The sequence below is a fragment of the Glycine soja genome, chromosome 2, assembly GCF_004193775.1.
Source record: "Glycine soja cultivar W05 chromosome 2, ASM419377v2, whole genome shotgun sequence".
NCBI lineage: Eukaryota > Viridiplantae > Streptophyta > Magnoliopsida > Fabales > Fabaceae > Glycine > Glycine soja.
The window spans coordinates 31,231,781-31,375,959 of NC_041003.1; the positions used below are offsets into that span (position 1 = coordinate 31,231,781).

The 144,179-nt window shown below is 34.8% G+C and overlaps 4 protein-coding genes and 1 pseudogene across 8 annotated transcripts; all 5 read right to left on the reverse strand.

Moving 5' to 3' along the window:
* Positions 1 to 28,750: 28,750 nt before the first annotated feature.
* Positions 28,751 to 40,208, reverse strand: LOC114374975 (U-box domain-containing protein 14-like). The gene is made up of 4 exons (XM_028332706.1): positions 40,112 to 40,208; positions 39,641 to 39,909; positions 31,842 to 31,885; positions 28,751 to 29,282 (listed from the first exon to the last, which is right to left on the reverse strand). Exons 1-4 carry the CDS (start codon positions 40,206 to 40,208, stop codon positions 28,751 to 28,753), a joined length of 942 nt encoding a protein of 313 aa, XP_028188507.1.
* Positions 40,209 to 61,789: 21,581 nt separating this feature from the next.
* On the reverse strand, positions 61,790 to 63,523 carry LOC114374984 (protein MAIN-LIKE 2-like). Its single transcript, XM_028332717.1, has 3 exons — positions 63,416 to 63,523; positions 62,336 to 62,535; positions 61,790 to 62,183 (listed from the first exon to the last, which is right to left on the reverse strand). Exons 1-3 carry the CDS (start codon positions 63,521 to 63,523, stop codon positions 61,790 to 61,792), a joined length of 702 nt encoding a protein of 233 aa, XP_028188518.1.
* Positions 63,524 to 65,007: 1,484 nt separating this feature from the next.
* On the reverse strand, positions 65,008 to 70,412 carry LOC114392457 (annotated as a pseudogene).
* Positions 70,413 to 124,712: 54,300 nt separating this feature from the next.
* On the reverse strand, positions 124,713 to 125,009 carry LOC114375000 (cyclin-U4-1-like). The gene has a single exon (XM_028332736.1). The coding sequence runs from the start codon at positions 125,007 to 125,009 to the stop codon at positions 124,713 to 124,715; it is 297 nt and encodes a 98-aa protein (XP_028188537.1).
* A 15,168-nt stretch (positions 125,010 to 140,177) lies between these two features.
* Positions 140,178 to 143,237, reverse strand: LOC114392463 (myb family transcription factor PHL5-like). 5 transcript variants are annotated; one of them, XM_028353623.1, is made up of 8 exons: positions 142,999 to 143,237; positions 142,531 to 142,851; positions 142,305 to 142,437; positions 141,946 to 142,022; positions 141,771 to 141,810; positions 141,543 to 141,597; positions 141,312 to 141,398; positions 140,178 to 140,403 (listed from the first exon to the last, which is right to left on the reverse strand). In XM_028353623.1, the coding sequence occupies exons 2-8, from the start codon at positions 142,693 to 142,695 to the stop codon at positions 140,190 to 140,192; spliced, it is 771 nt and encodes a 256-aa protein (XP_028209424.1). In that variant the 5' UTR covers positions 142,696 to 142,851; positions 142,999 to 143,237; the 3' UTR covers positions 140,178 to 140,189. The 5 variants fall into 5 exon arrangements, with proteins under 5 accessions (XP_028209424.1, XP_028209416.1, XP_028209440.1 ...); XM_028353615.1 differs by lacking the exon at positions 142,999 to 143,237 and having other exon boundaries at positions 142,531 to 142,987; XM_028353639.1 differs by lacking the exon at positions 142,999 to 143,237 and having other exon boundaries at positions 140,257 to 140,403; positions 141,312 to 141,381; positions 142,531 to 142,982.
* Between the last annotated feature and the right edge of the window lie 942 nt (positions 143,238 to 144,179).

Genomic DNA, 144,179 nt, shown 5'->3' on the forward strand with positions numbered 1-144,179 from the left:
ATATTTCTGTTTCTCCTTGTTCTCCTTTGTCTTCCATCAACCTCATTTGAGCTTTCATAACCTCTAGCTAAGAAGTCAAGGAGGCGATTGTTAGGACAAATTCATGGGATGAACTATCCCCGCATGGGGTTTCTGCAAGGATTGAAGCAGGAACTCCTCTAAGCTTTCTCCATTCTTTATACTCTAAGGAGGCTATCACACGAGGTTTTCCTAACTCTTTATCCCCTTTCTTTCTGACATTATCCCAAGTTGTTCTAACCATTTCCTGATCTACATTAGTATTGCCTGAAGAATATTGGAAACTCAACCCTCCCAATTCTTCAACTTTGGGCACTACATGAGTCCATTTGAGTTGCCGAAGCACTATGGCTGGGGTATATGCTCAAAACTACCTAGAGCTGAAAATTGTATCCTTTGGAAAATACCAAGGGCATACCCATGGAAAATGGTCGACTTCATATGTTAAGTGTTCCTTTTCCACTCAGTAGGTTGTTGTTTCTTCATTGACATTCAATGAAATCTTCTTAGAGGATCGATGGCATAACCCATGTGATTGGATACATACAGATGAGTTACTATCCAAACATACAACAAATGGTTGCAACATCGTAGTGTCCCTCTCTTCTTTTCATGACATACTTCCATGGAGTCAGCACTAACATTTCAAATTGAGGGAAAACATTAGAAAACTCTTAAAAAAATCATTGGAACCAGAAATGAGTTCAGGAGTCTATTACACATAGAGAATGTATTAACACTCTACAATGCCCGTAGAAAATGGTATCTAATTGTGCAACATCATTAAATCATATTCTTGAATCTTATGATAAAAAGCTCCATTTTTCATACTCTATTAAAACTTAGCACAAGGATTTAAGCTAGCAAATGGCTAGTCATCAAATCCTCACAATTCACAATGTTAAAGATCGAATCATTATTCAATTAATGTCATAAATTGTTGCTTATTTTAATAAAATATTGTCTTTGAAATTTTTTATTTTTAAATTTACTTTAGCCCAAGAGTTTATGATACCAAATGGCTATTTTATAAACCCTTGTGATTTGAAATATTAAAGGTAGAATTGCTATCAACTAATATTATCAAAACACTGCATGAATTAAAACGAGATTATTTTGAATCGCAACCATCATAAGTGAGTAAATTAAAACACTCAAAGTTACAATCCCTAATTTTTATTTTACCATGAATTACATTTGTTGATATTGATTAAAAAAGATAGAATTATACACGTGATTTCTGCAACATATATAATTCATTGCCAAAAAAAATATGTTAAGAACTAGATTTAGAATTGCAGCAATAATTTTCTGCACCATCTACGGAACAGGTGGAGCATAAGGTTAGCACATACATGCATTCAATCTAATTTATTCATTTTGACAATTTATTTTTCTTTTATGTATAAAGCAAAAACAAGTTAATCCACATTCAAATCCTAGAAGCTATGATGCACACACGCTCACAAAAAGAATGATAGCAAGAATAATAAAAACAATTAACATACATAAGAACCAAGCAAACTAACATAAAAAAAGGAAATTATATAAAATATATATGAACTGCACGTAATGAAACGGAAGAGAGAAAGAACAATGTATTCCATTCATTTTAATAAACCAACATGAGAAATCGTACAATGGAGTAAATCAAGACCTTGTGCGTGCCTCTTTAATCGTTGCATTGAGTTATAGCCATCAAAACTTTTAAATATGTCTCCGCATTGTGCAGAATTTTAGCCCTTCTCCACTCTATTTTTTCCATTCGTTCCTTTTTTCCATCCTCCTTTTTCGTTATGTAAGTGTGGTTTTTATAGACCTCTTCTAGGTTTTTGTTGTAACCACTTAATCTCACTCATCCACCTATTTCTCTCCATTATTCACTATTTTTCAGTTCGCAACCAACTTATCTCTTTTGACTCAATCTTGTCTTATTTAACTGATCATTACCTTCTAAAAAATCTTCTTTTTGTAACCGAAGATATTTTCTAATGACCTAATCTTCTCATGTAACCACCTCTTATTTTTATATTTATTTAATATTTTTGAAAATATTAAAATATTATTCTAGATAAAATTAGTTATTCACAATACCTAAGGCGTTCTAGGCTAGTTTGAGTCAAAACAAGAGCATAGATGGAGATGTTTGCTTAGAATAAACTATATGGGACACTATGGGAGAAGTAGAGGTTAATATGCAAATCACCATCACTTTTGATCATCCTACACTAGAAATGACCAAGCACTTGAAGCCTTAATATGTTAAATCCCATATAAATCATTAAACCTTGTGGAGAGTGTTTGTGGATGGAGGAGCATTTTTTAATATCATACCTTTGACCACACTGAAGAAGTTAGGTAAAAGGCAGGAGGAGCTAATTCCTACATATATGAAGATGACCAATTTTAGTGGAGAAGCCACTCGAGCATTAAGAATATTTATCACCAAAATCACAATTGGACCCAAGACCATGCATTTTGCCTTTTTCATTGTGGATGTCAAGCCATCTTACTCTATGTTGTTGGGGAGAGACTGGATTCATTCAAGCCAATGTGTACCTTTTGCTTTACATCAACAACTCATGTTCTTTGAAGGAGACCAAGTAACTATTACTTCAGTTGATATTTGTCCATTTTCAGTTGATGTAAGAATGGCAAAAACCTTGTTTTATTCCCTTTATTTGGCACATGTTCAAGTTCTTGGAAATTATGAGGAAGGAACATGGGAATCTTACAACCTGACCAAGAAGGGGTTCATCATAAATTGGCAAGCCAAAGCACAACCATCAATTGAGTTTATGGATGGATAGACAAAATAAAGTCTTAAAGGAGTTGTTGGATCGGCTAACATCATTTGTGACTGAGGATAAGGTAGCCGAATTAGCCATGTTAGAAGCTCAAAAGGAAGTAGATCATAAAGAAAGAGTATTGCCTATTAAAAGGAAATCTCCCAGTTTTGAAGCACAAGATTCATCGGAAGAGGTTAATTTAGGGACCAATGACAATCCAATAACAACTAAAGTAAGTGGTCTATTAGTTGGAAATGATAAGAATCAAGTTATTGAGCTTATCACTAGATACATAGATTTTTTGCATGTGACTATCATGAGATGCTAGGGTTGCCAAGAGATTTAGTGGAGCATAGGTTACCAAACAAAGAAGGAGCTAAACCACATTGGCAACCTCCAAGGAGGTGTAATTGATAATTGTTATGCATACTTAATTTTTATATTTACATCACATAGCAATTATCTAATTTCTTCTCTTTTAATGCTTCTTTTGATCTAAAAAGATAGGAACTTAGCTTCTTCTGAATTTTTATCCAAAGAATGCTAAAGTTAGTAAATTTATAGTGCTCTTGGTTCTATTTTTTTTGTAGAGATTTACACAGCAGGAGGTCTGTAACATGTTGAAGAATTGGAGTAGCGCGCTAAGTACACCAGTGCCTACTCAACCCGAGGAGCCAAAGTGGAGGCCAATTGTACCGTGCAGGTGTGCTAAGCATGCAATTGGAGGCTTAGCACGTGGTCACTTAAGCCAACTGGACTTTGCATGTACGCCCAGCACGCACATGTAGGCTTAACACACAATCATTTTTGAAAAACATGGATGTGCAGCATTTTTGAAGTATAGAAAAGGGGGGAGCACAATATTATGAGACAGACAAATAAGAGGGCACAAAAGGGAACAAAAATCCACTCACTTTGAGCCCTTCTTCTTCTATTTTCTTTCATCCCCTTTGCTTTATTTTGTATTTGTGAGCCTCTCATCACTATGAGAGGCTAAATCACCCATTGTTGGGGACTTGGCAAGCAAACACTCTTGATGTAATGATCTTTACTATCCATTTAATGCGATTTCAATATAATTGCTTCTTTTATGAGTTTATTGCCTTTTTTATGGTTTGATCACCTGTTCACAGCTAACCTCTTGTTAGCAGCTTCTCTCATCCAGGATTTAGCATTCTTGGATTAGGCTTTACCGGGATTCACTCTTTAAGCTTTAAGGCAGGGCTAAGGCATTGGTTGAATTTCTCTAAGAGTTGGGAGCGAAGGAACTGACGGGTCCAAATTCCATTCTTAAGCGATAAAGTGTTCACAGGGTGCGTAAGCCTTCTAATCCTACTTTGTCATTTAGATTTAGCCAAAAAGACGGGGAAAATGATCAATTGTCACATTTTGATGCCAGTTTAGGGCTAAAATGAACTCTCGTCCAAAAAGATCGAGAAAACGCTTCACTGGCAGAATTGAACTATCACTAAAGAAGGAAAAGTGATTGTTTCCAATTTTTCCTGATAAAAGGGCATATTTATGTTGAAGATAATCGGCTAGCTATGGGCTTGAAGGAAGAGAAGAATTCAAGGATAGCTTTGGTAACTCTTTTCCCCACAATGCTCCAGCTGGATTGAAAGAATTCAGCAGTAAAACCGTCTGGTCCTTGTGCCTTATTTGTTTGCGATTGTTTTCTTCACATCATCAACCGTCATAAGAGCCACTTGTGTAGATCCTTGCTCATCCTTGAGAAAATGGCTTAGCAATGGTTTGATATCCTCAGTGTCACCACCTTAACCATTGTTATCTGCAGTTCCAAGGAAATTATTAAAATGCTAAAAGAATTCCTTTTTAATCAAAGCAAGTTCCTCAATCTTTGGAGAACACGACGTTGTATTATTGTAAGTTTTCTACTCCGAACATTTCCTGAAAGTAGACAACAAGTTGTAAATTGCATATCTCTTTCTTAGTCTTTCTGATATCTTTGCTTGAAGAATTCATTCGATTGACTTGTGGTTGGTTGTAGACTAACAGAAAAAAAAAACATGGCATTTTTTATATGCACTTTTAGCTACCCTTTCCTCGAGGTATGATCTTGCAAAAATCAAATCCATTCAATAAACTGAAGACCAGCCCAATCTTAAGGAGATAAACAACTAAACTTGTGAACTTGAATAGTCTTTTTTTAAGCATACCTGGAATCCGCTACTTTCTTCTCTTATGAAATTTCTATTGCTTCAACGGCTACTTCACTTCTCTATATGCAATTACTTGGCATAACTAAACTCAACTAAGCTTGCATCTTACTATAGGGTTTTCTAGAACCTAAGACTCTTAGATAGAGAGTTTCAAACCAAATGTGCCCCTCGACAATCCAAGTGGGGAACTAAACCAGCAGTACTACGAACACTTTCAACAAAATGAGACATACCTTCATCTTTCTAAGAAGAAGCAACAAGACTGATTTTAAAATATAAACTCCCCTAAAAAACAAAGCCATGCGTTGTTTAGAAACAAGTAGTTGTTCAATTGTCCAATACGGATTAAAAGACATACAAAAACCATCAAATAAGGGCAGTTCTAATCAGTGACGTTCATCCTAATAGAAAGTATTCACATCAGTCAACTAGTTCATGGTATAAGATTTAACAACAAGGTTTTCAGCTTATGATAGAAGCAAGATTCAGAACAAGAAACAAACACATTTTTCCGCTCTTTTTCTTTCAGTTAGTAGGGCAACTACTTCCTTCCAACTATGGCTTCTCTTACCTATCTATCTAGATAGCATAGCTTCATCCAATAAAGTCATAATATGAGGTAGGTAGCATCATAAGAGCTGCAACCACTCCTTCTTCCAGCATCAAAAGACCGAGCCTCAATAAAAGGTTTATAAAGTCTGCTCAGTCAATCCGATGTCACCCTTTTTAATCGTTCCACCTCTGAAGCTACTCAACTCATTGAGGTGAGCTACTTCCTTCCAACTAAACTACCCGTTAGCTACAAATTGATTAGCCAAACTTTTCCTTCAAATTCAAAATCAGATGAAGTTTCAGATCTAATCCCATTCAAAGAGACAAGTAGTAATCTGGGTGCATACATGCCATTGCCTTCTTAATCCTAATAAATAAATGACAGGATGAGTTAAAGCACTATCAGACTAAATACCTTGTATTCTTAGTCTTCCATGAACTCAATACCAACTCTACTAATCCTTGTCTGGGTATGCCTTCAGCTTCCTCAGGGGCTACTTGATGAAATACTACCCCCCAAGGGTATTGGATAGAAGACTCTAAGAAGATTGGGGCAAAGATGCAAGAGAAGGCCCTAGGATTCTCATAAGCCTTAGGGTAGATTTTGGGCCCATGGGCTAAGTATGAGCCCACTTATCTTTCTACATATTAGATTAGGATTTCATTATTTTTGGGCATTGTATTTAGGGCTACATAATGTAGGTAGGGTACCCTAGAAATGTAGGATTTTTCAGCCCTTGTATTTCAGGGCACCTAGACTAGTTTTTGTATTAGAGGTAGTTTTGTAATTTCACATGCATTAAGTGAATATTTGATGTGTGTGTTGAGAAATAAATTTAATTAAATTGGGAAAAGCCCAATCCAATTAAGTTTTAGAGGGGAAGGTGAGCATTTGCTTGCTACAACCCATTGCCACATCATATAGTCACACTTTGTGCATGTCCTTCATGCTTTACATGCCTCATGACACCTAAGCATACTTAGTGGAGAATCTTGGACTTGATCTTGGATTAGTGGGCTGAACCATAGCTAATCTTGGACTTGACTCATTTTCTTCACATGGAGCCAAAATTTCACTAATTATGATTAGTGAATTTTAGCTATGGTTCAACCCACTAATCCAAGATCAAGTCTAAGATTCTCCATTAAGTGTACTTAGGTGTCATGAGGCATGTAAAGCATGAAGGACATGCACAAAGTGTGACTATGGGGTGTACCAAGCAAATGCTCACCTTCCCCTCTAAAATTTAATTGGATTGAGCTTTTCCCAATTCAATTAAATTTATTTTTCAACACACACATCAAATATTCACTTAATGCATGTGAAATTACAAAACTAGCCCTAACACAAAAACTAGTCTAGGTGCCTTAAAATACAAGGGCTGAAAAATCCTACATTTCTAGGGTACCCTACCTACATTATGGAGCCCTAAATACAAGACCCAAAAATAATGAAATCCTAATCTAATATGTACAAAGATAAGTGGGCTCATACTTAGCCCATGGGCCCAAAATCTACCCTAAGGCTCATGAGAACCCTAGGGCCTTCTCTTGCATCTTTGCCCCAATCTTCTTGGAGTCTTCTATCCAATGCCCTTGGGGGGTAGTATTGCATCATTACTACTTCTTGGGAAACCTTTGGTGAAGATCCTAGCAACAACTTTGCTCCTAATTGACAACACTGTCTCAACGTGTTAGAAAAAGGAAAGGAAGTGGGGAAGAGTTTAACAGCAGGAAACTAGGGCTAACTCGGGATTTATAGCAGCGGAGCAGCAAAAACAAAGGGAAAAGAAAGGCATTGGGAGTGCTTGCTTTGGTCACATTTGGTCACGAAGGTGAATCTCTTTCTCACTTACTCCATATCCTTGCTTGTCGAAAAAGGAAGAATAACAAATTTAGTGATGTAAAGGCATTCGGAAACTATTCACATAAGAGGATATCTCCTTAATAAATGTAGCAAGGACCTACTTATAGCCCTATACAAACCTTATAAAAGCGCCAACAGGTAGTGAGACTTTCTATCTATTTTCACCCTCGACTTTGGTTCAATACCTCGAGTCAACTGTGCCTTTGAAGTCGAGTCGAAGTAAAAAGAAAAAGGTATAGGCATCTAAAGAAAAGTAATTCTTAATGTGATTGATGGCTTTGGAAAGAAGGTAAGGCATGGTCCGGTTGGAGCTGTGAAAACTGAGTATGATATAGAAACCTACTTCTTTTTTCTTATCACTTAGCATAAGACTTGAAAGAAGAATAAGAGTTAATAGGCAGAGGAGGGGTAGTGATGAAAGTGAGTGAAGTTTAGCCTATAGGGGACAAATGGATAACTATAATATATTGAAAGACCGAGCCTTAGCATGCAAAGAAGAAGGGGTAAGCGATTTCATCACAAGAAAGCTCTATGCTAGGCTTTCCTAGAATCGCTTTGAGGCAAATAAGGAAGCAGAAGAATAGGGAATTGGCTTATTGAAGCAATTCTTATTTAAGAGCATATACGACCACACTGTCATCAAGAGATACAAGACCTATAGCCCTTACTCATGGATTGTAGCCAACTCCACATCTTGCAAGCAAAATCACAATTAAAAAAGATGTGAGGTGTAGTTTCCCCATGTGGTCCACAAAGAGAACAAACAAAAATGATCATGCAGCCTCTTTTTTTTTAAATTATCATTCGAGGGTATTCTGTTATGAAAAAATCTCCCCACAAGGAAGGACTTGTTGGGGGGTATCACTTTGGACCAAATCATCTTGGACCAAAGATGCATTGGACTAAAGCACCGAATGAAGTTTATAACATCTTTAAAAGAAAGGATGTCGTTTGTAGTAGGGCGCCAAACAACTTTATCATTCACATAAGAATTGGCCACAGTTATGTTGTTAACAACTTCCATAAAAGAGGGAATTTTAGTGAGAAGGATGTCTAGAATTTTCCAAGAGCTTAAGAGTCCAAAGCCTTTAACTGATGCAGGTAAATGCTGGCTAGTTGATAGAGGAAGGCCTAAAATCTCTGCTATAGGCTTTTCATATCACCATGAGTGGTTCCAAAATTTTTTTGTTGATCTAGACCTGATTATCCAACTAGTGTTATGGGTTATAGAGCTCGGCTTGTCTTTAATAGCAAGCCAGATAGAGGACTTACGATAGAAAGAGAAGGGACTATTGTTCTTTAGGAACTTTGCTCTGAGGAAATTAGCCCATTGATGATCAGAGTAAGCGAATTCATGACTGAGCTTAAAGGTCACAACTACATTGATGGTTGCCAGAGATCTAATCCCAAGCCCCCTCCCCCTCATGGATTGGAGAGCAAACACTTTTCCAACTAACAGTGTAGATTTTCCTTTGATCGGGGTCCCCCGCCCAAATAAAGTTTCAAATGAAATGCTCCAGCTCTTTGATCAATTTGCAAGGCCATTGATTAACATGGAAAAATATAGTAGCATTTCATTGATGAGTTGGAATCTACCCATTAAAGAGAGCAAGGATCATTTCCAAGAGAGAAGTTTCCACTTGACTTTGTCAAAAATAGGCTTAAGGTGAATGTTCTTTGGCTTGCCCAAGAAAATTGGAATGCCAAGGTAAATAAATGGGAGACAACCAAATTTGAAACCCAATTGATCCTTGATTTCTACCATTTTGTGAGGAGGAATAGAGCCTGGGAAGAAAAAACATTTCTTTGGGTTGATAAATTGCTCAAAAGCCAAGTCACATGAATGAAAAAGGGACATCATATTTTCCAATTTTCTTTTAGTAGCCTTGCAAAACAGTAAAATGTCATTAGCATATAAAATATGAGATGGAGTTTTAAACTGCCTTGGGCTGCACATAGGGATGAGATTGTTGGAGTGGACCATATTAAAGATATCACGACTGAGCACCTCTTTGACCAAACAAAACAGTAAGGGAGAGAGTGGGTCGCCTTAGCAAATCCCTCTCTTGCAATAAAGATATCCATGAAGCCATCCATTAATGGAAAATGAATGTTTTGTCGAATTCACAATAGTCTTTATCCAACCACAAAATAATGGACTAAAGCCGAAATCCAATAGAACATTGATAAGGAACGACCATTTTAGAGTATCAAAAGCCTTTTTGACATTGAATTTAAGGCTATATTACCACCAAGATATTTTCAATTTAACATGTTGAAAGCCTTGGAAGTGACACAAATATAGTTATCAATGGATCTATCCTTGACGAAACCCCTTTGCTCCAAAGAGATGAGGTTAGGAGCAATTGAAGCAAGTTTATCCACAATGACCTTAGATATACTTTTGAATTGGAAGCTTGCCATCGTGATAGGCTAAAAGTTCTCAATTTTGTCAATAGAAGAAAATGTGGGAATTAGGGCGACTACATTGGAGTTGAGGCCCAACAAAATCTAATCCTAGTGAAAGAATTCAAACATCGAGTTAAAGATATCGACTGCTATGATCTTCCAATATTTTTGGTAGAAAGGACCACCAAAGCCATCAGGACCTAGCGCCTTTGTGCTACTCATAGAGAAAACATCACATTTTCCCAGTTCAAGAGAAGGCGGTGAGGTGAGGGAAACATTTTCCTCAGAGCCAAACAAGTTATGGGATGATTCTAGTGATTAGATCACTTGAGGGGAAATTAATGTCCAAGGCAAAGAAATTTTAGTAAAAGTCCATCAAAGGGTCCTAGTTTTGCTACTGGGAGTGAAGCCACAAAATCACCATTATTAATAAACTTAATATGGTTTAGAGCATGATGTTGTTTCGTCGCTCTGTGGAAGATAGTCATGTTTATATCCCTTTGGGTGAGCCATTTTACACATGACTTCTCTCTCTAATAAGATTCCTCAAACGCAAGAGCTTGATGCCACTCAACCAGAGCTTTAGACTTTAACTTGCCAAGGTTAGTAGAAAAGCCTTGTTGCTAGATACGATTTTGGATTTCCTCGACTTTTTGAAGTGCTAAAGAGGAGTGTAGATGGACTTTCCCAAGGGCAATGTCATTCCAACTGTTAAGGGCTAACTTGACATTCTTCAGCCTTTTCTTAAGGATTTGCATGAGGAAAACTTGGATTGGTTGCTTCCAAACATTAGAAATTAACCTCTCACAATCTGTGGGTGCTTTGACCACATGGACATGAACCTGAAGTTAGACTTAAAGGGAACAATTTCCTTGTTGAGGATTAGGAGCAAGGGTAATGATCAAACCTTAATTTGGCAAGCGTAGAATAGGATATCGTGTCCCAAGTGTTAAAGCAAGCTTGATTGCAAGTTGCTTTGTCTATATGCATGTTAATTCTTCTAGATCCCATCCTACCATTACACCAAGTGAGACTAGATCCCCTTGAACAGAGGTGGGTGAGATCATTCTAGACAGACCAATTGGAAAAATCTTCACAAGATTGCTTGAGGGGAAGGTAGCCACCAATTTTTTCATGTGCCCCTAAAACCGCATTGAAATCACCAATGTAAACCCAAGGTCCAAGGAAGTTGATCAGCATAGAAGAGAGCTCATGCCATAAATTTGTTCTTTTAATGTTGGAGGTGGAACCATAAATAGTAGCTACATAACATGAAATGTTGTTAATAGAAACTACAAAAGAAATGCTTTGATCAGAGATAGCTAACATAGAAAAGGAAGAAAAAAGAAAAAGTGTGCAAAAATACCAAAGATTCGGAATATCATATGCTTATTGTTGAACTCCGTGTTGATTAGGCCAAGTTGTTTCTAGTATCCAACAGGGATTTTGTCCAAAGTAGTCCATGGCTCTTCCAAAAAGAGCAAATCAAGCTTGTTAGAAAGATAAAGGTGTTTAAGGACTAGCCTAGTCTCCGAGTTAGCTAATCCCCTCATATTCCAGAAAAGGATTTTCATGATGCTTTCGACCCATTGGAGCCCCTAGCATAGGTGTTGTGGATCCTGAAGTCTTCTAAGGACTTTTGTCTCTACTTAAGGTTTTTCCTTTGAAATTTGGATAGCACAACCTCAAAGTCGGGGTCGTTAGGAGATACACCCTCATGCGTATTGGGAACCTCTTTATTCGAGCCCTCATCAGCCATATTAGCCCAAAACCTTGACACAATTTGGATGGCATTCACTACCTTGTCAGGGATCAATGGCACCATGGAAGCATTGTTGCTACCAATTACTAGAGAGCCTATCAAAGACCTTGAATTGGAGACATGGGACACTATAGGTTAAGTAGAGGTGGTTGGTCATTGTGAAGGGGATCCAACATTTTGGGAAGGTTCCTTAATGGAGTTACGGGGTTTCTAATTAGAGGAGGGGGTATGATTGACCATATTAGAGGAACCTAACACCCAAGTTAACATCAGTAGCGACTGAAGGGGTTTGAACATCTAGTATCCTCTTATCCCTTAGCAGGGGAGGATTCTAGTCTCCAGATTTAGGACCCCCATCAAAAATTTTCCCTAGTTTGGCTTTGTAGTTAGTCAGTAAGTGTCCAATCGTTTCGCAGTCTCTGCAGAAGTTTGGGAGTTTTTCATATGTGATGTCCACGAAAAAATGAAACTCTCTCTTTCTATAAGGATTTTGTCCCTCAACTCCTGCCCCAAATCAACGTCAACCAACATAGGAACATAGTGGCCAAAAGTGCAATTTTTATCGCATCACTAAGGAGAAGAAGGATCTTGACACCTCTTGCAATGGAAAAAAAGATATTTGGCTACCAATACTCTTGCGAGAGGTCAACAATTCAAATCCAACATTCGGTGTTGGAGAGATAGACTGTGTGTGGGTTGAAATTTGAAGACCATGAGTATAGCCTTATAGTGTGTTTGGATGGAGCAATTCAGCAGGGGAATTCAATTTTTTCAAGGAATTTAAAAGGATTCATGATAAAATAGCTTGTTTGGATAGAATATTTGAAAGGAGATTTAATTTTTGGTATTTTTATGAATCATTTTGATTAACTAAAATAGTGGGATTTCAAATTCTCTCAAAAAATATAGAATTTGAAATTCTTTTTTCGGAAATGCTCACTCTAACTCACGTTCTTGCTTGCGACTCTTTCTTGCTCAACACTCGTAACTACCACTACTAGAAAATAAGGTTTCAACATCGGTTATTAATCGATGTTGAAAGTAGTATTGTTCACATTGGTTTTTCAAAACCGATGTTAACTAATAAATACAACATCGATTATTTAAATAGCCGATGTTATATGATAAGAATTATGAAGAAAAAAAAGTTATAAATCTATAAATCAACATCAGTTTTTAAAAAAACCGATGTTCTAAGTCACATTTAACATCGGTTTTTTAAAAACCGATGTTAAAAAATGTTGAGGTAAGTGAAATTTAACATCAATTTTTAAAAAACTGATGTTGTAAGTGACATTTCACATCGGTTTCTTTAAAAATCGATGTTTTTTTAGAACTTTTTTTTAACATGATTTTTGTTTTTTCAATAAACCGAAAAATAACCTGCAAATTTTAAAATCAGACCACACAATATATAATTTTCATTCTGTTTTGAAACAGTTTTTACCAGAAAATTCAATGAGAAATTTACTAATTACTATGAATTTAAAGCATATTTAATGTTGAGACATGAATTGTAAATTAAGTAAGTAAATATAAACTACAATTACAAAATTGTCTAAACATCCTAAGTTTCATTTTTAACTTTCAAATAATATTTTGCCCACTAGTTGCGAAGCGCCTTCAATCTTTCTGGTTCCAATGGTCTAGGATCAGTGAAATACTGCATGATATAATAAAACATAATTTAATAATATATTAGCAATCATAATAATATGAAATTTGGTGAATTAAAAATTACCATTTCCTAATTATTCTGGAAATTTCCTAAGATTATAGTTAACATCTAGTGCATGACGTAATACACACACTCATTCAATGCATGAAATCTCACTTTTCATTTTAAGGTATGGCCCTATCCCATTCAGGAAGACACTTTTTATGGTAGATTCATGCGTCAAGGTTTATCTTATTTTGTTAAATTTGATGAAATTTCAGCAGCATTTCGCATTGGTCTCCAAGTACACGACATGAAATCAATAACATTAATTCGCTGATAATCAAGTATGCACTCAGAGAATAACTAAAAATGCATTGTACCAAAATTTCATCAAATTAAACAAAATAATGTTAACCTTAAAGCATGAATCTACCATAAAAATATGAGTCTCCCCAAACTGTCCAAACGGACAATTCAAGATTCAATACAATGATTAATGCAAACTGTCCGCAAGAATCATTGTATTGAATCTCAAACGAGAATCTATGTTCACTCTTTATGAATAAAACTTTTATCTAATTAAAGAAAAATACATTAATGCCATAAATCAACATACAAAAACAATCGTAACAAAATTAAGCATAAAAAATTTATGAAAAAGTTTGGTACCTGTGGTGATGACTTGAACAACGTGCAGTAGCAAATATCGTGATCATAATGTAAAAACCTCACTGCAAAATTGCTTATAACTATGCATATATTTTATATTAAGAAAAAATAAAATTACTCCAAAAAGTCATAAGCTAGCTAGATTCGTTTTTGAGTAGAAACCATAGAAATGGCAAAGCGAAACAACTAATTACAATCATATCACAATTCTAGCTCTCGTATCATTGCAACATAATGCATAATATGTCATACATACTAAGCATAACATTAAGCACAGTGGCATGAAATAGGATTGGTGTGGCAAAACACTAAACACTAAGCATTTTTAAATATACCACTTTTTTTGCTCTAAATAATTTAGACAGCATTTTCTTCGTGTTATGCAATTTCTAGTATAAAATTCAATAGGTGATACATGAAATTGGATTTCATCTTATTTTTAATCCCCAAATGACTTAAAGTTAAATAATTTTTTTTATAAAATCGTATACATATTGTTTTATTTAGAGCCAAAATAACAAATAAAGTGCATAATAGTCTACCAAAAAACAAATAAGAAATTATTAATGAATTAAAGTACATAAATAAGATTAATTGTATACATCGTATTTTTTAGTCAGGAAGAATGCTAGCTAGCTATTGTTCCGTTGAATTGTAGATTAATGTCTATGATTAATGTTTTTTTTTTCATTTGCAGTGATGCAATATTGAAATCCGTGCACAACCTTTTTCAAAAATCACACTAGTAATTCTCAAATCATCCAAACATGCTCGTTACTCAATTTTTAAAGTGAAGATTTCCACTAGGAAAAAAATAGAGTATCAGTAATTTAATGAAGCAATAAGCTAAAAACATCCGCTCCGAAGAATCAGGAAACAAATGTATACAATTAAAAACATCCGCTTTGAAGCAATAAGCTAAAACAAATAAAGTATCAAGAAAATTGGAAACTAATCGTGCGCAAACAACAATTTGAAGAATTAAAAAAGACAACAGTGTTGAACACTCACTTGATTTGAAGGAATGGATAAACGATGGAGCGAATGAGCAGTGCAGTGTCGATTGGAGATTTAGGGTTCAGATTTGGGGATTTTTTGGGAACAAATGTCTCGTGCGTTTTTTTGGAAGCGGTTAAAAATTGAACTGGAATTTGATAAGAAGAGGCAACGCAATAAACCAAACGGTGTGGATTAGATTAATAAGAAAAAGAAGGGGCAGCATTTTGCTTAATAACAAGCCCGCCACGGAAGCTCCGCGGGAGACTAGATTACAGTAAGTAAAAATTTGAAACTAAACAATAATAAACCCTTAATTTCAGTCATGCCATAATTATAACTCATAAGTAATCCCCAATTACTTTAATATAAAAAGTCTTATCAATTTTAAATATTAAGTAAAAATATTATAATTTATTAGATGTATTTATAAGACTTTTAGGATAGTTTGAAAAAAAATATATTAAAAAAATACTGATTTAACAAGTTTCCCTTTTTTTAAACAAATCGAATACTTCATAAACTTGTGCACTTTAATATAATTTATCTTTTTTATTGCATTTCTTAAGTAAAAAAATATTGTTTTAATTTTAATTTTTTTTTATTTTTCCCGTAAGTGACCTTATATTGTAGGTAATTTAATATTCCATGGGTGATCCACTTTCTGGATACTTCACATTCACGGTAGCCATATTAATATCATTGTGCAGGGGCCATGATAGTGTAATTAAGTTATATAAATGCATTAGTTAGTCAAGATACGAGTTGAATTTGACTGATTCGTTTGAATTTGTTTTTTTGTTTCGGGTATTGAATTTTTATTTTTAAATTTGGAAATTCAATGATTTAGCATGTTGATGTAATATATATTTTTAATTATTATTTTATACTTTTTGTAATTATCTATTTTCAATTTCATTTTTTAAAATTAAAGAAATACTAGAAAAAATATGTTTTGGATCTCTAAAAAATTTGAAAGATATTAATTTCATTATCTTAAATGTTTTTTATTAATTCAATATCAAGTAAAAATAATAAATATTTTTGCTAATTCTCAATAATAATCTCTTTTGATAATATGAGATGACTAATATAAATGTATAATTTAATTATAAATAAATTAAACATTTTATATTGGTTATATTCTTAAAAATGAATTAAAGAATATATAAATACTTTTGTGCAAATAATTAGTTTTTTAAAAAAACTAATTCTTAAAAAATTAATTAATAACTCAATATATGATTTTTAAAAAAATATATAAATAATTAAAGAAAAAGAGTTTATATTAACATCGGTTATTTGAAAATCGATGTTGTTAAACACTTACAACATCGCTTTTCAAATAACCGATGTTAATAGGACGTTGTTAAAACTCATTTTTTAGTAGTGTACGGGTGATCAAAGTTTTTATGGCCGACATTGACATAAGTTGTTTTTCACTGACGTTGGCTGAGGTTTTTTCGGTCATAATTATTTTGTATGATGTCAAACAAAGCTATTTTTTGTCGATACCGGCCAAGATTTTTCTAAATGATGTTGATTAGGGTTATTTTCTCACTAACGTCAATCATGGGAATTTTTTGCTGACGCCGGCCAAGGATTTTTTTGTCGTTGTCATGCAGGTTTTTTCAGTTGATGTTGACCAATGATTGTTTTTGCCGACGTTGACTAGATTTTTTTTACTAACATCGGTCATGGCTAACTTTTGAATAAACACTTGTTGTTGGACAAGTGGCCTCAATAACTTAAGAGGGGAGGGGTGAATTAAGTTTCAAAATTCTCACTAACAAACTTTTAACTTCCTTTTTAAAAATGAGCTTAGAATGCAGAAGAAGAACAAGAAGTAATCAATTTAACAATGTTCTTTGAAACGTGCAAGGAAAAATTGATTGCAATAAAATAAATAAGATAAGGGAAGAGAGAAATGCAAACTTGATTTATACTAGTTTGGCCACTTCCCATGCCTAAGTCCAGTCCTTAAGCAACCCACTTGAGATTTTCCACTATCTTTGTAAAAATCATTTTTACAACTTCTGAACACCCAAGGAATCTCTTTCCCTTGTGTTTAGGAAACTCATAAATCAAGAGACAACCAATCTCTTGATTACAATTGACTTTCTGAAAAGAACAGAAAGATTTCTCTCTTTTAAAGTGGATAATACAATTTGAAGTTCCTGGATGAACTCTCAATAGATTTGCAAGTGTTTGCCCAAGAGTTGTTGAGAGAGCATTTGACAATGAAGTTCTCTTGGAATATCTCTCTCTTGCTTTTTGAAATCAGACATGTATAGGCCCTTCATGCCTTTTTCAAAATGGTTTGAAGAAATGTGTCTTTTCAAAAAGCTTTTTTTGAATTTTTTTTACTGGTAATCGATTACAAACATCTAGTAATCGATTACAGATTCAAAATTCAAATTCAAAACCCTTTTTAACAGCTATTTTTCAAAATTGTCTTCTGGTAATCGATTACACTGTTTGGTAATCGATTATTAGAGCCTTGAATGTCTTAAAAACACTTTGTTTTGAGGTAAGGCTTGATCTTGAGTTAATCTTGAAGCAAGGCTTTGTTTGTTGAAGCAACCTTGTATTAATCTTGAAGCAATGCTTGTTTGTTGAAACAACCTTGTCTTAATCTTGAAGCAATGTTTAACCTCTGAATGTTTGTTGAAGTGAACTTGAAAGCAACCTTGTTTGATTATTTTTTTACATCATCAAAATCATGTATTCGTACATTCACAATCTCCCCCTTTTGATGATGACAATCATTATCAAGTGAATTCTTCTCAGCATCATCAAAACCTGCATTATTCACATTCTCTCCCTTTTTTATGATGACAATCATCTATAGGTTAGGAGTAAAAACAAAAGAATATCTATTTGTATAGTTTACTCCCCTTGATTTTGCAATGATTGCTTATATGAAATAGTTAAAGATTTCATATATAAAAAAAATTGTCTCATAAAAAAAATAGATAAGTCCCCTTACTATCTTATCTTTTATCTTTCTATCTCCCTTTGTCAACATCAAAAACAAATCATGAGCAGAGAGGAGAATATCATTAAGCAATTTATCATGAATTAAAAGAGTAGAGCAAGCCATACCGTTCAAAGTACCATTTCTTGGCCCAAAAGAAAATGTTACCGCTTGTTTGAATGTATGAGAATCAAATGATATTAAAAGGCCTTAAAACTAACTATTTTGTACTCACAAAAATACATATTCAGTATAAATAATCAAAATATATAATAATAAAAAACAATCATCAAAAGTAATCAATAACCAACATAAATCTCAAAGACAATCATCAAGGACAATCAAAACTCAATCAAAAACAATCATCAAGAGCAATCATCAAAGACAATCAACATAACTCTCAAACACAATCATCAAAGACAATAAAAAACTCTCAAACACAATCATCAAAGACAATCAAAAACTCAATCAAAAACAATCATCAAAAGTAATCAATAATCAACATAACTCTCAAAGACAATCATCAAGGACAATCAAAACTCAATCAAAAACAATCATCAAAAGTAATCAATAATCAACATAACTCTCAAAGACAATCATCAAGGAAAATCAAAACTCAATCAAAAACAAAGACAATCAACATAACTCTCAAACACAATCATCAAAGACAATCAAAACTCAAGCAGACAACAAGCATCAAAACTCAATCAAAAGTTAACAATCATAAGCAAAAATAATAAAAAATAGACAAACATTAAAATCCTTGCCATTGAAAACAAAAGGCCTATTAATAGAATTTCTCTTAGGAAATGGAAAGTTAGATGGGGCCATAATTATTCTTGGAGTTTTTAAACTTTAGACAACAATCCTACTCTGATACCACTTGTTGGACAGGTGACCTCAATAACTTAAGAGGGGGGTGAATTAAGTCTCACAAAATTCCGACTAACAAATTTTTAACCCCCTTTTTAAAGAATAGGCCCAGAATGCAAAAGAAGAAGCAACAATCAATTTAATAATGTTCTTTAAACATACAAGACAAAATTGATTGCAATAAAATAAATAAGATAAGGGAAGAGAGAAATGCAAAATCGATTTATACTGGTTCGACCACTTCCCGTGCGTACGTCCAGTCCTCAAGCAACCCACTTGATATTTTCATTAACTTTGTAAAAATCCTTTTTACAACTTCTGAACACCCAAAGAATCCCTTTCCCTTGTGTTCAGGAAACTCACAATTCAAAAGATAGCCTGTCTCTTGATTACAACTTACTTTCTGAGATGAATAGAAAGATTTCTCTCCTTTAGAGTGGATAATACAATTTGATGTTCAAGAGAGAACTTCATTGTCAAATGATTTCTCTCCTTTAGATTTGCAAGTGTTTGCCCAAGAGTTGTTGAGAGATCATTTGACAATGAAGTTCTCTTAGAATATATCTCTCTTACTTTTCTAAGTCAGACACACATATATATAGGCCCTTCGTGCCTTTTCAAAATGGTTTGAAAAGATGTGTCTTTTCAAAAACTTTTTCTGAAATTCTTCACTGGTAATCGATTACAGGTTTCTGGTAATCGATTACACAGTTATATTTTGAAGGGTCATAACTTTTCAAATTGAATTTCAAAGAGTTCTGTTGCTGGTAATCGATTACACATCAATGGCAATCGATTACAGCTCTGAAATTCAAATTTCAAAACCCTTCTAAAAGCTGATTTTTCAAAATTGTCTTCTGGTAATCGATTACACTGCCTAGTAATCGATTACCAGTGCCTTGATATGCTAAAAACAATGTGTTTTGAGGCAAAAGCTGATCTTGAATGAATCTTGAAGCAATGCTTGTTTGTTGAAGCAACCTTGTCTTAATCTTGAAGCAATGCTTAACCTTTGAATGTTTGTTGAAGTGATCTTGAAAACAACCTTGAATGATTATTCTTTGACATCATCAAAATCATGTATTCATACATTCACACTTGTTAGGGTTTTTCAGCCGACGTCAGCTAGGTTTTTCCAGTCAACATCAGCCAAAGCTATTTTTTAGCCGATGTTAGCTAGGGTGTTTTGGCTGATGTCAACTAGATTTTCTTAGTCGATATCGGTTAGGATTCTTTTTGTTGACATTGACCATGGTTTTTTGATTGACATCAGCCAAAGTTATTTCCTAACCACATTAGCTAGGTTTTTTGGTTGATGTTGGCTAGGGTTTTTGTTTTTGCTAACACCAGCTAGGTATTTTTGACTAACATCGGCATGACTATTTTTAGTCGATATCGACTAGGTTCTTATAGTCGACATCCACTAGAGTTTTTTCGGTCGACATCGATCATAGCTATTTTTTAGCCAACATCAGTCAAAACTATTTTATAGCCGATGTTGGTGATGTGCCATCATTTTCTTCTATTTTCTGAACCCTTTTTGCACCATTTTAATTATTGATTGGTCTTAATTGTCAATTAATTAGGCAGTTTTATTATTTGGGCTCATTTAGCTAATTTGATGTTTTTAATCTAATTTCAGGAATTAATGAAACATTGGGCTTAATCCGGATTTTGGTTGTGGACTTGAAGAGGGCAAATAAAGCAGCGCTTACCTTAGTTAATTTCTAATTAGGAAATTTCGCAATTTTATTTTATGTTGTTCAGTGTTTATTTCGTTTTGGGCCAGAGTATTGTAATAGGGCCCAGTGACTTTGAGTGACTCTTTTTAAATAGCTGCCTTGGGATTCGTGCAGGGCATTCTGTTATGCTATTTTATTATTCAAAGCTTTTGTTTTAGGTTTCTACATTTTTCTGTTCTAAGGCTACTGTTTTCGTTCTTAATGTAATTTTCCATTTTCTGCTTCTAATTACGAGTTCATTCTTGCTTCTTCTTCTACTTTCATTTATGTTTCTGTTCATTTACGTTTCTGTTCATTTACGTTTCTGCTTCATGTTTCATTTGCGTTTTCTGTTTGAATCCATGAAAGGCTAGATTTTCTGGTGTTGTTTCCTTTTGAGGACGAAGCCCAACTCTCTTTGAGGTTTCCCTTGTAATGTGGTTCCCTGGCAGTTTTCCCTTCACCAGTTATCCCAAATTCGTGAATATTAATCAGTGCACGCTTCATGTTCGATTAATTGCCTCTGAGCCTAACTTGCGTTCATGCTTAATGGACGAAGGGATAACTGGTGTATGTGGTGCCTAATCACGTATTGACAACCCTAAGTTGATTTTCGCTTAGTAAATTGAAATAGGGTTGGATTAAGTGGTTGACTGTTAGGGACGAATTCTCCATAACCCAGGATAAGAGAATGGCTTCTGAATCAAAGGAAACAACCCGTTTTTAATATTAGTAATTTCGTATTCCAGTTTACTTGTTCTGCTCTTTAATCACAAAACAAACAAACCCCCCCCCCCCAATCGTTACTGTTACTGCAAGTATATTATGAACAATTGGTGTGTCACTGCTCGTTGGGAAACGACCTAGGATCACTTCCTAGTTACTGCATTTTCATGTTTATTTGATTCGGGTACGGCCTCGATCAGTTGGGTAGGGTTTTTTGTTCAACATTGGTTAGGGCTATTTTTTAGCCAACTTCGACTAGGGATTTTTTGGCCAACGTTGGCCAATGATGTTTTTCGACCGACATTGAGTAGGTTCTATTGGTTGGTATTGACCAAACTATTTTTTAGCCGATATTAGGTAGACTTTTTGTCAACGCCTGCTAGGATTTTTTAGGTCGACGTTGGCTAAAAATATAGTATTGGTCAATGTCGTTCGAAAAGACCCTAGCCGGTGTCGGCCAAACAAACCCTAGCAAACATTGGTAAAAAGGACCTAGCCAACATCGACTGAAAATAGACTCAACCAACGTTAGTTGAAAAATAGTCCCGGTTGACATCAGTTGACAAATATTCTTGGCATACTTTGATAAAAAAAAAATCCAATTTGATGTCGACTGAAAAATAACCTTGGTTGATGTCGGTTTAAAAACATCACTGGTTGTAGTCAGACAAAATAGCCCTAGTTAAAATTATCAATATTTTTGTATTTTTAAATTATTAAAAATTGAAAAATATTTTTTAATTAATATTTTAAAATTAGATTGTGTTTGTTTTCATAAATTTTAATATTAAAATTTCATCTATTTAAAATATAAAATTGAAATTTTACATATGGAAAAAATTGAATTGTTCTGTCCAAACAAAGAATTTAAAATGAAATAAAATTGAATTGATTTATCTAAACAAAGCATTTGAAAAATAAAGAAAATTAAAATCAAAGCAATTCAAATTCTAGACATTTTAAATTTCATGAAATTTTGAAATTTCTCATCCAAACATAGGGTTAGTGTATCCGAAGCAAAACTCCAAGCGCCTATAGAGCGGACTTTTCTCATATCTTCCAAAGAAGTGAAGGAGAACTCATAAAGCCCTTTTCCAATTGGGATGAGCTTCCAGAGATTTAGGGGGTGCCAAAGCTTAGAGAGCTTCGTGAACAAATCCGAAGACTTAAGGGGGGTTGCACCTTTTGGTAAGAAGATTCTTCCATGAAGATGATTCTTGCAACTTTCCAGACCAACTCGATACTCGCCTTCTGGAATGATGATTGTTAAGAATTGTCTTTAAGGATTGGGACTAGGAGTTTGCTTGATGGAATGTGTCATGCATGGTGGAGGGCTTGGGCAAAGGTTTTCCTTGGATTAGAAGAGGGGGGAGGTGTGGGATTGTCGGGGCCAGGGCCAAGGAACCCCTAAGGAATGAAAGGGGTGACTTCGACCATGGGTGAGGTGGCGGTGGCACTATGAGGTTACTCTACAAAAACCCTAGTAAAGCCATAAACGACAACCTTTTAAAACTATTGTTTATAACACTCAATGACACAATTTTACATTAAAAAAGTGTGAAGAACTCACTAAAATTCTGCAATTTTTGCTTTGTTGGTGTTTGTTTATGATTTGTTTTGTAGATTTTTTTTCACGGGAATGAGTTAACATGATAATTGTCATCGTCATTTATCCAAATTTCTAATAACTTTCCCTCGTGGCATACTTTCATGATTTAAAATTGAGGTTGGCATCACCTGTCACTACAACATTTACATCATTAGGGTTTTATGCCCATGACGTACAAGACTCCATGTAAAGACTAAAGATATAGGTGTTTAATCCTTCTTAAAAAAATCCAGTAAAAAAATGTTTAATCAAATCATTAAAAATGTAATTAAGGATTCTCCTCTAGAATACGGCTACGTTGTAGCTCTAATATCTTAGGCGGAAAACTAAATACAAATTAAGGGACTGAGTGCATATTTGAATTAAGAGTAAATGATAATTTTCTGAATTGTAAAAGAATATAATAATTTTGTCATGTCCTTAAGTTTGTAAGATTATTTGATCATTAAATTATAATATTTAATGTTCAATTTGACATTAAATTGTATGATTCAAAAATTAATTTGACATTGTAAAGTTTAAAAATTAATTTCTTATTAAGCTATACACATAACGTAATTATCATATTATATTGTAATTTTTACATATTCAGTAGATAAGAATTTTTTTATCTTTAGGGGGGCTGTAAGTCACATGTCTACACATTTAAGAATCAAAATTTACCCTTGAATTAAAGAAAACTTATTGTCACAAAATTAATATTGACCCTCAATCTTTCATCTATATTTTTTTGTTGTAGTTTGGTTTTAATAATTTAATCTTTCTTTTACTTTGGTTGCTTTTTATTAGATCGAATTGATTTTTCCATCAATTTTATAGTATCAATTTTGGCTAACAGTGGTGGCAGGCGTCCATTTGACTTGACATGTCACACAGTTGTCCATTGTCACCAATTTAACCAAGTAATTATGGTAAACTAACACGAGAGTCAATTTGATCTATCAGAGATTCTTTAAGTAACTAAAGAAAAAAAACAATCAAATTTCAAGAGAAACCCAAAAAATATAGATAAGGAAAAAAAATTCAATTTTAACCAAAAAATAATACCATAACATTTTAATATTTTTGGGTATAATATAATGCTTACAGTTTAATTCTTTTACATTGTCGAAATTTTCTATTGTAAACCGATCAGAAATCATTTTAAATATTAGATTAAATGTATCTATTATAAAATTGAGCAAATTTGTATATTATACATGACAAATAATTATTAGATGACAGTATTTTTTTTATATACATATTAGATAACAGTATAAAAATTATTTGTATTTTTAGTGTATATACTATTTACTCATATTTTAATCTAAACGAACTTAATTATTTCATAAAAAAAAAGTACCTAGAAAACTATCGTCGGAATGAGTTGAACGAAAAGAAATGAGAATTTGTTGTTCTTGGCCAACAGCTTAAGAGCATTTTTAAAGGCGGATTCTTATTGAAAATTTGAAATTCTTAAAATAAGAATGATTCTTGTAAGGAGAAACCATTGAACGTACTGGTGAGAAATTTTAATAACCGATGTTACTATGGAGTAGTTAACATCGGTTTTGGAAAAATCGATGTTAGTATGCCGTTGTTAACATCGGTTTTGTGAAAACCGATGTTATCGAGTCGATGTTAACATCGGTTTTATTATAACCGATGTTACGTAGTTGATGTTAACATTGGTTATTTTTAAAAAACCGATGTTGTTATCATTATATATTAAACTTCTGAAATTGCACAACCCGCGCGCTTGAACCCTATCGTTCTTCTTCTTTCTCCTTCTGCCTGAGATCTTCTTTGTGTCAAACTCGCCTGCGCTTCCGTGACTGCAACCACATTGTGGAGATCGTGTTTGTGGAGATCGTCTTTGCCACTTATCCATTGAGGTACGTCCTTTCGTTTTAACATTAGGCGTTCGTCGTTTTAACATTTGCTCACTTTCGCAGGTCGAAGAAAAGTAGGAAAGGAAAGAGTCCCGAAAAGGGTACTCCCAGGGAATTAATGTTGTTTCTCCTTCTGCCTGAGTTCATGTTTGTCGCAAACTGGGCTACGCTTTCGTGACTGCCACATTGTCGAGTTCGCGTTTGTGGAGTTCGTGTCTGCGCTTCCATCGAAGGTATGTCTCTGTTGTATGTTAATGATGAAAATCCATTGTTCAATGGTCTGCCTCTATTGTGATGTTTCGAAACCCTAGTTAGGCACAAAGGGTTAATCGTAACTGAATGTGTAGTGATTTAGGACCATATGTAACTGCCTTAAGCAGTTATTGCAGAATAAATTATGGAGTAACAGTAGGGGGGTTAGACAGTTTTTAGTGGGTTTTCAGGAAGGGAGAGACGAGGTTGTCAAATTTACATAGAGGGTTTCAGGGACAAAGCTTTGGTTTACACAGAGGGTTTTAGGGACAAAGCTTTGATTTACATATTGAATTTCATCCAAATTTTTTACAAGTCATTGTTACTTCCATCAATATTGATATTGTATCATGCTTAATTATATGCATTTGCTTATTCTGATCATTGTGTGTTGTGTGATTATTTCTTCCATGCAGGTACATGATTCCTATTTGTTGTGAGAGTGAAATGATGGGCAGCAGCACCAACTGAGGTGAGTTTATATTTCCTTTTTTTTTGTCTTTATCTTTGTTAGTTTGTTATATATTTTTTTATTTTATATGTTTGAGTTTTAAATGTGTAAAAAATAGAAATAGAAAGGTCTGCTGATTGCTTAGGAATTCCTTGTTGTTTCATGGCATTCCTTTTGAACCTCAAAAGGTGTTGGATGATGCCTTAATTCTACCTTGGTCCTGGCTAAAATGTGGAGAGAAAGGTTTCAATACATCATTTAACCATTGGTCTACCAATCTTATGATGGCCTTTGGTTAAATTTCTGATTATATGTATTGGGGTCCTTGTGCTGGGTTATTGTTGGGTTTGTTTTGCTTTTTGGAAGGTGGCACTTTTGTGTCTTGTATCTTTTATTTTCAGTACCTCTGGTACTGTTCTGTTTAATATTAATATACATATTTTTGCCTTCCAATAAAAAGAAGAAGGATAATCCAGTTGTCTGCAATGCAGGATATTAGTTGCTTCCAGAGCCCAATTGACTCCACCACCTATAATTCCAAACTGACTTTTGCCAAAATTAATGTTTAGAGCAGAAGCTAATTCAAATCCTCTTAGTAAAGCCTTTAGAAGTAGAACAGATTTTAACATATCAAACTTTTTAAAAGTAGAACACATTCTCGAACTTAAATGAAATCAAAAAGTTAAAAAGGAAAAACCAATAGAAAACATAATATAAATGGAAGCATGAGCTATATAAGCAAGCTGAAAAAAAAACCTGGACAAGGAAGCATTTCAAACTTTACAGTGATTGGGTAATTAGGTTAATGGGTGGACAGGCAGGTTGCAGTTTTACTAATTCTGTTGCTATCCATGTGGTGGTATTAAGATGGGCACTGTTATTGTCTATAATTGAAATATAGTATAATTGTTTTTTTTTTCTTCTTAAAATTTGAATCGGCGCTATCATTCTTTGAATGCCATCATCTACCTTTAATGATTCACATCTAAATTGGTCCCTATTTAATTAAATTAATTAGTTATTGCTTTAGTTTGACTGGATAGAAGTATGATATGTATTCTTAAAAAATTGTCCATGAGCTGTTTGATAGAATGACTGAAAAAGATTTTAAATACACTCTTAGTATAATGTCTTTTGAGAGTCAATGTATCACCATGAAGTGAGAGCCATATTGTTGATAAAAGGCTTTAAATACACTGTGGCTAATTTCTGTATGGTTTTTTTAGGGTTATCATTTACTACTGCTAATTGGCATTGTTGTGGAAGCGCTTTGATTATATCTTTGAAGCCTCAAAGTCAAGTATTTATATCTTTGATTCGAAAACTAATTTGAAATTGTTGTTGTATGCATTACTGGTATATTTGTAACTTATGCTATGCCTGTCTAAATGACCTTTCTTTCATTGGACTAATATGTTCATGCCTCTCTACATGACCTTTCTTTCGTTGGACTGATATCTTTGAAGTATTTATTGTGATTTAAACTCTCAGAACTTGTTCATTGTTAGTGTTGAATGTTTTTGTAATTTTATCTGCTGCCCTTCTCTATATATATGTTGTGACTGCCACTGCCCTTCTTTCTCTCTTGTATTATCTTTTTTTTATCAGCAAAATTATAATTTGTATTAATAACTGTGAGTAACAGAGGTACTAAATATACAAGGTAGAAACCAGTAGACTTGCAGAACCATAGGTCCTACGAATCAGGTGCCAATCTAAATAGAATACAATAACCCTGCACTGCTACCCTAATAAAAAAATGTTGTTGATAAATTACTAGACCAATAGTTGTAGGGCTGGGCAAAGCCTTTCTCGAGCTGTCTTCTCCGTAAATTCCCTTTTTTTTTGCTCAGCAAAATTAGATATTATATATATTCAAAAGTACCAGTGGTACTAAGATTACATTGGTAGATATAAATGTGCATTTGGTTGCTGTTTTATAATAGAACCACTTACAACAAGCTAATTGATACATAGATTCTGAATCCTCTACAGCCTATTTACTAAACACTTCCTTTAGGATGGAGGACCACTGATTAAAATGTGTTCCAAAGTCTCTCTCCATATTTCTAATCCATGTCCAAAGTACTAGAAGTGCATCATCAAGCAATTTACTTCCATCAAACGTGTCGTTTTGGAATATTATTCTGTTTCTGTGCTTCTATGTTGTCCAAGTCATAGCAATCAACCAGGATCTCCATCTTGTGAGTTGCTTTCCCCCTGTAAAATCAGTCATGTGCTGCAGGTAATGGTCCCTAAGATTTTGAGGTAGTACTGTTGCTACTCCAACCCAAGATAAAGACTCCCACCATATGGGTAGGATCTTTTTACAACTAAAAAATAAATGGGTAGCCTCCTCCTCTACATCTCCACAAAATGGGCACTGTACCTCATTTATCACAACCTGCCGCCTTCTAAGATTCATCCTAGTTGGAAGTCTGTCCCTAATTAGCCTCCAAGCAAAAACCAGTGATTTACTTGGTATTTTGAGCTTCCAAATGTCCACAAAGTCCAAATTCTGATTAGCTCCCATCTGTGTTTCTCATATCAAGTCATATCCGCTTTTTGTTGAGTAGTATCCACTTTGATCATGCTTCCAGCTCCACCTATCCTCCCTATTTGGCTGAATCTGCTGCTGTGATAGTTCTCCAAGGAAATTATCTGCCATTTGAATTTCACTATCAAAAAAGCCCTCCTCCAAGATAGCTTCCACTCCCATCCGCCATTGGTGTTATTCCCCATATTCATAATGATTTGTTTCTGTTGATCAGAAATTCGGTACAACCTTGGATATTTGTCCATTAATGGTATAGCATTATGTGTCCAAGGGTCCTCCCAAAATCTGAACTTCTCCCCACCTCCCACCTTCCAATTTCTTTTCGTTTTGACTACCTGGTTCTGCTGTTGCTGCTGACTTGATAGCAGGTCCCTCCACCAAATAGAGTCTTGGCTTCCTCTAATGCCTTCCTCCAATGCCCTCCAGCCTCCATACTTTGATATGAGTATTTTTACCCAAGGTTCCTCTTGCTTATGAAATAAGTCCCAGCACCATTTTGCCAGCAAAGCTGAGTTAAAGTTCTTAAGGTCTTTAATACCGAGACCCCCTTTATCTTTTGGTTGGCATACTTCCTTGCAGCTCACCCAAGCAATTTTCCTCTGCTCCATACCTCCTCCCCATAAGAATTGTCTCCTCCGCAAATTCCCTTTAGTTGGGATTGTATCTTTGATCAATCGCCAAGCAAATGTTGTTGGTTTTAAAGGGATTTTGAGCTGCCATAGGTCCTCTAATTTTTCAGACCATCTATGAGCTATATAACGAAGCAACATTGAGACTATGAACTCTGCAGATTATCAACCCCTTCCATTCGCTACAAGAGTTCCAATATGCTTCTAGCTTTTATCTTAGCTCTATCAGTTCCATTTTCTGACAACTCCTGCAGTGCTGCTTCTGCACCATGTTCTTTCGCTAGTTTTAATTGTAGTGGTTCTCCGGTGCATAGTGACCACATGACAGCAGCAGCATTCTCTCGATTGCGTGGAGAGCTAGTTCGTATAACCTCAATAAGAATATGAATTGGCTTGGCCTGACCGATCGCTACCCTGCCTTCATGGTGGCTTGCAAGGATTGCCATAATAGCTACTGCTTCATCTACCATTCCACCCCCAGCATCCTTCAAAAATTGAATCAGTGGGGCTACTAAACCAGCTTTTACAGCTCTTGGTTTATTTCCCTGATAAATAGATAGGTTGAAGATAGCAGTAGCAGCATCCTTCTTACCTGTAGGAGTACCTTCACAAAGTAACTTTATTAGAGTAGTAGCAGCATCCTCTGAAAGACTGCTGCCACCACATTTCTTTCTTCTACAGTTCCCTTGCCTCTTTGGTAGCTCAATACCGTTGCTTTCACACCACAAAGCAATCAAAGTCTTTAAAACATAGTTAGGGGTAAGGGTTGTATGCACAAGTGTCTACTGTGTCTTGGGGCAGGTTCTTCAACACACACACAGACACACACACACAGAAACACACACACACACACACACACACACACACACACACACACACACACACAGAAACACACAGACACAGAAACAAACACACACAGCCACACACCCACACACACACACACAGGCACACACACACACACACACAGAAACACAGACACACACACACACACACACACACAAAAACACACACACACACACACACCCACCCACACACACACACACACACACACCCACACACACACACACACACACACACACACACACAGCCACACACACACACACACACACACACACAGAAACACACACACAGACCCTCATTAGCCCTGTCAGTCCTTCAGCCACTAAGTCAAAGAGTAATGGAGCCAAAGGGTCTCCTTGTCTCAACCCTCATGATACACACAGACCCTCATCATACACACACACACACACACATATACCCAACTACAATATTAAAGCATAAGCACCCTTCAAACCCAGCATTTGAAATTAGTTACATAAACAACTGTTGATGTCTATATTTGTCTGTAATTGAATTTGACCTTTTGTATGTTCTTGTATGTGATCAGTGTAATTTGCTATATAAACAACTGTTGTTCATGGTGAGTGAACCTTAGATTCCCGTTTGAGACTGAATGCAATGAATCTTGCGGACAGTTTGCATTAGCCATTGTATTTAGTCTTGAATTGTCCGTTTGGACAGTTTGGGGAGACTGGTATTTTTATGTTAGATTCATTCGTGAAGGTTATTATTATTTTCATTAATTTGATTAAATTTCGGTTCAATGCATTTCAAGTTGTTCTCCGAGTGCATACCTGATTATCGGGAAATTCATTTGACCGATGTCATGTCGTGTACTTGGAGACCAATGTGAAATGTTGCCGAAATTTAGTCAAATTTTTGTAAATAATGGTAACCCTGACGTTTGAAGCTAACATAAAATACAGTTTTCCTAAATGGGATAGGGCCACACCTATAAATAAAAAAGTGAGATTTTCATGCATGGAATTGCTTAGATGGATCGAAGTTGGATGAATGAAAGTTGCATGAGCCCAGAATATGAGGATGGCGTCGAACAGTTCTTGCAATTTGCTTCTTCATTCGGTCGACCGAATGAAGAAGGAAAATATTATTGTCCTTGCCTCAACTGTTTGAATGGAAGACGACAATTACTCGATGACATACGGGACCATCTATTGTGTGATGGGATTAAGAAGAATTACACAACATGGATATGGCATGGTGAAGTGACAGACATGCAGAGTGGGTCCCAATCTGAACCGTTTGATGTAGAAATGGGAGATCGGTTAGAGGACATGATTCGTGACCTTGGACAAGAGTCTTTCCAACAAGCACACGCCCCTGTGTATGAAGGATTGCAGAGTGATTCTAAGAAGCCTTTGTATGCAGGGTGCAAGAATTCCTTAACCCTGTTGTCTGTTGTGTTAAGTTTGGTTAATGTGAAGGCCAGGTATGGGTGGAGTGACAAAAGTTTCACCTCACTGCTTGAGGTAGTGCACAATCTTCTTCCAGAGGACAACACATTGCCTAAAAGTTACTATAAGGCAAAAAAGATATTGTGTCTGATGGGTATGGAGTATTAGAAGATTCATGCTTGCCCCAATGATTGCATACTGTACAGGCATGAATTCCAAGAAATGTCCAAATGCCCTATCTGTGGGACTTCACGGTACAAAGTGAAGGATGAAGAAGAAAGTAGTTCTGATGAAAACTCCAACAAGGGCCCCCCAGCGAAGGTTTTGTGGTATCTTCCAATCATTCCAAGGTTTCAGCATCTTTTTGCTAACGAGGACGACGCAAAAGACCTTACATGGCATGCAAATGGAAGGATTTCTGATGGAATGGTCCGTCATCCGGCTGATTGCTCCCAGTGGAAGAAGATTGATGGTTTGTATCCGGATTTCAGGAATGAGCCAAGAAATCTTAGACTTGGACTAGCCAGTGATGGAATGAATCCATATGGCACCTTAAGCACTCAACACAGTTCATGGCCAGTTCTGCTAGTAATTTACAATTTGCCTCCTTGGTTATGCATGAAGCGAAAATACATGATGTTGTCTATGATGATATCGGGCCTAAGACAGCCAGGAAATGACATTGATGTTTATCTAAGTCCGTTGGTTGAAGATCTGAGAAAGTTGTGGGACGAGGGGGTTGTAGTGTTTGATGCATTTCGCAAGGAGACCTTTGAAATGCGTGCAATGCTTTTTTGTACCATTAATGACTTTCCAGCATATGCGAATCTCAGCGGTTACAGTGTTAAGGGTCATCATGCATGCCCCATCTATGAAGAAAATACAAGTTACATACAACTTAAACATGGGAGAAAAACAATCTACAGTAGGCATCGCCGCTTTCTAATACCCAATCATCCTTACAGACGACTGAAAAAAGCTTTTAATGGAAGTCAAGAGCATGATATTGTGCCAATACCGTTGACTGGGAGCAGGTATATCAACGGGTTCAACATCTGAATACTGTATTTGGGAAGACCCAAAAGAAGGATAAAAGTCAGAGTTGCATATGGAAGAAGAGGTCCATTTTCTTGGATCTTCCATACTGGTGTGATCTTGACGTTAGACATTGTATTGATGTTATGCATGTGGAGAAAAATGTTTGTGACAGTGTGATTGGGACACTCCTTAACATTCAAGGCAAGATGAAGGATGGCTTGAATACCCGTCAAGATCTAGCTGATATGGGTATACGATCACAGTTGCATCCAAGGTCTGATAGGAAGAAAATTTACTTGCCCCCAGCCTGCCATACTTTATCCAAGAAGGAGAAGATAAGTTTTTGTCAGTGTCTTTGTCGGGTGAAGGTTCCACAAGGATACTCTTCAAATATTAAGAGCCTTGTGCAGTTGAAGGAGCTTAAGCTTGTAGGGTTAAAGTCTCACGATTGTCATGTGCTCATGCAACAATTGTTAGCCGTGGCTATACGAGACATGTTGCCAAACAAAGTCAGGATAACGATAACTCGCCTGTGCTTTTTCTTCCATGCTATATGTAGCAAAGTCATTGATCCAGTCATGTTTGATGAGTTGGAAAATGAGGCCACAATTATACTGTGCCAGTTGGAGATGTATTTTCCCCCTGCTTTCTTTGACATCATGATTCACTTGATTGTGCATCTGGTCAGAGAAATCAAATGTTGTGGTCCTGTTTATCTACGATGGATGTACCCGGTTGAGCGATACATGAAGATCTTAAAAGGGTATACAAAGAATCTATATCGTCCAGAAGCATCTATTGTTGAGAGGTACATTGGAAAAGATGCCATTGAATTTTGTTCAGAATACTTAGAGAAGGCTAAACCTGTTGGGCTTCCTGAGTCTCGGCATGATGATAGAGTGGGTGGTAAGGGTTCAAGAGGACTGCAGGTGATCACTCCAAGTGTAGAAGATTTGTTATAAGCTCACTTGTATGTCTTGAACAACAATAATGAAGTTTTGCCATACATAGTTAAGCATGAAGCTTTAGTCAAACAGAATAATCCGAAAATGTCAAAGAATTGGGTGTTGAAAAATCATAATAAGACTTTCTGTGATTGGTTTAAAGATACAATCTTTGCAGATGAGAATGCTTCAGAAACATTAAGAAAGCTAGCATATGGGCCTAAAAGAAATGTTATAACCTAGCAAGGATACGACATAAACAAGTATTCATTTTACACAAAAGCACAAGATGACAAAAGTACAATGCAGAACAACGGGGTCACCCTAAGGGCTGAATCTCAACACTTTGCAAGTGTCAATGATGCCAATCCCTGTGTAGCTTTCATCCCTTACTTTGGGTTCATTGATGAAATTTGGGAGCTTAATTATGTGAAATTTACAGTATGTGTTTTCAAATGTAAATGGGTTGACAGCAACACCGGTGTGCGCACCGATGATATAGGATTTATGCTGGTAGATCTAAAGAAACTTGGTTACCACAATGACCCTTTCATCATGGCAGAACAAGCTAGACAAGTATTTTACGTGCAAGACCCTTGTGATGAAAGGTGGTGCGTGGTTCTGCAGGGCAAAATAGTTGGTGTTAATGTAGAAGATGATGATTCATACATGGACACCTATGTTAGTCCTTTGGCCGCTCAAATCACTCCTAACGTTGTCGGAGAAGAAGAAGCTGACGACATTCATGCTAATCGAAATGATCATGATGAAGGAGAATTGATTAACATCGTCTAATGTAATTTTCTGCAGAGACAGAGGTCACCAAAGCAAGTAAGTGACAACTACATTTTTCTCTGATTGAGGCATCAGTTTTTTGTTTCAATTTGCCTCCTTAGGACTTCATTCAGCTGATTTTTGTCACCAGTTTCATCATCCACCACCCTTTTATTCTCTGTCTTCTCACGTTTATTGTTGTTAAACCCACATTTATGCTTTCTTCCCTTCATGTCTTGTTTTATCACAACTTTAGCTGAATCTCCCATCTTCAGCATAGTTGAATCTCCTGTCTTATTCTCCAATGACACACTTTGATGGCCTGTATCTCTTTTCTTCATATGTTCTAATGCTTCAGCTTCAGAATGCATAAAGCAATTAGAATTTTCCAGTGATCACCAAAGGCTTTTGCATCATCATTGACACTCTCCACCCTCTTTGGTTTATGCTTATGTATTTTCTTTCGTGCCTCCTCGTTATAAATCTCAGCTTTATTCGAGGTTGCGCTAGAACGATCAGCACCAATCCGTGCTTCTTCCTCGTCTACCAGGTCAATATCTTTCCTTTCAACTTTTGTTTTGTAAATTACAGTGTAGTTTACAAAATCAAAGGTGAAAGGAAAGATATTGAGCTGGTAGAGGAGGAACAGGCATGGATTGGTGCTGATCCTTCTAGTGAGACCTCCAATAAATCTGAGAATTATAAGGAAGAAGCACGGAAGAAAACACAGAAGCATAAAGCAAAGAGGGTGGAGAGTGTCAACGCTGATGCAGAAGCCTTTGGTGATGACTGGAAAATTCTGATTGCTCTATGCATTCTGAAGCTGAAGCACTAGAACATACGAAGAAAAGAGATACAAGCCATCAAAGTGTGTCATTAGAGAATAAGACAGGAGATTCAACTATGCTGAAGATGGGAGATTCAGCTAAAGTTGTGATAAAACAAGACATGAAGGGAAGAAGGCATAAATATGGGTTTAACAACAACAAACGTGAGAAGGCACAGAAGAAAAGGGTGGTGGATTATGAAACTGGCGATAAACATCAGCTGGATGAAGTCCTATGAAGATCCTCCTCATTCTCAAAGAGGGGAATGAGCAACAATTTGAAGGTTGTACATTCAGGAACTAAAGAATTCAAAATAGCTAGTAATAAGAGGGATTTGTTTTTGGGATTTTCTGAGCAGCAAGAGTGCCTACGCAAGAAGCTTGCACTTGAGGAGGGAAGGATATTTGCAGCTAATGAACAACTATCTTAACTATTTGTCCTTAAGATTTTACTGTTTCTTTTTGCTAATATGTAAATATAAATGGTATAAGGGTATCGCGTAAAAACATGGTCTATATTTACTTCTAAGATTGTTAGGGGTAAAAATGACCATGTCCATAAGCCATAGCCTTATATTATTTATATTTACATATTAGAAAAAAAACAGTAAAATCTGAAGGACAAATAGTTAAGAAAGTTGTTCATTAGCTGCAAATATCTTTCCCTCCTCAAGTGCAAGCTTCTTGCGTAGCCGCTGTTGGTGCTCAGAAAATCCCAAAAACAAATCCCTCTTATTACTAGCTATTTTGAATTTTTTTAGTTCCTGAATGTACAACCTTCAAATTGTTGCTCGTTTCCCTCTTTCTTTTCTGCCAAAAAGAAAATCAATATCAAAGAAAACATGGATGAAGTCCTAAGGATGCCATGTACATGTGTATTTTTGAAGATATAGTATTTATATTCCATCAAACATACATTGATTGTTGATTACATGTAATAGACTTTTTATAACATGGTTGCCCCAAATCACAATTAAAAAGCACAACTACCAATCTTTCAGAGTCCTTTGGTTAATTTGTCTTGTCTCCTTATGTGGTGGGGTTTTGTTTAATAATATTATTGTTTTGCCTTCCAAAAATAACTTATGACTGATCCTCGATCTTTTCATTAATCCTATTTTGTATGTTATTGAATAAAAGATCATGGGTTCTCCACCTACCTCCACTCCTACTCCTCCTCCTCCTTCTCCTCCTTCTCCTCCTCCTACTTCGGACGCATCGGCTTCAACGTCTGCCGTGAAGCGGACACGCAAAGCCTCACGTCTACAATCGTTGTCCACTGGACCACCTGGTGTTGAGAGACCAGTGATGCATATTTGGGGATTGTGGCACGTGATAAGGTAGACATCACCTACGAGAACTGGAAGGAGGTCCCTACTGCTCAGAAGGACCTGATTTGGGAGGATATTCAGGTATTTCTCTTTTCTTATTTGATTTTGTGTAATTAATAGCCAAAAAATACATTATTGTAACAAATAAACTTTGTTTGATGTTGTCAGGCGGAATTTGATATCCCAGAGGCTTCTGACAATAGGACGAAAAGGAAGTTACTACAGACCGTGGGGGAGAGATGAAGGTAGTTTAAATCAGACCTCACGAGGAAATGGGCCCTTGTAGCCGATCAGGACGGTGTCGAGGACACTGTCAGTGACAAATACGACATCAGCAAGGAAAAGTGGGCCCAGTTTTGCCAGACTCACAGAGACCCTTCTTGGGAGCTATGTTCCTTGCCGTTTAAGTTGTTTTTCATATTAAACATGATGTTGTTATACTTCATTCTACTCATTTCAAACATTATTGTTTAATTTTTTCAGGATGTGCACATCAAGGCACAGGCCATCCAGAAGCAGAATACTGCCCCCCACATTTTGTCTCGTGGGGGTTATGATTATTTGGAGCAGAAGCTCCTGGCTGAGAAGACAAAGAAGAAGCTGGAGGAAGCTGCACAGTCAGGAAGCGTTGATGGCGTCATCGACCCTCCATCCCCGGTCAGACGCCACGTGAAGTGGAAGATGGCCCGCACGAAGAAAATAGAGGAGATGATGACTGAGGCCGCAAAGGAAATCGCTGAGAAGATTGTAAGTCATTTTCAACTAACCATTACAATTATGTTTGAATATTTTGAGAATGCCATGTACCACTGTGTGTTTTCTGTGTAGGATTCGTTTGAGGAGCAGGCCACACAGGGATCGTTCGTCCCCCGTGGACGTCAGGATGTTCTGGCCATTACTATTGGATGTCCAGAGCACCCTGGACGTGTCCATGCTGCTGGAGCCGGTGTCACCATCAAGCAATACTTTGGATCGGCTCCACGGACGTCCCGTAGTGCTTCCTCCCTGCCTCTTGACGAATTATAGCAGCTGACCCAGCAGATCAAGGACCAGCTAGAGGAGTCCATCACAGAGAAAGTGACAAGGCAGGTCATGGCATCCTTCAACCAGCTTCAGTCGCAGATACAATCTCAGGGACTTGCAGTGCCTCCTGAGCCTCTTGTCCTCGAGTGAGCACAAAGGGGAGTTATGTTGATCCCTCAGGAAACGATCCTGAGACGGGTGACTCTGACAGGTGCGGCTTGTACATAGAAGCAGATCCTGCCCGCCTGGTTGCCATGGGGAGAGTTTATGAGGGATCCACTCTTGTTCATAACACTCCTTTGTTGCCTGGCCAAGTAAAGGTGAGTGTGGAGGAGGTTACAGATGCAGATGCTCCAGTTCCTGTACCCACTGATGAGGTTTCCTTAGTGGGGCAGGCACTTCACACCTTTTTTGCTTGGCCGACGCATCTGGTTAAGTCTTTATCACAGCAGGTACTTATTGTCCTTAATATATGTTTCTTTTTTTAAAATTAATTCATTAAGCGTGCCTCAAATTTGGCAATTTAACTTTGTTTCATGAACAGGTAGTTGTGTCTCCGCCAAAACCACCTCCGAAGCCCCATCCAGAGGTCGATGATCCGCTGTATCTAATGACATTGACCATCCCAGAGCTTTTCTTGAGGCCTTATCAGGTTAGATGAGATGCCACCGTGTTCGGGGTCGTTAATCCAGATTTCCCCCTGTACATAAAGCACGAAGACCTCTCCGAAATCGCACACGGTGGTCAATGTCTCAGCATATCAGTGTTACAGTTGTGGATTCTGTAAGTCTTTATATAAAAGGCTTTTAATTACCTAAGTTATGGCTTTCAATTCATGAATATTTAACTTTGACTTAACATAAACAGGCATCTCACTGAAACATGGATGCGAGCGGGGAATTCTGATATCTATGGATTCCTCGAGCCACAGTCCATTCAGAGGTCTGGGCAATCGCAGTTTGAATCTGAAAGTTACATAAAGAGTTGGATGCATAGTTCACAATGCGATGTGTATCTTGGAGCCTACCTAAATGGGTAAGTCACAAAATAACAAAATTTAATTAATGTTTACTAATGTACTAACCCATTTTAGGTTTCACTGTAGTGGACACTGGCAGATGGTGGTCATCCTGTCCAAGGAACAATTAGTTGTCTGGTTTTGTTCATTGCATAACAGGCCAGACAACTACCTTAAGGGGATTATTAATAGGTTAGTGTTCTTTTCAATACATTTGCATTGTAATACCTCAACGTACAACACCAGTTTTTAATTGTTACTCATATGGAACAGTGCTATCAAGGGTCTTGATGATGCTCCACAGCCTAAATCAAAGGCTTCTGCTAGGTGGATTGTCGTCAAGGTACGCCATTTACATAAAACTTCCACTTATATATATTTATTTATGTGTCTGTACACTAGTTGTTTAATTAATATCCAAATTTCATTATGTATTTAGTGTAATAGACAAAAAGGAAGTCTTGAGCGCAGCTACTATGTGATGCACTGGATATCCACCATCATTTTAGGAACTTTTAGAAATAATTGGGAAGCGGTAAGTTTATTTCAAAGAAAATCGATTTATTTATAATTTGTATTACATTATTAACTTATTATGATTTATTTCATCATACAGTATTTTAACGATCCTAGACCATTGGAGCCAGAGAGATTAAAAACATTGCAGATCCAGTGGGCACAATTTTATCTCCGAGTTAGAGATCAGACCTAGGATTTAGGGACATTTTTTAGCATTTTTTACATTTTCTATGTAACATGAACATTGAATTCATTTGATGATTGTTCTTTATAATAAATCAATTATTTGATGTTTATTATCATTAAAACTGCTTGAAAGCAGAATAAAATGTTTATTTGCTATGAATTGGGCTTCCTGAAATAGCATTTGACAGGTACAATTTTGGGTTTACTGTAAAAACAAAAAGTATATATAAAAAAATACTTGAAAACAACATCGGTTATTAACAAAAACCGATGTTAATATCATAACCAACATCAGTTATTTACAAAAACCGATGTCGATATGAACTTTAACATCGATTATTATAGAAAACTGATGTTAACGTTTGTATATTAACATCGGTTATTTGTGTATAACCGATGTCAGCGTTTGTATTTTAACATCAGTTATCTGTAGATAACCGATGTCAATTGTTGTACATTAGCATCGGTTAATTATAAATAACCGATGTGAATATTTGAATATTAACATCGGTTATGTACACATAACCGATGTTATACATAAAGAACTACACCAAATAAGTGTATGCATGATCAACGTTGACATCGGTTTTCTAGCAAAACCGATGTTAAGGGCATACATTAACATCGGTTTTTTTACAAAACCGATGTTAAACTAACATATTAACATCGGTTTTACTGGAAAACCGATGTCAACGTTCATCATGCGTACACTTTTTTTGCTGTTGTTCATTGTGTTTAACATTGGGTATTTAGAGAACCGATGTTGTCATATGTATGTTAACATCGGTTCTCCAAAACCGATGTTAACATTCATACATTCAACATCGTCACTTTCAACATCGGTTTTAGAACCAATGTAGAATGTTCTAAATAACCGATGTTGAAAGTGTATTTTCTAATAGTGATAATAGGATGAGACAGACATAGAACCCTGCTGTAGATTTGCTAGTTCATGTTTCAACTGGAAAATCAAGGGACCATTCCTTTGTTCAAATCTCTCCTTAAGATCATTCCAAATAGCTTGAGCAGTGGGACAATGAAGGATGCTTACTTGTATCTCCTTTGTAAGAGAGTTGAGAAGCCAAGAAGCAACGATGCTATCATTTTACTGCCATAAAGCATGACTGGAGTGCTCTAATGGAGGTTCGAGAATGGAACCATCCACAAAAGCAAATTATTTTTGCCAAGAAGTGCCATCTTGATGGCTTTCTTCCAAGAATTATAATTCTCTCCAGATAAAGGATGAGTGACGAGGCTCAAACCAGGATTATCACTGGTTTGTATGGGAAAGAGATTAGAATCATCCATGGCACCCATGAAACCAAAGAGAAAAAGGAGAAGAAAAGCTAGAAGGAAATCAGAGAAAGCAGAAGAAGTGTATTTCCTTTGATACCATATTGATAGAGAGCTTTGTGCAGCAAGGAAATCTGCAAAATATTATTAATGATTATTGAATACAAGGTTGCATACACAATGCTTTATATCCAGCTTAACAAACTTAGTAACTAACTCCATTCTAACTAATTGCCAACTAATCTAACTACCCTCTAACTGAAGTAACTAACTCCATTTCTTCATACTAGATCTGATCCAAGAAAGAAATAGAGGAAGCGTTGGAGCCTAATCAACCTATCCTCTTCCGAAACATCCAAATGACTTTTACCCTCTGGTGAAGCTGAAAATGGCGACCAGGAATGCCAAGAAGCAGATCCCATTGGAGTCGCATTGGGCGTTCTTCATTTTGTACCGGTCAGCATTCCCAGAATAATATCTTCTCTCCCACTCTCTCTTTTCGCCTCACTATTTCTTTGCCAGTCAAGTGTTTTTTCCATTAGAATTTTTTTTTAAGCTGAATAACAAAAGGAAAAAGAAGAAAAACAAATTAGGATAGGGAAAAAAGGCTCATGTGAGAGAAATGTTAGAACCTTGTTTCTGATTTTTTTTCCCTTTGATTTTGATTTTTTTTCTGTAGTAGTTTTTGTTGTTGCTCTCTTTATTTTCAAAATGAGATTGGAGTTCTGACTTTGTGGTTTTTGGATTTTATTTCCAAGTTGCTGCGTCGAGCTTGCAAATGGAGGTTTGGTTCCGATCAGTGAAGCCCTCAAGACTTGTTTCATGGTTGTATGATTCTGTTTCTTTTTTCAAATTTTCTAATTCACTCTTGCTATGGTTTTATTTTACTAAAAAATAAAATAAAATAAACAGTTGAGAACGCCATTTTAGATTGTGTTTTCTGCCATTATTTTTGTTTAAGCGTTGAGTTTGTAAGGGACCCGGTGGGCTTTTATCAAATCCGGTTAATACAATCCAATTCTCCCTGATTCAAGTCTTGTTAATAAAAAAGCTTGTGCAGCGCAGCGTGTACTACGCTATGTAATGTTGTAGGTGTGTGTGTGTTGTGTTGCACACTCTCCACACTTACACAGAGAGAAAAGAGAGAGAAAGAAAAGGGTCAAATAGTTAAAACCTTTGCTTCCATAGTTCCATATTTGCATTCAACAACGCCAACACCTCAGACAGACATCATGGACGCAGGTTACAATCCTTGTACTGTCGAAGAGGTCTTTAGGGATTTCAAGGGTCGCAAAGTTGCTTTGATTAAAGCCCTCACCACAGGTTCTTACTGCTACTTCTTTCTTTCTTCTTATCCTTTTTTTCATTTCAATTTTTTTTCCTTTACTTAAAAAAAAAATTAAATCATTTTTTTTGCACCCTAACGTTTGTTTAAAAAAACTTCGTACCCCATTACCCAGAGGCTCTTCGCTATGCGAAGGTATGGGGGAGGGATGTTGTACGCAGGCTTACCCTTGCATATGCAAAGAGGCTATTTCCGGATTCGAACCCATGACCAACAAGTCACCAAGGCACAACTTTACCGCTGCACCAGGGCTCGCCCTCACCCTAACGTTTGTTTGTTTGGTTTTTTTTCCCTCTCTTTTTTACATGTTTAATTAAATTGGTTTCTGTGTGGTTACTCCAGATGTTGAAGAGTTCTACCCGCAGTGCGATCCCGGTAACGTTTTGTTTCATAGAAAAGAAAAAGATTGTATTTTTATTATTTATTTTGGTCTACGTTTATATTTTGTTTCTTTCCCCCCTGTCTGGAACATTGAATTGATCTGATTCCTGAAGTGGAGAGTGGAAATTGTGTTTTTGTTTGTTTCAATTTGGAGAGGAATTTGAATTTAGTTGAATGTTGAGGCCGTGGGGTTTTCAAACTTAATTTTTCGAAAGCCGTGGGGTTTTCAAACTTAATTTTTCGAAAGTGTTACTTTCACGGTTTTGTAAATGGCTACCGGAAGTCTATATATATATATAAGGGAAACTATATTTTTTTCAACTTATGTGAGACAGAATAATAGCTGAATATTTAGGAGTGTCACAACGTAATAACGTATGATGCTCTTCACATAACTAATTTGAGATTTGATGGACTTGGAGTTTTCATCTTGCACATTACAATATTAGTGCCTCATTGTTCTGCATCAGTATAAATCCTAGGTAAGACAGTTAATCTCAACCAATTTTATTTTTTTTATTGCCTGTAATATTGGCCTTTAGTTCATGTTAAGAGTTTCTCATATGCTTTTGATTTATCTATTACATTTAAACTGTTGTGTGTTTTCGGTTCCATCTACTAAGAATTTTTGCAGGAGTTGGAGCTAAATAAATTGGGACGACCCATGATAAGAAGGGAAGGAACTTAAATGTTAAGCAGGTGAGCTATCATGTATATGGGAAAATTCGTATAAGAACAAAGAACCGGTTGTGATCCTAACGAGGGAGACGTGGGAAGTGGAGGGCCTTTAATTAGCATACATAAAAGAATTTCCTATATGTGAAGAATTTAATTTGGTCAATATTTCATTTTAACCGGCTTTATTATGTTACAATAGTTACCTGGAAAAAATCTCACTTTGTGTATGCTTTTGAATAAATAAGTTTACTCTACAAGTTTATGAATAAGTCAATCCATTTGACTTACTCTGCAACAAATAAATAAGTTTGTATACTATATCACTTTTTTCATGAGCATGAGTACTAAGTTTCAGAAATTAATTTTGTTTTTGAAACTTTTTTTAGTGTTTTCAGAAATTAAAAAAAAAAAGCTTTTTATCAACTCGTATATCACTTTGAGAATTATGATATGTACAAGAGAGATTTTTCCATATGTTTAATTTAAATTCTTTCAAATATGGCTGCTATTTATAACAAGTGTGTAATTTTATTTTATGTTTTACAAAAATTACAAGTGTGTAAATAATGTGTTAATTGTTCTTGCTCCTTGGGGATGGTCTTCGCTACCTATATAATTATCATGCTAGAAAGTATAAATCTAGCACTTAAATCATTAATTCAGTCACTGTAATGTGGATCATGGACGAGATTATTGGTTTAATCATAGTTCTTTGTTTTCAAAGAATCAAATTCTGTTCAACACAAAACTCTGCCACATTTTAGATATTTTATTCAACTTATGTGAGCTTTGTGAATTGTGATGCAGAGAAGGAAAATCTTTGCCTTTATGGATTTCCAAGTGAGCAGTGGGAAGTCAATCTGCTAGCTGAGGAGGTGCCCCCCAAGCTTCCAGAGCCAGCATTGGGCATTAACTTTGCCAGAGATGGGATGCAAGAAAAGGACTGGATCTTTGGTTGCTGTACACAGTGATGCTTGCTTGCTTGCTGTGGCTTTTTATTTTGGTGCTATGTTTGGATTTGACAAGGCTGGTACGTACATATTTTCCTTTTTCTTCAGCATGTATATGGGCTTAGCTGATTATCACTTTTTCTCTTAAGTGATGCATGTATTTTAATTTTGGGCAATATTGTTAAATGGGGATGCCATGGTGTGGAATGGCATGGCAGATTTTTTGCCAACCGCCATGGCAAAAAATTTAATAGTTAATTTTCTATTTTAATAGTTGATTTATTTAAAATAATTCATTATAAAAAATTTAAACTTTTTTTTACGACAAATAACGGTGAATATATTATTTTCAAGAAAATAAAAGAGTAATAACTAAGTATATTTCTATATTTTTTTAAGAAATCATTTTCAACGACTACATCCCTAAATGATAAAAAAACAATTAGAAATGCTAGGCTAAAGTCTAGTACTTTAATAATTGATTTTTTTCCTCTTTAAAAAAATACGCACTAACCTTCTTTGCTAACATTTAATTGCTCATATTCAAGATGATTTATCAACCTCCTTCATCACCGGGAGAAAACAAATCACATCCTATGGTTGCACTCCTCCCCAGCTTAAATCTTAAATTGAGATTGTGAATCCATAAAAAATAAAAAGAAATTTATAAGACTACAAATTTAATATTTTTTATGAAAAATAAAATTTTTTTGTCTATAAAAATTAAAAATATTATGAGAATTATAAAACATGCTCAGTTAACCATTTTAGAGCCCTCATCAATCCGACAACTTGTACCACATTTCTCATGTAATTATTGCTCCCCAATGTTTCTTATTTGTTAGTCCTCATATTGTCCTTATTTGTTTCATAAACTAAGGATTTGTGTGTTTTCTTTTGTCTTCCCAATTTATTTTATTTTTTTCTTACTTGAGTGTTTATTGAGAAATTTATTCAAATTAACTCAATATCTTGACATGAGTTTCAAACATCATACCACAATAGTTGTACATTTCATGATTAAATGTATGATGTAATAGAGTCTAAGTTCGTATTAGCAAGGAAAGGAAAAATAGGTTACTGATAATTCATTATTTTTAATTTTTTAATTTTTTTTAAAAAAAGACATGCTAAGATGAGTATCTGAAAAATTATCTTAAAAAATTTACTTTCTAAGACAGTTTTGGAAAAATCGTCTTAGAATCCTTAATTTTTTTTTTAAAAAAAATATTCTAAGATGGTTCTCTGAAAAATCGTCTTAGAAGCCTCAATCTTTTCAATTAAAAAAAATTGCTTCCGAAATAGGTGTTCCATAACAATAAAAAATTGCTTTCAAAATAGGTGTTCCATAATAGTAAAAAATAACTTTCAGAATGCCTGTTTCGCATCAGTAAAAAATAATGGTTGAAAATAAAAAAAAAAATTATGTATTATAGAAAACCTATTCTAAAACTCAATCTATGTTTTGGAATAGTCATTTTGAAAGGCTACTATATAGCTTTCGGAATCGTGTCTCCAAAATAATGATTGAAAATAAAAAAAATAAAACATTCTATAATTGTCATTCCGAAAGACAAAACATAATGTTCCGAATTGCACTCTATCCTTCAATGGCAACATGCAAAGGAAGGAAGAGGGGGGAGGACGTTTTGCAACATTGTGACTGGTGAGGAGGAGGTCGCGAGGTTGTTGTTAAGAAGTTGTCGTCGCAGGTGATGGAGGTGTTGTCTTGGGAGTAGTTCGCACAAAGAGGAAGGTATTAGGGTTGGAAAATGGTAGTTTGGTATTTTCAAACAGAAATGGCGAGTGTAGGATACACATATGGGAGTGTAGAATTTAAATCCCGATCTAATTTTTGTTGCCCACAGTCGAAGCAAGGGTTTTGAATCCTATACTCCCATATTTGTATCCTTCAACCCCAAGCATCCTTGAAATTACAAAATTACCCTTAATGAGATAACACCACCCCAACCCTAACACATCCCTCCTTCAGAAACCATCTACCCAAACACCACCTTCCCCGCCATGCAACTCCCACTCGCAATGACAGCTCCTGCGACAACGCCTCTCCTTCCTGTGAAGGTTGTTATTCTTCCTGCGACAACTCTCCTCCTTCTCCTGCTCCACCTTGTTCTGTCTGCACCCTCCTCGTTGTGACTCTTTGTACACCCTTCTCCCACCATTCAAGGTAAGTTCTTTTCATCTCTCTTGGGTTCTGGTAAGGAGGGTTTTTGGATCTGAAATATGTGTTCTGGAACACCTATTCCAGAAGAGTTTCTCTGGAACACCTATTCCAGAATAGTAATTTGATTTGTTATACAAATACTTGTATTTCATTAAATAGTAATATTTATCACTCTGCACTTTACTCTCTAACATGTTGTCTAGATCTTAATTTTAATGTTATTGAACCATGATATATTATTAATTTTTCTCCATCCTCAAAATTTCTTAAGCATGGATGCTATTTTGGTACGATAATACATAAATCTACACCAAAGAAAAGGACTTGAGAAGTTGCAAAAATTATGTAAATGAAAAATAATACATACAAAATGCATTTTACATATTTTCTTCTGTAATTTGGTTTCATTTGAACTCTTTAGAATACTTGGAACTGCCTAAGAGAATTCCCCTCAGCCTATATGAATTTATATTCATATCTGTTCACATTTTATGAGTTTCTAACATTCAGAAAGTGTGAAATGATACTAGGATTCTTAACTGTTAAGTTCACATTAGTAATCATATCCGATAAAAAATTTAGTTGGGTTAAATTAAGAGATGGAAAGCTTGATTACCAGTTTTTGCAATGTTTGTTTGATATTTTGCAAGCAATAAGTACAAAGCAATATTTTGAATTGAAAGAAAGCAAGAAATATGTATGATAGAGGCTAATATAGAAGATTAGAAATAGATTTTTGTTGAGTAATAATCTGTAATTCCCAATCTCTGCTCCAATCTTAGCAGTATGAAGATTATAGTACTTCGTGATGTTTTCCCTGTTTTGTTCTTTATTGTAGAAGTTGTTGCTTTTAGTCTATCAGATTGTAGAATCTATTGATAAAAAAATTAATGTTCAAATAGCGCATACAAAAAGAGTTAATTTTGATGGTGATGATGACAATGACAGATGCATTAGACCAATAATGTTTGATCATAAGCGACATGTAGAAGCTCAAGTGGTGGACCCTTTAAAACAACCTGCGCAAGTGGAGCCTTCAAAGCATGTTAAGAAAGTGGAGGATGTCGAGCATGTTGACCAAGTCCAGGTTCTTCAACAAGTGGAACCTGTTGACCATGTCCAATCTGAGGACTAGCAAGAGCAGGACCCCCATGTTGTCTTTCTTGGTGGCCCTAAGGACCCATCACTGATGACCTAATATGTTGATCATGTGGCTTGGGAAGTATAGGGTGGCATGGTAAACTACTAAGCTTGTTTCAATATTTAAAATTTATTCAATCATTGAAATGTTTTTCGTCTTTTGGATTTTATTTAGTAATTACCTATGCCATTGTAGGAACGCGGTGAGATAAAATTAGTATCACGTGGGAGAAAGTTGCAATTAAAGATTATCCTACATGACCAGATACAGGATGTGGTCAAGGGGTCTAGTTTCTTCCTGTTAACTACATGCAGTTATCAAATAATAGACAATGGACTCTTGTCTGCTTTTGTAGAAAAATGGCACAGAGAGACAAACACCTTCCATTTGCCCGTGGGAGAGATGACGATAACACTTGATGATGTGGCATTGTTACTTGACACTCTCATTACTGGTGCCTTTTACAATTGTGAACATATGGATAAGGAAGCGGCAATTCTCATACTTGTTGAGTTACTTGAAGTTGAATATAAGGATTCCTTTAATGAACAAAGAAAACTAGAGGTTGACAAATCCGTTTAAGCTAGTTGTGGGGGTGTGTATGAGAAGAGGTGTTAGGAAGAGAAAATGGGATGAAGCAGTAAGAGTCTATTTGTTTCATCTAGTCAGTTGCACCTTATTTGTTAATAAAAGTGCAACCTATGTAGAGGTAAAATCCTTATATTTCTTGTGACCTTAAAGGATGATAGGTATTCATTGGGGGCAAATGGCTTTACATATCTTTATGAGCATCTTGGTGATGCTAGTTTTGTTGGCACAAAGTGTAACACCCCCATTTTTTTTCGTAAAACAAATAAAAAGAGTTTTATTTAAAAATTAAATAAATGAGAGGAAATGGTATTTGTTAATTAAAATAAGGATTTCATAGTATTAGAAAATAAAGAGTAAAATGATATTTTAGAAAATAAAGAAAAATTTTAATTGGTTATTTATTTAATGAAAGAGTGAAATATAGTTTATTTTTATAGAATAATAAAATAAAGAAAAATAGAGTAAATAATAAGCACAAAGTACCCTAGCTATAAATAGAAATATATTTGGTTAGTTTTTATAATTAAGATACGTGTTTATGCTTTTTCTTCCAACCACTCTCGTTCTCTCTTCTTCTTCTTCCAAAATCTTTTCTTTTTTCTGCACACTCAAACTTATTCCAATAACACTATGATCCCGGACTTGTTAACCGTTAGATCGTCCTGAAATTTAAACATCACCTTAGGAACTCATTTTTGAACATCACCAACGTTGGGATTTGAGAAATAATATTTGTAGAGAGAGAAATGTCTCTCACACAGAGACAATGAAATTGAGACTTCGATCTCTTCTTTTTCTCTCTAACACTTGGAAATAGTAGCAGAGTAATCAAAGGAAAAGTTTGAGGAATCTTAAAGAACCGCTAGAGATGTCATTATCGCTATCGGACTGGACACGTGAGCCCATTTAGAGGTAAAAGTGTGTTTTGAGGTCTGAATTGTGCCTCTTTTGTTTCACGAAACAAAGGTTTTTTGTGAAGTACGACCATGCTTGATGGGAGCACGCCTGTGCTTAGTGAAAATCAGTTGTTTTAAGCCCGTGCTATTTTTTTTACAATGTGAGTTAACTTGTAGCCTAAACATGACTAAGAAAATAATTGAATTAGGTTTTGTGGTCTTAATGAAATTTGTATCCCTAGATGTGAGAAAACAAATTTCATTGGTTTCACCCAATTCAGAGTTGTATAGCCCCCTAGAGACTCAAATTACTGAGCAAAGGTTGGACTGTCAAGATTAAGCAATGATTCAATCTTTACGTTAGGTTTAGACATAGTTAATGGTCAAATTGATTTTTGTAATCAACATAAGAGTTGTAGATAATTGTCTTAGATTTCAAACAAGATAAGTATGAACTTAATAGGATTAGACGATTAGTACATCCCATGTACTTGTAATTTGACTCTACAAAGGTCATAGTAACTTAGGAGGAAATGTAAGGATATATTTGTTTACTATACATGTACGTGTGGTTGCTATTAACTAAATGAATAAGTGAATGATTATATGCCTTAAATGTTGGAAGATTTCTATTTTATGATATACATACATACATATATGATGTATGAGAAGTGATAATGTGTTAGTGAGAAGGTGTGATGAGACATGTTATTGTGAAGTGTAAAGTGATGGTATTGAGTTGTGAGCTATGGACTGTACAATCAAAAAACTATAACACCATTTTAACATGTCATTTTGGGATTATGAATTTGTGATTGAGATTGATTATAAGTGACAAGTTGAGCATGTGTTAATTTATGAGATACATGTAAACATGTGATGGTGAATTATGACGTTGTGAGATGTTAAATTATGGACATGGGATATGATTGTGAATAAGTGTTTGATTAATACTTGATGTGATATTACTTGTGTTGTGAATTATACAATAACCTAACTGGTATTTACCATGTGAAAAGTGTTTATACGCGAGATGTTAAAAGGAAAGTGTAGGGTTCCAAATTAGGAACTTGATATGTAAATTGTAGTGTGATGTCGTGAGTATTGTATAATTCATTAGTAGTGTCTACGTGCAAAAGTTGTTTTAGGGGTTGAACCTGAATTAGCAAGGTGAGTCTCTAACGGATTCTTCGAAGTCTAAACCTTGGGGGTAAATGCACTCGGTTTGTGTGCTCCTTTAAGCCTATGTTGATCCCATGTGGTTGGAGCATTCTCGCAAAATATAGTGACCCTGACTGGTCACCTTATGATTTCACTTAGTGAGGGTGACCTAACATACCCATCGTGTGGCGTGTCTTATTATGTACTCCTAGGCGCCCTGGTGTTGTTTTTCACTGACATAGTACCATATTGCATATAGGCTTGAGTCTTAGTATAATTGTTGCATAAAGTCTGTGAATTGTTTATTTTGAAATTGGTGAATGTTGTTACGTCTTGATTCAAGTGTGCGATTCATGTGTAATGCGATTGGTGATTGAAAAATGAATTTTAAATGATAAAGTGATGAATTGATGTGGATTTTATTAAGTTGAACTATGTGATAAATATTTTCATAATGCATTTTGCTTATGCCTTTATTTATTCGTATTTTATTTAGAAATGTGATAACTCACTCTCTGTATGTTGTTTGTATTTGGATCCTATGATGATCTCGAACCTTGTATTTGTGGGAGCAAATGGTTAGATGGATGACTTTAAAGAACCTTATACTAGAGGATGTTAGGACACAATGTTCAGATAGGATGCAACATTGGGACATGAGTTTCTGTTTCAATTGCATGATGTTTTGAACATATTATTTTACATTATTTTATTTTGCTACTTAACTTGAGTTCTTTTGTAAACTTGGACGACATTGTTTTGAGCCGGAGATGTTTTTAATAATTTTTATTTGGTAACAGTGAAACGAATGTGACATTTTTATCGACGTGGATTTGTTTACGTGATTTAAATAAAATTGATTTAATTAAATTTCATATTTTTATATGTTTTTCTTATTTATATGTATGTCGAGGTAGATGGTATCACACAAAGCATATTGGTGGCTATGACACTTTTCTTTAGGTAATTATGTGTCATTACAATTGTTTCTTATATTATTAATAACACCATTGTGTACTAATACTTTGGTTTGCTTTTGTTGGTGACACAGGGATGAATTTATGAGCACTTTGTTAGCATTGGCATTGGGGATGATGTCTTGGCATATGAAGAGACCTCTCTATGTGTTAGTCAATGATCAAATAAGTCTTCTTTGTTAGTAATTCATTACATGAAATTAATTGATGAGCTGACCATCAATGGAGTTAGGTGGACTCCATATCAGGAGCATTAGATTCATCGTCTATTTGAGAATATATATTTGTTTTCTAGATTCATTCAGTTGGGTCTAGAAATGTAAATTCATTTGTCACTGTCAGAGAGGGTCTTGTGCCAATACAAGTTTTGTTAGAATATTCCCCGACACCCTTCTTTGTTCACTGATTAGCTTCCCACCATATAACAAGTTGATGATAGGTGGATACATTTGCAAGATCACTTGATCCACCCCACAGTGCATGTAATGAATCCAATAGATTTTGATGCAGGGTACTATGAGTGGTTTTACAATGTCTCACATCCTTTTGTACAAGCACATTTTTCTGCTCCACTCCCTTATGCAAATATGGATCATGCACATCCTACAGTTGTAAGTGTGCATGAATTTATGATAATAACTTGTATCCTATCATGCTTTTCTGACATTAATTTGTTTGTTGTTTGTTTGACAACAAACATATCGTAGGATTGGGCTACTATTATAGCGTATGATTGACCATAGGTCGATTACTCAAGGCATTAATTGATGCATATGCTTTGACTGAAGAGGCATTGACATTAGCGCATGGAGTAACTGATGATGGAAGTGTCAACACCAACAGAGGTCCAGGTGTAGAAGAGGTAGGCATGGCCGTTGGCCGGCGAGGATGTGGATAGTTGTACTATACAAGATGGAAGGCATTTTGTGGATACTTGTTCACTTTATAGCTATTTTGAGACCATCATTAGTGACTATATTAACTATTGACTAATCATTTGTATTAATTGACTTTGTGAAAATTGTGAGACTATATGAACTTGTTGTCTTTATCATTAGTGAATGTGTGAACTTATTGTCTTTGACAAGTTATACGTATCTGAATTTTTAAGGGAGATTATGTCAAATTTTTTTATAGAAATACATAACTACATGATCCAAATAAGTGGTCAATAAGGTTACATAATGCTACGACATATAGAAATCAAAAAACATATCTGACAGTAACATATGTGTCCATAATGTTACATAAATCAATCATATCAAAGATTTACATAATCGCGTGTAAATCTTATTAATGGTGAAAATTGTTGTATTCGGCCAACTTAAAAGGTGACCCATTATTTTGCTCGTGGATGACAATGTGTGGACCACAACACATCAAGCCTTGGTATAGGACAATGATATGTGAAATGTACCTACATATTTTATAAAAAAAAACATAATTAGGAAATGCAATTTCACGAAGTTTACTTTGATAATAATCTCACCAGCTATGTCAACCTCTTTCAATCGTTGAATGATAGCATCAAATTCTTGTTGCATAGAGAATTATTTGTTTTGATCAATAGACCCCATGTCATTGAAACTTAGCTTGGTCTAGTATAAATGAATCGCTTCACGTGGTTTGCTACGTAAAGCACACCTAGCTAGTTCACAAGCACACGGCAAACCATAGGTAGAACATACAATGCATCCACAACAAGACATGTCTGCCTTTTTGAAGCTTTTCTGCAAAATAATTCAATGCATACCTTGAAATAAATCCAGGCACTTGTACATTTGTACATTAAATGTATGACCAACAACATGAATGCTATGCTCAAATGAGGATCTAATTTCATTATGCTACATAATAATGATGTTGTTCATTGTATCTTCAAGGTCTAATGGGCAAACTCAACTGTAAAGCTAAATTTTGCCACAAATGTCTCAACCAAATGAAGATGGTAAACAGAAACTACTTTAATAGATCATGGGTTATAAGTTAAAAACTTATTGATTGTTGTGTTCCCTAAGTGCATGATTTTATTTGTTTGTGCCTTTACAAACATTTCCTTGTGAGGGATCAACCAAGTATCTTTCACATACACAACAAACTCATGACATGGTTGACAGATAAAGTCAAACTTTGTTAGACAATCTTCATATTCAAACTCTATAGGATAATCCATAACAGTTTCTTGAGTCACATTCTTATCAATATAAAATTGGCACAACAAGTTACGTGACTTAGGCAACACAATTTTTATTATATTCATCAAGGCTAAATCTCTGTCTGTGACAACCACTTTCGATAATCCATCAAATCTACAAAAAAAAGGCCTCTAAACCTTTCAAATGCCCACACAAAGTTATTTTCACGTTCAACTTCCAAGTAAGCAAAAACAACAGAAAATGTCATCCCAATACACATAACACCAACAATCTCAAGCAAAGGTAGCCTATACATGTTGATTTTGTACATACTATTCATGAAGAACACTATGTTAAATGCATTCAACAATTTTACCGAATTAGGATGTGTCCAAAAAATGTCACGTACAACTTCTTCATCATTCACCACATGCCAACGAATATACATATCACACTCTAACAAATTCATTAAATATTGCATTTGTGTTCAGGGGAATCTTTGAGATCTTTGATATGTAATTTTGGTAGTATACACTTGTCTGATGGTTGCGACATTTTTTTCATTATGCTCTTTCAATGTCAGAAGAATATTTTTAAACTTCACCATACTTTGTCATGTCAGCAAGCATTGTCTTCTAATTAGTCGTTAGTTGACCAGTATATCAATGGTAGACCAAGTCTTAGCAACATCATGATTATGAGATCCACACATTACCGTAACTACCCATCCTTCACCATTCTTCAGTGGTTTTTTTTTTCTCAATCTAAAGGGACTATCACATTTTCTAGTCCTAGTGGGCATCTTTGTATCCTTTTTGTCTTTTCTATATTTGTAACCCCTCTCACAACACAAGCCAACAAATATCTTCCTTCCAAGTTGCCCATTTGTTGTGTCTGATCTCAAAATGATAATAACAAAATCCAACTCAAATGCAATCGCTTGAGCCCATTTCAATAACTCATCTTGAGTATGAAAAACCTACATAAACAATATACAACATATTAGTCAAAGTTCACCTTTTAAGCAATAAATACATCAACAATTAGATAAATTACATAATAATAACACGATAGCATTACCTCTCTAGTTGTAAAAAAATTGCTACAATCAACATTTTTAACTGTATCATTCACATTCTTACCCATATCTATGTCGACTTCATCAAACATCTTGTTGAAGTAATCATCCTCCATACAAACTAAAATTGTAAAGTGATAAAAACAATCAAAGTTATAATTATCCAATCTCCCTCTCCTGTTGAAAACATTTATTTTGAAAAAGGCATTTCGGAAGCTCAAATTAAGCTTATGAAATGGGCATTCCAGAACACAAAATGAGTTCTGGAATGAGTATTTTGGAGTATATAAAACATGCTTCCGAAACAAGTGTAGGATACATATATGAGAGTGCAAAATTCAAATCCCTTGAACCAATCACCATAAATCTTTGACCCATAAAGGCTTGTGGTTTGGGAGTTTCTAGGTGCACACAGCAACATTGCTGGTGCACCCAACACTTTTATAAAATTCCAATTTTGTCGATGTCTTGTTTTTCTTTAAATTTATGGTGCATGTGTAATTTTTCACGATTTTACGCTTTCTTTCTTTCACTATCATCTAGTTTTTGTCATTCTGGGTGGTTTTTGCAAGTTTTTTCGAGGTAGCCGTTCGGTGAAGGTTAAATATTGATGGTTTCTGTCATTATTGTTGTTTTTATTTCGTCAGAGGTACGCATTTTACCGCTTTTTTGTGTAGATCTGTTACATACAGAAGAAGTTCTTCTTCAGTAAATTTTTTACGGAAGAACTTCTTCCGTAACCGTAAAAGACTTGTTACGGAAGAACTTCTTCCGTAAGCTTTATTGTTTAATTTTTAAAAAAATTTGTGAAAAAATTAATAATATGAATATTAAAATTTATAATTTTTGTATTTCATATTTTTGAAATTATGGATAATTGGTTTGATTAGGTATAATAATTTAGGTATAATATTAAATAATTTAAGTAAAATAATTGTATTTTGTTGTAGTAGTAAAATGTTTAATTAGTTGTTAGTTATAGTGTTATATATTTTTATTGTTAATTACGGTGCAAAATATTTATTTGTTTGAAGTAATTTTTTGTGAAATTATATGTTTCGTAAAATTTAATATTATTATGTTTTAGAAATACAAAATATTTAGTTTAAGTAAATAATTTAGTTTTAAATTTTGAACGTAGTTGTATTAGTTGTTAATATGTGTGTAGTTATTATTTAGTCAATTTTTAGTTTTGCTAATAAGGTAATTTGTATGTACTTGTGTATGATGCATAATTTATTAATATGTTGTTAAGATGGACGAAGATCAATGGACGTATGACAATATGATGTCACAAGAAGTTCATATGGATTATGAAAATGAAGAAGAATCTGGTGTGAATCAACCACATGTTGATTGTTCAAATGCTTTTAATACTTCTCAGGTAATCATGTTCATTAGATTGAGTCATTTGGTTGAATGTATGTTTTGTACAAAAATTAATATGTCGGGGTTGCGTTGTAGGTCTTTGATACCCGAGATGATGTTTTGCAGTGGGCTTGAATAGTTGCCCATGAAAACGAATTTGTTGCAGTGATTGTAAGGTCTGACACAAATACTGGTAGTAGGGGAAGAAGTTCATTTGTGTTAATTGGGTGTGAAAGGAGCGGTCTGTACAAGTGTAGGAATAAAGAATTTGTTAAAAGAGACACTGGGAGTAGGAAATGTGGTTGTCCCTTCAGGCTTCATGGGAAACCAGTGCATGGAGGGGAAGGTTGGATGGTGAAGTTGATTTGAGGGATTCACAATCATGAATTGGCCAAGTCCTTAGTTGGACATCCATACGTTGGGCGATTGACCAAGGATGAAAAGAAAATTATTGTTGAGATGACAAAGTCTATGGTGAAACCAAAAAACATCCTGCTAACATTGAAGGAGCACAATGCCAACAGTTGCACCACAATCAAACAAATTTACAATGCAAGAAGTGCATATCGTTCTTCCATTAGAGGAGCTGATACTGAAATGCAACATCTAATGAAGCTTCTTTAACATGATCAATGCATTCATTGGCATAGATTGAAGGATGAAGTTGTGGTGCGTGATCTGTTTTGGTGTCACCCAGATGCAATAAAGTTATGCAATGCATGTCATCTGGTGTTTTTTATAGACAGTACCTACAAAACAAACAGGTACAGACTCCCACTACTTGACTTTGTTGGGGTGACACCAATGAGGATGACATTATTTGCTGGGTTTGCATATCTGGAGAGTAAACGTGTTAATAATATTGTAAGGGCTTTGGAACGATTTTGAGGTCTATTTTTAAGAAACAATTGCCTCCCTGTTGTTATTGTCACTGACAGAGACCTAGCATAGATGAATGCAATGAAAACTATGTTCCTAGAGTGTACAAACTTATTGTGCAGGTTTCACATTGACAAGAATGTCAAGGCCAAGTGCAAATCTTTAATCGATCAAAAAAATGTTTGGGAGTATGTGATGGATAATTGGGGTACTTTGGTTGATTGTTCATCCGAACAGCAATTCGCTGAGTGCCTTCAGAGGTTTCAAATTGCTTGTTCACCTTGGCCAATGTTTGTTGACTATGTTAAGGATACATGGATTATCCCACACAAGGAAAAATTTATTACAGCCTAGACGAATAAGGTCATGCACCTAGGCAACACAACAACAAACAGGTATTAAAATGTTATTTTTTCTATTAAGGGTTATTAATATATGGTATTTAATTGTTGTATATTTGTAATGTTTGTTGTGTATTTTAAATGTAGGGTTGAATCTTCTCATTGGGCTCTAAAAAGAGTATTACAAAATAGCCTTGGAGACCTGTGTAGTGTTTGGGATGCCATGAACAACATGATCATGCTACAACACGTTGAAATTAAAGCATCCTTCGAAACCAATACGCATGTGGTTGGACATGTATTTAAAAAAACCTTATACAAAAGGCTTCTTGGAATGGTTTCAAGGAACGCTTTAAATGAGATTGCTACTGAGGTTGAGCGTCTATGTTATCTTGGCAATGATCCCTCTTCTTGTGGTTGTATGATGAGAAGCACGCACGGTCTTCCTTGTGCATGTGAGCTATCTAGGTATACTGCTGGCAGCATCCCAGTGGATTTAGTTCATATGTTCTAGAGGAGACTTTGCTTTTCAGATAAAGGGTTATGTGAGGCCGAAGTTAGCATCAAGGAAGAGATTGAGACCATATCTAAAAGATTTGAGGAACTTGATGTGTGTGGCAAAGTAACTCTCAAGAGTAAACTTCGAGATATTACATACCCTGATCAAAACTCTATGTGCCCTCCTCTGTCAAAGGTCAACACTAAAGGTGCATCGCAAAAACCGATGAAAAGAAGCCAAAGATCCACAAAGTGTGATCCGTCTTATTGGGAGTATGTTGATGTTTTTCATTCTGTTCAAAGCAGCAACTCTTCAGTGAAACGTAGTGCATCATCTTCTGAACCGCCAAAGCCATCAAGGATCATCCCGATGTTAGATCAATTTGCGCCATTTATACAGGGTTTCATTCACAACGTTGTGGATGTGAAAGCGGATGGTAACTATGGATATCGGTCCATTGCCGCTTGATTAGGTATGAGGGAAGATTCTTGGTCGTTGGTGCGCAACGAATTTATTAAAGAACTTGGCAGATGGTCACATGAACCTCTTCGGTGACACAGAGAGATTTGAACAATTAAGGATGTCCCTACTTGTTGATGGGTTTTCCAAGGTATGTTTTTAGGTTATTTTATTTAAGAACAAACTTTAAATAACTTAGATGTGTATGTTTGCTTGATTCAAGTTAGTGTGGACAAGTGGATGGATATAACGGAGATGGGATATGTCATTGCATCAAGGTATAATGTAATCCTTGTATCGTTGTCCCGACAGGAAAACATGACATTTTTTCCTCTTAGAAGTCAACCACCACCCGATTCTTCTGTTCACCGCATGATATGTGTCGGTCACGTGTTTTGAAATCATTTTGTTCAGGTACATTGAAGATAGTTAGTCTAACTTTTAGAATTATCCAATCACTTCCCTGGTTCATTTGAGTTAATAATGTTTGTTCACGTACAATAAGTTTATTTGAAAGACCATTGTCCTTTACCGCCTCTAGCATTGTTATGGTCAAACAATTGTTATCCTAAGGCAAAGCAGTGACCAATTCCATATATTAGAAGAATGCAGCAGTACACAAGTTTGATGACCTTCAAAAGAGACTATGTCGACCTAAATGAAGATTGAACATGCATTGTTTATCTAATTGTATTCATTATGCAATATAATTTGTTGTAAGTCGTTAATCAATAATTATTAAGTACTTATTGTGTTAAGAACAAAATTAGTTGGTGCAACCAAAATCAATTACGCATGTATGATACATCGTTGCCATAATTGACAACACATAATGATATGCATGCATATTATAGTTTGAGCGTGACATGACATTGATTGACTTGACAACACATTCTAATTCACGATACAGCTTCACACCACATTGGTTTAGTAGGAAACATAAACACGAAACATGTTCACGCGTGCCTATTTTTTTTTAAAAAAGTGAACCAATCTTTCGGTGAGAACCATCTATATATATGAGACATGACAAACGCTAATAAATCACACATGAACTTGCTTTCACATACTCTCCCAATTGTTGCACAAAGTATGTCATTTTTAGGAGAAACTAGTAGTCAGACGATTGTCAACTCAAGATTGGGTTTCATTTTTCCAAATGGATCGATTATTCACAATGATAGTGGGGTTTACTTCCAAACTTCCACTCCGGTGACCATTCAAGTACCAAACAGTAGTGATTTTGCAACGCTAAAAACCAGAATACACAATACCCTTCAACTAACCAACAAACAATTTTTGGATGAAATTCACTACCGACAGCCATTCACTGATACAGGTAACCAAATTCGCTTTCAATGTATGCAATTGATAAATGATGACGATGTCAACACAATGTTAATGTGTAATGATCAATTTTCGTGTGTTGGTCCGATTGAGTTATTATGCACCGTTGGAAGAACATCACATGGAATAATAAACTTACTTGAACGCACTATGACCCCTACTCATGATGAGCTTCTGTATTACAACGGGAGGTGGAACATGTCACACCAAAACAACTTTGTAGGCTACGCGTTCACAGGAAAAAATCCTAAAAAATTTGAAATTCCTTTAGGATTTACCATCGATGAACTGAAGGATTTGATAAAGCAAGTTGCACCTGAAGGGATTCCCCCTCATGGAATTCAAGCATCACAAATGGTAAGGCGATTGTTTTTTCGAAAACCAGGTCATTTTGAGTATTCAGACAAAGTTATCAAATTTCAAATTATTGAGCTGAAAACTAATGATGACGTAATGAAGGTCTTAGTACAGTCTAACTATTGGAAACAATTTGGGCCAATAGAAATTTTAGCTATTTTTACTAAACAGGTTATGGAAATCGAAGACGACATGCCTACGTCTCTACAGGATTGAATGCAAGTTTTATTTCCTACTTTTTCATGCAAATTTTATTTCTTTCCAGCATGTTGAAGTGAATGTAATGTTTGAATTTGAGAAAAAAATTGTGTTTGGCTTTTTTTATGATTATTGTAGTTTCTAACGCAGTTGTAGCACACATGTATTTTTATGATACCAAGGTTAGACAAGTGGCAGTGACCGTAAAAACATTTAAATGTATTTTGAAATAAGTGTATTTTGAAAATATTAACACAACAAAAGTTTAAGACCCAAAACCAGTCAATATTTAGTTCAATGACTAAAAATTAAAAATTGGAAAAATTCAATGACTTGAAACATAATTAACCCTAACAAAATAAGAAAACTCATAAGTATAACAAATAAATAAAAAATCAGATGAAAATTAAATAAATACAAGATACCATTTACATTTTCTTGGACCTAACTTCCAATAATAAAAAGAAAAACATCAAATTTCTTTTCGTCTTAAATATAATTTTGATCTTCTTACTTTAAAACATAAACATTTACTTATCTTATTTTTTAAAATCTATAATTTTTATTTCTTTTTCTTTGGCTTCACATTTTTAATCCAAACTTCGTAAGAGTCCAAAACATGGCTTAAGGACCGGGATCAGAATCGAAATCGACACGTCAGTTAATATGATAAAATAATATACATCGCAATCCGAAAACATTTAGGCATACTTTGAATGGTCACAATCCAAATTTTTTTTTTTATTTTGTGGTTGTTTTTTGAGGGCTTATTCGATGGAATCGATTCACGATATTATTATTTTTTTGTGTTCTTTCACATCCAGACATGAGAAATAGCGCCCCTCGAATGTCTTAGGCGACCCGCATATAATTTTAAAAAAATGCCGAAAACGGCTACTTAGACATATTTGAAGGGTCAAAATCCAATTTTTCTTAATTTTGTGGTTATTTTTTGAGTGCCTATTCGATGGAACCGGTTCACGATATTATTTTTTTGTGTTTTCTGATGCCCAAACATGACAAATAGTGCCCTTCGAATGTCTTAGGCAACTCGCACATAATTTTTAAAAAATGCCGAAAAGAGCTACTTAGATATATTTGAAGGGTCAAAATCCAATTTTTTTTTTATTTTGTGGTTGTTTTTTGAGGGCCTATTCGATGGAACCGGTTCACGATATTATTTTTTTGTCTTCTTTGACATCCAGACATGAGAAATAGCACCCCTTGAATGTCTTAGGCGACTCGCACATAATTTTAAAAAAATGTCGAAAAGGACTACTTAGACATATTTGAAGGGTCAAAATCCAATTTTTTTTTTAAATTTTGTGGTTGTTTTTTGAGGGCCTATTCGATGGAACCGGTTCACAATATTATTTTTTTGTTTTTTTTATGTCCAGACATGACAAATAGCACCCCTCGAATGTCTTAGGCGACTCGTACATAATTTTAAAAAAACTTCGAAAAGGGCTACTTAAACATATTTGAAGGGTCAAAATCCAATTTTTTTTATTTTGTGGTTGTTTTTTTAGGTCCAACTCGATGGAACTGGTTCACGCTATTATTTATTTTGAGTTCTTTGACGTGCAAACAATACAAATAGAGTCCCTTGAATGTCTTAGGCGACTCGCACATAATTTTATAAAAACGCCGAACACAGGTACTTAGTCATACTTTTAACGATCCAAATCCTTTTTATTTTTTTATTTTTTGTGCTTTTAAGTTCTAGGCATAATTAGATTTTATTTTCAACAATTGATGATGTCACTCATAAGCACTACACGGAAAATTAAATAATGAAACAAATAATTTACAAAAATTGTATTACCAAAATAATGTAACAATTACAATAATGTTATCAAATACAAAAATAATACACATCATATCAAAAACTAATCTATGCGCTATCCACGTCGTGCCCTAAGACTTCCATCAGAGGCCTCACCCTTAGCGATCTGCAAGCAATCTTATATGATGTTATGTAACTTTGTTCATGCAGTCACCATCCTAAGGTTGAGCACGCGCTCCAACCTTTCTGCGATTGCTTCGCAACCTTCACAAGCAACCTGTGACAGTAAAAAAAATACAGTTATTACAAAATATTAAATAAAAAATGAATTACAAAACACTAAACCAAATTAAAATACCACTGAATGTCTGGGGAGATCAGCTGCGATTGGAACCTCAGGGACATGTGGCTTGACGTATGCATCCACATCTGGGGCAACTGGCTGTCTGGGCTCATCGCCTTCCTGGGTCGGCGTGACGAATAGGTGAGATATCTGGAAAAACCACTCCATGTAGTTCGTTGTTACCTGCCTAGGGACAACACAAATCTCTCTCGCGGGTGCTAAATGGTCCTGGAAATGCATCCACCTCTCGTTTATCTTGTCATACGACAACGAAGCAGTAACCGGCAGCAGAGGGATGGTCTGGATGTACTCGAACTGTCGTACCACCCACTCTAGTCAGATGTAGACCACAACATGACCCCATCTAAGCTGCCCCTGGTAGCATGAAATAAGCTCGAAGCCCCTAACTGCCTGGTGCTCACTGTAGGGCAACCAGGAAACGTCTGTGATCTTCAGAGCATCTAAATGTGCCCTGTATGGCGCTCCCTTGATTCCCTTCATGTGCACCTTCGTCGTAAGCCACCTCGATGCACGTGGGGTAGTCTCAGCGTACGCATCATTAGTGACGCACTGATGAATACTAGAAAGTACTCATATATCCAGCACTACACAAATAAAGTGAACATAACATAAAAAACCTTTAAAATTCATTTTCCAACTTAAACCTGTTTACGAACTTTAAAATTTACCTGTAATAGCGTCAAGTACCCACCCATCTGTCGTGTGGGGTTTGGGAAGCATCATTTAGTTGGTCATACATGTGAACCAACGCGGCAACTCCCCAGGCACAGCCCCCAGACTGACCCAGGTCTCGAAAACCCTCCAGATGCACCACATGAACATGGGTTGCACTCTTATTATAAAAAAAAGTACAACCCACCAGGTGGAGGAGGTAAGCACGAGCCGCTACAATCCAACATCAAGCCTGGCATCTACTCTTATACACCTCACAGAGCCATGACAGTCGCACGTAAGCCCCATGAGCACGTATGGTCTCAGCTCGAGCCTCCTCGCCAAATACCTCTAGAAGCTCCGTCAATAGCAAGACCGCCTCATCCATGCCCAGAGGCTCAAACCTATGTAATGCCCCTGTGATGGGAAGATGGAGGAGAGATGTCACATCGTCCAGTGTGATCGTCAACTCCCCCACTGGAAGGTAGAAGGTGCTGGTCTCCCTTTGCCACCTCTCTGCAAATGCGGATATAAGTCCAGGATCCCCAGTGACCACAGAACACCTAATCAGTGGCCTTAATCTGGTGCCGGCAACATGGCCTTCAATCTCAGGTGCTGGACTCCCAAATTTATCAACTTTCCTACCGTGGGAGTGTCAGCTTCAACTTAGGTCGTTCCTGAGTTGAATAACACAACATAAAAGTTAATTAGACATTCATTATCACAAACAACACAACAAAAAATAAAAAATTATCAACTACCAACACGTCCAAATTAAAATACCTCGCCACACCAGATACTATATGCCACATGGTCAGCAAATGATGTCAGCAATGATGTGTCATGTGGCCCACCAGGGAATCTCTCGCCATGCTCAGCAGGTGATCCCTCAACACCATCAGCAGCTACGTCTGCAGCATCTACGTCCGCAGTCGGAATGTCCTCATCCACATGAGGAACATCCTCAGTCACATGAGGAATATCCTCAGTCACCTAAGGAACATCCTCAACCCTAGCAACATGTACCTGTGGCCTACGGGCAGATGCGGTCGGCCTACGCCGGCAAACATCATCTACATGATGCTCATCGTGTCTACCTCTGCCTATGACCCTAGTAGCTAAGGAACGATCTAATCCTCTTGTTCTAACCATGATCTGCACATCATGAAGAACATGTAGTTTTTTTTGGTCAAATTATTCATAAAATTAAAAACCTACATAAATCCTTAGCCCTACATTAGAAACCCTAATTACACTACCCTACGCATTATGGCCTACGCACTATAGAAACTAAACCCTACACACTCAGCCCTAGGCCCTAACCCTAACAAATATTTTTGTCCAAATATATTAAACATAAAAAAAACAAAATAAATAATATTTAATATAAATTTTGTTACATACAACCATGCAAGCATACAATTTTTTATTATTAAAAAACTAAATATACCTATTATAAATCAAAACAAAGAAATAAAACTTAATTTATAAAAAAAATTAATTAAAAAATAAAAAAAAAATTGGAAACCTTCTTACGAAAGAAGTTCTTCCGTAAGAGTCATACGAAAGAAGTTCTTCTGTAAGAGTCTACGAAAGAAGTTCTTCCCTAAGTTAATACGGAAGAAGGTTCTTCCATACAAAGATTTACTTCATACGGAAGAACCTTCTTCCGTAGGAAATTACGGAAAAACTTCTTTCGTTAGAAGAATTTCCTTCATACGGAATAAGTTCTTCCGTAAACGGAAAACGCTCCAACTTCACCATTTTTGCAGACAAACTCGCAGAGAAATGAAGTCATCTACCCTACAGCCAAAAAATCCTAAACTAAATCACCATTGGACATTAAAGGGGAGGGGAGATAGGAGGTACTAACCTCGACGGTGGAAACACAGAAATGGCACCAAAAAACCTCCCAAAACGAACGGAAATGGCAGTCGAGGCACGGAGAACAAGGAGAAGCGCGAAGAAGACGAGCAGACATGGTAGATGGATGCACTCACGGAAGAAGCAACACTGAATGGGCGCGTTTATTTTTTAAACTTTTAAACAAGGACAATTTTGCCCATTCACATAATTGTTGGGTGCACCAACAATTCTGCTAGGTGCACCTAGCAACTCTCTTGTGGTTTTCTCTTTTGGGCTCAGGAGGATCCACAAGGGAGTTGATGTAATGGGTGGCAAAGCCCACTATATAAAACATATATATATATATATATATATATATATATATATATATAGAGAGAGAGAGAGAGAGAGAGAGAGAGAGAGAGAGAGAGAGAGAAATCATGTTACTCCAAAAGTAAGTTTGAAAAAAATTACTCTTCATCTTTATCTTTTATTTTCTTTTAGGGATATATATTGGATTGAAATTTTAAAAGACTATTTTGACATAAAAAATTGTATGCATTTTAAAAAACTATGTGAGAATGTTATGACTTATCAAAACTTTTTAAAAGATTTTTGTAATTAAGATTTTATAGTTTGAATTTTAATGAATTTATAACATAAGAAATTAAAATATTTGAAAGGATTGTATGAATTTAAAAGTTTGTAAGGATTCAAGATTCTTAGAAAACATTCAAAATTACAAGAGTCCATGAAAAATGATAAAGATACGATATGATTCAGAGAAACTAGGCAATGCACCAATAGTGTAAAATAAATTTATTGTCATCCAATCACAATCTATCATGTATGATAAATCCACTGAATTTTATGATAATCACTTTAAAAATCATACAAATGATGATTTGTAATTGAATAAAAATATAAAATTACTTTACATCACACTTTTTTAATTAATGTCTTCTCTTTATGGACAAGCTTTTCAAGAACATTTTTCCATCACACTTTTTTTCTTTATTCTTTTTTTAAGTCAGTTAATTCTAGTACTATCTTCTTCTAAACTAATCCTCCATGCTTTAGAATCTTCTTGTCCTCGCTCTTGATTCAAAATTATTGTCTTCATTATTTGTTTGGTAAACTTAAGATGCAATATATATATATATATATATATATATATATATATATATATATATATATATATATATATATATATATATATATATATATATATAGAGAGAGAGAGAGAGAGAGAGAGAGAGAGAGAGAGAGAGAGAGAGAGAGAATGGAACATGTGTGATGGGATAGAGAAAGGTGTGACAACCAACAAAAAAGAGAAAAAAAAATCTAAATTGGATAAGATTGTTTAATAGGTGCGATATTTGTATATCATATTAAAAGATCGCATGAAATTCATGGAAATTCATTTTAAAAAACTTAATTAAATACCAAAAGACTTATCGTTATCATTTAATCTATATATTTTTTATTGAAAAAAAAAGTCTTTTAAAAATCATAATCCTAATCCTAATACCAAAAGACTTATTATTATCATTTAATCTATAGATTCTAACAAAAAAACTCAAAAGTAGTTCTAGCACAGCTATAGCAATATAAGGAATATGCATTCAGTGGAATCACAGACGTAGATGCTATAAAACATCAATCATACCCACATTCAAATGATACAGGTCTGAAATTTCCACAAAATAAAACAAGACTACCCATCTTGCTTCTAAGTTCCAACACCAAACTAGTAATGTCTGAAAAGTACCACAAAGAAACAAGGCTACCTACCTTGCTTATAAGTTCAAACAAGCCAAAATAAGGATGTTTCAATTTTCAATGTTCCACAAACAAGGGAAGGATATACCCACCTTACTTCTAAGTTCAAAGAAACCAAAATGCTAGTAGTTAGGTGATCAAATAGGCACAGATTCCCCTCATACTTTCTGATAGCAAAGAAGGGGCTTCAAAGAGACCAGTGAGAAGACTCACAGGCCCTGGACTCCCCTAGATCATGTAATGCCTCCTGCCCTGCTGTGACACATCAAGCTCACTATGAACATGGCTATGAAGAGGGGGAGAAATTTGAGCAAGACCGTGATTGGGGACACGCTCAGGCGAACAATTACCAGAATCAACTCCCTTTAGGTACAACCATGAGGTAGCATTTGGAAGTTGATGGATGGCTGCAGCTTGCAAAGACACCACAGCAAATTGTGTCATGGATGTCCCATTGAAATTGAACAAGTTGTTGTTCAGTTCAAAACTTGTTGCTGGGGCTGTGTTTCTGGAACCCCAGGTTTGACTTGACAGAAGAGAGAGAGCACAGTTTGAGTCAGTGACTCCAGTGTAACTTTCCACTAAGGGATGTTTTGAACTAAGGAAGCTTGTTCCACCACTACTCCCTGATCCTTGCAGGAAAAATTCAGATGGAGTGTCTGAACCTCCTTGCCAGGTGAGTGTTGCAGCATGGTTCCCTGGAGCCGGCTCAGTTGATCTTTGAGTTGGCAATGTATTTCTCAAAGTAAGCTTGGGGTATGAAGCAAATTCCATCAGAAAGCCATCGTCTTGACCATTGTTATCTGTTAAACATAAGGGAAACAGTTGAATGTTTTATATGCAATAGCAAAAACTGAAATTATTGATGCTTCCTAGGGATACATAAAGCAGAGAGAGTGGTTTGGAATTGATGTTTTACTGATAATTTCTAACCAAAAATAGGCAGAGAGAGTCTGCCATAGCGAGAGGTTAATATGGAGCTTGGTGGGGGCTTTCGTCGGCGCTCATTATGGCCAGCAAGTCGCTTGCGGCAGCTACGTTTTCCTTGATCAAATTCAGAAAGCAGATGAAACCTGGGCAAGGGCCATGAAAGAGGATATTAGCTTTTCTGAAGTATAAATGCTTCCAGATTTATATACAAAGAGAGTATGATCAGACACAAGATGTCTGAAATATAATTGCTACCAAGTTTAAGTAAAAGTATACTACAAAAGAAAACACGAAATGACACAAGATTTGAGAATTTCTAACATGACAAAATTGCTTCTAATCATTACATGCAATGCTGTTGATTTGTTATTACCACAGAATTGGAAGCATTTGAAGTATTTTATACTTTCATTAAATTAAATGATCACATTACAAATGAGAGAATTTATCACTCATACTTCCTAACTGTGACAAAAGTACAGAACAAAGCTAATATGTATAAAGCCAAGAACATACGTATATTTCCATAAGATGCAATTCCCATATCTTACAGAAATCTTAATGCATTGGATACAAGGGTTGTGATAGCATCAGCAAAAAATCCTCTCAACATGCAATCAGGGAACATCCCATGGTACCAAGATACTTCGAACTCAACTTCAATATGGATATCAGTACTAAAACATAGATACCAAAAATTTCTCGCTCGCTTCTTGCTAAGAGGGATAACATTATGTTTAGTACAATTTATACAGTATACTAGCATAATTGAAAGAGAAGTCGTTGAGCTTGAATACAAGATACAAACCTTAAAATATAGATTCACTCTGTTACCAAAATAAGAATAGATGACCTTTTGTTTCACCAAATACCATATGCTCATCTGCAATGCGGAAATTAGTAGTTCTGAAAAATGCCCATTTGTACTCTCCAAAACCTTTTTAATCCACTGTCTTGAACATTCATAACAGCACTATGCATTTGTTGATCCCTCTTTCTGATTAATTTCATTATGGAAAATAGTATGCACCTTAAATTGGTATGAAATATGTGCAATAAAATCCTTTTCAACCCTTGACGGGACAAAAAGCCCAAAAAGGGATAAAAGTTACACTTCATTGTTCACAGCCATCAGAGAGCTATCCAAGCTCCACAACAACAGTGGTTGCTTACCACATTCATAGACTTGTGCTGAACTGCCGATAAACCCCAAAGCAGTTGAAACTTGAAACTCCCATTGTAACACAAGTTTTCCAGATCATCATAGCCTCAGAGAATTGACAAATGAGATTTGGAGAAAAGAGAGCAACATTTGAAATTTTTTAACACCATATGTTAATACTATTCCAATTTAAGGTCACAACAACTATAGAATATCATAACATCCTATTACGAGCCCAGATAAAGCTTAATTAGCACGTTACCTCAAGGCATGTTTAAACTCATTGTAAAGTAAGAAAACATTTGAACTTGAGTTAAGCACAGTAGAGAAACACAGAATATGTTAATGACAGATATATATATATATATATATATATATATATACACCAATGTAGCTTCTGTGGAAAGGAACCTGCAAGTCTAATAATTGTAAATAGCATTCACACACCGACCGGTGCTATGTGATATGAAAACATTACAAATGAATTTGCACAAAATCAAAGAAGAGGCTTTCTGCTAATTAACAAATTAGATTACTTATAAAAAAATCAAATGGAAATCAGCCATGTCTATTTTTGTGGTACTTTTCATCAAATTTTTCATACTAAGTAGCCATCAAATTTTTCCTTACACACCATTCCATCTACATCTTTACACCAGTGAAAGAAAGTTCAACTTCAATTAATTACCAATAAACCACACATCAGATGATAAAAAAAAAATGTTCCAACCATGCCATAAAACAGAAGAGCAGCAATCAACAACCAAACAATTTTTTTCACATTCAAAGGGGTTAGCTACAAGAATTATGCCATAGTTCTCAACAAGTACTATATCCATACTGGGAGAGCATCCAGAAATTTCCTACACCTTTTAGTTGCTAAACATCATTATTCAACATAAGTAATTAACATCCCATAATTGTCAGTCAATGAGATCTATCTTTCCCCTGAGAACATGTTGCATCTTGAATGGATTGAAGGTCACATGTGTCTACAACATATAATGTTCAATATCAAGTCATCTAGAAGAGATTCTTTTCTAAAATGATCTACGATATGGATCCCACAAGACCAGACCATCAATAGGAACTTAGAGAACAAGTTGGCAAAGGGAGGTTGCATCTTAATTTGAAAATTTTAGCTCTGCAGGACGAGAATCATTCTCTAAAATATCTCAAACCCAATAAGAGTAATTGGTTTGGACATTTGTCGGAAGAGATCTGCAACATTTTACACAATGTCCAACAGATCATAGAACTCAAATGGCTCTTTTGTTTCACCTCATTCTTATTGTCACAAAAAATACTGCAAACAAATAGGCCAGATTTTGCATCTTACAGTCAGAAAACCACCCAAAAAATGATAACCATCCACCTCCAAAATTACACACTTGTTAGGGACATTTTGCCATTAAGCAAATCCCTAAAATGCCCTGTAGCATTTGCTAGCAACAATGAAATTGGAGTAAAGTAATTTCAGTTGTAATCAAGCTTGAGTTAAACATATAACAGTTTCTAACTGTTATTTCTGTAATTAACTGATTCAAGTCCCATTGAGTTATCTAACAGTCACAATAGCAAGTTACCATGGATTGCATTGTCCAGCAAGACAAAGATACAACATCAGACCCTATGACCTTATGGGGGCATTGCATGATCTGCATAAGATAATGTTGGGGAAAAAGCACTTTTCTTATGGAATGAACTTGCATGAGAGAGGTATCATCTCATGAACAAAAGGACAATATCAACTTCACATAACAAATTAAAAGGGAAAAAATTGTATATTATGGACTTATTGTTCCAAATCTTGACACTCTTGAAGGCATGGTATGTCAAAACAGAATCCTAAACTTTTCATTTATCTGAGTCCACTCTACATTGCTTTAAATGTTATGCAACTTAGTTGTTGTTTTGCACTCATTTCTACACCTATTTCCTACCCTAGTAGCTCCGTTTTCCTTTAATGAGCACTTCATGATACCATGAAAGGGGAAGGGGGAAACAACACAAGCTCACAACAGCACCATTGTTTTCTAAAGCATATTCCTTCGCAAATCACTACCCATAAGTTAACTACAAGATAAACAACACAACCCCATGGTTATGCTATCATCTACAACTCACAGCACCAACAGATGCATCAAACCAGAAACGTGAACCATTCTCCAATCATTAAGCAGCATTAGAAACCATAGAAAAACAAACCTTCACACACTTCATTACGAAGTAAGAGAAGAGCATGACTCATTACACGCAATCAACATAAAAAATAAAATAAAAAAAATCTACAGAGAACAAAATCAGCACGATTAAAGCCCTGAAATGAAAAACAAGCAATGTAAAAGATACAGCCAAAACCACAAAAGAATAGGATGTAAAAATTGGAAAGAAAAACAAAAACCATTATTTTTTTTTCTAAAAAGAGAGTGTGAATAGCATAGCAGTATTCCAAAAGCACCCAAAATAGCAAAAACACTAAAAATAGCAGAAACCAAGGAGTAAGATGAGGAAAATAAACCAAAGCAGAAGCAGAACTACCCAATATAACAAGCCAACTAAAAAAAAAAAAAAACAAAAGAAGATTTTTTTATTTCTTTTTGAAGTCAATAATAAATAAAAAAGTAGAAAGTGAGAGAGAGAGAAAGAGATAAGAGGTGACCTGCTACACTGTTGGCAAAACCTTTGCTCCAAACCAGCAACAGTGACAGTAGGGGACTTGGAGTGCATGGCACAAACTTTGTGCCTAGAATAGTAAGCCTTAGCACCACTCAGATCTACTTTGCAGCCCGCAACCTGACACCTAGGAGCTTGCACTGAGCCACCCCTTCCCTTCTTTGAAGCAGAAACCCCACCTCTTGTTTTGTTGCCCCCTTGAGTTGTTGTTGCTGCTGCTGCAGCAACACTCACTTCCTCAAAGTAGATTTTCTGGCCAAACTTCAAGCCATCAAGGGACTCAGTAGAAGAAGAGTTGGGTGATGAGGAGGAAGAGGGTGGTGCTTTGGTGACTGAAGCAGAACCCATTGCTGCTGCTGGCTACTGAGTGCTGATGCTGATGCTCCCTTTAGTACTAGCTAACTAGAGTGAGTGGGTGTATACATTAATTCATTTCGTTGAGACTAATAGTTAATAATGTCAATGTTATCAATTTAATGCTGAAATTTTATCAATTTAGTAAATGGAGTACTGATGTCAATGTTTATTTTTTAAGTGGTGATGTTTTAACATCTTTTTCATTTAAACATCTTATTAGTCATTTTTATTTTTATCTATTTTTTTTAACTGATCACGTTATTTATTATATTAATATTTTTTTTTTCTTTTTCTTTCTATGTCTCTCAATTTGTCAATTTGTTAGTGTCAAAAGATTTTTTTTCCTTATTTTTTTTAAATTTAAATACTTTTTAGTTGTTGTAATTTAGTATTTTTTTTATTTTGTTTTTTTAAAGAATATAATTATTTAGTCCTTGAAGAGGGTGGTGCTTTGGTGACTGAACCAGAACCTATTGCTGCTGCTGGCTAATCAGTGCTGATGCTGATGCTCCCTCTAGTACTAGCTAGTTATACATTAATTCATTTAGTTGTGAGTAATAATTAATAATGTCAATGTTATCAATTTAATGCTGAAATTTTATCAATTTAGTAAATGGAGTACTGATGTCAATGTTTATTTTTTGAGTGGTGATATTTTAACATCTTTTTCTTTTAAACATCTTATTAGTAACTCTTATTTTTATCTATTTTTCTTTCTATGTCTCTCAATTTGTCAGTTTGTTGGTGTCAAAAGACTTTTTTTTCCTTTTTTTTTATTTAGATTTAAATACTTTTTAGTTGTTGTGATTTAGTATTTTTTATTTTTAATTTTTTAAAGAAAAAAATTGTTTTAGTCCTTGAAAATAACTGTGAATCCAAAAAAAAATCTTCATAAGACCAAGAAATAGTTTAGGATTAATTATATTTTTTTCCAAAACTTTTTACAAATTTTACTTTTAGTCTTTAAACAATTTTTTAGTATGTGTGGTCCTTATACTTTTACTCTTCCCCTTTGATGGTTTTAATACTTGTTATTGAGTAACAACATTAATTGATAATGTAATATTCATGTTAGCAGCATACTTATCACATCATAAGGGTTTGATGGAACAATCATATGTAATTTTTTTTATAAATTGTATTTTAAATTCCTCATAGAATTACACTTAATTGTCATCACGGCTTGATGGTGTGATTGGTTATGTCATAAATTAACATTGTTGCTTGATAATAGAAACTAGAACTATTAATGAAAGAAATTATAGGGACCAAAAATATTACAAAAATTGTTTAGAGACTACAAGGGAATTTTACAAAAAGTTTAGGAACCAAAAACATAATTAACCCAACCAATAGTTTATAATGTTTTTGCAAAATAAAAATATCACAAAATTTTACAAAATACATAATGTTATGACAAAAGAAATTCAAAATGTTTAAACTTATACAAATTACAATGGTCATCTAGTATTTTTCATACTTCAAAAATATTCTATAATTTTTTTTATTATCAATATTATAAAAAATTAAAAGGATAAAGTAGTGAAATTAGTATGAATTTATTCTTTGTTTTGATTCATTTTATACGTTCATTTAAAAGAAAGTTGTCTTAAAGGGGGCAATACCTATTTTTTATGGGGGTGAAAAAAATTTATTACACATACAAATAAAAAAAATGTGGGGCAATTGTCCCCAAAACCTTACATGTGTGATCGTCACAGCTAACAAATTGTATTTGTTTTTTTTTTCTTAAAGCAGTTTAGATAATACTTTAAATAGAAAAAAAACTATCTAAATCATTTTAAGGACTGAAAATAAAACAAGCATAATTTGCAAGGATTGAAAACAAAAAAAAATTGCATGAATGAAAAGCAAAAAATGCTAAATTACAAGAACTAAAAAGCTATTCAAACTTTTTATTTATTATAAGAATTGAAATACAATTACAACATCTCATGCACTTGCTTAGACAACGTTGTGAATGTTTATTTTTATATGTTTGAGAAACGTTATATGTACTTCTTTAATAATTTTTTCTGAAATTTTTTAAAATTGTTTGGTTGAAATAATTACAAATTATAAAATTTTGAAGTCTTACTTTTTATTTAATGAGTGTCTTTTATGATTTGTATTTTTTGATAAGTTTTAATCCAAAATTAAAAAAATATTAAAAAAAGTGTTAAACAAACAATGTAATCAACACCATTGGGATAGATTCTCCTACGAAGGGCAGTCCAGCCAATCCTGCAAGCGTCACCTCTACATTATCTGAGACATTGACATCAACTATGTCGATACATCATCACCACGAAGTCTTCCTCCTATCACCTTCATTGATAGAACCTTCAAGGGTATCAACCCTATAAGCCAAGATGACCCCATGGTTTTCTCCATCGTAATCACCAACTTCATGGTGTCTAAGGTCCTTATTGACTAGGGCAGCTCCACTGACATCTTATATTGGAAAACATTCTAGAGACTTGAAGTCTCTCCTGACACCATCCAGCCTCATGTCGGTCCACTCTTTGGCTTCGCTGGAGAAAGAGTAAAGACCAGAGTCTATTCGACCTAATGACCACATTCGGTCAAGGCCAGCTCTCGAGGAGCTTTACAATTAGGTATTTAATCGTCGATGCAAGTACCTCTTACTTTACTTTGATTGGCAGGAAAACGCTCAATGAGCTCAGAGCCATTGTCTCTACACTGCATCTGAAGATGAAGTTCCCCACCCTGACAGGAGAGATCGTAATTGTCAAGGCAGATCAAAAGCAGGCACGATAGTGCTACATGGAAGTGCTACATGGAAAGCTTGAAAGTGGCACCCTATCCTCCCACCAGGGAGCTTGCCAAGCCTCACCCCACAACAAATGGTACCACTCAAGTCATGATTATGGACAAAGGGTCTCCAATCTGAGCCCCGATAGCCTACCAGGCAAGCCTGGACAATGTAGATCTGCACGACAACACTTTTGATATATGCCCAAAGCCTATCGAAGAACTTGTCAAGCTGCAGCTTAGACATAAACCCGGGTAATGCACACAGCTCAGCAAGAACCTCACCAGCCATGAGCATTGACACATCGTTGATGTCCTACACAGGAACACAGACCCGTTCGCTTGGCAGCCATCTAACATGCTCGGAATTCACCCCAACATTATCTGCCACAAGCTTGCCATCTGTCCCCAGGCCAAGCCGGTGTCACAATAGAATAGGAAGATGGGAGAAGAATGACACAAAGTAGTTAGAGAACTTTCAAAGTTTTGTGAAAGATGAACTACCCCCTCAAATAGGTTTTGTGAAAGCCTGAATTGGCAAGGAGGATTGTAGCATGATCCATAGAACTTTTAGAGTTTGATCTATAGTACGAACCCCACGGCCCCATGAATAAACAGTTCATGACAGACTTTCTGGTAGAATTCGCTAGAAACGACCAAACCACCCAGGACTGGTGGAGCCTCTACATTGATTATGCGTCCAATGTGAAGGGGAGCAGTGCAAGAATCATCCTCAAAGGCCCTGACAATGTCACTCTAGAGCAGGCCCTCAAGCTCAACTTCAAAGCCTCAAATAATCAGGCTGAGCATGAGACATTTATTGTAGGTCTAAAACTTACAAGAAAAGTCAAAGCCAAGAAGCTATGAAGCTACACTGGCTCGTAACTTGTCATGGGGCAAGTTGCCAATAGATATCAGACCCAAGGAAATAGTGTTGCTCAAGTACTACCACATTGCCAAAAGTCTCATTGACAACTTCAAATGCTTTAAGATGTACTACATACCCAAGGAGAGCAACACCATAGTAGACTTGCTCTCCAAGCTGGCTAGAACCAAAAAGACTTTGCACCTCAAGACTATCATCCATAAAATGCTCTAAACTCCCACCATAGACACTAAGGAAGTTATGGTCGGAGAATAGGAGAAACCAAACTGAATGACCCCCTACAAGAATTTCCTAATTCAGGGGGTGCTGCCACCAGATGAGAACGAACCCCAACGCCTAAAATGGAATACCAACTACTATGTCATCCTTGATGGCGGGCTATTCAAAAGAGGGTCGACAACACCCTTGTTAAAATTCCTAAACAACCAAAAGATAGACTATGTCATAAGAGAGCTTCACGAAGGGATTTAAGGCCTTCATATAGGGGGACGCTCTCGTGCAACATAAGTGGTGTGCGTCGGCTACTATTAGCCGACACTCATGACAAACATTCTCGGCTTCACGAAGAAGTATAAACAATGCCAGCAATTCGTTGACGTTCCGCACACCCCTCCTGAAAATCTCCACAGCCTAAGCTCCCCTTGGCCCTTTTTCCATGTGGGGAATGGACATACTAAGACCACTGCCAAAGGCCCTAGGAGCAGTCAAATATTTACTAGTCGCTATCGACTACTTCACCAAATGGATCGAGACAAGACAACTATGAGAAATCACAGCCAATGAGGTGGAGAAATTCACCTGGAAACATCTCATATGCAGGTATGGCCTCTCTTATGCCATTGTCATTGACAACGACACCTAATTCAAAGCTCAGGCTTATGAAGACTTCTTGATAAGGCTAGGTGTCAATCACCTCGTCACCTTTGTTGAACATTCTTAGACTAACGGTCAGGCATAGGTAGCCAATAGAGTAATCCTCAAGGCTCTGAGCACTAGACTTGACAAGTCTAAGGGTTTATGGAAAAAGAAACTCCTTAGTATACTCTAGGCCTACCACTGTTCACCACAGGCAACGACCAATGAAACTCTTTACCGACTCACATATTGCACAGATGACATGATCCCGTCGAAGTCAAGGAACTATCGACAAGGAGACTGTTGTTCCAACAACAACAAAATGAAGAAAATATTAGGGTAGAACTTGAGACAACAAATGAAGTCCAAGAGATGGTCAGAAGCAAAGAAAAAGCTACCAAGCTTTTAGCTTCAAGAAGATACAATACAAATGTTCAACCATGAACTTTTCAACCTCGTGACCTCGTATGGCGAGTCCAAGGCATAGCCAAAAAAGATCCCCCGAGCGAGAAAGCTTGGTCCCAACTAGGAAGGCCCATTCAGGGTCGCATCAAACCTAGACAACGGATCATACAGACTACACGAATTGGATGGTAGAGCGATTCCAAGAACATGGAATGCTACCCATCTGAAGTTCTACTTCGATTGACCTACTGCAAGACCAGATGTTGTACTCTTTTTCCTACTCAAGTCTTTTGTCCCAAAAGAGAAAAATCAGGGTTTTGGCTTGAGAAGTTTTAACGAGGCACATCTAGGGTAATGAAGGGAATTTGTACTCAATTGACTACATTGAATAAAACTCTACATACCATCACTTGTTTTCAACTCTATAAAGGCTTGTTAAACCCAAGGGCAGTCCTTGGTAAGTCTTGACAGAATTCAAGACAAGTACATCCCTAGTCGCAGCTCCACAGGCTTGTCAAACCCACGGTCCTCCCTTGGTGAGTCTTGCTTCTCCAAAGGCTCTTAAAACCCAAGGTCTGCCCTTAGTAAGTCTTGCCAAAATCCAAGATGGACACATCGCTGGTCGATTCTCCAAAGGCTCGTCAAACCCAAGGTCTGCCCTTGGTGAGTCTCACTTCTCCAAAAGCTCGCAAAACCCAAGGTCTTCCCTTGGTGAGTCTCGCCAAAATCCAGGACAGACGCGTCACTGTTTGATTCTCCAAAGGCTCGTCAAACCCAAGGTCCACCCTTAGTGAGTCTCACAGGCTCATCAAACCCAAGGTCTGCCCTTGGTGAGTCTCGCTTCTCCAAAGGCATGCAAAACCCAAGGTCCACCCTTGCTGAGTCTCGCCAAAATTTAGGATGGATTGCTAGTCTATTCTCCAAAGGCTCGTCAAACCCAAGGTCCGCCCTTGATGAGTCTCACTTCTCCAAAGGCTCATCAAACCCAAGGTCTGCCTTTGGAGAGTCTCACCAAAATCCAGGACAGACGCATCGCTGGTCGATTCTCCAAAGGCTCGTCAAACCCAAGGTCCACCCTTGGTGAGTCTCATAGGCTCGTCAAACCCAAGGTCCGCCCTTGGTGAGTCTCGCTTCTCCAAAGGCTCACAAAACCCAAGGTCCACCCGGGTGAGTCTCACCAAAATCTAGGATGGATGGGTCGCTTGTCGATTCTCCAAAGGCTCGTCAAACCCAAGGTCCACCCTTGGTGAGCCTCGCCAAAACCCAGGGCAAACACGTCCTTGATCCAAGGCTCATTAAACTCAAGGTCAGTCCTTGGTGAGCCTCGCCAAAACCCAGGGCAAACATGTCCCTGGCCTAAGGCTCGTTAAACTTAAGGTCCACCCTTGGTAAGCCCCTTTGTTACTAAGTTCCATCTCCACAGGAACGCAAGGTCTACCCTTAACAATCTTTTCTATTCCTAACTTTTATTTGTGTAGGAAAACAAGTCTGCAGGAACATTGCTAACCCAAGGTCTACCTTTGGTATAAAAACCCAAGGCACGCCCTTGGTAAGCTTACTCCCTAGGAACTATGACAACCATAGTCAAATGTCCATGTTCCACAAGTCTAAGCAAACTACCACCAAACTCTTCAACAAGACCTTTAACCAGGTGGAAGTCACACTAATTCCTCACAACCACTAGGAGAGAAGCTCCATAGGTCAAAACGACTTACCACCAGACTAGTTGACAAAACCTTCAACTAGGTGCAAATCAAACCAGCTCCTCACAAGCATCAAGGAGAAGCTGGGAAAAGCGAAAGGAAGCATCACCAAATGAGTGACAAGACCTTTAATCAGGTTTAAATCAACCTAAGATGATTTCATGTCATCTACTTCTCTATTTCACAAGACTACCAAAGTCTTGTTTCCTACACCACCAAGGTCTTGTTTCCTATGCCATCAAAATTGCACTCTCATCATGGTAGCCTACTCATACTACCACAAGTAATAGAGCATTGCATAGACAAAGCCAAATACACAAGACATAACAACAGTGCAAAATTCATCAATGAAGGAAAGCAAATGCATTAGAAGAAAAATTGTCATAATTACATAGCCATTGCGGCCAAAATCTAACAAAGAAGAAAATAAACAAAAGGCAACCTAAACATTGGCATCATCACCTTACTCCTCAATGTCCTGCTCCTCCTCAGTAGCCTCCTCCTTAGCAGCAATATCTTCCTCGTCAAGTAGAACACCATCCTTCACATCCTTGAATGGGTCAAAAAGACCCAAGTCAAGGTCCTTACCTAATGGCCTTGTGAAAGCCCTTTTCATGTTGCTCCACAACCTTTTTCTTGTACATCATTAGCTCCTCTTCAAGCTCTTTGTTGGCCTCCCTCTCCTTCGACGCCCGTAGCTCGGACTCTGACTCTTTCAACTGGGCCTCAGCAACCACCTTGGCAAGCTCATCCTTCTCCACCCCAATGCTTTCCACCTTGCCAGCCAAGTCATCTTTCTCCTTCTACAAGTCCTTGCAGCGCTCTAATAGCTCATCACCATCCAATCTAGTGCATAGCAACTTGGCAAGCACACCGCCAACCTTGGTTGACAATTGATGGTTCGACTTCATAACTTCAGTGAAGGCAATGGTGGCACTAGCTACCTTAGGGCGCTCCATTCTCCAGACTGTGTGAGCAATAGCCCTCCATTTGGCAACCTTAGCCTCCAAGAATGCCACCTTGCTCAGTGCCTCTTGGTGCCTTTGCCCATTCTCTTCCAGGATAGCCAAACTTCATTGGAAAAAGACCTTGGCAGAATTAGTAGCATTTTGGACCCTAGCTAACCTAATAAGATTTTTATCAAAGGTTGAGACAAAGCCAACTGGGGTTTTCTGTTTCGGCTTATAACCTACACCCTACAGTGAATCAACATCACTAGAGGTGTAGATGTGATCTAAAAAACATGGGGGCACGAAGAGGTGGAAGGCAATGCCGACACCAACACAGTCAATGGGGAACCTAAGGAGTTGAAGAAGGAGGAGGCAACATCTCGAGAGCACTCGTGGTCGTCACACTGACACTTAGCAAAGTGCCCCCATGTTTGTCAAAATCTTCATGTAGGGACCCTGTCTGTCAAAACCTAAGGGGACGCACAGGTGCAGGTGTACAAGGAGTGAGAAAGAGATAATGAAGTTTGTATTTTTTTTTTTGCTACTTTTATTGGGGGCTTTATGCAATGAAGGAAAATAGGGAAGGCACGTTCTCGGCCAAGTCAACTAAAGGGGACCCACATGGAGAAAAAAGGAATAATGTTGTTAGCACTGGTCCGGAAATGATGGGGCAAAGGAAAGGAATGAGGAATCACATGACTAGCACCAAGTTGAGGGACTACATACGCAATTGAGCTAGTATATAAAGAATAATTGATAGTATTGTTTTTTTATGCAAGTTACGAGAATTATCTCAATTTTATTCTCTCTCTCATACTCTCTTGTTCCCAAAATTTGCATTTGTGTAATTTCCTTCCAGAACTCTAGCTGGAAGCGAGTCTTAATTTTAGTCAATATACATACTCTTCCCCGTCTCTTCATTTTTGCACATTACATTTGGTGCTTTCATCTCACATGGTAGAGAATGCCCGAATGAAGGAGCTCACTGCCGATGTCAAGTGCAGCGCTGACACTATCTAGAAGATGTACAACGATTTCCATGAGCAGATTGACAAAATGGAAGTCGCGAAGGCATCTCGATTTGCACAGATGAAAGCGATGTAGACAGAGACAAACAACAAATTTGCTCAGATCCACAATGCGCTTGATTTGCTTCTGAACCAGAGCCCCAAGAAATCTTCCGACGGTGATAGTAACTCAAGCAAACAATCATTTCGGGTGAGGAACATTAAACTCGAATTCCCTCGTTTCAATGGCAAAAATGTCTTGGAATGGATATTTCGTGCGAAACAATTTTTTGATTATTATGGTACACCAGACTCGGATCCATTAACCATACTTCTGTGCACTTGGACAAGGAGGTAGTCCCTTGGTTCCAGATGATGCAACGCTCTCACCCATTTCACTCTTGGGTCGAGTTCACTCGCACCTTAGAGTTGGATTTTGGACCTTCCATTTATGAGTGTCCAAGAGCTACATTATTCAAATTAAGTCAGACTGGTATTGTAGCTTATTATTATCTGCAATTTACCTCATTGGCTAACAGAGTTTATGGCTTGAGTAACGATGCATTGATAGACTGTTTCATTAATGGTTTAATTCTTGAGATCAAACGAGAGGTGATGATTCACTCACCTATTTCTATTTTTAAAGTTGTGTCCCTTGCTAAAGTTTATGAAGAAAAATATACATCCACCATTACACCACAGAAATTCACCTCATCCAATTATTACAACCATGGAGCACCCTTCAGTTCAAATAAGCTAGAAAATAACCACAAAACCAATCCTACTCCTATACTCCAAACCCCACTAACATGACCCATGAACCTTGCTCAACGAAACCCAAACATCAAAAGAATTTCCCCAGCTGAAATGCAACTGAGTAGAGAAAAAGGTCTATGTTATTGGGGTGATGACCAATTTTCTCTAACCCATAAATGTCCCAACCGTCAAATCATGATGCTACAATTTGATGACCCTGAAGAGGATACCCAACCTGAACTAGAAAAAACCCAACTAGATATGACCTACCCTGAACCTGACCTAGCCACAAATGACCACTATCTTTCTCTGAATGCAATGAAAGGGACCGATAGCATGGGTATTTTGCGATTCACAGGCCAAATTGGGAAAATCTGTGTACAAGTCTTAGTTGATGGAGGAAATTTTTTACAACCCCGAATTGCTGAATTTCTTAAACTCCCAATGGAACCATATCCTTGTTTCAAATTTTTGGTGGGAAATGGCCAATCTATGACTTCTGAGGGAGTGATCCCTAATTTGTCCATCACATTACAAGGACATGAGTTGACAGTACCTGTATTCTTATTGCCCGTGGCAGGAGCTGACATTATTTTGGGATCTTCATGGCTGGCTACTTTAGGCCCACATGTGGCAGACTATGCAGCTTTGACACTAAAAATTTTCTACAAAGGAAAATTTGTGACATTATAAGGAGACAGAGCCACACCACCTAAACTGGCTCAATTCAATCATTATAGAAGGATGTGAAATACTGATGCTATTGTTGATTCATTTACCATTCATCTATTTCAGTTCCACACTGAGGATGATGTTTTGAAAGATTTACCACAACATATAGCCCCAAAGATTTCCCTATTGTTGCACACTTACAGTTCAATGTTCCAAACTTCAACATCATTACCACCTCCTAGAAGTCAGAATCATGCTATTGCATTTTTGGAGGGTATGCAGCCAGTCAAAGTCAAATCGTACAGATATCCTCATAGCCAGAAAGAACAAATTGAGAAGATGGTGCATGAAATGCTAGACCAAGGTATTATACAACCTAGTACTTGTCCTTTTACTTCACTCATTGTACTGGTGTAAAAGAAAGATGGCAGTTGGAGGTTTTGTACTGATTATAAGGCCTTAAATGTTGTGACAATAAAGGATAGTTTTCCTATGCCAACTGTTGATGAATTACTAGATGAGTTATTTGGTGCAAATTTTTTTTCAAAATTGGACTTAAGAACAGGTTACCATCAGATTTTGGTACAACCTGAAGAGCGGCACAAAATAGCTTTTAGGACACATCATGTACACTATGAATGGTTAGTCATGCCTTTTGATTAACCAATTCCCCAACAACTTTTCAGAATTTAATGAATCAAATCTTTCATGATGCCTTGAGAAAATATGTGCTAGTTTTCTTTGATGATATCCTTATATACAACTCTACTTGGCCGGAACATTTGACACATTTGAAAAATGTGCTACGAGTCCTTCAACAACATGTACTATTTGTGAAGTTGTCCAAGTGTTCATTTGGAGTATTAGAAATTGAATACTTGGGACACATAGTTTCCGGACAAGGAGTATCTATGGATAGTAGTAAGGTTCATGCAATCCATGAGTGGCCACCACCCACAAATGTGACACAATTAAGAGGATTTCTAGGTCTCACAGGCTATTATAGGCATTTCATCAAAGCATATGCCAAAATTGTTGCCCCTTTGACTGAATTACTCAAGAAAGATGGTTATTTATGGATTGAGGAAACTGAAACAGCATTCCTTAGACTCAAAGAAGCTATGATGACAACACCTGTTCTGGGGTTACCTAATTTCCAACAACCCTTTATCTTAGAAACAAATGCATCAGGGATTGGTATAGGTGCAGTGTTACATCAAAATGGTCACCCAATTGCCTATTTCTCCAAAAAAAATTGCACCACACACTCAAAAGAAGTTTGCTTATTTTAGAGAGATGTTGGCCATGGCAAAAGCAATTTCTAAGTTCAGACACTATTTACTGGGCCATAGATTTATTATCAGAACTGATCAGAAAAGTTTGAGAAGCTTGACGGATCAAAGTTTGCAAACCCCAGAGCAACAAGAGTGGCTGCATAAATTTTAGGGATATGATTTCATAATAGAGTGTAAGCCAAGAAAAGATAATTTGGCAGCTGATGCCCTCTCTAGAGTAATGTCATTATCATGGTCTGAGCCTGAGCATTCCATTGTCAGAAAATTGAAAGAAGCACTGCAGAGAGATCCCAAGTTACAAGTTATTATGCACCAACGTGTGGAGTAACCCTTATTACATCCCCATTACTCAGTGAAAGGTGAATTATTATATTGGAAAAATAGAATTGTTGTTCCTAAGGATGTGGACCTGATACAACAACTCTTACAGGAATTTCATAGCTCACCAATTGGGGGGCATTTCGGGTTAACAAGAACTTTGGCAAGGGTGACACAACAGTTTCACTGGCCAGATCTGAAGCATGATGTGCAACAATTTGTTCAATCTTGTGCAATTTGTCAACAGGCAAAAACTTTACATACCAAACCTACTGGATTGCTGCAACCACTGCCTATACCATCTCAAGTATGGGAGGATATAGCAATGGATTTTATCACTGGCCTACCAAATTCATATGGCTTCAATACTATTCTGGTAGTAGTAGACTGTTTATCAAAATATGGTCATTTCATAGCACTCAAAGGGGATTACACGAGCAAGTTTGTAGCTGAGTTATTCATGACTCATGTGGTTAAATTACATGGCATGCCTAAGTCAATAGTGTCTAATAGGGATAAGGTTTTTACTAGCAATTTCTGGAAGAACTTATTTCAATTGCAGGGTACCACATTGGCCATGTCCTCAGCCTACCATCCTTAATTCGATGGCCAATCAGAAGTAGTGAACAAGTGCCTGGAGATGTTTCTCAAGTGTTTCACTTTTCACAATCCAAAAGCTTGGCACAAGGCTTTAAACTGGGCAGAGTTTTGGTACAGCACATCATTTCACACCAGCATTGGTATGACACCATTTAAAGCATTATATGGGAGATATCCACCTGCTCTGACTCGATACAATCCATAGGCATCAGACCCTATTACTTTGCAGGAACAATTGATCAACAGGGATAACATTTTACAGCAATTGAAACAACATTTAGAAAGAGCTCAAGTATACATGAAGAACCAAGCTGACAAGAAGAGAACTGATGTGTCCTTTGCAATGGGAGATTTAGTTATAGTGAAGCTCCAACCATATAGGCAACACTCTGTCACTTTGAGAAGAAATCAGAAGTTGGGAATGAGATATTTTGGGCCTGTTGTGGCCAAAATAGGTAGCTTGGCTTACAAGTTACAACTACCTGATGCGGCCAAAAGACATCCAGTTTTTCACATCTCTCAGCTGAAGCCTTTCAAAGGAATTCCACAAGAACAGTACATGCCTTTGCCTCTAACCACAACTGATACAGGTCCAGTAATTGCCCCAATTGCCATTCTGCAAACTAGGTCCATCAAGAAAGGCTCAAATTTTATACCACAGGTGCTTGTGCAATGGGACAACACGACTCTAGCTGAAGCCACATGGGAGGATTTTAATGAGATGTTAGAAAACTTCCCTAACTTCAACCTTGAGGACAAGGTTGTCATAAATGGGGATGGTATTGAATGAAGGAAAATAGGGAAGGCACTTTCTCGGCCAAGTCAGCTAAAGGGGACCCACATGGAGAAAAAGGGTATAATGTTGTTAGCATTGGTCCGAAAATGATGGGGCAAAGGAAAGGAATGAGGAATCGCATGACTAGCACCAAGCTGAGGGACTACGTAATAACTCCATATATATATATATAATTTGATTCTATGAGATCACATACTACGTAATAACTCCATATTCATTTCCTTTAATAATTTAATTAATTAATGAAACTTTTATATTTATTCTATTTCAATAGAATCTTAAATCAATTAAATTATACAAGTATAAAATTACTATATAATTTATTTTATTTTTAGTTATTTATAATATTTTTTTTATTTTATTATTTATAATAATTTACGTTAAATATATATTATAAGGATATAGTAATGATAATAATTTAGTTATACCTAAAAGCAATCTATGTTATATATATATATATATATATATATATATATATATATATATATATATATATATATAATAAAGAAAGTTTGATTCTATGGAATATGATGTTATGTGAGAATCTTATATTCACTTCTTTCACTAATTCAATTAATTAATGAAGATTATATATTTTTTTTCAATAGAATCTTAAATTAATTAAATTATATAAGTGCTAAATTACTATATAATATATTTATTCTATTTTTGAGTCAGTTATAATATTTATTTTATTATTTAATAATAATTTACGTTAAATATTTATTATATTATAATTATAATATTAGTGATATCGATAAAAAAAATATTATAATTGTTTTACATTAATTTTCAGAAAGTATATATTATAAGGATATAATAATGATAATGATAATAATTTACTATATTTCCTTAAATACTAAAATAGTGAATATCAATGATGATAATAATTATATTTTGAACATATTGACAAGGGATCTAACTCACTTGGTTGAACAAAGTGTATCAGTTATGATAAATTCTTTGGAGTGGGCTATGCTTGTAAAACTAACTGAAAAACTAGTTGAAAGTTGGAAAGCTAGCTATAAGTTAAGAGGTGAAACTTAAAAAACTATTTTATTAAATATAAGTATTCAGTAAAATTAACGGTTGAAGTAGCTCAAAAGTATAAAATAATAAAATCATAATTTATTTAAATAAATGTAACTAGAAATTAAAATTGGATGAATATATTGAGGATAAAAATAAAAGAAAATATAAAAAACTAAAAGTTAAAAGCTAATATTTTAAAAACATTTTTCGAGTGACATTTCAAAAAATCTTAAAAGTTACTAAAAAAAGTTTATTTACCAAACCGTCAAACAAATCCTTCAACTAGTTAAAAAAATTAAAAACTAACTGAAATATTTTGTTAAACATAATCATTATTTTAATTTGTACGGATAAAAAAAGTTGTAACATACTCAAATAAAGATAATTAACAAAATTTATGATTTGACCATTCAAACTATCACTTAGAACATTAAATATAGATTGATTTTATATATTGCCGTGACATAAATATATACATTTTTATTCCAATAAATTAAAATATAATATGAATGTACATTCTAATTCAAATTTAAAATGGAATCAAATTTAAAAATCTCACAACTTACGCATATATATAGAGAGCACGTAAACAACAAATTACCATTTAGGCATTTAATATATAATTATTATAATCCCAACAATAAATTTATGAGATTTTCCGATTTTGTTTTAATCATTTTACCATTTTATTAAATTGTTTTAATTATTTTTAATCGTCAACCTTTTAATATTACATGTCTCACCAGTAACATGATTTGATTTAAATAATATTATAAATATTTTTAATTTGATTTAAATAATTATTAATTATACAATCAATCATTTATAAAATAGTTCAAGTGGACATATTTGATTTGATATATTAATTGAAATGCTTAAAATAGTACATGTATTTGTCACATGATATTAATTCATTAATTTATTTACAATTATCTTTCTTATTAGATCAAATTATACTTAAACTCATTCATACTCAAAATATCAAAACTAAATAATAAACTTTATATAAACAAAACAATAAATTAAAAAGTGATTCATAAGGTAAGGTTATATTGATTTTTATAATTTTTAATATAATTTTATCCAAATATGATATTCAAAAGTTTACTTGATATTTTTGTAAAAGTTTAAACATTTTTAGATGACTTATAAAGTTTTTTTTTATTATGATTAAAAAGCTTCACTCAATTTTTGTTATAAAAAATCAAGCGTCAATCGCACAGTTGTTGTTTATTATTTCCAATACAATTTTTTTCGTTTCATACATTTTTCCTTCTTGAAAATATATTTTTAAAATTTTAATAAATTTTTTAATTGAAGTATTCCAATTAATATATTATTATCTTAAAAAAATTAAATACATAATTATTTGAATTAATTTACAAATTATTAGTTATATTATTAATACTTAAACCAAATAAAGAATAAGTTAAACTGCATCATACCTATACTATATCACAATGATTCTATTAATTATTAATTTTTATCACTATGTATAATAAATTGATATTTTGCTTTTATATATATATATATATATATATATATATATATATATATATATATATATATATTAAGCTAATTAATTTAATTTAAAAATATGCGTAAAATAAAATTTTGTCAGATGAACAGATATCATATCTTTTAAGATTAATTATCAATAAAATTAAAATAAATTAAATAAATTTTGTTAAAGAGAAAGTAAAAAGGAAATATGTTAGACCTCATCAAAGTGAAGGAGATCTTACTTTGGACAATGCTCCCAATGATCTTATTTTGAATATTCATCTTAGTTATTTTATTTTTTTGTTTTAACCCTCCAATTTAGTAGGGAATAGTGTCCCTCGCTAATCCGAGATTCAATCAGAGATAAGTAAAACCTAACCATGAATTATTTTCTCCAAGGATCAAACTCAAGTACTACTTGAATGATTCAATCTTGACTTTAGCACATTAAATGTAACATTCCATTTTCTTTGGTAAAAAAATTAATTAAAAAAGGTTTTAATTAAAATAAATGAATTTTTATTCAAATAAAAATAGAGGTTTGGAATAAATAATAAATACGAGTTTTTAGAAAATAAAAAGAAAGTTTTAGAAAATAAGAGAGAGGTTTATTTATCCATTTATTTATTTATTTATTTAATAGAGAGAAAATAGTGTTTTTATAATTGATAAAATAAACTAGAAAAATAGAAATAAGAATTAAGTCATTAGATTTCTCAATATATATGGGAACTTTTAACCCAGACTAGTTTTACAAAACATTTTCAACATTTTTTGTTTCTTTTTCTCTGACGCTCAAGAACCCTAACAGATCAATCAGAAGAGGAGCTCTAGAGAGTATCGGAAACGCCACCATTAATAACGGAGAACGATTGAGCGACAACATCGAAGGATGAGTTACTCACACTTGGGATTAGAATGAACATGTGTAAGGATTCCTAAAAGATCAAATTTTGATTATTTTGGACTTTTTTTCTTGAAATTCAATTCTATTTTTTCTAATTTTTTTGTTGTTATTGTGATTGATTTCATTGTGCAAATTTGATTACACAAGAGTGAAATAGAACTATGCAGATGTTGACGGAGTTGCAAGAAAGACATATGCATCCTTGTGATTTTACCTAAATTTGGGTCAAATAGTTTTAATTATGCATATATCATGACTAAAGGGTTTAGTTAAAATCCTATTTCAATTACCCAAATGGCTTTTATGCATGCCCGGTTGCCTGTTGCCATTTCATCTTATATCCATATGTTCATTGAATTCCAATAGGTGCTTAATGTTCCCTGGATGCATATATGGTTTCAGTTTGATATTCTTGTGCATATATAATCCTCACATGAATTATTTACACATGTTTCAAGCTTTGATTTCAAATTAGTATTATATTATAATGATGATATATGTAGACAATCAGATTTATTTTTTTCAAGTACATACATATATGCCTACATATTAACGTGTATAGTTATCATAATATATTATTATATGTTTAGTTATTATATATATATATATATATATATATATATATATATATATATATATATGTATGTATGTATGTATGTATGTATGTATGTATGTATATATATATGTATGTATATATGTGTGTGTATTTTTTATTATACGTGTATATTGTATTATTTATATTATAAATTGATATTTAGGACATCATAGTGTTATTATAGCATGATTTTGAAAATGTTTACTATCATGGAATTGGAAACATTATGGTTTGATCGTTATATATCGGTATGTGTATGTTGCGTCCTATGAACATTGTTATGAATGTTATGAAGATGTATAAATGAACATGAGGTGGATTAAGTGATAATTGAGATGTTGTATGCAATAAGTTGTGAGTTATGAACTGTGTAATCCTACAACTACCTTTAAGGGCTACGAGTTAATGTGTGACGAGTTTGTGATAGGCTCCACTTTGGAAACCCGACGAGTTTAATCACTTAGGTATGATGAGTTAAAATAATTTTGAATATAATTGAGATTTTGAAAATAATTGAGTTGTTGTGTGTATTACATAATTTATAGGTAGAATCTGTGTGTTAAAATATTTTTTGGGTTAGACCTGAATCAAGAGAGAGAGGTCCTGATGGACTCCTCGAAGTCTAGGCTTTGAGTGTAAATACACTCAGTTTGAGTGCTCCTTTAAGTCTGTGTCGATTCAACATGATTAGAGCATTCTCACAAAATAGAGTGACCATGACTGATCTTTCTATGATTTCACTTAGTGAGAGTAACTTGACTTATCCATTGTGAGACATGTCTTGTCATGTACTCCTAGGCGTCCAATGAGATTTTTCACTGAAAATGATACCACATTGGATATAGGCTCGAGTCTAGTATATCTGTTGTATAATGCTTGTGTTGACTTTCATTGAGTTAACGATTGAGGCTTTGGTGTTGTTTCCTAGAGTGTGTGAACTTGAATATGTGTGAATACTGTGTGTGATTTTGTGAAGTGATGTTGTTTATGTAAATTCAACTCTAAGTATTTATATGTTTCACATGCTCTAGTGTTTGGGCTTAATGTCATTTTGTTTCAGGTGAGCCAACATAACATCAGTTCCATGCTGGAGATGGAGAGACTTAACCTTTATCAGGAAAATGCTCTGATATATGTGACATCAGGGCATGATATTTTATTTCATATGTTACAATTCCATGAATAATATAGTTATTTTATGTTTTCCGCTATTAGTTTGACTTCTTTTCATTTAGAATAGACGACATTGTTTTGAAACGAGATGATTTTATTATTTATTTAGACAAGTTGTATGATTTCTATGATTTGAACATTTTAAACCGATAATAATAATAATAGAATTTATTTTCATGATTTATATTTATTATCATTATTTTATATTTTCTTATTTAATAATTTAAAGTATTTATGAAATTATAATGATATTCATGATAATAAATTATTATTTTATATTAAATATTATAATTAATTATTAATTATCAATGTAACAAACAATAATGGACAAATATAAATTATCTATTAATACTATTACCTTAATTTTTGCACATAATCACTGATACGGATGTTAATTATTAATGTAACAAACAATAATGGACAAATATAAATAATACTATTATACTATTACCTTAAATATAAATTATTTCAGAATAATTATGTTGACAATAAATTATTATATTTCTTATATATTAATAAATTACCTTAAATACTTTAAAAATATTTATTATTATTGATTTAGTTTTATAATACTTTTTAAAAATATATAATCATTCAATTATTACATATATTAGTCATAAAATATTTATTAAGAAAGTTACATTATTATTTTAAAATAAATTTATATATGATAACTATTACATACATTAGTCGTAAATTTATTCAAAATTTTAACAACTTTAATTTAAGTTTTCTAGTTAATATAATATTATTTTAAAAAATAAAATAAAGATTGATTTGAATCAATTTACAAATTATTTTTTATATTAATAATTAAATTAAATAAAAAATAAATTAAACTACATCATACCTATAATGTATCCAAATGATTCTATTAATTATCATATATATATATATATATATATGATAATTTTAACATATTTAATTAATTAATTTAATTTTAAAATAAACTGTAAAAAAGATTTTGCCATGTGAATAAATATTATTTTTTTAATGAAGATTAGTCATTGATAAAGTCATTAAATACTTCATACCATTAACACAATTATAAGAAACTATGAACTAAATCAACTTTTTGTAAAAGAAAATCAAAGGGGAGCATACAAGATATCACCAAAGTGAAGGGACTCCAATAATAACATTTTTTTTGTAGCATGTATATATAAAAATATATTTATCTATTAACATACATTTATTAAAATTTAAACTAAGTAATTACTAATAAAAAATTCAAAATAATATATATATATATATATATATATATATATATATATATATATATATATATATGAATTTAGTACCCATGTCTAATACCTGTCCAAGGCACGGGACATTAAGCTAATTGCATACTATTGTGTGAAAACTGAGTCTAAAAATGATGTTACCAAACAAAATAAAAGAACACTTTCTTTTGTCTATTTTTTAAGGCAATTTTTGTTTTTTCACTTGTCATTTTAAGAGTTTAAATGATATTATTATTTTATTAAAGTTTAATTATTTTGTAGTTGCAATACTTGTATCAAATTTTTAATTTGGTCTATGAAACTTTTGTCCTTTAATTAGATTCTTAAACTTATTTTTTCAATTAGTCGATCCTTGAAGTTTTATTTTTCTTTTAATTGTTTGACTTCTAGAATGTGTTGTAAGCACAATCGAATAGTGAGAATTTTATGTAAAGTTTTACCTTTCTTTCTACAAAACCAAACAATTACGAAAGAATACATAGGTTGAAATGTCTTGTTGAGGTTCATATTGTACAAATTAGAAATAGAAAAAATATTTTTTAACTATTTCCTCAAATTTAAAAAATATGGTAGCTCTCATGACAATCCCAGAGTTTCCGGGTTTGGGGGTTTATTTAGAGATAGCTCGGGTCATTGGATTGCGGGTTTCTCCGGTTCCTGTAGTGTAACAACTAATCTGAACACAGTTTTTTGTCATTTACCATGGAATTCATCTAGCTTGGGATAGAGGTTTCAGATTCTTAGTTTGCGAATTTGACTCCTAATCTGCCATTAACCTCATAAAGCAAGGTTCTCTCTCTTGTCACCTCTTATTTGCGATCCTCACCCGTATTTGGCAAATGCTAATTCGTAGGGACTGGATTGTTCGTCTCTAGCATACCTATTGTGAAGGCAATCAATGCATTGATTGGATGGCTGAAACGTGATTCTTCTCTGATATTTGATTTATGCTCTGGGATATTTGCCCTAATCAATTAGTTCCTGTTTTGTTAGCTGTCTGCTTGAGCATTCATACTATTAGAACTTAGCTTGTCTTTTATTTTCCCCTGATCAATTTTTTTTAAGAACTAAAAAGAAATTAAATGATAATATAAGGGATAAAAAGACATTTAAGATAATTTAAAGATAATACATGAAAATACAACTAATCAATATAATAATGCATGATAAAAACAAACAGTAATTATAATAAAAATAAAAATATTAATTACATATTTAATTCTGATAATGCAAATCTAAGCCACACTCAAATAAAAAGAAGGAATACATTGTTTCAATTACTTTTTATCAATAAATTATTTCAATTATCAAATCGGCCTTCTACTTCTTTTATTTATTTTTTCTCCCTTTTTTTTTCTGTTGCCTCTCAACTGTACATCCCAAACAGTGAAACTAAGAAAAAAAAATCTATTTTTAAGTTGGACACAATCCAGGAGGGGCATGTTTGTGTCCGTACTACTTTAATTGGGCAATGCCGGGTGTTATTAGGTGCACCAGCTATATTGCTTGTGTACCCAGTGATAAATGGGTATTCCAAAAATACTCCTAGTTGGTTTCTTCTTCCTTTTATCTTTAAACAATAATGTTTTTAACACATTCATTTATTCATTGTGTTGGTTTGTTCTCATTTTCTTATTTTCGTGAGAGGAGAGGTGCATTGTGGCCGCTTTGGTCGAGGTGATAGTGTTAAGGAGGTATGTCGACAAGTGGTAATTGTGACGATGGTTGGTATAGTTGTTACCGAAGGTACGTTGCGTATTTTTTTTATTTGTTTTCTGCGCATAAGTCTTACGGATTTTAAAGAATCCGTAAGTTATATAATACTTACGGATTATCACTACTACAAAAAGGACCTTTTACATCGATTCTAAGGCCCTTTTAATGACGGTTTTGAATCATCGTTGAAGCTAGTGTCATAGAAAGTTAAGACTTTCTACAACGGTTCTTAAAAACCGTCTTAGAAAATCTATACATTCTAAGATGGTTGCTTTTCTAAGAACCGTTTTAGAATATATAATTTTTCTAAGACGGTTTTTCAAGAACTGTCATAGAATGTCTACATTCTAAGACGGTTTTTTAGAGAACCGTCTTAAAATGTATTTTTTAAAAAATATATATATATTGAGAATTCTAACACGGTTTTTCATGAAAACCGTCTTAGAATATTTTTTTTAAAAAAAATAAAAATATTTAAAAAATTGAAATATTGTTCTAGAAAACTCACCACCCTTTCCATGTACTTTTTATTGACTCATATTTCTACGTAAATGCTTTGCAATGAATAAAAAAATTATTAAAATACAATACTTATTTAAATAAAGAAATAACTATTATTACGTTCCTTCGTTTTGTATTTCCCAAATAGAAAAATACATTTAAAAAGACAAATATAATTTGATTTCATCTACTAACAATTTGTTCAAAACACTTATAATAATTAAAGAAGTTGAATTGATAAGTTTAATTTCTTAAATGTCAATTTACTCACCAAAAGGCCAAGTTCTGGACTGTGCAGCCTTCGCAAATTCTTCGTCATCAAGGAGAGCTATAAAAAAAAACGTCAAGTTAAAGTCACTAACCCACTAGATATTGCACAGTATACATAGTGTACCAATGAACTAAAATTCTTAATTCCAGTGGAAAAAAAAAGAAGTGCGTAGACTCAATGAATGTAACTAAATTCACAACAATTCTGCAAAGTGTTAACTTACAAGGGGATGACTTCTAATATTGTAATGTATTATACATCATACATTACGCATATCTAGTGTATTTTCAAATTACTTTGACCGAGAAATTGTTATGTGATACAGGACCACTTAACCAATCTTCACCTAACATCTTATTAATTCTTTTTTGTAAATTGAAAAATCGGTTACAAGTTAGGTAGAGATTGATTGAGATCATATGATTTGGATAGTCTAATAATTTGATCACTTGATAAAAGAAATTAAAAAGATGGTTTCTTAAAAAAAATGAATTGAATAAACAAATATATCAAAGTAAAAAAAAAGGCTAAAAGCAAAAAAAAAAAGAACTAAGAAAAATACGAATGAAAAAGAAACTATATATACAATAAACCAAATATCTTAATGCGAAGGAACGCACTTTTTTACGATCTTTTTTCATATAAAGGATGGATTGTTTATATATAATTAAATTTGAAAATCATCCAACATGTGAATAAGAATTTGACTTAAATTTGTTTCTCATAATAATTTTATACGTGATCTAGACAAAAAAAATCCTAATATTTAAATTTGAAAATTTATTTGAAATAAGTACAGTAAAAGATTTGATAAGGTTAATACACGCACATAAAATCCTTTACTTAATGAATATGCTTTGTTGAACCAAGAAAATATCCTTTAATGTAATATTAATTATTTTTATTATTATTCTTGATAAATATTATTTTAAATTTTGAATTTAATATTGTTATTATTATTTTATTTATTTAATAAGATTAATTATATATTATTTGGATAGTCTAATAATTTCCTCCATGACTTTGCTAAGCAGGGATTCCACTGCCTGTTGTACCAAAAGATGTCATAAATTAGTGAAAGAGGTATAAAACCAAAGAAAAAAAAGAAAAAATCACATTGAAGAAAATTGATGCTAGATACTTAATATGTACTTTTATTATCACTCAAAAAGTACTTCTCAGTTCTCAGGATAGTAAGTTGTTTCTTCTTAATCTAATGTATATAGTTGAGGATGAGGATACATCTATTTAAATACTTCTATTTAAATACTTCTGAGGATACTAAGTTGTTTCTTCTTGTCACAATAATGCTCAGGTATGAAGTTGCACAAATCAAGGCACTTAAGAATCCCAGAAGGTATGTTGTGTGCAAACCTGCTTTGGTCAAGTTCGAGGACTCTTAGACTCAGCAATGAGCTAATAGCTTTAGGAATTTCCTCTGATAAATTGTTGTGGGACAAGTCAATGCTTTCCGGCAAACCAAAGTTGCCAATGTTGTTAGTCAATGAGCCAGAAATCTCAACAAGATCAATCTTGAAGACCATTACATATGAACGTTATTTTGTATGGTGTTACGGCTTCCTAATGTTTCACAAACACAAAAAAAAAACAACAACAGAGGAGCTAGCCTCCTTATGAAGTACTTCTTTTGGTGAGTAATATATAACACATACTTGGTTAGTTACTTTTTTTTGAAGTAATCATAAATATGTCACAACAAGCTTTAATTAGCCAAATCACATAGACACACAAAGGGAACTCTGATAACAAGAAAGTTACCATTTATTCCAACTCTTGTCTTCCAGTGCTCCTTGATACTGAATAGACCAGACCAACCACAAGTAAGAATCAAGAAATTGCATGCAAATCAGCCTAATCTTAACACAATAGTGATGCTATTCTTACGCTGGGTGGGGAGAGGGATTTCCATTATTGTGGCTTTAATAGGCTGGATCCCACGACCATTGCAATTTCTATGCATAAAACCACATACTATTAAAGGAACCCAAACAGTAAAAGAAGAAGAGCACTAAGAAGAAGAGCACTAGGTTAAAAAGTTTGAGCTACTTTGAAGTACCAAAAATACTGCTTTGAAATCCCTTGGATTTTAAATTACAACTTGAGGCATTGGTATATACCTGAATCATAAATCACACATATAAATTAGAAGAATGTCACATCAAAATAATACACCTATACACTAACTAGGAGAACGAAACTCTTCTGAACAATAAAAAGAAAACTCCTTATCAACTCTCACAAACTCTATTTTCTTCAGAAAATTCTACAGCTTATTCCCACCAACCCTATTTTTTGAGCAACCAAACACAGTTTTCAACCAAGCCCAAAACCAAATTTGAGAACTAATCAAGACAACTAAAAAAGTACCAATAAATAAATAAACAAAAAAAACAAGCGAACAATCCAAGGTTTTAAATTACGGCTCATCATGATCCTTAAAATTGCAAACAATCCATAAAAAGAAAAGGTCGATTCTCTAATGTTCTTCAATTTGTTTTTTCAGTCGGACCATTTTTTAACACCTCATAAAAAAAAGTTTGTAAACAAGTTTCCACCAGATTTTCCAAGAAAAAACGAATATCAAAAGCTGAAGCACGTTAGAGAATCGATTTAAAAAAGTAAATGTTCATCGTTAGAATGTCAATTTTTTTTTATCTCCGTGTTGCTTCTCTGAGTAACCGAACAGAGCTCAACAAATCCAAAACCAAGTACAAATTCGTAGAACCAATCGAAACACATCATCATCATATCACAACATAGTGCAGTTCACAGTGTTTCGAGATATTTTACCACAAAATGCAGAAAGATAAAAGTGAAAATGAAAAGTGAAAAATGGTGAGAGAATCAGCGATGCGGAAAGAGACCTTGGGGTGATCGTAGGAGGAAGGAGTGAGAAGCGCGGATCTGAGGAGCGAGAAAGCAGCCATTGGAGAAGGCGAAGAAGAAGGGAGCAAAACTCAAACCCTAGAAAATTGAAGAGTGGGTTGTTGAGGTTTATGCACAAGAGGGGGAGTGCGACATGGATGGAGAAGTGGGAGCCGATGCCGCTGGTAACGTAGACGGTGGGGCCCAGGGAGCCGAGGGCGCACCAGCGGCGCGGGTGGAGAGTGTGGGGCAGACCAGGTTTTGGTGAAGGGTGGAAGATAAGGGGCCGGAGATAAATTGTGGGTGGGGGCGGCGAGGAGGACGTGGCGGTTGGAGGAGGAGACAGACTGTGTGAGGGTTGAGGAGAGAAGACATGGATGAGGTTTCACGTTTTCAACTTAATATAAAATGGAAAAATATCTATAAAGACAAAGACGGTTTTTAAAAACCGAATTTGAAAGGTTGTTTTCAAGGACGGTTTTTAGAAAACCGGCATTGAAAGCTTACCGCATTTTTTACCAAGGCGGTTTTACAAAACTGTCCTTATTTTAGTGTCGTAAAATCTCCCTTTTGCAGTGGTGTATCAATCCGTAAGTATTACATAACATACATTCAATCCGTATAACTCATACGGATTGGTTAATCCATATGCGTTATAGGAATTTATAATATTTTTTTCAATTTAAAATTAAAAGAAATATTTATTGTTTTTTATTTTTTTTAAATTATAAATATATTAATATGATTGTTATAAAAATTAATGTAAAAAAATTATTTGTTTATTTGAAATGTAATTAGTATTATTATTTTAAATATTTTTAAATAAGTGTAGTTTGGTAATTAATTTGTAAGTATTTGTTTTTATATTTTGGAAATGGTATTAATTGTAAAATAATTTACACTTATAATTTATGTATAATTTATTTGAGTCGTTGTGGTCTAAAATTGATTGTTTTTTTATTTAATTTGATGATTTATTTTATTATTTTGGAAATGGTATTTGTTATAATTTGATGAATTATAATTAAGTTTAATAATATAATTTATTTTAGCACATATGGTTAGGTTATAATTTTTTATGTATTATATGGTTATGAATTTTAAGTAGAAAAAGTTGATGTTATTGGTTTTTAATATATAGGGCTATCAATTTTAATGTTTTATATTATTAAATGCAGTAGAAAAATACCTAGGGGTTTTTGTGATAGTATATATATGGTGCAGTTAGGAGTCGTTTGTTTGTGATTGAAATTTTTTGATGTCTTATTAAGATGGACGAAGATCAATGGATGTATGACAGTATAATATCTAAAGAAGTTGATATGAATTAACAAAATGAAGATGAAGATGGTGTAAAATCAGAACATATTGATTGTTCTGATGCGTTCAATACTTCTTAGGTATTAATATGATTTTTTGTTGTTAAAGTAAGTTATTGAATTTTTATTGAAGAGTAAAGATGTTTGGATTGCATTGTAGGTGTTTGCTACCCATGATGATATTTTGAATTGGGCTCGTGCTATTGCTTATGAAATTGGTTTTGTGGCAGTCATTATGAGGTCAAACACAAAATTCTGGTATGGGAGGAAGGATTTCATTTGTCTTAATTAGTTGTGAAAGGAGTGGTCAGTATAGGTTCAAGAAGAAAGATTTTGTAAGAAGAGATACCGGCAGTAGGAAATGTTGGTGTCCCTTTAAGCTGCATGGGAAACCAGTGGTTGGAGGTCAAGGATGGATGGTGAAGTTAATGTGTGGGAGTCACAATCATGAAATGACAAAGTCATTAGTTGGACATCCATACACTGGTCGATTGACTAAGGATGAAAATATAATTATTCTTGATATGACAAAGTTAATGGTGAAATCAAGTGTCAGACCCTAATTTCGTCCGGGGACTATCATTCACTGATATTTTGATTCTCGCTAGTTGAATTATGGTGTTCGACACCAGTTACCGCACGAAACAAGGGATCACTTAGTGTTTTGATCAAGAATACAAAAAGGACACCAAAGAAGGGGGGGAAAAGGTATTTTTATGGATTTTCCTAGACCCGAGTTCGCCCAGGCTAGCATCTGGCTCACTTGGGCCATGGAATGGCTTCAAGGATAAGCAACTAGCTCGCCTAGGTGAGCTTCAACCGCCCCAAAATGGCTTTTTCTCTATAAATAACCCTGAGGGGGGGGGGGTTTAAGGGGTTGGAAGGTTCAACACGTGAGGGAATTGAGAGAGTTGAGAGAGAAGAAGAAGAAAGAGAGAAAGAAGAAGAAGAAAGAAGAGGAAATAAAGTCGAGGCGCTACTGAATCGCGACCCTGATCATTCCCTACGTCATTTCTTGTTCTGTGTTCTTCGTACGATAGTCAATTAGTTTTATTTTTAAGGATTGAACATGATCTATGTACCCTTAGGGGTCCCCCCTTGTTATTATGTGCACATTCATCTTCTCCATCTATCATCGGTAATCTCGTTTATTTTTTTTTGTAAAGTTTAATCTTAACCAATCACAAGTGTTGTAAAGTTGTCTTTAAAGAGATTGAAAGTTAATAAACAAAACCAAAATAAAACCAACTCATAACTGAATTTCTCTCCATCAAAAAGTCAGTTGAGATCATTTCAAGGTCCATCGCCTTAACGACCTTTTTTTGTTTGTTAATAAAAATGAATCTTTCAAAAGCATAAAACCAATTCAACACACAAACTTTCTCACTTTTAAAGAACTACGTAGGTTTGAATTCCTCATCGCACCTGAGGATACGTAGGAGCAAGGGCACCTCCTTGTCGACCCCAAAAATAAAGAAATATAAAAAGGGAAAATACGCAATTTTGAAGTCATGTTTTGCACACTCGATTAAAGGTTGTCGTCCCTTGTGACGGGCGCGTGGGGGTGTTAATACCTTCCCCATGCGTAAATAACTCCTAAATTGTTATTTTCAAAATCCGCAGACCCTTTAATTTGGTTTTTTTCTAACGTATATGGGAAGATCTGGGATCTGGCGATGATAGAGGTGGTCGTTGAAGCCATCGCATCTCTCACTCAATACTATGACCAATCACTTAGATGCTTCACTTTAGGGGACTTTCAGTTGTCACCAACCATAGAGGAGTTTGAAGGGATCTTAGGATGATCGATAGGAGGAAGGAAGCCATACCTTTTTTCTGGGTACTATCCTTCGATGGCGAGAATAGCAGGGGTGATCAAGATCTTGGAATGAGAATTAGACTGAGTGAAGCAAAGTAGGAATGGGGTAGGGGGAATACCAAGGAAGTGCTTGGAGGAGAAGGCGGAAACTCTGGCCAGTCAAGGAGAGTGAGCATCATTCATCGACGTATTAGCACTGCTAGTGTTTGGGACAATACTATTTTCGAATGTAGACAGGCTGGTGGATCTAGCAGCAATTGACACCTTTCTTGCTTATCACCACAGCAAGGAAAGCCCGGTTATTGCTGTTTTGGCAGATGCGTATGATACATTTGACTTAAGATGCGAGAAGAGTAGTGCGAGGATTGTCTATTGTACGCCTGCTTTTTATGTATGGTTGGTATCCCACGTCTTCAATCATGAGAGTAGATATGTCTGCCCCCTACAAGGTCATCGCATCTGCGCCAAAAAGGACAAAGCAAATTGGGAAGAACTCTTGGCAGACATGACAAGAGCGTCCATTAGTTGGTTCCCATGGTGGAAAGAAGGAGGGGATGGAGTGTTATGCTCATGTGAAGGATTTCCAAATGTCCCTTTGATGGGGACGAGGGGTTGCATTAATTATAATCCCATGTTGGCCATAAGACAGTTAGGTTACCCTATGAGAGGTGCACCATCGGAGGAGACCATCGCGCCTTTCATCACGCGAGGTTTCAATGAAGCTAATGTAAAGACACTCCAGAGGATCTATAAGGAATGGAATAAAGCAGAAAGAAAAGATAAAGAACTTAGTGGAAGTAGCCAAGGTGTCATAGGCAGCTATCACAAATGGTTGAAGTCGAGAACGCAAGGGATAACTTGGCTCCCAAAGCTAAAGAGTCTGAGCGGGGAAGAGGCTGAAATGCTTGAGGAGAGTGAAGACGTGCAAGCTTTGAAAGCTAAGCTCAAAAATACAAGAGTAGAGAAGAAGAAGCTAAAGGTGGCAATCACTAGGGTCAGGAAAGAATGTGATGAGCTGAAAGATATCAACATGACCATAGTTGAAGCGCTAGAGCGGGAAACAAAAAAAGCCCAAAAGGAAGAGTGGAGCAGGAACAAGTTTCGAGGGGCTTTGTAGGGCAGTAGTAATGAGCTCAAACTTAGAAAGGCCAAGAGGGACAAATCAAGGATGGAAAGCCTGTTGTTAAAGGATAAGTTAAAGAGTTGTCAAAGGTCGAAGAGAAGTTTGAAAGAACTGTTGAGCAAAACGGAAGAAAATATGTTGATAATCATTGACCAATATAAAGAGAAGGTGAACCTAGCTGCTAGTCACGGGCAAATGCTGGAAGACAAACAAACAAAGGTGTCAGCCTTGCGGGTTGAAAAGGAAGCGAGAGAAGGGGTGATAGAGTTATTACATGAAGAAGCCATGAAATGGATGGACAGATTTGCTCTCACTCTGAATGAGAGTCAAGAGCTTCCAAGGTTGTTAGCCAGAGCCAAGGCGGTGGCTGACATATACTCTGCTCCTGATGAAGTTCACAGTCTTTTCAATTACTGCTAACACATGGTCGAACTAATGACCCACATAATTAGAAATCACTAATGTGTCCGTGTTGTATTTTTAGTTATGCTTTGGCTCTGACAAGATGAACAATGTTGTTTTTAATGAAAATTGGATTTTGATTCGACCCTATGTTCCACTGAATGTCTTGTGTAAATTCACAATACTTCAGCAACTTATCATTGTCATGCATTCACGTTTATTTAGTTATTGTATTACTCATTGCACTCTTTCCTTAACAGTCATCGTCATCATCAAAACGTAATCATAGTAATAAAAAAGAACAACGACACTTTACGACACCCTTATTGAACATGTGCCAAGGCTAGAATCATGAGTGAGATAAAGGAAGTTCAAGAACAGATGAAGGCCAACATGGAGGACATGTAACCCTTAATTCACATTGGTCTTCTTTCTCTTTGATCTTTAGAATCTAGCCTTGCAATGCTTGCTTCATTCTCTTAGTCTTGGACCTTGTCATAGGACCTACAATCCTTGTAAAGGATCATTAGACGGGCTGGTTGCACCTCGATCATAATGTATGTTGTTTCAAAGGAAACGAGGTCTCCAAACTCTTGGTAGTCATTTCTACATTTGCATCCACCCAAAAAACATTTCTCGCGACCTTCATCATCCAAATCAATTTCATAAAAAAAAAATCTTGGATTTTCTTCTTGTATAAGCATAAAACATTGTAACATTGCATCTGCATCTTCCAATTCTAAAGTCAATCGATCATCCTTGTCCAAATGATTTCTTATGTCTTTCTCCAAGCAACCAACACTTTCATATCCTTCATGTTTTTCAGCCATTATGGCATAAATTTTGGTTGTCTTCACTCCAACATGTTGCAAAGCTTTAATACACTATTTTTGGGCCTGATTGATACCTCTGTGGCAAGGAAAATATTAGGCATGGCTTGGAAAAAGTTCATGTTATGATCTTTGGTGAAGTTGTGGACAACCATTTTCCACTATGAGTAATTCTTTTAAGATGTAAAAGATCCTCAGACTCCACCTTCAAATAAGGATGCGAATTATGTGCAGTAGATTCTTGTTTCTTCCCATATCTATTCTAGGCAAACTTCACATCAATAAACTATTTATTAGTTTTTGAATGGCAGCTGCTCTTAATTGACACACCAAATCCAATGATTTTAGCATAACAAGTGTAGAAAAGATAAGCTTTTTCCTTTGACTCGAATTTCATTCCAATGTAAGGTTCTTGACCACCATTATCCTTAGTGTGCTCTATGTCCTCTTTAGTGAATTCCATTGATTCCTAAATTGAAAAGACATTCAATATTTGATGTGATCCTTACTAGGAAAGGATCTCTTGATACAGGTCACGAAGTTTGGATGATGCCACTTTCAGAGAGGGAAGATAAGTCAGGGTAGATGCCACAAGGATTACCTTGATAAGTCTAAGATTGGTTCAACAAGGAACCCAAAGAGAAGCTCTCACCAAATTTTATCAAATGCCAAAAGTCCTTCTATTGAAAATGAAATCCATACATATAGTGTATCTTAATGAAAAAAATAGAAATAAACATGGGCCTTCAAATCAGTTTGGGCCAAAATTACAATGAAAAAATTGTAAATAAAAAATAGAACATATTTAGCATGGGCCTTCAAATTAGTTTGGGCCTTCAACAACAATTAATATTCTTAGTAGTGCCTCTGCCTTTGGGCCTTCATCCTTCTCCACTTGGGCCTTATTAAGTATGTCTGCTACCATTTGTTGGAGGGTATCCACTGACTGTTTGGTCTTACTCCTGATCATGGGTCCCTGTATTTGGGCATTTTTAGGATTCTCATCATTCCCTCCTTCTTGGAAAGCATTTGCCCTCAAATGTTCAGAATCATCACCTGCAACAAATGGAGTCAAGTCAGCAACATTAAATGAAGAACTTACTCCATACTCACATGAAATATCGATCCTGTAAGCATTGTCATTGATCCTCTCTAGTACTTGGAAAGGACCATCTCCTTTAGGTTGAAGTTTGGATTTCCATTGTTTAGGGAACCTCTCCTTCCTCATGTGTACCCAAACCTAATCACTTGGTTCAAGTATCACTTCCTTCCTATTCTTGTTGGCTTGCTTGGCTTTTATTCTTCTTCGCAATTTGAGCCTTCACCTGCTCATGCAATCTTTTCACATACTCAACTTTAGCTAGTGCATCCTTATGCTTAAAATAAGAAATGTTAGGCAATGGTAACAAATCAAGAGGAGTCAAGGGGTTAAAACCATTCAAGTTTTCACTAAAGTAGGCAATGGGATGTCCCTCTTGCATTAAAACAACCCTTATCCCAACCCCATATGCATCACACTCAATTTCAAAGGATTTGTCAAGATTTGGTAATGCAAGAATTGGTGCATGCATCAATTTTTCTTTAAGTGTAGTGAATGCATGTTCTTGTTTTTCCTCCCATTTAAATGCTACATTTTTCTTCAAAATCTCAGTAAGAGGTGCTGCCATAGTACTAAAATCCCTAACAAATCTCCTATAGAAACTTGCCAAACCATGAAAGCTTCTTACCTCACCAACAGTTTTAGGGGTTGGCCATTCTTGAATGGCTTTCACCTTTTCTTGATCAACCTGTACTCCCTGTGAACTAACAACAAAACCAAGGAAAACTACATGGTCCATACAGAACATACATTTATCCATGTTAGCATACAAACTCTCATGCCTAAGGGCCTCTAAAACTTGTCTCAGATGCACGAGATGTTCATCATGGAATTTGCTCTAAATCAAGATATCATCAAAATAAACCACAACAAATTTTCCTAGAAATTCTCTTAAGATATGGTTCATTAATCTCATGAAAGTGCTAGGAGCATTGGTCAGCCTAAAGGGCATAACTAGCCATTCATACAACCCATACTTAGTTTGAAAGCTGTTTTACATTCATCCCCTTCTCTAATCTTAATTTGATGGTACCCACTTTTCAAATCATTTTTAGAGAAAACACAAGTTCCATACAATTCATCCAACATATCGTCTAACCTAGGAATGAGATGTCTATACTTTACTGTGATGTTGTTGATGGCCCTGTAGTTTGTGCACATCCTCCAAGTTCTATCTTTCTTTGGCACTAGAGTAACTGGGATGGCACACGGACTCAAGCTTTCTTGCACCCACCCCTTCTGCATGAGGTCTTGCACTTGCTTCTTAATCTCCTCAGCCTCTTGAGGATTGCTTTTGTAAGCTGGTCTATTAGGCAATGAAGCTCCTGGAAGGAGGTCAATTTGGTGTTCTATGCCTCTTGAGGGTGGCAGTCCATGAGGAATCTCCTTGGGAAAGACATCCTTAAATTCCTGCAATAAGAGTTCAACACCAGGAGAAATAGAAATAGATAACTCATTAGAATTATCAGTAAAAATTTTACTGTCTTTGCAATACAGTAGATATAGTGGTTCGCGAGCAAGTAACACTTTCCTCACTTCACTCGCCTTTGCTAAACAATTAAATTTTCTCTCATGTGTATCACTATTTCTCTTATGTGTATCACTTTTTCTCTAATGTGTATCACTTTTTCTCTCAGGTGTATCACTCTTTTCTTTCTCTTGTTATCTCCTTTCTCTCATTCTGATTTAGTCATCACACACTTCTCTAGGGGATAGAGGTTTAAGAATAATCTTCTGGTCATGGTACTGGAAAGAAATTTTGTTGGTGAAGCCATCATGCATTGCTTTGGTGTCATAATATCATGGTCTTCCTAATAGTATATGAGTTGCCTCCATTGGATCCATATCACACAACACCCTATCATTGTATCTTCCAATGGTGAGACATACCTCAACCTGCTGAGTCACTTTCACCTCTTCATCTTCACTATGCCACTGAAGTCTGTATGGCCTAGGATGAGGCTTAGTATCCAAATTCAGTTTGGACACTAACATGGAACTTGCAACATTGGTACAACTTCCTCCATCAACAATTAAATAGCAAAGCTTACCATTAATTGTACATCTGGTGTGGAAAATATTTTCTCTTTGGGTGTCGTCCAGTGGTTGCATTTGACTTCCCAATAGCCTTCTCACCATTAGCATATCACCCTACATAGCTGCCTCCTCAAGCTCTTCTTCCACTTCTTCTTCATTGATTTCATATTCATTGGTGATTTCTCCATCTGCCTTCATGATCATGGTCCTTTTGGTTGGACAGTCAGAAGTAATATGTCCTCTGCCTAAGCATCTGAAGCATTTTATGTTTCTGGTACCGGTGTTGGATGATATGGCAGAATTATGCTTGGTTTCAACACTGGACACTGTTGACTTTTCATGTGGGCTGGACGAGTTGCCTCTCTCCTTCTTGGATCTGTTGGTCCAGTTCTGGTTGAAATTGTTGGATGAGTTCCTTCTCGCTGCAATTTTCCCCTCCAGCTGTTGTTCAACCCGGACTGCCTTATGCAGCAAGTCATCCAATTCCACATACTCCTGTAATTCAACATCTCTAATGCCAATATTTAGGCCACTCAGAAAATGAGCCATTGTGTCTTCAATTTCCTTTTCAATGTTGGCCCTCATTAGTGTCATCTCCATCTCCTTGTAGTACTCTTCCATAGTCAAACTTCCCTGGGACAGCCTCTGGAGTTTCTGTTGCATGGTTATGTTATAGCTAGTTGGGACATACCTATTTCGCATATCCCTTCTCATCCCAGTCCATGTATCTATCTCCCGCCCTTCCTCTCTCATCATCTTTCTTTGATTTTTATTCCACCAAACAAGGGCATAGTCGTAGAATTCAGCTTCTGCTAACTTCACCTTTTGTTCTTCAGTATAATCATTGTAGGAGAATACATGCTCAATTTTCATCTCCTAATCTAGGTAGGCATCTAGATCACTCTTGCCCTTGAAAGGGGGTACATTGAGTTTTACTCCCTCAATTTTGTTCTGCCCCTCCACTCTGTTTTGCCTGGGTCCAACATTGCCCACTCTGTTCCCACCATAATGTCTTCCAGTATTCTGATTTAGTTGGTTCTCCAGATCCTCAATTCGTCCATAGAGCTCTTTATTGTTACGGTTCAGCAATCATTGCATATGTGTAGTCATTACGTCCAATAATAAATGCTAAGATCCGTCCAGTTAATGATAATCACCACCACCATCACTAGCTCATGCCATAATTAACAGAGAAGAAAATCTACAGTAATTTTAAACAAAGGTTTTAGGACCTCACCACACTCTACTCATGTGTTTCTCTCTTTGATGGTAGTACACTCGTGTTTGATGCTCTCAATATAGGCTTTTGTGTGATGTTTTTTTTTTCACTCTTGCCTTTTACCACTCACTCCCTCTTAAGTTCCTATATGAATCAAATTAGACGCACAAGGTAATATAACAGGAAAGTCAATTTAATTATCACAGACTCAGTAATAGATTTGGATAACAAATTTGGATAATAGATTGGAAAACAGATTGGATAACAAATTTGATAATAGATTGGATAACAAATTGGATATTAGATTTGGATAATAGATTTGATAACAGATTTGATAACAGATATTATAACAAATTTGGATAACAAATAGAAGAAACAAAGAAACTACTTAATTATAGAGAAGAAGAGAATAGAATGAACAAAGATGACATGCAAACTTCAAATGATCATAACTTTTGCTACGGTTGTCCGTTTGAGGCGCACTATACCTCAAATCCGCTTTCAAAGATCAAATACCCACTTCCTTTCTTTATTTTTTTTTTCAAACTTTCTCTAACTTTTTTTTACAATGCTTTCTTTTCAAATTCGTCTAGGATAATTTAGGCAATTCGTTCAATAGGAAATTAGGCAATTTGTTCAACAAGAAAATAGGCAAATAGATTCAAGAGCCTACTAAACCCTAAACCCCTAAATTCTTCCAGTAAGACAAATTGTCCCCAAACATAATTTTTTTTGACACAGAATTTGAAAGAAACAAGAACAAGAACAAGAACGAAAACAAGAACAAGAACATAAACAAGAACGCAACAAGACGCAAACAAGAACACAAATAACAGAACAAAAACAAGACACGGGCCTGAGAAAATTACAAAGAAAAAGAATTGGATAGGATAGAACCTATATCAAGAGCCAAAGCTCTGATACCAGATGATGTGATCCTTACTAAGAGCAGATCGTTTGATACAGGTCATGAAGTTTGGATAATGCCACTTCCAGAGAGGGAAGATAAGTCAAGGTAGATGCCATAAGGATTACCTTGATAAGTTTGAGATTGGTTCAACAAGGAACCCAGAGAGAAGCTCTCACCAAATTTTATCAAATGCCAAAAGTCCTTCTATTGAAAACGAAATCCATACATATAATGTATCTGAACGAAAAAAAAATAGAAATAGACATGGACCTTCAAATCAGTTTGGGCCAAAATTACAACGAAAAAATTATAAATAAAAAATAGAACATATTTGGAATGGGCCTTCAAATTAGTTTGGGCCTTCGACAACAATTAATATTCTTAGTAGTGCCTCTGCCTCTGGGCCTTCATCCTTCTCCACTTGGGTCTTGTTAAGTATGTTTGCTACCATTTGTTGGAGGGTATCCACTGACTATTTGGTCCTACTCCTGGTTATAGGTCCCTCTATTTGGGCAGTTTTAGGATTCTCTTCAATAATTAACAATAGTAATGTTACCTGGTCCTACTCCTGGTGGTCCTTGTATTTGGTTAGTTTTAGGATTCTCATCAATATTTAGCAATAGTAACGTTACCTCAAATCAATATCAATAAATCACTGTATATCAAATTAAATTAGAAAGAAAGGGAGCTCATTTTATTTAAAGAGAAGCAAATTGCTTATCCGTTCATAAAATTAGCAAAACATGAATATAGCAATGAATTTACATATGGAATTTATTTTCTATAAATTATTATGATAGTAATTAGTGAATATGCATTTAAAAATAAGAAAATACAATGATAAGTAATCGTAAATCCTCCACTTGGTTCAATTCTACAAGCACCTCATCTTCGATGGTATCGAATTCAAACTCCTCAAAGTCACCAAGCTCTTCCATGTTGATTCCACCCACACTGCATATGTCCTTTTTTTTTTCTCCATTCCCAAAATCAAAATCTTCTTCCTCTTTGTGGCATTCACTGAACGCAGAAACACCATGATCTCCGTGAAGAACTTCATCTATGCATTCTCTATTACATCTTCATCCAACGATGACAGCGATAATGTTGTTGCATGTTCATTTTATTTTGAGTCCAAGATATATTGTTGTGATGAAGCTTCTTATTTCAGAGACAACAAAGAGAAAGCATGCTTTTTTTGCCCTTGAGAGAACACGAATTATTTGGCGTGACAACAATTTGATTCTCTGTAATAATAATAAGATAAGATAATTAAAAAAAATAAAAAAGATCCTAGACATTCATAACCTGGTAACAAGTGAGCATTTTAAAAAAATAAGCCACCTGGACCAATGAGAGAGTTGTGCAAAGAGTGTTTGAGTGACTGTCCATAGCATTGCTCTATCTTTAGAGTTTAATGTGATGCAATGATAATGTAAAATAGTTTTATACCATTGTTTAATTACAAATCATTGTTAATATGGAATTTAAAATAATTATCATAAAAGTCAACAAACTTATCATAATGGTGGATTGTGATTGGATGACAATATATATATTTTTTACACTATCAATGTATAACCATTTTTCTCTTATCTTTATCTTTATATATTTATATTAATATATATAAAACTAGAAGTGAGGGTGTTTATGTCATTTTACTTTTCCTACTAATTTTGAGGTTAATATGGTTAGTTGTATTCTCACTAATTATTTTAAGGTTAAAGATGTAATTTTAACTTTTCTCCTTATTTGTAAGGATAACAAAGTAAATGTAGGTGTAACATCTAAAAAGTTAATTTTGGAAAAATAAGATTGTGACAATATCATTATGGTTATCTGATCATAGATAATTTAATTTAACAAAAAATATTACAAACTATTTTTTTTAATTAATCTAACGACCAGTCACCATTACACGAAACTAGGAACAAACTTTTTTTTCATTTCAAAGGTCAAAGGCTAAAACACACAATTCTAAACATAAACCACATTCTAAGGATAAACTCATAAACTCTAACTTTAAAGAGAAAACAAAAACTAATAACACATCTTCATGTCCAGATATACATATCCATGAAGCCTCCAAAGACATAGGACCATCTCCTATCCATTTGCTCCTCACATATGTCAAATATGAGATCGTCATAGGCACAAACCACACATGCAACAATGCAAGGGCAAGCTTACCAAAAATGAACAATACTAAAACAAATAAAACTTAACAAAGCATGATTCACTATCATCACACATATAACATAAACATGTAGAAATCATACATAAATCATAAGTCTTAGAAATTCATATAACAAACCATCTCATAATAATCATCACCATCAACTATCCCATCAAGATTCAATCATCATACACCATTTTCATCAGACAATCAATCATCATCACCACAATTTATCCATCAAACATCATCATCATCATCATCATCATCAACCCATCAATATTTGACACAGTCGCAACCTACCCTTTGACGGGAGGGCGAGGTGAAAAGAAAAAGCATCTCCTCGTGAAGAAAACACGTGGAGTCGCTACCAACGTTTATTCGAGGAAAACGTTAGAAAAACCAAAAAGACGAAGGTCTGTGAATTTTGAAAATGAGGGTTCGGGAGTTGTTTACATATAGAGAAGGTATTAGCACCCCACACGCCCGTCACAAGGGACAACAACCTTTAATCGAGTGTGCAAAACATGACTTTAAAATTGTGTATTTTCCCTTTTTATATTTTTTTATTTTTTTGGGGTCGACAAGGGGGTGCCCTTGCTCCTGCGTATCCTTAGGTGCGATGAGGAATTCAGACTTACGTAGTTCTTTAAGTCTGAAAGTTGTATGTTACATTGATTTTAAGTTTTTTTTGAAAGATTGATTTTAATTGCGAACAAAAGTCGTTTAAGGCATTGGACCTTGAAACAATGTTTTAAACTTTGAAAAGCGGAGAGAATCGTTAAGGCGTTGGACCTTGAAATGATCTTTAAAATTTGAAAAGAGGAGAGAGTCGTTAAGGCGTTGGACCTTGAAACGATCTCAAGTGACTTTAATGAAGAGAAATTCAGTTATATGTTGATTTCATCTTGGTTTTATTCATTAACTTTCAATCTCTTTAAAAAGATGATTTATGATATTAATGATCGGTTGAAACTTACTTTACAAGAAGAAAAGTGATTACTGATGGTAGAAGAATGAGATGAAGATGCGCAAAGCAACAAAGAGGACCCCTGAGGGTGCATAGACCGTATCCAAATCCTTAAAACAAATACTAACTGAATGGCAAACGAAGAACACCGAGCGAAGAACGATATAGAAGTCGATTCTAGTCACAATTCGGTAGCGCCTCGGCCTCGTTTTTCTCTTCTTTCTTCTTCTTCTCTCTAATTTCTCTCAAAATACTCTTAGTACTGAAGGTCCCCCCTTCCTCAGCCTCCCTCACGCCTATTTATAGGAAATGAGGGCACTTGGTGGTCTTGCAGCTCGCCTAGGCAAGCTGATGCTTCACTCTGAAGTAACCTTGCTCGCCCAGGCGAGCTAGTTACTTCACCCCTAAGCTATTTGGGGACCCAGGCGAGCCAGAGACTAGCCTGGGTGAGCCAGGGCCTAGAAAAATGCCTGAAATGACCTTTTTCCCCTCCCTTTGGGTATTTTTTGCATCCGTGACCAAAATGTCAAATGATCTTTCGTTTTGCGCAGTAACTAGTGTCGAACATCTCAATTCGGCTAGCAAGAATCAAAATAGCCATGAATGGTAGTCCCCGGACAAAATTAGGGTATGACAGACACCAAAGACAAACTCGAATGCATGAAGATTTACACTACATGAGTGATTAACCCAAATACATCCCTTAACATATTCACACTATATGATCTGACCATTCAGGGAGACGTAAATTAATCCTGCGAAGGAAGTGTGATTTTATCGTAAATGGATGGGCATGTGTAGTGGCTTACCTTAACAAGGCTTGTAAAGACCTTAACCTATCTAGGAGTTCGCCCATTCATCCATTCTATATGTCCTTTCTCTGTTAGTCACCACCAACAACATCCAACACTAGATTGAATGTGAATTTCATGATCTCAACATAAAGTCAACTCAAATTATAAAAAACATCATCTCAACCACATCTCTTATCATCATAAATTCATTAAGATTTCAAAATAATTAATTTACACAAGGAAAATAAACATGAATCACATCTACATCAAAACTGGTCACTAGACGCAAAACTGGTCATTAGATGCAAATTGTACATAATTTTGAAATTCTATAGAATTATCTCTCATGGCTTCTAAATCATCTCAAAACAAACTTAAACCATTTTCTATCAATTTCAATACATAAACAATATAAAAACTCTTTACAAATAGGAGTTTTCCATTAATATTTATCGAATAATCAAAACCTCAAATGTTCAAACTTTTATTTTTAAGCAACATGATTAATTTCAAGAACCATTGAAACCAATCCACAACAACATAATCATAGAAAAAAAGGATAAAGCTTCCCTTACTTATTCAAACTCCAAATATGACTTTGTGAAAAGGGTCAAACTTTGGGTCCAATATGGAAGCTTTCTCCTATTCACATAGCAACTCCACACCATCCATACCACCCAAACCCTAAAATCCAATAGAAACCATATCAAAACCATGAAAAAGAACACTTTTATGAACTTCCAAAAATGTTGATGGAGGGAAAACGAAAATAGAAGATGAGAGAGGAAGGAGGAAAGTTCCTTACCACTGAACTAGCCTCAAAACTCAAAAATAGAACTACTACAAGATCCTTTGAGTAAAGGAAATTCAATGCCTCACACTCTTTAATGGTGAGTTATCTTGGAAAGGAAGACAAGAGTGAAATGAGAGAGTTTTGTGTTTTGATTTAGATTTACAAAGAGTTTGTGTGGAGTTTATGACTCTCTCACTTCCTTCTCTTTACACCCCACACTTTACTTAACTCACACACCTTTTTCTCATGACTCAAGGTACATCCACTTAGGTCCAAACACTCTAAAACTCATCAAAACGTACATACATACAACATGACATGTACATAACATAGGCATAAATATAACAACTCATTATTTCATAATTAATTAATTACATGCAATTGAATTAAATTTAATTGTTCTTGCAATCTAATTAAAACACTTAATCAAACATTATAGAAATCATAGTTACAGTACTCTCCAATAAGAGAAATTTTGTCCTCGAAATTTGCTTGTTAAGGATATACTGTAAACATTGTCCATGCACACGACTCCTTCATCTTTCGTAAGTCTTGATCTTTCCTATGTGATCTTTTGTTTGGTCAAGTTGTTCCTTTTTGTCAAGTGATTCACCCAAATTCCCCAACCTTAATCCTCCCATATAGAATGTCCCTAACCAATTTCCCATCTTGCTAGTACTGTGTAACTTTTTGCATAAAACCATGATATTTACCACAAATCTCTTTCTTTTCCAAAACATGAATCAAATAACTTCACAAAGATGACAAATCATTTTTTTATAAAGCAAACATTTCCATTTTTCAAAAGAGGGCTTTCAAAACATAAAAGGTTGAACTTAAAATTTCAAAAAGTTTAAAAACATAAACCACATTTTGATCCATTTTCCAAAGAGTTTTCAAATCACATAAAAACATAGAAAAATCAAAACTTTCAATATGGTCTAAAACATCAAAGCTTTTTTACACTAGGTTTTTTTTTCTTCAAATGATGCGACTATAAGATGTCTAACAAACATCTCAAAATGTTTCCCCAAAAACACAAGAAAGGTAGGTCATTCCTATGGGATATAATGAAGGTTTTCTCCAGGGTTCATAACTCTACTCACTCTAATCATCACCAAGTTCCTCACATTATAGGATTCTGCCCCAAAACATGATTGCCACTTTTCTGATCGCATTCTCTACTAAGGTATCCATCCTCACATGAAAACTGATATCCCAACTCTTTCTAAGGTACAAGATCTTAGCTTAAGAAACTATCAGTCTCTAGCCATCACTCAAAGCTTTGACTTCTCTTACCACTAGTTACTAAGGAAAGTCAACACGCTTACTCTCTAGACTACCCTACTAATAAAATCATCGCATGGTTGACATCAAAATCTATTACTAGAGGTTGAAGATCAAAGTCCTACACCTTTCTAACTCGGGTTGGTTGAAACAAGGGCTTGACATCTTCTCATAATTACATGTGTATTCTCAACAAGAACATCTTATACTCCCTAATCAACACAACATCTTACCAATATACTATTGGATGAATCCTCTAAGATAAGGGTTAGCCGAAAACAACAAAGAAGGATCATGCATAAAAATTCATCAAAGGAGGAAAAGGAAAATAAAACCAAGGAACGAAAACATGCAAAGGTTCACTAAAACAAAACTTATGCGAAACACGGATGACAAATTTTAAATGTAACCAAGGAATTTTATCAAACCCCTCAACATCCATTTTATAACTAATGAAAGATAGCAAAACTTGTTTTGCATAATGGTAAAGGTCTAAGGAAGACATTACCACTTTTGGAAAATAGAACCAAAGGGACAAACTTTTGTTTTTAAGAACAACTTTGAAATCAATTTCATATTTGAGAAAAATGAAATCCCAAAACTGAAGAAATTTATGCAATGGAATCAAATCTTTCAAAACTGATTTCCACCAATGAGGAAGTAATAAAACTTGTCATTGGGAATAAGGAAATCACTAAAATGCTTTCCCATCTTTTGACATAAGTCCTTAAATATTTTTATAGAAAAACATCACATATATCACAACTAACTTCCAAATCAACAAGTGGTTAAATGTAACGTATAGAGAACAAGGGAAACTATAAGTAACAACTTCGGAAAATGATTTGTGAACAAATAGGGTTATACAACATAGTCATCCATCAAAAAAGGAAGTTTGCTTTTGCATAAATGAGATAAGCAAAACCAAGTGAAATACACTGTAATTGAATCATTGAAAGCAATTGATTTTGAAAACAAAATCTACAATTGAGAGAAAACACACCAACATAAATGGACAACGAGTTTAAACACCAAACCTTTACAAAACACTTTAAGTAAATAAGGTTCAAAGAAACATCTTCATTCTCAAAGAAGAAACCACTCTAGAAAACATCAAGCAAGTTAAAAAATGTTTACATGAGGAGACACAACAACATATACAAAAAACTATACTTATAAATCCAAAACCTTTGTAAAATCACTTTAAGCAAAATGGCAAAACACCATCTTCATTTTCAAAAGAAAAATATATTTGAAACTACATCAAACATTTAAAACGCTGAAGAAACATAGGGAATTAACAATGAAAATATCATAAAAGCATCACATGTTATATAAAAGGAAACTTCACTAAGTACACAGTAGTGGCATGAGGGTTAGTAGCCTCAACATATTATGTTTGAGACAAGTTTTCAATCTAGGGAATCTCGACTTTACTCTAGTCTTCATCTATCACAAATAATCTAATTGATACATTAGTGACTTAAGAGTTCTCGCACGAAGAATTATGACAACCTCTATCTTGCTAAGAGTCTCTAACAACACAAATTGATTAAGGATCATAGTGAGATTGCATAAGTATACTCATCGAATACAATTATTCTCCCCTGGGAATAATTGTACTCAATGCAAAAAAAAAACACCATATCAGTGATCTCCTTCAAGAATCAACTAAATATGGTTCAACAACCAATAATCATTTTCTCATGAAAATGATTTAACAACACACAACAAAGGAGATTGTAAACCTATTTTTCAATAAGTATGTCATACAATGTCGCCTCCCACCTTCGATGCCTAAACACGATTTTGAGGTGATCAGTCTCACAATCACATTGTAGCCACTTCTAGTGGACTAGACAACACAACCAAAGGATATCTTAACTCAAGTTAGAGATCCAACACACAACTGAGACCCCCAAAATGTCATACTTGACTCTTGGAAGATACCTATAACAAAACAAACAACCAGAGCTACAAAACAGAAGATACAATAGACCTATTCCCCATAGGTTTGTTCCCTAAAGACATTATTGGTTATGATACCATAAATATAACCACTCGCCACTGTTACATGAAACTAGAAACTAATTCAAGCGAAAAACTTTATTTTAATTCATTTAAAACTCTTCTATTAATTTGATTGAAAATACTTGCCAATGTTTTTTGTTTCAAAGGCCAAAGGCTAAAATATACAACTCTAAAATAAAACATCACATGATATATATACAACATTATAGTAATCCAAATATGGTCAAAACATGCATATAAACATAAACCAAACTATAAGGTTAAACTACATAAATTCTAAGCTAGTTAAAACTATACATAACTTTAAAGAGGAAACAAAAATGGATAACTTCTCTTCACGTCTAGATACGGATATCCATGAAGCCTCCAAAGACACATGACTACCTCTTATTCATCTGCTCCCTACATACATCAGATACGGGATCAACATGGGTGCGAACCACACGTGCAACAACGTAATGGTACGCTTACAAAAAACAAATATATTAAAGCTAGATAAAACATAGCAATTAAATCATGATCCACTATCATCACACATATAACATAAACATATAGAAATCATACATATAAGTCTTAGTGAAGAAGACCTACTTCATAAAGGAGCTTACTTATTATTATATTCACATTTACAACTCTAGTAAGTATGCGTCCGCTCTTAAGAGAAAACAATTTTGTTATGATATATTTAAAGTCCAATGCGTTGTTAAATCAACTACATCCACTTAGTGTGAAAACCAATGTTTACACACTGAGTTATTGTTACTTATGCCTATTGGACTTAAAGTCACTTATACACTTATTATATATCCTCATAAGTGGTGTCCAACAAGGTACTAAAGGACAATGATAGCCACAAAGGGAAGTGCATGTTCTCGCTTTTCAAATTTTAGCTTTGTCTCTGATTATTTGAATTGCTAACATTTGAAATTTAAGGAAATGACAGAATAGAAGGGAATAAAAGGTATTTGTAGAATATTCCTCAATGGTCACTTTCGTCATGAAAAAGAAGCACATGCAATTGCTTGTACCTTATTCTTATCATTGCCATTTAGAGTGTGCCACGTATTGTTGCCTCCAGCTATAATACAACAGTCATATAAAAGTTCAGCATTGATCCCGTAACGAATTCTTCACTGAAGTCTATACATTAGACTCATTTTGTCTAAGTACTTAAGAAGGAAATTCCTTGCTCCTAATAGAACTCTTGATTTCCATGCAAGAGCTTGAGAAAGAAAAATAAAAAACAAGAGTTTTGTGCAAGAAAAGACGTTGGTGTGTCATTATTCAACTCCTTTTTAGTGACCAACCGATCCATTTGAGTGCCTTTAAATTGGTGAAAAAGGTTTATCAGAGGAAGGTGGTGGCGAACACTACGAAAAAAAACATTTTTAATGACGTTCAATCTATTACAGTTCTATTGACCCGATGTAGATTGGTTAGCGGTGGCAGTCCTGTAATTATTGCGAAGATGACGACGACGTTTATGGCAGACCGTCTTTATAGGTAAATACGGAGTGGCAATTTGGTAAATTGGTTGTTATATTCAAAAGCGGTTCATCCAGAGGACCGTCATTGAATGCGCATTTCATACAGTCACGTGCACGAGTCGTGCACATAATGGCAATCTCGTAAATTGGTTGGTCAACTTCAAAGGCAGTTTCTCCAAAGGACCGTCATTGTTCAGGCACTTGATAGTCACGTGCATGGGGTGTGCACGGAATCGCAGTTCATATTCAGTCGTTGCTAGTCTCTTCTGTGCATTAACCCTACCTTGCAAGCTATCACCGCCTCCATAAGTCACACTCCCCTGCCTTGCCGCCGTGTTGCCCTGACATCGCCGCTGTCGCCTCTCGTGCGCATTGACGCGCCATTTTGATTCTTTGACGTACGGTAATTGCTTCTTTTCCCCCATATAATTTTGAGCTTCCACTCTTCCAAATTTGACGGGGTTAATTTGCATGTGGCATAAAGCAGAAGACTTGCATTGTGAGCTTCTAGTCTTTTAGTGTTATAGCTACATTGTTGGGAAGGTTAATTTGGTGACCGAGAAAGCATATAATTTTTTGAAGAACTGTAGAGGTAACAATATTATCTTTATTTTTATTGAATTAGCTTCTTTTAATTTCTTAAAATTTTAGGGTTTAGTTAGTAATGTGAATTTCTGCAAGATGGGTTTATTTTTTTGTTTGTTTGGTGTGTATTTGTTAGAATAATTGATTTGGCTAGCCAGAAGATGTGCCTATTGTATAACTGTGAAACCTTGTTAGGTTTTGTGGCTATTGGAAGCTTGTAATTGTGTAAGATTTTGTGTATTTGGGTAGACATTTTTTGCAGACCCAAATTGACAGTATGATGACAATAGAGAATGAATGAGAATCAACTTATTGGTCTGCTGTTATGATATGCAATCTACTGCATACATTGGTGTGTCAACCCACCAATGTAAGGGGAACTATAGTGAAGGCACCATGGGTGGTAATTCAGAGTTTAGCTGCTGAAATACCTAATTATAGGCTAGAGTAAGATGCAATGTACTGAATTATTATTTGAGAGTCTGCCAATGTAAGGGGAAATAGAGCGAAGCCACCATGGACATGTTTCTTAAAGGGAGTTGCAATGTTGTGAATCTTACATTGAGAAAAATAAGATGTTAATGTGGTAATTAAGCCTCGGGGTGTTTCCACATAATGAACTATTGTTATTGACCAATCCTGTTGTGCTTAAGCCTTAAGTCATGACAACATTCATCACAATTCACAAAAAACATCTAATTTGATATAGTAAAACCAAAAAGAACTTCTACATATACTTCTATCCTATCCTATCCTATACATCAAATCTAATTCTCTTCTTCCCTCCATTAATACAAATATGTAATAGATGAAACTTTTTAACACTTTCATTATATACTCAAACAACTGCACGAGAATTTGTGTATGACAAATATGAGTATCTTAAAAATCTTACAAACAGATTGAAATACGCCCTGGAAACAAAAATGTATTACAAGTTTTTGTACACCAGATTGAGGGCTGAATTGCAAGTCCTGTGTTAGGACCTTGCCAGGCAGGTGCATTGTTTGGTAGCTGGAGTGCAAGACCTGTGTTTGGTCCTTGCCTTGGTAATGAATTTGTCTGCAAAATATAAAACCAAACCGTGTAAAGAAGCTTCAAATCCCATCCTCATTAATACTTCACACCACAACTGTTAACAGACACAATTAAGCCAAAAAAGACAATAATAAATGAGAAGAAAAAAATCAACTAAATGTAATTAGTTAAAATGAGCCCAAAGATACATGTTCTATCTATACAACTTTTTAGTAACTACTCAACTATTTAACTTATTAATCAATCCACTACCCTTAACTAAAAAAACATGTAACAAGCAATGTTAATAACAGGAAAAAGAAGCATTAAAAGTCAAAAGATGAAAGGATGAAATTTGAAAATACTAATGAATATAAAGAGGAGCAAGTTTAGTTATGTAATTTGTAAAGAAACAAGCGCTTGATGGTAATAGAAAGTAGTTTTGCTCTGGTGGCTTCCAAGGAGAGCTTACTTGTAAGGTGAGTCATTTCTGGCAATTATGTTATAGCATCAGCTCAGTGGTTTTGATTACAAGACTCAGCGAAATAGCGTGAAGCATCAAGCTTCAACCTTGCCCTTTAACGTATTATTCGACCTTATCGTTTTCTGATATATTTTATTTTTGGTCATGTCATGGTCATCAAGCTTCGTGGTTAGCAACGGGTACACGAAAAGAGAAAGAGAGGAACAAGGCCAAGTTTGGATGAGAACCTGGTTTTTACTGGTAAAGGATAATCCTGGTTTTTACTGCATTTTTTATGTTCTGATGTATTTGCTTCTAAACTTTGTATGCTGTCTTATGACTTGGCCTAGGTAAATCTTGTACAGTCTTCTAGCTTTTTATTAATGATATCTCTTTGCTTAATTGCTTAGAAAAAAAACCCGAGTAATAATTCCTTTTCAAGGAAATTAAACAATGGATTTTCTCATCTAGTAAAACCCATATATGATTTTGTTCATGATTTGTAGTTTAACATTTAATTTTTTTTATTGCGTAATGCTTTTCAAAATTTAAAACCCACTTGCTTATAATAGTGTTAGTGAGTTGACTAAATTGTCCACATTATTTTTTCAATTTTTTAAGGGTCTGTTGGTGGAAAGAAATGAAAAAAAAATTAAAGTGAGATAAAAATTTAAAACTAAAGTGTAGAAATGTGAATCTCACTTTGTTGATTTATACTTTCTTTTATCCTCTTTTTCTCCAAACAACACACCCTAATTGACTAAAGTTGGTTGTGTTGGCAGGGAAGCCGTTCTTCACAATTTTTATTTTTTTAACAAAGTCACAGCAAATGAATTAGTTGGTTAACTTCTCACAAAGTACACATGCATGTCTTACCTTCTAATTGCCTCTATTACCATTGAACAAGCTTATAGAGCTTCATATAATTGATAGAGACAAAAAAAATTATATTCTATGAAATATATAAATTTACGTGATGTTATGTAAGTTTTTTTAATAATGGATTGTTTTTTTTTAAGGTGACCACATTAACAGAGCTTATCTGGTTTTTGAAAATTTCTTTTGAAATTTATCTATGGTCTTGTATATATATTTTGTTTGCAGTAAGAATTTATCTAAATTATCCATTCAGAGTTGTGTGTGTAGCAAAAATAGGACTTCTGATAAAAATGTGTTTTCTTCAGGTCATTCTTTTTGATAATCTTAAAAAATTAGTACATGTATCTTAAGAGGTTATCTCCTATGATCTATCACTTCTCGTTCAAATTTGAAAACTTTGTTTTGCATATTTATGCTGTTGTTTGATGGGTAGGACCCATTGAAGGAGATTATTTTTGGACATGATTGTGATGATTTCTAGTCTGAGTTACATATGTTTGGTTGTAGGGAAAAAGGTGAGCAAAACTCCTAAGATACAACGGCTGGTCACTCCCCTGACCCTCCAAAGAAAGAGGGCAAGGATTGCAGATAAGAAGAGAATTGCCAAAGCAAAATCAGGGGCAGCAGAGTACCAGAAACTTCTTGCCTCCAAAAAAATAAGCCTAGGTATATGGAATATACTGATATACTCTGAAGGTGTTTATAACAGTTAACTGGTTTTTATTACTTAATAGTTCAGGTTTCTATTTTAACTTCTGAGTGTCTAGTTAAGCATTGCTGCTATAGTAGTGCTATGGAACTGAGGAAGCTTCAACTTGCACAAAATAATACTTAAAAATTAAATAGTAACAAATTTATTAAATGAAATTTGGAGTGTGTTACACGTTCGCTGGACTTGGCTCGATGCATAAAGCCCACTGAGCCTAGGAGTGTAATACTATTGTTTAAATCAAACTGTCATTTATACTGCCAGATCATAGTGTCAGACAGTACTTATTGTGGCAATCATAGTGTCAGACAGTACTTATTGTGCAACCAAAAAAAGTCAGTCCTTGTTGTCTTGGTTATTGCACTGCAGCGCTCTATTCTGAACTGCTCAAGCACTGACCCTAATTATACTGCCAGATCAAAATACTTCATACAGTATAATAATATATTTTGCACGTGTTAGATGAACAATATCGAGGGTCTTGCCTGTTTTTTATTTCCTGTGATTGATTCATACAGTACTATTTTCATTTTAATTTTCTACATCTATCTTTCGTAATAGATGGTTTTTATTTCCTGTGACACGCTAGAAGTCATCTCTACTTGAAATACCATAAGACAGTAGCATTTTTTCTTGACAGAGATTCAAATTGTCCAGTGCTTGATTGGTATTGCTTTCACTTGGAATACTACTTACAATATTTTTTCTTGAAATTTAGAAGAAAACAAAATGATTACATGATTAAGTTATCATTTTCTTTATATTATATGTTTATAACATTTTATTTTTTCATTTTGTACCCAATGTATGATATTGTAAGTTATCAAATTAGTAATTGCTATTGCCAGGTCATTTTGAGGTCCTTCCATTCTGACTTTTGTCTATGTTTACAAGAAATTCGTTGGTTAAACTATTTCTTTGTGCCTTATAGTTCCTATTTTAAATTTTAGTCATTGCACAAGAAAATTGTGACTTGTAGTAGCCATATGAGAAAACATCAAGTGGTAGCCTCTACACATGCATAAGAATTTTTAGTTTATACTGTGATGAGAAATCGCATCCTGTCATCCATGTCATACAGTACCATACTAATAAGTTCTAGAAAACTCTTAGTTATACTCAGTTGTTATGACTTGAACCTAAAAATCAATTTTTTGTTGTAATGACAGGTTCTTGAATTGAATAATTAAGTATAGTTGGGACATCTTGTTCGATTTTTTATTGCTAAAGGAAAGGGTCAATATACCTCCAGTACAAGGTAATGTACATATTTAATGAAACTTTGCAATTGCTTTGCCTCTGGTGACTGTTTATCAATCAATTATTAACTATATCAATTTTTTTATATATGTTAATTATTAAATATAATGGATTTTATAAATAATGATAATAAAATATTGTGTCATCTTTTTTTGTTCATTCAGCATAATCAATGTAGTCCCTATATATTATAGGTGCATACGGACCTGTTTTAGGCCTTCCTTGGTAGCAGACACCAACTTCTTTCCCTCAAATTCAATAGCATCAACCATATAGAGAACCTCGTACCCCTTCTTCCTAAGCTTTTCAAGGAAGGGTTGCTTTCACCAGTAATGTAGTAGATGTCATTATGTCCTTCCTTCATCCTCGTAACATAGTCCTTGAGGCTGGTCATCTCATCACCACTCTTACTCGAGTCATACTTGAGCAATTTACAGAGGAAGACTATGTTAGACTACGCTATTCCATTCTGAATAAATCAAGCTTAAAATAACATCATTAGTTATAATGAATTCCATGAGTTTTATCTTAAATTGAGTGACATGCCTTCCAGTAACTGAAGCTAGTATCTCATGGTTTGCTCTGATTACAGAATTAGGGTGTGAATGATCTCCCATGTAAACTATATAATGCTACATTAATGCAAATCCCAAAGTTAGTTTTGTTCTATATAAGTAAGTAGTTAGGAGCTGCTAGTAAAGCAGCTCATAGGCTGTAGATGCATGCAACTCACGTTGACAGCATGAGCATGAGCATGACACATGTATATGTCTAAGAAAGTATGAAGAACATGAAATTTATGGAACTGGCTGGTTCTAGAGTCTAATTAAAAATTAGAGTCTAATCTCTTATAAAGTTGAAATTCACTTACCAACGCGCTTTCCGGTAAAAAAGACCAAAAATAAATGGACATTTTATTTATCAATTATATTTACAAAGTGCTTGTTTCTTATAAAAAGACTAGAGATAAACGAACATGCTATTTTTTAACTGTATCATAACATGCTGATTTGTCAATAAAAATAGTACTCGATCATTTTCTAACTAAATAAAAAGGCATATAAATGAACAATATAAAAGATATGAGCCTGTTGTATATTAATCTCGTCAAGCTTTAGCACTGTAAGCATTCTGCATACCTTGTAACCTCTTGTATAAATTAAAGATATATAAGTCTATTGTTATAAACTCACTTTTTTTATTGTTGCCTTATTGTTTAGATTGTTAAGTGAGTGAATGAATGAAAGAAAAGTAAGGACTAGTGACAGAAATCGTGGGAAGAAATTCCTATTAGCTAGTAGTTTTCCGTAAAAGTTTTCGTACCATCCAGTATCTATTATTGTGAATAATTTCTTTTTAACTTATATGAAGAAAATATTAATCTGTTAAGTTAAAATAGAATTCTGATTTTCTTCTAATTTTTTATTTCAATCAGATAGTTTATGTTTCAAAAAATTTTCACTTTGACTTTTTAAAAGTGTATATCTCTTATATTAAATAGATTCTTAGTATTTGCTCTAATGAATTGATCTCTTAGAGACTAAAATTTTATTTTAGCATATATTTATATCTTAAAAAGTAAAATGTATCTGTCAAAATTTCTGTGCTCTGCTCAGGAAAAGTTTAAGGTGGAATTAATACCCACACCTGGAAAAGAAAGAAACAATGTTAATGTTATGGTATATTCACAATTTATTACCTGCTGTGAAGGCAAAGGGGGTGGAATACCCACTTGTATTGGTGATATACAACAGTACTTTACATTTTCTTCCTTGTAACATAACTCACCAATCGGTGCCGGTGAAGGTGCAGTGAAAAAGAAAGATGATAAGTGCAATGTATATGCGTAGCTCTAGAACTAGCCAGTTCCATAAATTTCATGTTCTTCATACATTCTTAAGACATATACATGTGTCATTCTCATGCTCATGCTCATGCTCATGGTGTCAACGTGAGTTGCATGCATCTACAGCCTATGAGCTACATTACTAGCAGCTCCTACCTACTTACTTATATAGAACAAAACTAACTTTGGGATTTGCATTAATGTAGCATTATATAGTTGAACTTAGTGTACATTTGGGATTCTTCAAAAACTTAAATGGCATTCACAACAGGAGATAAGATGAATATATATTTAACGAACTAACATCATTTGGACGAATTATAAACAACAATTATTGGATTGATACTTGTATCATTCACAACTACCTTATTTGGAACTAATACAAATTTTTCAATATTTTAGACTGCAAAGGACGATAGGTGGTTCCCTTGTCTGAACTTTGAGAGTATGTTATTGGGAACCACAAATCGCATATGCTTACAGACCATAAGCTACAGTGCAATTAAGATTCTTAAAAAAAAAAAAAAAAGATAGAAAATATAAGCTATATTTCATTACTAGGTGCTCTGCCAAAAATGTTCCATCCTTAGATTCTTTTGGCATTTTTTGTATCAACAAAGGTTAGTTTTGTTAAAAATATCACTTGGGGGGATTCGAACTCATGACTCTCCCTCCTCCCTTCTCCCCTCTCCAACCACTGGGCCATATCAACAGCACCCCAGCTTGGAATTATTTTGTTAAAAATATTGTTGTCATAAACACGGAACATTACGTTAGAGACAATTATAAAAGATTAAGAAACACCCCAAAAGGAGAAAAAAAGAAACACCACAACTAATTCACAATATGGGGTTTTAAGATATTTAAATTTTCTTCTGGTAGTGGAATACTTCAAAATTCAGAACAAGAAAAATTGATGGAGACAATCATAGATCTCCAGACAGGGGAAATGCAGAACAACTGAACCATCATTTGACTTAATCATATTAAAGTAGAGGAAAATTCATAGAAAAAACTAGAATATAAAAGGTAACTTTTTTAAAAACATTACTTCACGTGTCAAAAAATGCTAGAAACTATTTAAAAAAACTTATTTATCAAATAGTTAAATAATTTTTTAAGTCAGTAAATAAAAGTTAGAAATTAAGTTAAATGACTCCCGGAAAATAATCATAGTATTAGTATGTTAAGGATTTCACCATGTACGAGACAGCTTACATAGCTTTGTGGTTTTCTTCTCAAGGCCTCTGGCACCTGCATGTTACCCAAAAAGAAAAAGGACATTCTAGTGCTCAGGTTGTGCTGATGTATGTGGAAACTGGAAATATATACTTAACTAATATGACTTACATAACTAGTTGGATGGAATTTTATGCAATCTCTAATGACCTTGACCTTGTTTCTGGTTTAACAAATTACAAATGACTCTTATGTTGGCCTATGCACTATTGACTTAGAAGTAAGAAGCAATACCTGTTAATCTTAGATAAGGAGCCAACCTCAAGTTATGAGTAGTCAACTAGTCATAGCTTACTTGGAATATAAATTCTTGTAGTCAACTAATCTGTAGGTTTTTGCAGGTACTGAGGTTAAATCCCCAGATGAATATTAGCAACTTGTTTTATATAAGCTACTAGAACCAAAGAATATATGTATAGCTTTTCAACTAAATTAATAACTCTAGGAGCTAGAACTAGCTAAAATAGCATGCGTTTCCCTTTTGCCCGAGCCCTGAATTATGAGGATCCAAGAGATTGCTACAGCTAACTTGTATATGCTCAATTTTTAATATCTTTTCGATTTCAAAGTAGAAACGAACAAAATGGATAAACAGAAAACTACCCTTATAAAGAAGTGAGTCTTCTATTCCCTCGTATTGTTTAGCTTGGTAGGAAATTTGCAGAAAAAATGATGGAGACAATCATAGATCTCCATAGAATTCATAAGAAAAAGTAGAGGAAAAGAAAAGAGTTCAAAGTAAAGAGTAACACCCATAATTGATCACTGGTTAACTTAATCATATTAAAGTTTCAGAATTCAGAAATAACAGAAATTGAACATCTGTTAAGGATATTAAGATAGTTAGGTGTATTTGATTTCTATTTTCAAAAAATATATTTTTATTTTTTTAAAAAAAATTAGACTCCTACGCCATGTTCATGCCTTACTACATGCAATACCTATCTAGATGATCCACACTCTTGAGTTAGGATTACAAGACAGAAAAAAAACATCTACCAATTGTTGTTTTTTTTAAAGAATTTTCAAAACTTATTAAATTAATTTGGAAAACAGTTTATAAAATAAAAAAAAGTTAGGATGAAAAATCAAACAAACTCTCTTAGTATTGCTAGCTACCTTAGAAAATAAAAAAAATCATATTCTAACTTTCCAAGCCTCTAAATAACCCATGATTTCATCAATGATTAACTTAATTATTATATATACATCAAAGTTTCACAATCAAGAAAACACAGAATTTGAAAATTTGTTAAGTGTACTAACTAAGGCCTAAGCCACTTACATGTCATCCACGAACTTGGCAGCTACCATGACACTAGTGATCAGCAAACGGTGCACGTTGAAGGTGTTGATGGGAAGGGAGGGTTGTCTCTGAGTGAATCGGTCGAGGTAGACGTAGGCGACGACGAAGCACGAGGGGCTGCAGTTGGCGTACTTGAAGATTCTCTCAAGGTAGCTCTGAATTGAGATGTTTGGCCTTGTCAAGCCATGGAACACTGAGATCTTTTGGTGCTGTTGGTTGTGATCATTTGACTCAGCTACCCTTTCAAGAAGAGAGGAGAGGAAGGCGATCATTTGACACAGTTTAGTGATGAAATTAGTTTGTCTCGTGCGGCTGGGTGAAGCATAGCAACTGAAATTGTCAACCCTCACCCCAGCTTGGAATCTAAAAAAACTCAAACCTATAACTATCATAAAATTTGTGAATGGTAAACTAGTGAAGATGGTTGAAGAAAAATTCTATCAGTTTGAATAGGAACCAAAATATGGCTACATAAGTAGAACAACTGCTAGAAATTCAAGAAAAACTACCCCCTACTAATACAAAAATCCTTGTCGAATTTGACTCGACCATTGATTAAAGTGAATGGTAAAATCTTTCTCCATGTTTCTTAGCCAAGTCCACAGTAAGAATATAGCATCCTCGAACAACTTGTTGCCATTAAAACTGGCATTTGAGCATAAGGTGTATTTGTAGTTGCTAGAACAAGAACTTTCTGATCATTGTGTCCTACACCCTACAATGTAAAGTGGACAAACTACATTATGATTAGGAACAAACAAGAAAAAGAAAATTGACACCAAAGGCGTTAGAAACCTTGGATCTTCTGAATTAGGAAAATAAGGATGCATGATAATAGTAGATAGTCATTATTGGGGGCGGGATTGAACAATTTTTTTTTTTGAAAAAAATTACAAGCTACTATGTTCAGCTTAAAGAAAGAAGCTAAATACAACTAGATTTAAGTCGTTAGTCAAAAAGCTGAGTGCAACTTTCTGTATGACTAAAAACCATCAAACAAGTTACTTTACAGATTTTTTTACCAGCAAAAAATAGTATAATAATGCTATAGCCAAGTATAATAGTCAGATGATGATGGATGCCCCCAAAAAAAAAAATAACTGCAAATGTTCACACCATTATAATATTGAATAATTTATAATACTCTCAGATTGATATTGTGTGTAATAAATGATAGATACAATAGTCCTAGGCCTAGCTATAAAAGTATGCACCTCTGTATATGGTTCAACACTTGTATTATCATAAAATTTGTTTGTCAATTGAGTTAGCAATGTATGATTTTATTTAAATTTTCATCAACTGCTGATAAACGATGTATAATTTGTTGTGCTTCACAGCTGTCTACACATTGTTGTGGTTTCCGTGGATACAATTTACGAGTTTTGTATTGGACAATTCAGACTTTGTTGGTTAACCCACGAGAAAATTGATAGTATTTGAAGCTTCCATTACTGCAACCATGTATCTAGGTATGTAAGTTAATAGGAATTTTATTTGGATTGTAAGTTTGTTGTTCCATAAATTAGTATTATTGTTCATAAAAATATGTGCATTATGAGTGAACCCTAGTTTCCCGTTTGAGATTCCATACCATGATTAATATGGATAGTTTGGATTAGTTGTGGTATGGATTCTTGAATTGTCCGTTCGGACAGTTTGGGAACTCTCTTTTTTTACTTCATTCATAGTTATAGGTTAAGTATGTTATGGTATATTTGATTTGATTTTGGTTTATTGCGTATTGCTTTGTTCTCCGAGTGCATACTTGATTGTGGTCAATTTAGGTGACCGCTTTCATTTTGTGTATTTGGAGACCAATGCAAAATGCTGCCAAAATTTCATCAAATTTAGCATAACATACTTAACTTGTACATATGAATGAAGCAAAAAAAGTTTGTTCCTGAATGGGATAGGACCCGACCTTCATTTCAAAAAAGTGAGACTGTCATGCATATGTCATAACAGACGCCTTCTTGTAGAACAAGAAACATGAATAGAAGTTGGATTCAAGCACCACACATAAGCAATGAGTATGAAAAGGGGGTTGAAGATTTCTTGAAGTTTGCACAACAACATGCACCGGCTGTGGGTGGAAAGTATTTTTGCCCGTGCGTAAACTGTGTGAATGGAAGGCGTTAGGCATTAGTTGTCATTAGATCACATCTAATTTGTTGGTACCTTCCAATTATACCAAGGTTTAAGCGATTGTTTGCTACTGCACATGATGCTTCTAACCTTAAATGGCATGCAGTTGAGAGAATAAATGATGGGTTTCTCCGACATCCAGCTGATTCTCCACAGTGGAAGACAATTGATCACTTGTATCTTGAATTTGGAGCCGAACCGAGAAACCTTCAACTTGGTCTTGCTTCGGATGGCATGAATCCATTTGGTAACTTGTCCACTAATCATAGTTCATGGCCTGTGTTGCTAATGATTTACAACCTTCCTCCTTCGTTATGCATGAAGCGCAAATACATTATGTTGTCTATGATGATATCGGGTCCAAGACAGCCAGGAAACGATATTGATGTGTACCTTACTCCTTTGATTGAAGACATGCGCAAGTTGTGGGTAGACGGGGTTGATGTGTATGATGCAAATCAGGGTGAGACTTTCAGGTTGCATGCGATGATATTTTGCACCATCAATGACTTTCCAGCTTATGGGAATTTGAGTGGATATAGTGTGGACCAATCTACATGTTCGGCATTGTCTCGACGTTATGCATGTCGAGAAGAATGTTTGTGATAGTTTACTTGGCACCCTTCTTAACATCAAAGGCAAGACAAAGGATGGTCTGAAATGTCGACAGGATTTGGTCAATATGGGTATACGAGAACAGTTACATCCGCAATCACAAGGTCAGCAAACTTATTTGCCCCCAGTGTGTTACACAATGTCAACTAAGGAGAAAAAACAATTTTGTCATTGTCTTAAAAATGTGAAAGTCCCACAAGGATACTCTTCCAATATCAAGAGCCTTGTGTTAGTTAATGATTTGAAGTTGGTTGGCTTGAAATCTCATGATTGTCACGTGTTAATGCAACAATTGTTGCCAGTGGCTGTGCATGGTATATTGCCTGAAAAGGTAAGGGTTGCGATCAGCCGCTTGTGCTTTTTCTTTAATGCAATCTGTCGTAAGGTCATTGACCCAAAACAATTGGATGATTTGGAGAACGAGGCAGCCATTATCCTATGTCAATTAGAAATGTACTTTCCTCCATCGTTTTTTGACATCATGGTTCACTTAATTGTTCATCTTGTACGTGAGATTTGGTTGTGTGGGCCCGTGTTTTTACGATGGATGTATCCAGTTGAACGTTACATGAAGGTGTTGAAAGGATATACAAAAAATCCATATCGACCAGAGGCTAGCATTGTTGAACGATACGTTGCTGAGGAAGCTATTGAGTTTTGTTCACAATATATAGAAATGGCTACACCAGTGGGACTTCCTCAAAGTCGTCATGGCTCCACCATGGAAGGTAGGGGCACACGGGGGTTCAATGTTGTAACCATGGATCGCCAACAGTTGGCACAAGCTCATCTATATGTATTACACATCACAGCTGAGGTAATCCCTTACATAGATGCTCACAAACAACATCTGTGTCGTATTCACCCAAAAATGAACATGATGAGGTTGTTGCAAGAGCACAATAGAACTTTCATATCGTGGTTTAGACAAACAATCTTCGCCGATGACAGTGCTTCATACACATTAAGATTGCTAGCCGTGGGTCTAAATATGAATGTTCCAACATGGAAGGGATATGATATCAATCAGTATTCTTTCTACACAAAGTCCCAGGATGATAAAAGTAGTGTGCAGAATAGCGGGGTCAGTGTTGATGGTCAATCAGAGCACTTTTGTAGTGCTGCTGACAATAATCCCATTGAAGCTTGCATGCCTTACTATGGAGTCATTGAAGAGATTTGGGAGGTTGATTACGGTGAATTTAGAGTACCTCTTTTCAAATGTAAGTGGGTCAACGAAAACACAGGTGTGCGTAAAGACAAAATGGGATTCACTTTAGTAGACCTTAAAAAAGTTGGTTACAAGGACGACCCATTCATAATGGCAGCGCAAGCTCGATAGGTGTTTTATGTAGAAGATCCATGCTACTCTAGATGGGCAGTGGTTTTGCAAGGGAGAACAATTTGTATCGGTCACCATGTTGATGGATCAACACTTGATGTCACTGACATGCCATCTTTCTCCAAAGATATGCCTTCAAGTACTATTGAACAAGAAGAGGATGATGTATATGCAAATCGTACTGATCATGACGAGGGTTTATGAGAGAACATTCCTACGTAACTATGTAAGCACAACCATATAAGTATTACTTAACATTTCTAACATTAGTCATGCATAAATTTCTAAGTTGTTTTGAAAATCATGCACCCTATTACATCATTGAATTTGACATATTTATAACACTTGTTTTTTTCCGCAGTGCCATGGCAACACCACCACCGTCCCTGCCACAATCAGAAAACCCTCCTGAGGTTACTTCGAAAAGGACAAGACAATCCACGAGGCTTAGAAGTTTGATGTCTAGATGCTTAGATTGCCCACGGCTAGTTGTGAACGTGAATCCGGCTACAGGTAGAGGGTCAGGGCCTCATAAAGAGAAATTTCACAGTTATTTAGGGGTTGTCGCAAGGGAAAAAGTTCCTATTGTACATGCGAATTGGAATGTTGTCCCCGACGATCTAAAGAGCTTAATATGGAAAGATATTTTGGTAAGTAATTCTAAATACACTTGTATTCATGATTTTGTTGTTAAGTTACTTTTAAAGGATTCATTTACATACTATTACATAACTCCTTTTGTTGTGCAGCGCAAATTTGATATCCCTGAAGGTGAAAATGCAAAAAAAAAGGTGATGTCAACAGTTGCAGCAAGATGGAGGCAATTTAAGTCTTCATTGACTTCAAAATTTGTCTTTACTGACAATGAAGGTCAGCAAATATCTGATCCTACAGTCAAGTATGGCCTTGATCCAGAAACATGGGCGGAATTTGCAAAAAGCCGCAAAACTCCTAATTGGCAGGTTTGTTTAAGTATTTCTGTATCTGCAATAATCGATTCAATTTTTGCTTTCGTTGTTTTGTAACATATATATGACTAGTACAAGCTTGTCTTTTTCAGGGTATACGAAAGAAGGCCCGGGAAATTCAAAAATTTAATGACTACCCTCACGTACTGTCTCGTGGGGGGGTATGAACTGCTTGACAAGAAACTTATGGAGGAGAAGAGCAAGCGTGGACATGAGGAACATTCGTGTACTGAAAGCCCAACACTCAATGTCGACCCACCATCCCCAGTTGCAAGACACTTGAAGTGGAAGATCGCCCGCACTAAGCGGCATGGCCAAATGACGTCTGAAGTGGCACAAGAAATTGTAGACAAAATTGTCAGTTCATATATTTTTTTGGTTACTGTCATTGGCAAATATTGGTTAGCTAACCTAGTCAAATTTGTTTTATTCAAATTCAACAATTGTATATGCATGCAGGATTCATTACAGGAACAAGCAACACAGGGGAGTTTTGTTCCGCATGGGCGACAAGACATACTCAACACGGCCCTTGGCCGACCTGAGCATCCAGGCCGTGTTCGCGTCGCAGGGACAGGTGTCACAATAAGCCAATACTTTGGCCAAGCCTCACGTGCTTCTACCACATCGTCACCATCGATCAACCAACAACAATTGGCTGATATCATCGGTGTAATTAAGGATGACATAAGAAAGCAGCTACAAGATGAGATAAGAAAGGAGGTACAAGATGAGATAAGAAAGGAGGTACAACAAGAACACAAGCAGCAACAAGAGGCTTGGATGAGGGCAGTTGAAGAAAAACAGTGGAAAAATTTGGAGATGATGAAGCAAGAGTTAAAAAAATCATTGAAAGTAGAGTTATCTCATATTGCATCACATCAGTCAGCCCCCATTGAGGCACCAAAAATACAAGCTCTACTTGCGCGTGTTAGCACAAAGGGTAGCTGCGGTGGACCTAAAGGAAGCGGATTACTTAAAGAGCTTTTGAGTGGTGGTGACGATCTAATGGGGTTGTTCGTAGTTGTTGGGGAAAATACTGTGCTTGCGGGCTTGGGAAAAGTGTTTGAGAATTCATCCACCATACAAAATGTTCGTTATGAAAATGATGTTGTTAAGGTTCAGGTTGTCAGAACATACATGCCTCACGCTGAGGTCCCTATTCCTACATCAGAGGTTCATTATCTTGAGCAGGCCGTTGGCACATTCGTCGCATGGCCGACCCATCTTGTTAGGGAAGTAACTAATGAGGTTAGTTTTTTTCTCCTATGAATTTGTTCTATTTGTTGACATGCTTCTTGATGCTGTACACTAAATTCAATTATCATAGGTGGTCGTAGGACCCGATAAGCCTCCATCAAGGTCTGTTGGAGAGCCGAACAGGTTAACATCTGTGGCCACAGATGACCCACTGGGAGAATTGGTTAAGAAGTCATATGTGGTTTACACAAAGCCAATGGAGTTGGCATGGGACAGGGTGAAATTTGGGTTACCTAATGCCTCAAATGGTTTTTTATCACACATGCAGATGTGACTGAAATAATTTTAGGTGACAAATGTTTAAACATATTTGTACTGAAGCTGTGGATGATGTAAGTAAATCATATTATTTGACTGGTTGTCATATCTTATTGTCCACTCCATATTTGTCTAAGAATATTGTTGATTGTGTTTAAAACAGGTTTATGAATGATTGGAGTACAAGCATTGGTTTTTCTCCAGTGTACGGTTTCCTTGAGCCCCAATCTATACGCTGCATAAAGGACACGCGTGAAGAATGTCAAAAGTACATAGAAACGTGGGTCAAGGAGTCACATCGAGAAATCTACTTAGGACCTTACTTCAATCAGTAAGTCTATTCATGTGGTTGTTATCAATGTGTTTGCATCAGTTTGATGGTGAATTTCATGTTGTTGACTTCAGGGCACATTGGCAACTTCTTGTGTTGTGTCCACGAGAGAACATTATAGTATGGTTCTGTTCTGTACGAAGAAAGTCTGATGTTCACATTAATTTGCAGTGAAACAAGTACTTGCAACCTTATTCAATTTAGCATTGGTCATTACTTGTAGTTTACTACTCAAAACATTACATGTTAACTTCGGCTTTTGTATTGTCAAATTAGTGCAATGAAGAAAATATGCAGTAATCTCCAAGGCAAGGACAATGCACCTCCACCTCCACCTCAATGGATTGAGGCTAAGGTATGTTGTAATCCCTGTTTATTTTTTAAAATTTGAAATAAGTCTGATGTTTCAATTAGAATGATCCAGCATTTATTGAGCGCTTATATTGCATGTAGAGCCATGTACAACAAGGAGCATATGAGTGTGGATATTATGTGATGCATTGGATGTTGTGCATCGTTAGTGCCGGTTTGAAAAATGAACTCCACAACGTATGTCCTATATTAGACTAACAAATCAATTTGTGTAGTATGAAATCGTACTTAAATGGTTGATGTACTAACTAAATTTTATTTTCTTCCCCTTGGTAGTATTTTTCAGATGGAACAGCATTAGACATTGACACCATGACGACAATACACAAGAAATGGGCAGCCTATTTTCTAGAAGTTGGAAAATGGATGTAAATTAGACAAATTTAGATGACATAGGAACATTAATCACCTTTGTAACGTAAAATTTTCATTGCACAAGACACATCATTATGTCTGATCATGACTTTTAATTCGGCATCGTTACATGATTATGGGACTTGTTTACGTTATTAGTGTGCACTGCTTTTGGGTTGCATTTTGTATTGGTCCCAATATAGGATCAGTTTTTTTGTTGTGCAACTCTAATTGTATGCAGGTCAGCGTTTGACATGTTCCTGCTTGGGTCGTTCAGTCCGCCGCAACCTTCTCATACATTGGTCCAAGAAATCATCGGAAAAGCTACTCAGGTGCTGCAATAATGACCTCTCTCCTTTTTTTTAATTTCAAATTTTATAAGTTTATAATTACAAATTGCCTGATGACTTGTCTTCTCAGATGATCTGATTTGATTTTTTTTTAAGAGACACTAGTGATTTACTATGGTCTATATTTTAAAAATTTGCTTCTGATATCATTTAATGAGGATGCACTGGGTAACCAAGCAGAGCATGCATTAGCCTCTCTGGCATCGATGATGTTGGAATCTCCTTCCTTCATAGTCCAATTTACACATGGTATGCTTACAGTTCCACCATCACTTATACAATTGTTTCCTTGTTACTTAACTTAGTTTGTTGGCTCATCAAAAGTTCAAAATTTTCACAAAAGAAAAGTATAAAAATGAGTGTGAGCTTTGGCACAATGGAAAGGTTGCTGCCTATAACTAGGAGTCTAGGAGGTCACCAGTTCAAATCTTGAAAACAGCATCTGTGCTTGACCCCACTAGGTGGGAGTCTCATGCACTGGGTTGCCCTTTATAATAGTATGAAGAATATCCTTTTCACTGAATTTTGATTTTGTAACTGCCTAACTGGGTTATTACTATATTGCCAGGTTTGAATTTGAGTCTAAGCTCTAAGGAATATACTCATGGAGTTGTGATTCGATTTCGATCCGGTGATCTCAGTCTCGTGATCTGTAGCATTTGATTTTCTTTCACCAAGGTCTTGCTGACTGATACTGGTTCATGATGGCATTTCTTTTGCAGTTAAGGCATTTGAGATATTTATAAACAGCAAAGAGTACAAAAAAGTAAGAAACCTTTTATTGTTTCTTACACATTTAGATTTCTGCACTTGGGCTATTATATGCCATCCAGATATTGGTCTAAAGTAGTGTGAATTGTACTTTAGCAACCGATTCTAATTTCATCTTCATGCCACGTTTTAAATGGAAAATGTTTCTAAATGTATCCCTTTAGTAAACAATATTATTCTAAATTTTGTTTGGGTTCATGCTGTCATTTTCTCTCGGTAAATTACAATTCTAATTTGTTGTTTGACACAGTCATTTTTAGGTATGTTTGAGAGGGTAAACCTTTAATTTCTAATAAATATTCTCTAATTTAATATTTAAAAAAAGACATAAAATGATAGATTAGTATAAATGTAATGTCCTAATCTTTTGTTTATTTTAATAAACATTATATACTTAATTTAAAATGATTTTTTTTCTCTCCTTTTCCTTCCAAAACCCCACTCCCAAACATACCCATTTGAGATTTTCCTTTTTGATCATATCAACTTATTAAGATGAACTTTTAATGAGCAAAATTTAAATATAATTTAGTAGATATTATCTTTACAAAACTAAAATATTAACACTATAACCATAACTTGGGAACATGCCCAGCTAGATTCTAAGTTATCTTTGAATTTGAAAAATAGGTATGGCATTCTAAGTTCCAGACTATTGTCCACAAATCTTTTTCTCTTCATTTCTCTGTTGATCTAGTGGGAACTGAAATTATGTAGCGAGGATGGTTTATGGTAAGTTTTTACTATTTACTTACTAGGCATATGTGGAAGTGAGATACATATTTCTCATATTTTATGCGAAATGTTTGCAGGTTTTCAAGAAGAGATGCAGCTTGGTTTCCACTTTTTAGAAAAAAGAACGGAGGTTATTTCCTGCTTTTTTATTTTCACTTACATGTTCTTTTGCCATAAATTATTAATATAATATAAGTGTCCACTTGTTTTGGTGACATTCTGAAACTTGATTGTTTCAGGGTTTTCTTTGGTATATTGTAATTGTATACATGTAAAGTTGTATATGTTTGTCTGCACTTGCTATCTGTAATTATGTATATTGATTTGGTTAAATATTGCTATATCCATGTAGCCAGTCACACCTAGTGAGTTAAGGCTTTCATTGTTGACAAATATTGAGTCAGTATTCATATATGTCTACCATTTACCTTCATTGCTAGCATTTCCCACCCTAGAGTATCATCTATGTTGTAGCTGTTTAAAAACACTGTTTGACCATCTGAATTGAGTATCAACACACACAAATACTGACTTCAATATTTTTAGTAAACTGTATAAGAGCATAAATTCTGCTCCATGTTTCCTCCAGGTACAAAATATTAATTATGCTCCATGTATAAGAGCATAAATTCTGCTCCATGTTTCAGGAAATTTGCCAAGCTCTTGTTCCTCCAGGTACAAAATAAGAAAAATTGTAATACATATTCTAACACACTTATAATTATGCACGTAATATTAATTATTAATTTTTTTAATAATAACTGGGTTTACTTAATTCTTTAAAATAAGTTATTTCCATAAATAAGTTTCATCTATATTTTAAATAATAATAATAATAATAATAATAATAATAAGTCAAGGAACAGGAGACAAAGCTACAATTTTGTTATTCTTGTAGAAAAATGTTGCTTTTGTGGTCACAAGAATCCTAATCAAACACACTGTGATTTCGGTCCAAAACATGCTTCACCTGAATTTCCTGATGATACACATTGCATTTTAGTTGGCAGTTGGCATCTTGCAATATCTTATTCACCATAACTACAGAGATTTCAAAATCAACTTGCCAATGTCCCAACAAAATGTGAAATGTACGTCTCTAACAAGTTCATAAAGTTCTGAACCAATTTTTGTGTCTTTTGTGAAAACTTCCTAGAATGAGGGGATGCTATATATTATAGAGTAACACATTTATCCTTAGTCATTTTGGTTATAACAGCAAACCAATTTTATATTTCCAAGCCGTAAGTTTTTTCTTTATATCTTATGAGAACAAGTTCATCCAGTTTTGGACCAATGTTAATTGTATTTTAGTAATCTTTCCAATTATTCGACTTAATTTCTTGTTGACTAAAGTCAAATAAGATTTGGAACATTCAAATTCCAAGCTTGACTGGACAGTCTGCTCCCGAAAGATATATTTCCTTAACAACTATTATTTTTGGTATGACAATTCCATCGTTAACTTGACATTGAAATAGACTAAATGCTTAATTTATATTAATTAATATTTTCAATTTTTTTTAAGAATCGTATTAAATTCACGTTCATGAATAAATTCTTTAATTGAAAAAAAAACTACTAATTTTTAAAGTTCATTCAGATTATTGGTGTCTCTTTGGATTGAATTGATTCTTGGACATGGAGTAGAATGCGATATTTTTTTGCATTTAGCAATAGAAAGTTGTGGTTCTTGTACTTTGAGTGCATAGGCAGAGCTACAAATAGTCAACTACACATTCAAGTGTATGTTATGTCACTGATTTATTTTTTTACCCAGAATGACTTGTAATAGTTTAATGGCTTAGAGTGTGTGATTGAAGTTAATATATATTTGTATCTCAACTTTCATTTCTTTAGATCCAGGTTTTCAAAGAACAAATCGAGCAACTAAAAGAAAAGGTAAGCTGTTTACATTTCATCAAAATGGTTATAACCTGTTTTGAGTCAGTGAGGAGGGTAGAGATCACTATATTTGTCATTACAGCTTAGTGAAAGGAAAAACCGATTAAGTTATGGATGTTAGTTATGATTTGCGAAGTTATGGTCTATTCTACTGGAAATGAGTGGAGTCATATTCAAGTTGGAGAAGTTTGATGTGCTTAGAATGTTAAACATGATTCAAATTTGACATTGGTCTTAGGTTTCTTCAAAAACAACTTTTTCCTAGTGCTTAAGGCACTAACAGATTTAAGACCTTTAGTCTCTATATATAGTTACATCTGAAAAAAAGTTTCTTTAGTTACAAAACCTTTTACTTAAAGACATTTCCTTTTACTTCTTAAACCTGATTAAAATTTGACTTTTGACAACAGAATGAGAAATTATGGACAATAAAGTTCAAATATCTAAAAATAAGAGGGAGAAAATATAAAAATTCTAAATATATACTTCTGTATAATTCTGAGTTTATGATGCCATCAAAAAAATGCTTCAAGGTCCAATTCCTTTTCTATCAGTTCTGAAAGTTGAAAAGTTCCCTATAAGGATTACATATAAAAGATTCTGACTATTGTGTTTGTAATTTAATTCAGGAAAAAGTCCTACTTGATGAAAATGCCAAGCTCACTGAAAATGGTAGGCTCTCTGAGAAGGTGAAGTTACTGCTATTTGGAATTAATTCTGTGTGGCCTATAGTTCATTTGGATAATATTTTAAAGCAGATAGAAGCAGTGGCAAATTATCAAGGGGACAGTTACATGGGCAAACCAGTGAGGATAAATTGTCAAAAGGCGATTCTGATGATGAAATGCTCAGCTCTATTCTCAAGTAATGTTCCTTTACCTTCCCGTTTATAGGATCACCACTTTACTGATCAACGATAGGATCAATAATGATGTTCACAAATTTACTTTGATGCTGATGCTGAAGGACCTTTGTCTACTAGCCCTAATCAGTTAGACGGTGACAAAATAACAGGAGCTACCAATCATAAATCCGTGAATTTGGAGGGAAGCCTGTTGGTTCAGCACCTGTAAGTTTATACTGAACTCTTATGCTTATTAATTATTACTGGTATTTTTTCTTCTATTAAATTTATGTTTCCTCTAGGAAATGAAATGTTGTCATTATTGTTCATCTTAATTTGACAATTTTTTTATATACATTTTGATGCATCGAATGTGTTTAAGTCTTCTCTAAGTTTGTGTTCAATTTAATATTTATAGGCAAAAAAAAAAAAGAGTCCAGGCTTTCATTAAAGATCAAGAAGCTCTAACCAAAGTTCTATATGAGCAGTGAGTACCACTTGGTTGCCTTGCATTTGATCTCTTTCTGCTCTTTGCTTGATGACTGCTGAATGGATAGTTAAATAAAAAAATTCAATGTTTTTTGAATTTTCTATATTATTTTGCTCAGGATGACAAATAGCATTTCAATTTAGCTTTTGATTTTGCTGTTAATAGCTGGGTTGCTATTTCTGCAGATTCAAGGACCACAGAAGATGTAGTTACATGATAGCCAATGCACTGGATAAGGATGGTAAATTCACTACTATCCAAGTCTCTCGAAAACTTAAGCAGCTTGGTTTGTATCTTCCTCTGCCCAAGGATGGTAAATTCACTACTACCCAAGGGGTGCTTCTCCTTAACTAACACAACAATCGGCATTGATGTCCCTGCAAGGACTATGCAGGTATAGTTATTCAGATGTAAATATGAGCATACCAACTAAGATTTTACTACATTTTGATCCTTTTCTCTACTTTATATCTTATAAATTCAAGGAGTCTATAAATTCAGCATTGATGTCCCTACATTTTGATCCTTTTCTCTACTTGTTTGGTCAGAAAGATGCTAAAGAAAATGAAAAAGCAACCCCTCTTGTTTGTGGAACTCCTTTTCTGGAAGACTCGGAGGGAATGCCGTTACATCAATGCTGAATATTTGTTGAGCGAGCTTGGTCATTTGAAGAAAGAAAGTGCCAATTGGAATAACACTCAGGGAGATGAAGAAATTGGTTCATCCCCAGCAAAGGTGTGGACATAGGATATCAAAAGTAAGATAAAACCCTCAAACTTTGCTTCTAAGCTTTTATGTATGATTTTGTACTTTCTATTTCTTTTCGGAAATTTTTTTGAAGCACTGAGATGACCATTTTTAGAATGTGGGACCAATTTTCAATTTATGCTTCTTGATTGATTGGTTCATAATTATTCTTGATCACTGCAAAGAATTATCTGCAATGAATCTACTCTTATTTTTGTTTCTTTCTTCTGTAGAGACAAGCTTGATGTTATTAAAGGCTTTGCACCCACCTCTGGCAGTAACAGTGACAAAGATGATCATAAGTACGTTTACAACTTGACATGAAATTTTACTTGAGATTTTATAGTTTCTGATACTTGGTTTACTTGGACATAACAGTGGGGAGCAATTGATGGAAGATGAATCTCAAATTGCTCTAAGGAGAAGGAAGAAACTTGTTCTTGATGGTGATTTGGAAAGACAAATCAAAGATCTCCATGAGAAGTAGGTTTGAGCAGATCAAACTTTTATCTGAACTTTGGAGCATGATTTAAATTAGAGCCTTGTCAAAAAGAAATTCAGTCTTTTTTATTTTATTTTTTTTACATCATTGGTACAAACATTCTTAAAAGGAGTGAGCAAGATAGATCAATTCATAGCTTTTCAATATTTTGTTGAATTTCATTATTTGTATTGTATTTCAATTCATAGCTTTTCTTGTACTAATTTAACCTGAGTTTATAAATTTCCAAAAATTAAAAAAAAAATCAGCATATTCTACATCGGTTCAATTATAAACGATGTAGAAAATATCCTCATTCTACATCGGTTACACGATAAACGATGTAAAAACTCTTCAAATTCTACATCGGTTGATTGTAGACCGATGTAGAAACCTTTCCATTCGTGCCCATTCTACATCGGTTTTGGTGATAAACGATGCAGAAAATCTCCTCATACTACATCGATTTTACGATAAACGATGTAAAAAGCTTTCATTTTCTACATCGGTTGACTGATAACCGATGTAGAAATCTACCCATTCAACATCGTTTCAACCTTAGAACCGCTGTAGAAAGCTACCCATTCTACATCGGTTGTAGCTAGACAACCGATGTAGAAAAACCGGCTTTCAAAGACGGTCATAAAATCGATGTTGTGATTCAACGACCCCGGGTTACCACCACGCGTCATAATCGATGTAGAAAGGCCGTTAGAACCGATGTAGAAGGCCTTTTTTTTAGTAGTGGAATAACAACACAAAGTGGCTGATCTGGCGAAGGAGGCAGGAATGACATTCAAACTTTTGCAAAATGACACTAAGAGGGTGTGACATTTCAGAACCAAAGATAGGGCCTTGTTGAGGACTAGTGTCGAAAATGATGTGTTGCGTTAGATGCTTGTAGAGGTTGGATCTCGCATGTACATCTTTTGGAAGAAACCCTACAATTAAGTTTTTTGGTCTTTGATTTGAGTTCTAAGAGCATTCTTGCTTGAAGGAGGAATTGACCGCTTTTGCTGCCTTAGCCTCTTTGATTGGCTTTGCCAACAATTGCTTTACTATGTTGGCCATTGATCACTTCCCCAAGGGGTGGATCCAACACACAAGTTGCAAAAAAATTAGGTTTAGAGATCAAGGACCGAACTTGCTCATGGTGGGAAAATGGAAATGGGGGAGAGCATTGGAGGAGGTGTTGATTATTTCAGATAGGAAATTGTAAAAAGGATCATAAGGGAACTTAACACATTTTATTTTTTGTTTATTTTTTTTAACGGAAACTTAACGCCATTTGTAAGCAAGGGTTAAAAATAATTTTGAAAATCTGAGGTATCGAAGTGTAATAAGCTAAAACTTCATGGATGCATGTAATTTAGTTTTACTTTTTTAAAAATATTTTTCTCAATTGTTAAATAAAAATTATTAAATGCTTTATATATTTTGAAAGCATTAAATGCAAAATTTTATACTAATTATTAAACATATTAAAGAAATATTTTAGAAAAATATGACAAAACATGCTTCATTTGCTTGCATAAATACGTACACCCAATAGAAACATAATAACAATATAGGATGACGACATGGTTATAAAGATGCATCACGACAATGACAAAAAATGTCGACACCTGAAAGAATGATTCTTGGTCTTCATCATATGACGTCGTAGATCTAAATGTGAGTGCAGACAAAAGATAACTGGACATAGGATAAGACAAAGAAAATCAAATAACGGAACAAAATGATCACACCAAAGAAGCACATAGAAGAGAATGACACAAACACTATAAAAAAAAATGAAGCCAAAACAGAAGCATTTATGGTTCAATATGTTGACATATACTCCTATAGCTCTTTAAGTTTGATGGCAAGCGAAAATGGGAGATTTTGTTCTGAATTAATATGTTGTTAACTTGTTATCTGAAAAAAAGGAGTCAAAGCTATCAAGCATAATTACTTAATGTCAAATTATTTATTATGATTTAATTTTTGTAATGTTTATATACCAAGATAAATAGGTAGATAAAACAGACACACATTATTTACTTAAGGTTTAATTAAGCTGATTGACTTGTACTTAAGGTTTAATTGACCATATGTCCTTAAAAAATATTAAAAAGTAAATAATATTACAGGTCCGTGCGGACCGTGCCCATTTATTTTTCCAGAAATATTTTGCCGTCATTCTCCTAAGATTTGGATCCTCCAATTTGCTTTATTTGATTTTTGCCACAAACACTATTGACCTGTTTCTTTTGTTCTTCGACTAGCATTTGCAAATTTCGTTGAGCCTAACCATCAGAAAAGTAAAAAGACAGTTATAAAATAAGTTAAACTTCGTATAATAGGCTTAACTTTTTTTTAATTTTACTTATTTAACTTTTTCATAAGTACCTATAAATTTATAAGAATATTTTTTTTGGGTAAATTAATTATTTCAACTGAATAGTTGTGATAAGATAAAGTTATTGCAAAGTGAGATTTTATAACGAAATTAAAGGACAAATTTGAATGTATATAATTAAATTTCCGAGAAATTTGTTGAAAATACTACTAGAGTTACTTAAATTAATGAATCATTGGAAAACGAAAAGTCTCACACGCACCTCCAATTGTTCTTGAATACCTCTCCCAATCTCAAGTTGCAGTAGTCTTGATTCCTCAATTTGCATATAGCTGCCAGAAGTATAATTCTAACAGCAATTACATTTTAGAAACATTTGTATAAATGCATGTTACAGTGAGAAAATAACCACGCACACAAACGATACAATATATATATATATATATATATATATATATATATATATATATTGTGGCATGCTATAATACGTTACATTTTCTGTTGAAGTTCAGTGACCATGTCTATGCCTTTGCTTTCTTTGTATCCCTCTGCAATGGAAACAAGACAATATAATGGGTGATAATTTATCCATAGAAGTATATGCACAAATGTAAAATTCACCTTTTTTTCTTAATTTAATTAATATTTGAAATAACAAGCATGATATAGATGACAAAAATGATAAATGTTAACTATATCTGCAAAGAAGAGGAATTTATACCCTTGCTAGAGTTCTGCATGTACATTGTGGTCCGATATTTCTGCAACGAAATTGTGTCAATTAAAAATATGGATAATCAAAATTACTATTCCAGAATATACACACGAAATAGAAGCAGTATACACCATAAAATTTCAAGAACAACATGCTAATTTCGTTCAAAGAATATTGTTACCTGCAAGTGACTTTTAACATGAAAAATGGTGAGCGACTTTGAATTCATCATCTGTAGCACTGCCTTGGGTTTTGCTTCTACAATTCATTAAAAAACCAAACATTGAATAGTTCCTTGATAATTGTAGCTTGTTCACAGTTTTAATTCTAGACAATTTAAATACACCTCTTTATATATTTTCGGTGATGTTCTCTAATCAAAATTAAAGTTTTACTTTAGTAATTTGCATAACCAAGGTTTACATTAAAAATTAACATAAATTACTAAGATGAAACTCTAGTTTTGACAAGAGAACAAGACTAAAGAAGACTTGCAAAAACTGCATTTATTTTTTGTTATATAATTTTAACTTAACTTACTTTGAGGACCACCAAGGCTGTTGACAGCTGCAACAAATTGCTCATGCAAATCTTTGGTCCATTTTATTCTATTTTTCCTAGTTGGTACCATGCTAGAAGCAGAGTTTCCAGAAGTGGCACAAACAACTTCAGCCTGAGAGCAAAAAGCTAATAGAGAATTCATAATTCTCATCCAAAAATCAAAATTAAAATCCAAATAACAACATTAAACACCATTTACACCAACCTCAATAACTGGGGCAGAATCATCACCCTCCAATCTTTTCTCTTCGTGTCTGAAATGCTCATAAAGTGACACGTCATGGCAAGGAAGTTCACTATATTCTCTATACGTTTCACAAAACGTGTCTTCATCACTAGACAAGAAAGAATCAACAACACTTCCGAACATTGGAGCAGAGTCGTTCCGAGAAGATTGGCACAGCAAATTTTGTGAATAGAACTTCAAACACGAAAAAGGAACATCGAACACATGTCGTTGGAAGTTGAAGCTGTCTTTTTCTGAGCCTCCAACGTCGGCTTCATTGCTGTGTGCTCCGTTTGATACCTGCGAAAAATGATACATACGTTGATTTGTCTAACTAGCACTTCTTAAAGATGATGTATATTGTTCTAGTTTCGGTAAGTGATTTTTTTAGTTAGATCGTTGATGTTTATATATATATATATGCTCAAATAATTGTCACTGTTGTACCTTTTATATTGGGTTAATTTTGCAACTATCTGAAGATAAATACCATGCAACTGCGTAGATTCAATAATGTAATACTATTATATCTCACAAGGAGAACATCAATTGTTAGGATTTAAGCACATAAGCACAAGAGGAGAATTTAACCAAAAGACTAATCTATAAGCTGAGGGAGCCTCAAGAGTAAGTATCAAATCAAATAATTTATTCTACTTAATGTGGACTCCTAACAGGACTCCTCTATTCATTGTAGTTTAGATATAATAAAAGTCAACTGGAAAAAAAATAAAAAGAAGAAGAATAAAATAGGAGTCTTTGTACTACTTTCATAGAGGAATTCGTTGTTGTAGTACAGCATCTCTGTTGTGAAGTACAACGTGAAAAAATGAAGAAAAAACTGATTTTTCAAGAGTGTAATAACCAGCAAATTAAGATGGAATCATGGAATACGTTTTCTGTATTTTCTTTTAATTAAAATGAAAAAAATATATTTTTAGTTCTTATACTTTTGTGAAATCTTGTTTCTGGAAGTTTTAAATCATCTAATTTAGTCCCTATATATTAAAAAAAAATTATTTTTAGTCCCTCCTCACAAACGATGTTAACTTTTGTCAACTTTTGTCTTACGTGACAACCAAAGTATATTTTTTAAATTGAGTAAAATGATATGTAAGATTATTTTATTTTTTAAAAATAAGTTATTAACATATCTCCGAGATATATTGATCCGTAACTTAAGCATTGACATTAATTAACTAAATAAAATCATAAGTAATGTATATCGGGCATATGAATGATAATGGGTAGGGTCTTATAGTATCCATACATATTCTTATACCCATGTTGAAAAAAAATAAAAGTCATACTTGTCCTCATACATGCACGGTAGCAATTTCAATTCTCATGTTGTATCCGTTGGATATCTATATATACATATTTGCATCACACAACTTGTATTTTAATTATGTATAAAGTTAATCGATTAATAAAAAAATTAATAAAATAAATTATTACAAGTAAATTAAAAATTAATTAATCTTAACTAATTCAAATATAACATTAAAAACATTCACACATAATAATATCTTTGGCCATATATATATAAGAAAATATTACCTAATTCATCAAAACCGTAGAAGTGATTAGATTAGTTAATTTGTCATAAATTTTAATTTTTTTCTAAG

Bases quoted from the DNA above. Each gene is read 5' to 3' on its own strand.
- LOC114374984 (XM_028332717.1), bottom strand. From the start codon at position 63,523: ATGTCTGCTCGTCTTCTTCGCGCTTCTCCTTGTTCTCCGTGCCTCGAC. The intron at 62,536-63,415 runs GTTAGTACCTCC...GATGTTCCTTAG, and splicing joins TCTGTGTTTCCACCGTCGAG to GTGACTGAGGATATTCCTCA. The intron at 62,184-62,335 runs GTGTGGCGAGGT...CTCCCACGGTAG, and splicing joins CATGTGGCATATAGTATCTG to GAAAGTTGATAAATTTGGGA.
- LOC114392463 (XM_028353615.1), bottom strand. From the start codon at position 142,869: ATGTATCATTTTTCGCAGGTATCAAACGGAGCACACAGCAATGAAGCC. The intron at 141,399-141,542 runs GTAACGTATTAT...AATTGCTGTTAG, and splicing joins ACTGAACTTCAACAGAAAAT to AATTATACTTCTGGCAGCTA. The intron at 140,404-141,311 runs GTGCGTGTGAGA...TCCTATGTCCAG, and splicing joins GTATTCAAGAACAATTGGAG to TTATCTTTTGTCTGCACTCA.
- LOC114375000 (XM_028332736.1), bottom strand. From the start codon at position 125,009: ATGATCGCCTTCCTCTCCTCTCTTCTTGAAAGGGTAGCTGAGTCAAAT.
- LOC114374975 (XM_028332706.1), bottom strand. From the start codon at position 40,208: ATGCGACTCCAATGGGATCTGCTTCTTGGCATTCCTGGTCGCCATTTT. The intron at 39,910-40,111 runs GTTGATTAGGCT...AATATTTTGCAG, and splicing joins GATGTTTCGGAAGAGGATAG to ATTTCCTTGCTGCACAAAGC. The intron at 29,283-31,841 runs GTATTGGCACAA...GTGGTGTGAAAG, and splicing joins ATACCTGCTCCCAGTCAACG to CAACGGTATTGAGCTACCAA.